At 49.8% G+C, this 143482-nt stretch overlaps 3 protein-coding genes across 3 annotated transcripts in view; 2 read left to right on the forward strand and 1 right to left on the reverse strand.

Annotated features, from left to right (window-relative positions):
- The window catches only part of LOC136582029 (uncharacterized), an 8842-nt gene extending 4418 nt beyond the window's left edge, over positions 1-4424 (reverse strand). The window contains exons 1-3 of the mRNA XM_066582768.1: positions 4310-4424; positions 2878-3560; positions 1398-1706 (exon numbers count right to left, since the gene is read on the reverse strand). Coding sequence (XP_066438865.1) covers positions 1398-1706; positions 2878-3556 — 988 coding nt within the window. The 5' untranslated portion in view covers positions 3557-3560; positions 4310-4424. The remainder of the gene's footprint in view (positions 1-1397; positions 1707-2877; positions 3561-4309) is intronic.
- A 23149-nt stretch (positions 4425-27573) lies between these two features.
- Positions 27574-71569, forward strand: LOC136582030 (rab9 effector protein with kelch motifs-like). Its single transcript, XM_066582769.1, has 11 exons — positions 27574-27693; positions 30908-31093; positions 36677-36770; positions 42528-42654; positions 44514-44636; positions 50979-51166; positions 51262-51458; positions 55967-56058; positions 57238-57292; positions 70816-70913; positions 71170-71569. The coding sequence occupies exons 1-11, from the start codon at positions 27638-27640 to the stop codon at positions 71373-71375; spliced, it is 1422 nt and encodes a 473-aa protein (XP_066438866.1). The 5' UTR covers positions 27574-27637; the 3' UTR covers positions 71376-71569.
- Positions 71570-94442: 22873 nt separating this feature from the next.
- On the forward strand, positions 94443-96118 carry LOC136582745 (protein kinase C theta type-like). Its single transcript, XM_066583980.1, has 4 exons — positions 94443-94495; positions 94895-95457; positions 95655-95698; positions 95842-96118. The coding sequence occupies exons 1-2, from the start codon at positions 94455-94457 to the stop codon at positions 95328-95330; spliced, it is 477 nt and encodes a 158-aa protein (XP_066440077.1). The 5' UTR covers positions 94443-94454; the 3' UTR covers positions 95331-95457; positions 95655-95698; positions 95842-96118.
- Positions 96119-143482: the final 47364 nt, after the last annotated feature.

Here is a 143482-nt window from a genome sequence, read left to right on the forward strand (position 1 = left end):
CTGGAATCGGCACGTGACGGGGCGGAGCTACACGGAGCCGCTCTCTGGCACGAGCGGCTCCATAGAAGAAAGCTGAAGACCCGGACTGCGCAAGCGCGGCTAATTTGGCCATCGGAGGCCAAAAATTAGTCGGCTCCATGGAGACGAGGACGCTAGCAACGGAGCAGGTAAGTATAAAACTTCTTATAACTTCTGTATGGCTCATAATTAATGCACAATGTACATTACAAAGTGCATTATTATGGCCATACAGAAGTGTATAGACCCACTTGCTGCCTCGGGACATCTCCTTTAATTGACTTCTTTCTAATGTGTATGGGGGCTTTTAGCTTTAACATTGTCTAGCGGTTTAGCTCAGAGTGCTTGCTTAAGGTTTTACCGTAAATCCTAGATAGGTCCCTATTATGTTCTGAGTTCGGGTCACTAGACCTGCGGTTGGCCCAGGACACTCATCCGTTTTACGAACACATAAAAGTGGCTCTGTTACGCTTGTGTAAAACTGACCTTAAACTGTATTCATACACCTTTACATGTCATATACAGAGCCAAAAATGGATTCCATCAGATGTAATCAGGAAAACCTTTCCCCACAAATATAACTAACTAAAATCTATCATATTTTTGCATTTATCAATGTAAACAACAAACTGCTGTAGTATTAGCAAAGTATAGCATCAATATAAATCAGAGATTTCTGCATATCACATTATAGCTGGTGCAGTTATTATCAACTATAATTTATACCCAAACACTGGGTGCGCTTAAACAGATCGATTATCATTTAAAAAACCATTCAAACAAGTGAAATTGAATGATATCATTCAGTCTAAACACGAGCGAATGACGAATGATAATCGTTCGCTTTTTGTTCGTTGTTCATTTAGTGCAGGACTAACAATCATCGTTGGCTTGTTCACTTATCGTTCAGTTTAAAAGCTCTCCATTAGTCCATCTCATTCACTTAGAGTGAATGTGAAAGACTGAACGATTCTGAAAGATTTCTCATTTGAGCCAACTGTATCTGTCTGCCCGAGAGCGAATGAGCTAGCGGTGACATCACTCGCTCATTCAAACGATAAATCAGCTTGTTTAACCCTTTCCAATCCACTGTATAACCTCTGAAGACATTATGATTTAGGGCTGTACAACATGTTGGAAGACATCCGTCGGGGTTCTCTTACTGTATATTGTCAGCCTCTCTGCTGTCGGAGCCTAACCATCCTGTCACCTCATGCAGTACTGGCTTTAGCCAGCATATAGCGCCGTTGTATAACGGCAGAAAAAGAGTAAGCCCCTAGGAAAACCAGAATACAAATTGGATTGGAAAGGGTTAAAAGGACCCTAAGAGAAAGTCTATAGTTTCGCTTCTCAACCTGCTTTAGAAAAATCTCACTTACCAATGAATTCAAAGGCTTCCTCAAAGTACTGGCGGAGGTCCTGCTTACTATTATCAGTGGCTGGAAGTCTCTTGTAACGCAAAGCTCCAGAATCAACATGGTAGAGAGGCAGGTGGGTGGTGATGTTCAGAACATGCCCTATGTTTAGGGTTACCATGCGGCCTAAGTCTTGGGCATCCCTTTCATTGCCGAGATAAAGGAAAGGTAAGATTGGGCTCAATTCAGCTTTTTCAACGTCAGGAGACAATGGTAAAGCGGGAGTTACTTCTGGTGCTATAACACAGTCCTCAGCAGGGGGATCAGCTAAAACTGCCAGAAAATGACATAGTGTTAGGATATCACAAACCTTTATAGAATAGGAACACATTATATATAACTGAAAACATTAGAGGTAAAGTGATGTTAAGAGTTCACGCTACCGTCATGGCTTCTGTTTATAACGAAGCCTATGATAGCTCTGTCAGATCTGTATTCAATTGGAAACCATGTAATCCTGATTGACCCCATTGACTGTAATGAAGTTCAGTACTTTTTACAAAAATAGGTTTGCTATTTTTAATAAAAATCCTTAGGTAAATCAGACAGAGCCAGTCAATCCCAATTTTTTTCATACTTCTTGGCAAACACATCTTTTGTCTAATATGGAAATTTATATTTTATGATTGGTCCTCTTTAAGAAATTACTTCTATTGTTTTGATTCTTCATGCAGGAAGACGAGTCAGAAACACATGAGGTGTACCCATACATCACCTGTGTGTCTATAATGTGTCACACAAATAAATGCAGAGCTCTCTTTTTTTCTTTCCGGTTTAGGAGGTGACTTTCCATGACTTGTTAAATGATGCAAATGAATGATGGTTGCTTCCACTCCATACTGAGAATCCTAACAAGTTCCTTCTTGGAGTCTACATTATGTCACCTGATAGTTATCTGTACATGTATTAATCACCATAGTGTTACACATGTAAACACGTTACCTATTAATCATCCCGCCTCTTTTATTACATGTTTATTCATTGTGATTCACCTGTCCTCCTTCCTGTGAATTGCCTAATGAAATGTTGACACTATTTTGTCTTTCCATTGAAATCCTGTCACCTAAGATCCCTTTATAGAAATTGTGAATGATTAGGAAGCTATGACTGCACTTAATTTTAGTGTCAAGTTTAATTTGCCTTTTGGGTTCCTCTGTGGTTTCTTAATTCATTCCATTGCTCTCTCATTTACTCAGTCATTCATTCTTTTCTAACTTCAGCTTATTGTACATTTAGGGTATGAAAACTATGAATGATCCTTGCTGAACTGTCAGTTATGACCTTCATTTGACTTAACTTTATATGATGGCTTCATTTGGTGAAGGCCACATCTTTTCTAGTAACCTCTTGGGTAAGGTCATCGTATTGCTAGAATCAAACCATCTCCAACTAACAGGCAATTAAAAAGAAAAAACAAAAACAAATGTAGGCATGTTCCTGTTACCTCTTCCTCCTGCAGAATTTTCTTTTTCACACAAGGGCTCCAAAAGTAGGTACAAACTTTGAAGTCTTCTATTTGTCCCAACTGGGGACATTGCTGGTGGTGTGGAGGGAGGAGGAGAGCGTGGAGGCGCTGGATCGTCTACCTCCAATGCTTCTAACCCCCTACAGTCCAGTAAGAGTGGTGTTCCTCCAAGCATTCCTCCACGTGTCCGAGACATAATTTTTCGTGCTAGCTCATCTGGCCAAATAGCCCGTACGCTATAATCATCATCCTCATCATAGCTTACTCTTGAGCTCCCCACAAATTGTGGGTCAAACGTCACAATAGGGTCACAGCTACAAGATGAACCCACAGACTTCCTTGGAGGGCGAAGCAGTCGCCAACAGCCTCGGCAGCCACATTTTAGAGGGTGAAGAGCCCAACGGAAACATGAAGATGATTTTGGGGAAGGTGATGGAGGAGAACCCCTGCGACGAGAACAAGGTTCTCGTGGCCAGCGGGGAGGTTGGAGTTGGGGCAGCAGTCCAGGCAAGGTGAGATCAGCATGGGATGGTGCCCTATGTCCTGGTTGCAGACCTCGGACCTCAGGGGCCATTCTTGAATGTGAAGTAGAACGTAGTGGTAGAGAGCGAGGACGAGGCAGGGGGACTGAACGATCTTCTAGAGGCACCGGGGGCATAATGCTAATGAGAGAGAGATAAAAAAAAGAATTGTAGATGTTAAAATAAAATACTGCAGTCTGCATTATTTCATACATTATAAAGACTCATAAAATCTGTTGAAGTTATGCAGGCTGCTTCTATAGATCTATGCAGAAAATACTGCTGCATTTCTTAGGCGCCCTTCAAATCCAAAAACAGGATGTAACACAAACCTTCTGTGTGGTCTACATACCAGTCAATGACTATGACCAGATTTACTATCATACATGTAAATACAAAACACATAATGAAGCACAATGCTTGTCTACGTCCATTCCTATCCTCATTTGTAGCTCTGCAGTAGATGCCTCTCCTCTTAAACGTGAGCTCCATCTAATCTGTACAGATCACCTTCACATAATGCAGGGGTTCCACTAAATAATCAATACAAGCCCTGAAAATGTATGCATCACCTGTGATATTAGATAATATATCATCTGCACACAATTACATGTCATATATCTATATTATATACTCATACATCCATTATATACACTGCTGCACTGTTATGCTAGAGAAGTTATCTTGCAGGGTATTTAGTGCAAAACCAGTTAGTAAGGCACCTGCATGAAAAAAACAATGGAGCTACTGCTAATGCTATAATATATATATACAATACCGGATATATATATATATATATATATATATATATATATATATATACACACACACACACACACACTCTGCAGAAATGAGAAATGGTGACCTGGATATATGGCCTCATAGAATACCTTTGTCCCTTTGTCAGCTGCTCCCCTCCTCGGCAGACGCGGGGTGCTGTGTATTCGCCCTCATCTGTACATGTCGCCCCCCGGGTGTCACGTCCTTTGTGTGTGCCTGTGTCAGCGTGTGTGTCTGCTGTGTGCACAGGGTGACACTGAATGACGAGTCCCGCCCCCTCCACACAAGATGACATCACTGCCAACCAATCAGCGCTCGCCCATACTTCACAAATAGACAGACCAGCCCCAGCTAATTACTACTATGCTCATTCTGCTGATTACAGGAGAACCGAGAGCAGCACAAAGAGACGGACAAAAGACGTCAGATCTGGACCCCGCGGATAACTGAAGCCGGGTTCTAATTTAGCAATTTCTTGTGCACAAAAACACGTTGTCGTGTTTTTCACTAGTCAGCAACTGAGGAGTATGTATCATAATAATAAATACATTGTAGCGAGATGTCCCGAGGTGAATACAGTTAAACAGCCTAACCGTACTCTGCCGATATTCTGCTGTGACCAAGATAGACAGAACTCACATGGACAATGAATGGGTTCATTCACATGAGCGAGTTTTCACTTGTACCAAAGTTTGAAAAATTGCTGCATACTCTATTTTTGTGAGAGTCTCACGTGAAAATGGGACATGTAATATGAGGGGTCCTGCACGTCGCACAGCACATTTTTGAGACAAAGTAAAGATGGATTCAGTATGGATTGGTAATATAAAGCTACAACAGAAACTGCAGTGGTGTTTATCCACAAAACACCGTGTGAGAATCAACCCTTAGGGTTTCCACAGACGAATTGAGCGGATTTGAACAAGGCTTGTCCGCGGCGTCACACACTTAACCTTGATTTGTAAACCTGGCATAGATTTCTATGGCAGCTTTCTGTGTAACACGGTGAGAATGAACCCATTGAAATCAATGGCTACGCTTCATCACGTTTTGCGGTCGTGAGTTTCATGCACGCAAAAACCTACGCAAACACGTTCTTCTGTCGAAGCCCTTAGCCAGCTCTCACAAGCCCACTTTTTGACGCAATTAGAGTGGCGTTTGAATCATTGTACAATGCCTTCATTGATTTTAATGGAGCTTTGCAGAGTGTGGTGTTTATAACACCGTGATTTTTGAGCGCTGGTTGCTCTATTTTTGCACATTTTAGCGCTTTTTAACACACCTCCTCACCCATCACAATGATGGGGTGTATTAAAAGCTCTGTCAAACTGCGTATAATGCGTTCAAAAATGCAGCTCGAAATCGCGGTAAAATGCTGCAATTTTGAACACAGCGTTTTGTGCACGCATGTGTAAGAGTAGCCTTAAGCTGGATGACCATGGATGAGCATGATATCGGTCTGAGAAACTGGGCCTGATATTGCGCTTGTAAAATGCATTTCCCACTTCGATGCGATTTACGAGAAAATCGTAAAGCTGAATGTGCGATTTTTTTTTTTTTAATGTGCATTTTTCACACATATGAAAAAATCGCAAGGGCTTCTAATAGTTTCAATGAGAAAAATCCCATGGCATGTGAGTGCGATAATATATATATATATATTTTTACAATCCCATAGAAAATAATACGCAATTACTTGTGAGGAATTGCCCAAAAAAAGGACATGCTGCAATTTTCCTATCTCACAGCCTCAATGCGAGAGATAAATCATTCCGGCAAATAAACAAATGGAAATCAATGTGAGTTTTGTCCATATCGCTATCGGACAGAATTTGCGCATGAAAATCGCATGTGTGAATCTAGTCTCAGGAAATGTTTCTAAGGACCCCTTCACACGACTATATGCATGAGTGTAGAATTTTTGCAAATTGAACAATGCTTTTTTGCATATGCACCGGCGTATTTTACTGTACTTTTTCTGTGAGCAAGGCATGTTTATATGTGTGGCAAACAAAGATGCACCAATTGAAATAGCTAATTAGTCTAATTAAATTCAATGTGTTCTTTTTCATGTGCAATGTTTCACAAATCTCCTAGTGTATTTTGTGTGGATTCGTGCATCCCCATTGACTTCTATTAAGACTTTTGGTCCGCAAATGCGTAGGACATAGAGCAGGCTGCATATTTTATTTTTTTGGGCTCAACCGAAATATGCAGAAAACGCCAGCCAAAATATGCTCCTGTAAATAAGGCCTTACGCTGCGTGAACTTGTGCATGCCATTGTGTGTAACGTCTTGTATAGTATTGCTTCATTGTAACAGCACCTGCATAGTTCAGTATTGGACCATAAACCAATTCTTCCACTTTGGGGCTTCTTCAGAAGACCGTATTGCACGTGTTTTTGCTTGCCTAAAATATACATGCACAATGCGCAGTGAATAGGACCTATTGATGTCAATGGATTTGTTCACATGAGTATGATTTGTACATGCATTTCATGTGTGGACATGTGTGCATAAAAAAATAGGACTTGCTCTATTTACCTGTGTATTTGTGCACCAAGGGCCACATAGAAGTTTATGGGAGGTGTGCAAATATGTACTCAATATGCACGCAATCGCACAGTTCCATGAACAGTAGAACACATCGTGACCTCATCAGGCTAAGTAGCTAAAAACCACAAAAGGGGTATGTCACACGTGCATGAGAACTGGCCTTGCGTGTGCAAAAAGTACAGTACTATGTGCCCATACGTGTGCAGATATACCTCATCGAACCTCGTTCACTGCGCAAATACGTTGTGCTGAGGTGAGTGTGTTTGCACATACGCTCGTCTGAAGCTGCCCTTAACAACACATAACTTAAGGTTACGTCCTGCAGGTTCAGGGTGTATATGGATGGAGATCGCGGTGTGATCTCCTTCCATACATCGCGGTTGACGGCTGTTTCTTACAGCCGACACCCGCTCGCTACAGCTCCGATAAGCTGCGCTGCTCATCAGAGCTGTAAACCCATTAATAGCCACTGTCAATTCTGACAGCGGCATTTAAATCCCCCGACAGATGTCCCGAGGGGCCGTGCGGGTGTCATGGCAGGCGGGGGCCTTCTGAAAGGCCCCAGGGCTGTCATACCAAAATGCCTATCAAGCCATCCAAAGATGGCGGAATTTCTTTTTTTTTCCATTTCACACCACTAAGATTTATTTTTAAAGTTTTTCAGTAGATTATATGATACATTATATAGTACAATTGAAGAATACAATTCGTCCCGCAAAAAAAAAGCCTTCATAAGGCTAGGTCGATAAATAAATAAAAGAGTTAGGATTTTTGAAAAAGAAGAGAAAAAAAAGCAGGATGGTCCTTAAGGGGTTAAGCACTGAAAGCAGTGCTTCTAAAGGTGAATTTTGTCTGGAAAGTAAAACTGAGAAGAATTACTGAACACATTGCGTAAAAAAGAACGCAGCATGTATTCGTAAGTTGCCAATATATACATTATGCACCCTCCTATATTCATTATATAAAATGGCCAACCCCTAATGTTAATGGGGATTAAAATGTGCCAGTTCTACTACAGATATATTCATGTAAAATTAGAGGAATGACATAAAAACGTACATTTGCATTGTCATTTGCATAAAAGCCATTGGTGACAAACTGCTAATATATGCCACCAATTTCTGATCAAAATGGCAGTCATACTAGAAGCGGTTTGCTACTTGTTGTCCAATCGGCTGTGCATGACTTTGGGTCTTTTCATTTTTTTAATGTCATTTTGCTGTTCCATTGTGGTAAAGCAAATAGGATAGAAAACGTTTCTGTTTTTAAGCCTATAGAAATGCATTGAAGTGGAAGGTCTTCAGTTTCGATCGGATTCTATATTTTCTGCCTCCACTCTGATTTTTACACTGGATCAAAAGCCCAGACTACTGCACTTTCGTTTGGAAATGGAATACAGATGGATCGCCTTTTTATTGCATTGTACTCAGATTGGCGGTTGGAACATGAAGAGAATCCATTTTTCATTTTTGTCTGTTTTCTGCATAGAGGTGGCTTTTCAATGAATGATGGCTCTTAGTGGTTAGCACTGTTGCCTTTCAGTGCTGGGGTCCTAGGTTCAAATCTCATCAAGAGGAACTTTGAAAACCTCCATACAGCCATAACGCTTGGTCAGATTTGAACTGGCTCTGGCAGTAAAAGGCAGCATTGCCAGCAAAATATAGAAGCAAAACATCCAGGTGCCACCTGCGCAGAACATAAGATTCAGCAGGCAGTCATGTGCTGTTCTGTTTCGATCCGGTTCAGGGTTGGACTCTCTTGTTGCAACTGGTGCATAATGGTAGCGTGGTCAGCGAAAGCCAGGGGTCGGTACACAGATAGACCTGTATCAGTTCATGGTACAGAGGAGCAGGCGAGTAGCGTAGTCAGGGAAGCCAGAGGTTGGTACACAGGTAGGTATGTCAGGGAGCTGTATGGAGGAGCAGTATGAGAGAGAGCTTGACTACTGCCTGGAAGTACAATAATCACACACTGAGGGATGTACAGGGCCAGGTTTTTATAGAGTGTCTAATCAGTGTGGGGTGGAGCTAATCAGAAGCTGGGTTGCAGGAGCAAGAAAATGGGCAAGGTTAGGTAAGGGAGCTGCCCAGCAGGCTGAATAGCTCACTAGGGAGAGACGTCGTCAGGAGTACAGGAGTTCCCAGGTTTGAACCCTGATACATTCATTGTGCACATGACCACTTAGCCACTCAAAGACTTCAGTATTGAGTCTTTTATGGCCAATAAAGCCCGTGAGTGGTCACATGCACAATAAATGGCTTCTTCTGGGCTCTACAGATGAGCAACAGGGCTGCAGCACTGGACAAGCAGCTGCCGGAATAGGTGAGTATGGAATTTCTCTTCATTTTAACCCTGTATATTTTTTTCATGTCATGGAAAACCCCTTTAATAGTGTAGAACTTTCCTTGTAAGATCTCTGTTTTCTACACAGAGATAATACTCAGACTACTACTTCATACAGGCCCTTTAAACAGGCCAATGATAGTAAACGAGAATTCATTAGAATGCTTGTTTACCCTATGGGCTCTTTCACACAATCTTATGTTTTCACGCTCACTTTGTATAAGTGCCTGGGTGTTTTTCTGCAATCACGGCCAGCGTTTTCTCGTCCATTCACACGACCGTGAGCGTCGCTTTTACCGAAAAAATACGTCGCACCCCAGAAATCCCTTGCTCTGCCAAAATCCTCGGGATGGCTTCCAATGCCTATATAGAGGCACCTGTTAGCTTTCTCTGCTCCCATAGGAGTCTTTAGGACCCGCCGGCTTATTTTGGCCAAAAGATAGTTCAAGAGCTATCTTTTGGCTGAGCATATATGCGTTTGAACGGATGCATTGAAAATCAATGCCTCTCATGGGCGCGTATATACACCCGGTTGTAAAAACAAGCCGTATATGCACTCTTGTGAAAGAGCCCTACCACTGTCCAATGTAAACAAAAATAAGCAAATGCTTGTTTATCGGCTGATCGCATCTTTGATGCAGTTTGTTCCCTGCAACAAATTTCTCTTCCAACAGTGATTAAAATGAAAGGGGGACGAACTATTCTATGAACGATCGTTCGTCCCCCACTAGATCATTGTTTGTGAAGGCTGAGATAAACGAGCACTGATGATGTGATGAACAGTGCTCGTTAATCCCGATAGGTGACCCGTGTAAAAGGTAACATGTCCAAATAGCTTACGGCCTACTGTTCTACAGTAAACACTCTCTACCATTCTGGTGTTCTGTCATTAAAAAAAAATTCTATAGTTACATATTCCCCCCCAGACAGTCTTCTTACCACATCTTCTCCTCATCAATCTTCTCCTCCAGTCCCCTGGGTCACGTCATCATAGGCCGTCTGAATCTTCTACTTCCTGTGATGTAGCGTCCATTCCCTACATTCAGCTTCCTGCAGGTCAGTGTACACTACATCACTAGCGACGTAGCGTTCACTGCCTAGCAAAAAATGCAGAATCCTCGTCAGCCAGCTTTAGGGTGCAGGAGCAGACCATTGCCACAACTGCGCATGCGCGGTATAGCATATGTCAGGGGCGTACCTAAAGGCTCAGGGGCCCGGGTGCAAAAGTTCAGACGGGCCCTTCCCCCTCACCTCCATCTATACCCATACCTAAACCATGCTAATTTACATACATGATCTAGCCGCCCTAAGCTGTTTACACATGGTCGCGAAAATCGCGCGATATTTGTGCATTGTGAGGCGCAAAAATATGAACCCCATTCTTTTGAATGGGGCCATACACATGAGCAATTTTTTTTCTCTGTATCGCATGAAAATATCATCGTATATCTCATCTTTGGTTGTTCCCTTGGAACACGTCTCATCGCCTATTGTTTTCAATGGGGCCGTCACAGCATCGCACGGCGTATCAGGTGCACTCGAGTGTGATGCGATGCAAGGTGTAACCATTGAAAACAATGGGAAACACTTTGCGCCACAGCTAAAAGCATCGCAACTTCCCCAATGTGATGCGAGCTGGTTTTAACATGAAAACCCCTCACATCCGTGGGAACATCGCACATTGGCGAGCGTGATATGAGGCAGAGTTTAACAGCCCGATATCAGACTCATGTGAAATTAGCCTAAGGCCGGCTGCACATGGACGAATTTGCATTGCGGAATACAGAGCAGGCATCCGCCTCCGGATTCCACAGCAAATACCGCCCATAACAGGCTAAAGAAAAGTGTTTTATCCTGTCAACGAACGGAAATCAATTGCGATTTTCCGCTCACAGAGGAAAAACTCTGCATATTCTATTTTAGTGTGAATTCCGCATGGACGCCTCCATTCAACTCAATGCAAGCTGCCTGACCCACGGCTATACCGCAACGCCAATGCAGAAAGGTCACGGGCACCTGCGTCATCACCTAGCAATGGTGCAGGAAAAGTAGGGATTTATTTTTAAAAAAGCAAAAAACAACTATACTGCTCAGGTCCGACGGCTCGCCTTGCAGACCATCCATAGTACAGAAAGAAGAAAGAAATTACAGGTATGTACGAATGCCAGCCGGACACAGGGTCGGATTCCGCGGAATCCGACCTGGTTGTGTGCAGCCAGCCTAAGCCTGTGTTCATGTATTTTGTTGCATTTTTGAACCCCAATTAAAATCACATCAAACAACTGCATGCACTATTAAAAACCGCATGTGGATTCAAAACTACATGTAGGTTTTTAATGCGTTTTTCAGTTGCGTGTAAAGTGTGCAATCATACATTATATAACCAGGTTATACCAGCATGCTTCATATCACTATATACAGGGAGAAGTATATACATCTCCTGTATACAGTGATATCGACCATGCTGGTGTAAGGACTGGTTCACATCCATGTTGAAACCTCTGACTGGAGATTCTGTCACAGATCCGATACCAAATACCGGAAAAAAGCGCTGCATGCCACGCTTTTTCTTCCGTCCAAAAGCCAGGCGGAAAGCGGTCGGGCCTTATTATAGTCAATAGAGTCCATCCGGCGCTGTTTGGTTCCATACACAGACTTGTTTAGCCGTGGGAATTCCCATTTCCGGTACTGGTGTATCTTGTCTTTACCGAAAGTATGGGTGGAGACATGGGTTGGCCCTGCTCACGCCCCCAGCAGTGGATTGAGTGCTGTTGCCTAGGATCCCTAGAGTTGAAGCATGTATATGAGCCATGTTCTGCTGCCTCCTGGCCCCGGTCATGTTCTGCACTCAGTGGTGTTTTTTGAAAGACAAGCACCGTGTGCGTATCAACGGGTCGGCGCTGTCATTGGTCCTTCTCCTCCACTGTCCCCATTATCTGCTAGCCCTGGCCCATGCATTTAAGGGCGGCCAGGGATCAGAGTGCAAGACGCAGGGAGCGGAGATCGCAGTGGGGCAGGGAAATGGGACAGCGGTCCAATTAGCAACTATAAGGGCTCCTACACACCTGCGATATCGCAGCGTTTTTTTAACGCGATTGTCAATGGGACTTTCTAATGTTAAAAATGCATAACAAGTTTGTGCTTTGCAATTTTTGTGCGATGCGTTTTTAACATTAGAAAGTTCCATTGACAATCGCGTTACAAAAACGCAGCAATATCGCTGCATTAAAAAAGCGCAAGTGTGTAGGAGCCCTTACACTGACACCGGGCCATTGCGGACACATTGACAGCGAGGTGGGCAGTGGGTATGAAACGCCGAGGCAACACTCACATCTGTCTGGTCGGCAGGAAAGCTAGACACTAACAGTAGCAGACTGTCAGCCAATGGAGATCGCGGACCTCGGCACCCCGCTGAAGTTGCAGCCACAGCTTCAGTGCCTGGAGTATGAGGCAGCAGGCAGAGCTCAGGAGGCCATGTCTGCGGCAGCCAATCAGCCACTGGGAGCGTTGCAGAGCTCAGGAGGGCACATCTGCGGCAGCCAATCAGCCACTGGGGATGTTGCAGAGCTCAGGAGGGCACATCCGCGGCAGCCAATCAGCCGCTGGGGGCGTTGCCTTCGACTGAGGACTGGCAAATGCTGACATCCGGTGTAGACAAGATACACCAGTACCCCCTTTCCTGCTCCCCAAATGGAACGGGAAAGCAGAATCCCCCAGTGCAGGTGTGAAACCACCCAAAACTGTGTATCTTCTGTATAAAATTATGTGTGTACAGCTAGTAGAAGCTCTACATCCTGTAAATAGTGATATCAACCATGCTGATATAAACTGGGCCAGGGTATACCAGCATGGTACATATCACTATATACAGGCTGTATAACTTATACCAGTGTACATATATAATTATATACAGATCTTCAGGTTATACCAGCATGCTCCATATCACTATATACAGTAGATGTATATCCCCCTGTATATGGTGATATAGCCATGCTGGTGTAACCTGGAGATCTACTGTGCATAATTATATATGTACAGCTGGTATAAATTATATCAGCAGTACATATTTAAATACACTCCGCGCTCTACTCACCTCTGGAGAGATGTCTGGGCGCATATATCTATATTCCACAACACTTTTGCTCGATTCACAACCTGATAAGTTGTTTGGGTTGGCTGATTCACAGTGATTGGTTGTTTGGGTTGGCGGGCAGCTTGTAAATGACCAAGTCCAGGACCTTTGATCACATGACGGCTCATGTGATCTGTGTTGCTATGCAACCAAAGGTCCTCTCACTATTTCAATTACCGGTTGTGCATCCATCTCTCCAGAGGGCATATTAGCCTTTTACTCCCCACTTCTACACGAGGCAACCTAAACAACGAATCACCGTGAATCAGCAAAACCAAATAACCAATCACCGGGAATCAGGCAACTCAAATGTTCTGAGTAGATATCAAACTGGTGATGGCAATGACCTTTCAAGTTCTCCCTCTAGTCATTTCTGTGGCCCCAGAAATAATCTATATTACACTGTGCCCCCATAAATAAATGATAATGCATACTGTGCCCCCTGAAATAAATAATAATCTACAATGTGCCCCTTGAAATAAGTGATCTTTTTTTCTTCTCTATCTGGGTCTGGACCACTGTGAAGATTTCTTCCAAGCACAACTTGTGTCTATACACTGCCCCCATCCTGTTAGCTACCTCCATTGCTTCTGTCAGTCCCCCTACTCGGGCTTATTCACACGAGCATTAGGCAGCATTATTATTTTGTGATGGGTGAAGTGTGAAACCTGATACTGAGGACTTATTCACACGAGCGTATATCGGTCGCCATTTTCACCATCTCAGCTGTCTTCCCCTTCCCTCCCCCTCAACGGCTCACCTCCTCTCTCCTCCCCCTTGGTTGTTTGCAATGGAGGGGGGGGGGGGACTGACAAGGGGCAGGAGCTTAGCTTAGAACAGAAGGGAATTTAGGGCAGAAGGGAGAGAGGGGACGGCAGGGGCATCACCAACTCCCGTAACTCCGGCTCATCGCCCCAATAGAATCTGGGCTGAGGTGGTGGATATCCAGCTGTTGCTTCGTCGTGGGGGTGACGCCCCCCTACTTTTTCCTCAGTCTTGGCGGGAACAGCTTGGCGGAAAATTTTCGCAGGCTGACGAACATGAGGGCTGGGTGCCATTTTGGCTCTGAATACAGTCAAAGCCCATATTTACACTTGGTTGCTCACCATGTAATGCAGGCAACTCCACACAGTCCAGCAACACGACACAGTCCCTCTGTAGCCTGTGACATATCTCTGCTACATATAAATTAAGATTCTCCCTCTGCATCTCCGGCAACTGACTTGGTTTGGCACCACTCTGGTAAAATGTCCATAGGCTCAGAAGACCCGCGATCTCTTTTAAGAGCCAGAGGGATCTTGTCCTGGATGTCTGAGAAAACACAGGGGGCTTAGGACCTGAAGTAACTTTCTCTTACTGTTGCGTGGGCAAAAATCTTCTGCGACTGGGGGAATGGTGGGAGAGCGCCTTTTTGGTGGCTTTTCAGCAATTTCTTGAGAACAGGCACATAAGATTCATCCTGTTCATGATGCCAAGTTAGCTCCGCAATGCAGCATCCGAGGAGCAGACATGGCATAGGAGAGAGCGGGTAGTGTTTGCGCCTTGTCACGGTGGCTCTACCGTCTTCCACGCGGAGGGTAACCGGTGACCCGTCCAAGGGCCGAGGACAGGTTACTAAACAGGAAACCCAATAATGGATTACCTTAGTCTCTAATGTCATGCGTGACACCACCGTTTCGGCTGCCACGGGGGAATTCCTAGATGGCGGAGTAAACTCACCCTCGCGCTGCCTCTGTTTGGGAATTCCTAGTTGTCGGAGTAAATCCACACACACACGAGGTTCTTTCAAGACACAGCCTCCGGAAACGGATGGGTAACTGGTCGCTTTACTTGAAGTAACTTGATTACAACTTTTAGATGCACTTCAGCAGAAAGACAGTGTAAAACATCATCGTGGTGTAACAGGCAGGACACACGGGTCTACAGAAGAAACCATAGTCCTGTTATCCGTAGGTACTGATCCTGGCAACATGCTCTCTTCTCTCCAGCACTCAACCGGTGAACACTCACATTTGATAAAACTGGGTGCGCTGCATGGCGGTTCCTTTCTCTTTCTCTCTCTCCTAGCACGGGAATAGTCCTTCCATATCTCCTAGGTACGGCAGTCCCAAGGCAGGCTGTAGACTTCTTTCCGCTTTTTCCATTCTTGGCCGCACAGGCTGAAGGTGCCCGAGTGTTCCTCTTAGGCCTCCTGCACACAGTTGGAAATTCTGCAGCGGGATTTCCCACAGAATTTCTGCCCGTAGAAGCTGCCATAGGATTGCATTAGAAAACGCAATCCTAGGCAGATGGCCGTGATTTGTCCGCGTGAAATCACACGCGGAAAACAAATCGCGGCATGTTCTATTTCTGTGTGGGTCTCGCAGAGGCTCACACAGAAATGTCACTCCCAGGCCGCTGGCTCCACTCTGCGCATGCGCTGGCTGGCTGGCAGCCGACACATCACAGAGCCGCTGGGGCAGGTGATACCCACAGTGGTCCCTGTAGGAGCACGGGTCGGGTCCCGCTGCGAGAATTCATATCTCATAGTGAACTCCATATTCATAGAATTGTTATTCAAATAAGAAATAAACTGTGTGCTCAATCAAATACTGACAGTGTTAATGAAGGAGGACATCCTACGATTCAAGATGTTTTTTAAGAACGTGATTATAGTCTGGTCGGATATAGTAGCGAGAAAGGTCTGGAGGGGGGCCAAGGATTTAGAAGCGATAGACAGAGTTAGGAAAAGCGTGAACTTTAGGATTTCAAAGTACATGCAGTCGTTAGGTGGAGTGGCCATACGTCATTGGGAGGTAGAGAGGAGGGAGCGGGAGATGCTTAGGAGCGATGGGGTACATCTCAGTGACATCGGTTTGGACACATTCTTATCCAGACTACAGGATGGGTAGAGGCGGCATTATTGCTGGCTGATGGAGTTCGGAGTGCGGCGTAGGGGATATGCCGCATCCTTGGCATAATTTTGGGATTTCTATGCCAGCAATGGAGTGTAAGGTGGCTTTACAAGCCCATTTGGGGCTTTCTCATGCCTTGTTTTCTGTTTCTATGTTTTTCAAGTTTTCAGCAAGTAAAATTTTTCAAGAAGCATGGAAAGGATGGTGGATGATTAAAATATGTTGATCATAAAATTTTAATAAAGCTGTGGCCTACTCACAATTTAAAAGACAGCAATGGTGTTTTTGTTCATTTTTCGGTTGGGACAGGAGCTTGTTTGAAGGTTAGTAGAGTCCACCCAGTCCCCATATTCCTTCCATTATTTTTGCCTAAAAAGAGGTCACCAAATCTGGAACAATGGTATTTGGATAGAACGTCCATGGAAATGGAGGCATCTATCTGATACAGCTAATCGTGAGGTGGTATGGAGGTCAGCGGTCTCCAAACACTTTGCAGAACAACATGCAGGCTGCACTGATGGATTGTTTTTTCAGTGAATAGAAAAAGTCAGGAGACTGATTAGAGGAGATGATGATTGCGGGAGGGTGGCCTGCTGATGGACAAGTGAGACGTGTCTCGCCATCGCTTTCAATGCCAGTGCCGCTGCACTAACCTCTTCTACTGCCGGGACCCCTTGCTGCCACACAGATGGGAAGGAGGTAGATGCATGACACCCCATGGAGCCACATGAAGGGAGCCTCGTGGCGTTTCTCCAAGGTCTGAGAAATGCAGGAGACCAAAGAGCGCTTGCCAAAATGGTGCCGCCAGAGGAGACAGGCAGTCACAAGGGTCATGTGACCCAGGCAGAGGACTCTGCAGATAGAACGACGGATGGTGTGGGTGCCCCCAGGGTGACCGCTGGTGGCTCTAAGGTAGGGAGTGCATTGTCAGGTGAAGATCCCTTGGGCTCTCCGTCCGTTAGCTCTCCTGCTGCTGGGTAGGAGTGGGCAGGAAGCCCTGCACGGCTCAGTCAGTCCACCAGTCCTACAGCTGCACCCAGGCTTCGGCCCCTCTCCCTCATCTGCTGGCGTCTCTGGGGAAGCTCCCCACAGAACAATGGGGTAGTATCAGGATCCCCCTCATACTGCTGATGCTGTGGGGGGCTTGGAGTCTGTCCATCGACCTTCACGTACCTCTCCTCTTTGGGTGACCTGGCTGAAGATGGAAAGGGGGGGGGGGTCTCCCATAGTTAAAGCTCACCAAGGTCACAAGTCATGGCAGTGACTGGTGAGCCTCAGATGAACCAAACATCCACGGTGCCCAGCTTGGCTACTAAAGCTATCAGACCAGAGCTGCCTGAGGCCCAACCCTGGGTTCTTTACCCCCTGACCCACCTCCTGCTCAGGGAGAGTGCGACTGGAAAGAACACCTCCATGCCCTACCCACTAAGGGCGAGATTGATAATCTCTTTCTGATGATGGAATCCGCTCATAAAGGAGACTTTGCTGCCTTACAACACAACATCCGCCATGTAGGCCAGAGGGTGGAGGTGATAGAAGATGCCCAGGAACAGATCATTAATACCATGGACTCTTACTCTCAGGAGCTGCTTCAGCAATCACAATAGATCTCTGAGCTATACCTACTTATTAATGATCTTGAGAATCATCACCTCACAAATAATTTAAGCATTAGGGGCCTCTCCAAGGAGATCAGCCCCTTCCAGCTGGAGTTGTGGGCGCACAATTTTCTCAACAACCTGCTACAGGAACCAAATGACCCCATTCTTAAGATTAACAGAATCCACCATTCTCCAGGGCAAAAATCCTCAGATCCCAGTAGACTTAGGGACATTGACTGCAGAAACCATTTCTATAAAGACAAGGATCAGATCCTTCAGCAGGCCAGAGGGGCTAAAGATCTGCCCTTTCATGGATCTCTGATTATGATTTTGTCAGATCTCTCCCATCACACCCTAGAACTACATAAAGCTTTGAAGTCCCTACTAACAGTGTTGCATAAAAAGGGAATTTTCTACCGCTTGGGCTACCCATTCCAGCTTCATGCCAGTAAAGAGGGCAAGTCGGTCACATTTAGAGGCTTGGGCGACCTTCCTAAGTTATTGGGCACCTTCTAGAGCCCTCCCAGACTGCTCGACTGCCTGCTCTCTTCCGATACCTCCTCCTAGAAGTTCATGGCAGATGGTGGATCACGGATAATGTCGCCGAGCTCCACGTCAGAGGAGCCTGGAGGTTCCTATGGCTTCCTCCAAAGATCACACCTGAGGGAACTCTGAGGACATCACATCACATGTCTTGCCTGCTGGGCTTGAGTTTGTCTAAGAGGGGTCCCAGACTTGTTTGAGGTTTCTTCGTTTATTTGCAGACATTAGGTTCATGACGTGGGTGGTGGCATGGTCACTATATGTTGAATAATTGATACATAAATATAATAACTACCCAGTAATAACTATATGAACAATGTAATGAATTATGGATTATTGCTCCATGGAAAAGTGGTCATTATTATCCCATAATATAAATTGTTAATATCATGGGATAATAATGACCGCTTTTACATGGAGCAATAATCCATAATTCATTACATTGTTCATATAGTTATTACTGGGTAGTTATATTTATGTATCAATTATTCAACATATAGTGACCATGCCATTGTACAATTGCGATTTTTATTGTTTGGCTATGTTTTACACCCCATATTTATTGATTATATTGATTAATAATGTTTATTATGTTGCATATGTTTAACTGTCTCAGGAGATTAGATACTAGATTTTATCAATGTATTTATAGATTCTATTAATCTGTCGGTTATATACCAATAATTTTTATTATTAGAAGTTAAATATCATTCGCTCCGTAGCACACATCTTTAGAGACAAGCTACGCAGGGGATCCTTTAAGTATGGGAGTAAATGTGGTAAATGGCTAGTCAGAGAGCTTCACCCTAGGTCTTCCCAAACTCATATCTTTAAAATACATACCGGCCAGAGGGGCTTCGCCCACTCCACCACAGATATTCTAGAGGCGTTCAAGTGTTATTATTCAAAACTTTATAATATTGAGGGGGATTCACGGGCTAGACACCAGAGTGTAGTAGATGAAACAGAGGACTATCTCTCCAACAATGCCCCTAAAAAATGACAACCACTGAGTCAGAGGAGCTGGAGCTGGACTTCTCCTCTTTTATCCGAACTTTTCAAAAATGTAAAGTTATGCAAGAGCCCGGGGCCTGATGGTTTTATTGCCAGGTTCTATAACATTATTCCATAAGGAGATTTACTCCCTGTTGTTAGAATCCTTTAACACGGTTAGGCGCGGTTGTCCATTCTTGGCTCAGGCATTTCTGGCACATATTACAGTCATCCCCAAAACGGGCAAAGACACCTCAGTCTGAGGTAACTATAGGCCAATTTCTCTCCTTAACTTAGATATCAAACTATTTGCCAAGACATTATCCCATGTTTGATCCATAGGGAGCAGGTGGGTTTTGTCCCAAGCAGAGAAGCAAGGGACAACACCTTCAAATCCTTGTCCTTGATTGCTCGGGCCAGACAATCAAATAGCCCTGTGTCTCCTGGTGGTCGACGCCGAGAAGGCGTTTGACAGGGTCAGTTGGAACTTCCTCTCTGCTACCTTGGACAAAATAGGCGTGGGACCGTGTATGCGGGAATGGATTTTGGCTTTTTATCATAACCCCTCTCCCGAGATCAGGGTCAATGGTGCCCTATCGGACTCCTTCCAAATACGGAACAGGAGGAGACAGGGGTGCCCTCTATCCCTGTTCCTCTATTTCCTGAGCATGGAGGCCCTTGCCAATGCCATTCAACAGAATGAGTCGATCTCAGACTTCCGTATAGGGGACATGGAGCACAGAATGGCACTCTTTGTGGATGACCTGCTGCTCTATCTATCCAACCCACACATAGGTCTTCCAGTGTTTTTCCAAGAATTTAAACGGTTCAGCAGAGTTAGTAACTATAAAGTAAATGCTCAAAAGTCGTAGATCTTAAATATGTCGTTGCCGTAGGCCTAGGTGTCACATCTGGAGAGCCAGTTTCCCTTTCACTGGAGACATTCTGCTATAAAATATATAGGAATACAACTGCCAGCGGATGTCTCTCAAGTGTTTAAATTACATTTTTCACCATTTGTCTCTGACCTAGGGCGGGATCATAATAAATGGAAATCGCTGTTCCTCTCGTGGATATCCTACCAGGTTTCTTTATCCTTGTCAAACAATCCCAGTGCGGCTCCTGAGCACCTATTTAAAGCGGTTACACACCCTGGTAACTGCGTTTGTGTAGAGAAGTAGGAGACCCCAAATGCAATTTTCCCTCCTCACGAGGGCCAAAGAGAGGGGGGCCTGGGCCTTCCTAATTTTGCCCTCTACTGGAAAGCTAGCATTGCCAATTGTATACTGGATTAATTTAAGCACGAAAGCTCCAAACTATGGGTGGAAGCAGAACATGCTGTAGTCCCAGGTTCCCTGGGAGGCGCCTTCTGGATCCCTACTAGGTTCACGAGTTTAATGCCTAACGTTTCACCTTTTATCGGCCAATTAATTATGACCTGGATGAGATTTGCGCCCTCTAAGGGCCTGGTCTCGATCCCTGAGCCGCTTAACCCCCTGCTGTCTAATCCAATTTGAAAATTCCTGCCTCGCTGACTCCTCGTCTAAGCGATGTAATATCGCATTTAGGCCTGAAGCCCTTAGTGGTGATCATGGGGAAGGGAGAGTCCTCTCCTGGCTCGTGGCTGCAATATTTTCAATTGAGCAACTTTGTGGGGTCCCTGACACCCCGGGAGAATTTATCTGGATCTATCACACCGTTTGAGCAAATTTGTGTGTCCCCAGTTCCTCAGAGACACATAATATCCAGATTATACAAGCTGTTGCTGTCTCGGTAGGCAGAGGACAAGACTCCAAGGTATGTAGAAGCTTGGGAGAGAGAGTTGGGTATGAGTATTGCATGGCAGGATTGGGAGAGGGCCTGGATTTTGTGTCATAAATTTTAATCTGCATGCAAACTACAAGATTTAAACTTTAAAATCCTTTCCCGATGGTATAGGATTCCAGATCATTTACATAAAATCTACCCCAAACATTGCCCACATGCTGGAGACGTAAAAATGACAGGGGCAATATGTCTCATATATGGTGGGGTTGCCCTCTGGTGACTACCCTATGGAACTAAGTGATAGAGGTTTATAATCTCATCTGTGTCCTAGGAATGGAGCTGACTATACAGATGGCCCTGCTCTCAATCTTTCCGTGTTCTATTAGAAGGGCAAGGAGAGACCTGCTGAGATTCTTCATACTGGCAACCAGGAGGATTATCCCCAGACTGTGTCGGTCTTCGACCCCAACCCCATCAAGGCTGATGTGAATGGAGGAGCTAAATGACCTTATGCACTACCAAGAAATGACGGCAGGTGAAAATGGCGCTCAAGAAGAGTTTCACAGAACTTGGCAGGTTTGGATCTCTTTCTGGTCATCGGATAGCTTGAAGGCCTGGATTGATACTGGTCAGGCCTAAGACGGGAACCCAATGGGCCCGGGTGTGGCTTTGCCTGAGCGTCACTTGACCAGGGATCCTATTGGGAAGCCCAGTCGTTCCCTCCCCCACCCCCCTCCTTCCTCCTTTCCCGTCCTTACGCTTTGTCTTGTCTTGGGTTATTTGTATTGTCTTGGGTTGTTGTTTCCAGTAAAGCCTCTTTCTAGTGGGGTCAAGTAGACAGAAGCACACGTGGGACTATGTTCTGTGTTCATTTGATTTCATATGGCTTAATTGTAATGTCTATAATAAAAACTCGAATAAAACCTTTATGAACCAAGAGGAGGTGACTATTTCAAAAAACTTCTTAATAGAGAGGCAATATAGATTTTGGAATTAAAATGTAGGGCTCCAAATGGATTGAATATTACACAGGATTTGATCAAGTATGTGGATTGAGAAATAATACTGTAAGGGTTAAAGACTGTGCTTTTCCTCTGCTAATCTGTGATTAGGTGTTTGTAGTAGATTAAGGGCGCTTTCACACAACAGTTTTTATGTTCAGTTTTTTTGTGAGCCAAAACCTGGAGTGGGTCCTAAATATGGAAGACATGCAAATCTTTCCATTATACTTTCTCTCCACTCTTGGTTTTGGCTCACAAAAAACTGAATATAAAAACTTTTTTAGTGCTACGAAAACACATGTATGTGAAGGCCATGGTTTCCAATGAGTTCTTTCACATGAGAGATGTTTTGTAGCCTGAAAGAACCCATTGGAAATCATGAGCTTCACATACATGCAATTTTGTAGTGCTACAAAGTCGTGCGATTTTGAGCCCTTGTGAATAAGGTCTAATGGGGAATATGCCGTGATGAAGGAAAGTACTTTTCGAAACGCGTAGCAACTCATCATGGTGAGAAATGTACTATGCTCTGGATTTTAACCCCTTCCCGCTCCAGGACGTACATTTATGTCCTGGAGCATCGGGGTATGTATGCAGAGAGGTCGCAGGGCGACCTCTCTGCATACAGCGCGGGCGTCAGCTGTTTACTACAGCTGACACCCGCGGGCAATAGCCACGATCGTCCGTTCGGCCGATCGCGGCTATAACCCTTTAAACGCCGCTGTCAATCCTGACAGCGGCCTTTGAAGCCCCCGAATGCTGTTCGGGGGTCCCGCACGCTCCCCCCCCCCCCCGCAGTGAGATCGGGGGAGCCGTGCAGGTGTCATGGCTGCCTGGGGCCTTGAAAGACTGCCTATGAAGCAGGGCCTGGCTTGATAGGCTGCCTGTCAGAATGAAGTATGCGTAATGCTATAGCATTACGTCATACTGCAAAAGCGATCAAAGAATTTAAGAGTAAAGTGAAAAAAAGAGCAATAACGTTTTTTTAATTGTAAAAAAAAAATAATAAAAGTTTAAATCACCCCCCCTTTTGCCATATCTATAATTAAAAAGTCTAAATACTAAAATAAAAATACATATTTGGTATTGCCGCGTCTGTAAAAGTCTGATTTATCAAAGCAGTGCATTATTTACCCCGCACGGTGAACGTCGTCCGAAAAAAAAAATAAAGAAGGCCAGAAATGCACTTTTTCAGTCACCCTGTCTCCCAGAAAAAACGCAATAAAAAGCGATCAAAAAGTCATAAGTATTCATACTATCGGAAACTACAGGACATCCCACAAAAAATGAGCTATCGCTGAACTACGTCGATGGAAAATTTAAAAAGTTATTGCGCGCACAAGATGATTGCAGAAAATAATTGAAATAAATTAAATGTCTTTGAAAAAAAAAAAGAGTAGTATAGTAAAAAAAAACTATACAAGTTTGGTATCGTAGCAATTGTACTGACCCATAGAATAAAGATATCATGTCGTTTTTGTTACAGTTTATGCGCCATAGAAACAAGACGCACTGAAACATGGCGGAATGTCGTTTTTTTTTTTCATTTTACTCCACTTAGAATTTTTTTTAAAGTTTTTCAGTACCTTATATGGTACATTAAATAGCACTATTGAAAAATACAACTCGTCCCTCAAAAAACAAGCCCTCATACAGCGACGTCAATAAATAAAGGAGTTATGATTTTTTTAAGGGTGGGGGGGAGGAGAAAACAAAAATGGGTGAAAAAAAAGGGCCGCGTCATGAAGGGGTTAAAGATGTCCATATAAAGAAGGAAATTTTAATGAAGTCCGGGCTGATGCTGGAGTTTTTTCTTCTGTCATTTCTTTGATTGGATTTGTACTCCAAATACGCTGTGGACTGGGCGAGCCTGCTCAGGTGAGCTGATTAAACAGATTCAATTATCACTCTTGCTTAAACCTGTAAATATATTGAAACTCAATAAATTCATCTCTCATTTTCTCTGGAAGCACAAGAGACCTCAAATAGACATATCTAAGGGCGCCCACCCACTGGCGTTTTTTTTCCCTGCGAAATTCGCAGCATTTTTTTCTCTGCAGGGGTCTATGGGACTTGTAATGTTAAAATCGCGATCGCGCAAAATCGCAATTTACCGCGAAATCGCGATTTTGCGCGATCGCGATTTTAACATTACAAGTCCCATAGACCCCTGCAGAGAAAAAAATGCTGCGAATTTCGCAGGGAAAAAAAACGCCAGTGGGTGGGCGCCCTAAGTTGATGGCGACAAAAAACGAGGAAGGATCCAGCCTTTCAAACATATGGGTCTATAATCTCACACACATTTTAAGGGCTTATTCAGACAACCGTATATCTGCCGGGTATATCGGCGTCCCTCGCTACAGGGGGAGGAGGCTGGGAGAGCCAGGAGCCGTTCACTAAGCTCCCGCCCCCTCTCTGCATGCTCTCCACCCCCTCTCTGCTCCTCTGCACTATTTGCAATGAGAGAAGGCGGTGCGGGAGGCGGAGCTAAGTTCTGAGACTTAGCTCCGCCCCATCCAGCCTCCTCCTATTGCAAATTGTGCCGAGGGGTGGAGAGGGGGCGGGAGCTCAGTGAACTGCTCCTGGCTCTTCCAGCCTCCTCCCCCTGCAGAGAGGGACGCCGTATACGGCCGGCGTGAATTCACATTGTCTTTTTTATTTCATACTTTTCCACTGTAGCTGGGGCATCTTTACTTGATCCAAGGGTCTTCAGACCCTATTTTCTATGCTTGATATGTTTATTTTCCTGTTAGATGGGAAGTTGTTCCACTTATTTTGTATGTTTTTTATAGAAAAACAATAAAGAGAAAGTGAGGCTTTATTCACATGAGCGTATATCAGCCGCACTTTCACGGCCGTCCGATAAATACGCTGCCCATCTGATGCATTGGTTTACAATGCATCAGTTCAGATTGGTGCATTCCTGCGGCGTAAAAGCGCCCGGCCGGCCAAGATAGCGCATATGGTGTGCATTTCGGCTGGGCGCTTTTACGCCGGAGGCGGCTTCCATAGACTCCTATGAGAGCCTATTGTAGCTGCTGGAGAAGGGAGGTGGGAGGGAGTTTAGCAGCGTGTCTGCTAAACTCTGACCCCCTTGCCTCTTCCTCTCCGCCCCTTGATGGCAGTTTGCAATGGGAGGGGGCAGGACAGGATGGGAGTTAGTTGCTACTCTTAGGGAGGTAGCAGGACAGGGTGGGAGCTAGTTAGTGCGCTTAGCACACTAGCTCTCGCCCCCTCTTCTTGCCGAGAACCGGTGAGGAGGCGGAACGTGGGAAAGGCAGTTTAGAAGAGCTAAACTGTCTCCTCCGTCCCGACGGCACTCCGGTTTCGGTGTATATGCGCCGGACCTGGGCCGTCTGAACATTAATGCGACTTTCGGTCGCACTGTGGCCGTGACACAACCGAACGAAAATTGCTACGCTTGTGTGAAAGAGCCCTGAGAAAAAAAATGGTGGAATTTGTTTTGTCTTTTTTCCTATCCCAACCTAGTCCTGCAAAATAAGGCTATTTCCATAAAAACATAAAAATGTTATGGCTCTTGGAATGCAGTGATGGAAAAAAAAATCACTTGGTCATTAACTCTTTCCTGACTTTGTAAAATAAATATATACAATCGTGAAGGGTGTATGAAGAAGGCTCAGAAGCTGAGTATGCTCCATATCTGGTGGCTATCAGCTGTTTTTGACAGTTGATAGCCTCCAGCAATTGCTGTGATCAGAGTTAGCTCTGATCACAGCAGTTAACTGTTTAGATACTGTAGTCAAAGTTTACCGTGTATCTGAACAATCAGTGGAAGAGGGGTTGACCCTTTTCCGTGCCCAATCGGCACCCCCCGCAATGCGATTAAGGATGCAGATGGGTTAGCATGGCATCCTAGATTCTACTGAAGCCTCCCAGGGCTGCAATGCATAGGTGCTTATGAGGCATGGCTTCATCGAAAAAATGAAAAATCACTATATACTTCTATACTGCAGTGATCACAAGTGATCAAATGATTGCAAGTGCAAGTCTCCTGTGGGGACTAAATAAAAGTGAAAAAAATGTAATTATGTGTTTAACAGTAAAAAATAAGTAAAAATTAAAAGTTCAACCCACCCATCCTTTCACCATTTTCTCATTAAAATTTTTTTTAAAAAGCCCACATATTTGGTATCAAAGTATATGTAAAAGTCTATCTATTAAAATAATACAATATTTTTCCTGCATGCTAAGGGCTATTTCAGACGACCGTATATCGTCTTGCCCCCTCCCATTGCAAATAGTGGCGAGGGGTGGGAGCTCAGTTCCTGCTCCTGACTCTTCCACCCCCCCTTCCCCATGCAGACAAGGACGCTGTATATCGGCTCGGCGTGAAAACCGAGCCGATATACAATCGTCTAAATAAGCCCTAAAGGTTGTAAAAAAAAGTACAGAATGTCAAAATTGCGTGTTTTTTTCGTTATCTCGATTCCCCCAATTTTTTTACAAACTGATCAAAAACACACTACATCTCACCCCTCAAAACACGTACCCTTACACAGCCCAATCGATTTAAAATGTTACAAAGTTACAGGTATCAGTAGACAGTGACAGAAAGCTATTTTTCTTTAAGAAATTTTTTTATTTACTTCTTAAGTAGAAAAACATTTAAAAACTATAGAAATTTGGTATCATCCGCAATCATTATGACTCATAGAACAAAGTTGATACCTCATTTTTACAACACTGTGAATGATGTAAAAACTAACCCTCATCCCCCGCAAAACGGCGCAATTGTATTTTTTTTTTATTTCTCTCACTTAACAATTTGTAAAATATTTTCTGCACACAATATGGTACATAAATGGTACCATTAAAAATACAACTCGTCATGCAAAAAAAAAGCCCCCATATGGCTTTGTCAATAAAAAAAAATTTAAATATGGTTCTTGGAAGGCAGAGACACAAAAAAGGAAAATGGGAAAGAAAAAAAAAATACCTGGGCCTGAGCAGGTTAAGATGCAAAATAGTCAGTAAGGGGTTAAATGTGTGTCCCTGTTTCTTTTTTTGGAGTGTAAAGGGGAAGAGGTTGTCTAGGGGGTACCATGTGATTGCCTGCTTCTACCGTACTACTTTTGTAAAGTTCAATTGTACATTTTGTTTACTCACAGAGTGAATTTTTATTAATATACCCACTGCCCACAATAAACCAACATGTGATTGTAATGATCAGCACATTCCAGTTCTCTGTCGGTAATATGCTCATCAGTAGTTGACCTGTAGAATAGATTATTAATTAGATTGAGTTTCTGTTTGTCAGTAACATTTTCAGATGCCAATGAAGTATTGACAGCGGGTTCTGCCAGCCCGGCGACACGGCGCAGGTTCTCCAGCCTAGGAAACATGAGTTCTACAGCGGTGACGTCACTGAAGAGCTCATAGATACATTGGAATAGCAAGCGTTCCACTGTACCACGTGACATGACCAAGACGAGTAGGGAAGGGGCGTGGTCAGCAATTCCCAGTATAGAGGACGATGTAATAAGGGGGCGTGGTAATACTGTATGTGGGCGGAGACCACGGAGGGCGCGGATTTGCAGCGGCGGGTTATTCAAGCACGGTTCTGTCCGATCTGGCGGGAAGTGAAGTGATGGAGCGGGCACCGGAACTGTACGTGCTGTGCGATCCACAGCAGCCGCCTGTCAGGTAAACATACGTAGTTGTACGGACCGGAGGGATGTCACGTGTCAGCTATGTGCACTCTCTTCTAGCTGTTGTCAAGCAGTGGTTCTGCTTCGTTTTTAAATATTAGCACAAAATGCATGGTTATCAAAAACTGCATGTTTTGTTGTTTTTTTTCTTTTGAACGAGGTCCTTTTTTTCCATGTGAGTTTTGTTCAGTTCCAAGATGGGCAGAATTTGCACAAGAATAAACTCTATTTATTTAAATGGTTTATTTTATATATATATTTTTCCGTCTTGGACTGATAAGCGGAGCAAAAATCTTCTGCCGCCTATCTTATTATTGCAGGACTCTACTTAGCAATCGCCCGTTCTATTCTATAAACAACCTGCATTGCAGTCACATGTCCTGGGATTTACATGTGAGCGCACTGTGGTTCTAGTGGGGGTTACTACGGGGACCACTTGGTGGTAATAATTATAATAAAAACACCAGGAAGCGCACAGAGAAGTTTTGCTGTACAATAAAATGGCATGAAAATTGGCACTAAACTGGTCAGTCTGCCACTGACCTGAATGGACTGTGCCCGTATGAATGCAGCGTTGGGGATCATTCACATGGGTGTAAATACACCGCGAATAGTGCCTACTGGTTTCATTTACAGCTGCGTATTTTTCATTTGACTTTCAGTTACGTCAAAAAGAACGCATCATATCCTATATAGGTGCGCATTACTATCGTAATACCCCAATGAGATCGGCGTGCGGGCGTAAATATACTGCGTTTTTAGGCCTCCCTCACACAGGGCGTTTGCAAAACGCTGCCTTTTCAGCCCAGCTTAAAACACTGCCCATTCATTTCAATGGGAGACTCAGCTGAAAATGCCCAAAGATAGAACATGCAGCGTTTCAAAACGCAGCCCTGTATGAGCAGCCCCATTGAAATCAATGAGAGCCTTGTACAGAGTTTAGCACAGGGCTGAAAACGCTGCTGAAAGTGCCCTGTGTGAGGGAGGCCTTATGCAGAAAAATCGACTTATGTTTTTTTTTGTTTTTTTTTTTTTTTTAAACGTGTAAATTGTGTATTTACGTGATTATTCCCTATGGGTGCGGATCGTGAGTGCAGGACACCCACGTGGATTTAAGAATTCCATTTTGGCAGTGGATATTGGGCCTTAGGGCTCATGTCCACGGGGAAAATCGGGCCCGCTACGGATTCTACATGTAGAATCTGCAGCGGGTCCCTCCTGCCCCGCGGACATGAGCGCTGAAAATACAAATAAATGACAATAAACTCACCTCCCATCCGCTCCGTTTCTTCTCTTCGCCGCGGCGTCATCTTCTCTCGTCGCGGGCGGATCTTCATTCTTCGGCTCGGCGGATGTGCACGATGACGTCGGTGACGTGCCCCGCGCATGCGCCGGGCCGAAGCAAAATGATCCGGCCGCGGCTGAGAGAAGATGGCGCGGCGCCGAAGAGAAGAACCGGAGCGTGTAAGTAAAATATGATTTTTGTGTCCCGCGGATCCGGACGGCTTCCATAGGCTTCAATAGAAGCCCGCGGGAGCCGTCCCCGCGGGAGACCCGCATGAAAATGGAGCATGTTCCGGATTTTTTCATGCTCCATTTTTTTTAAAATCACTTTTATTGACGATCCGCGGGTATTTATCTACCCGCGGGTGGTCAATGCATCCCTATGGGGTGCGGATCCGCGCGCGGGAGAAGAGTTAAAATCCGCTGCGGATTTTAATTCTTATTTTCCCCGTGGACATGAGCCCTTAGGCCTCATGTCCACGGGGAAAATCAGATCCGCTGCAGATTCTACATGTAGAATCTGCAGCGGGTCCCTCCTGCCCCGCGGACATGAGCGCTGAAAATAGAAATTTAAAAGCATTTACCTATCCGTAGCGGCCGGCGAAGATCAGCTGTTCCTCACGGCCGGATCTTCATTTTCGGCCGGCGGATGAATTCCTGACGCCGGCGGCACGTCGCCGGCACGTCGTCGACGTGCCGCGCGCATGCGCCGGGCACATTCGCCGAGCCGAAGCAAGGGAGATGCGGCCGTGAGGAAGAGCAGAGCTTCGCGGCCCGCTGCGGGTGAGTAAATGCTTTTAATTCCTATTTTAGGTCTCCCGCGGATCCGGACAACTTCCATAGGCTTCAATAGAAGCCCGCGGGAGACCCGCATGAAAATGGAGCATGGTCCAGATTTTTTCATGCTCCATTTTTTTTTAAATGCCTTTTATTGACGATCCGCGGGTATTTATCTACCCGCGGGTGGTCAATGCATCCCTATGGGGTGCGGATCCGCGCTCGGGAGATCCGCTGCGGATTTTAAATCACATTTTGCCCGTGGACATGAGCCCTAAGGCTTTCATTGTGAAGGCCAGAATTTTTTCAGGTCAACCATAAACTCTTTCCTCAGCAAACCTTTATCATACAGCAGTTTTATGTTTAAGGCTGCCTGTCCACGGGTGTTGCGATATCCAGCGTGGGTCGCCGCCTGGGAGCAGGAGCTAGCTGACAGGCTCACCGTGGAGATCCATCTGATATATAGGCTCACCGCAGAGAATCGCGGCAATTGGCAGCATGCTGCGATTTGCCACCCGCGAGCAGAGAATTGCTATGATTCTCCGCTCGTGGACAGGGTGGCTACGCTTTCCATAGCCAGATTATCGCTTTGGGGAACGCCAGTGAAAATTTGCCCGTGGACAGGAGCCCTAAAAAAAAGTTATAAAGCTGCTTTTGCACAGCAGTATGTTTGCCAGTTTAGGACTACATGTATACGCACCTATCTTTTTGGTTTACAAATACTCATGTAAAATACTGCTATGTGAAACTGGCCGTATGGAATTTGCGCCCTTGTGCAGGAGGCCTAAGTTCTCTCCTAGAAGAATACAGGTATGTAGGTCATCCTATGGAACATGCCGCTATTATTTTCTGTTGGAATTGTATGTACCATAGAGGCTCTGTGTGACTTCTATGGCGGTCCTCTTACAGCTCAGCGCAGAACTGAATTATAATATTGGCCGTATGCATGAATCCTTGGACCGAGTCCGTACGCGGTGCAAATTTTCCTCTTGTCAAAAATCTTACGTTGTACTATGAAAAGATGAAAATCCACAACAGAATTGACCTGCTGTAAATTTGAAAATTCCCAATATACTTGTTTTTTGTGTGCGTTTTCCTTTCTGCTGCACAGGCAATGTTATGAACTTTTACCTTTCCTATTTCCTTAGGTTGTCATCTTGTTCTCATGATACTCTCAACTTCACTGCGGCTTTGACCTTGCCAATTCCTTCCCAGATGTTGGTTTTTAGTTTGGGTGACTGGTTGGAATTGTCTAATGACTGTAAAGTGGAAGTTCAGCTGGCAGTTAATGGACGAGATGGGGTTAGAATTGGAACACTGACCCATGAATCAAGGTAAGGAAAATGTTCCTTTAGAATATGATGATCTGGATGCTGTGTTGTATCTCCAACTGAACATTTTCTTTTAGGTCTGATATATTTCATAATATAACTTTATAGGGGTCAGGGTGCTTTTTTTTTTTTCTGTTACAGCGCTCCAATGCAGTCACTAATTGGCCCATTTATCTTACAATCTAGGGAGGGCAAGTCTTTTGAAATGTTACTAGCTTTCTGATACTCTTAACAGCCACTCCAGAAGTGGAGTGGGGGGGGGGGGGGGGGTGGAGAAACCTTCCATAACTGCACCCCTCAACTGTCTGTCACATTCTGAATGTCTCCTATGTACACTTCTCAATGTTGAAATTGCAACACCAAGAAGGTAAAGTCATCGAGTTATGGAAATCACAGGATGAATAGACATGCTAGTGATGTGCAAATGGTAAAAGAATTGAAACAAAATATTAAAAAACATCAAGTTTAAGGGCTCCTTCCCACAAACGGATTTCCGCCGCGTAATTCGCGGTGGAAATCCGCTGCGTTGCCCGCACCGTGAAATCACCCGACCTCACCCGCGGCATGCTCTATTTGCCGCGGGTGTATGAGCGGAAGGCTTCTATTGCAGTCAATGGACGCCCGTCCGTCACGCTATCTTCTGCTGTAGCACAGCGGAAGATAGCGTGAAACCGCTTCCCCGCCTTCCGCCGTCGCGTCGTGTGATGTGGTGGGTGTGGCCGGCGTGTCACATGACACTGCGGCGCATCACGCTGAAGCGTCATGCGGAAGCGAGGACGCCAGATCCCCAGGTAAGTTTGGGGGGGCGCCGTGACGGGCTCCGCTGCGGAATTCCGCGGCGGAGCCCTTCACAGCCGTGTGCAGCCGGCCTTATTCAGTATGCGCACAACACACAGAAATACACACTTGCATGCCTTGGCATTCCATCACTGAGGTTATTAATGGTTGTCTGAGGAATATTCACCCTGAATGCACTTGGACACACAAATCATCAAGATGCGCTGCTGTTAGCTCCATCTTCAATTACTGACCAATGTCCCAGATGTGCTCAATGGCAGACAAGTCAAGAGACTGCAGGCCATGGTAGCATGTTTAGGCTGCTCACAGTTGCACAAGCAACATGCAGCCTGGTGTTGTTGCGTTGAAAAAAAACGGCTTTGGGGAAATTTCGGAGACATGGCTATACCACTGGTTCCTTCACCACAGCAACAGAACACTGAGCTAGAGTTAGATAATGGAATGGAGACTAGAGGGGTCCGAATATCGTACATTATGCCACCCTCCATCAAAATCCTGGGAGTAGAACTGGTGTAACATTCCCTCTTGAAGACCTCTTCATGGCGTTGCCCAAGTGGTTTTCAGACCAGTCATTGCATCCAAGACAAAAGTGGAATTCAATGCTGAAGAGCACAAACCTCTGTTCCAGCCTTCATTGTCGTCTTGCTCTAGACCACGCTAGCCTTCTGAAAGCAGTGGTGTGAGGTCAATGGAACATCTGTTGATGGACGTCTGGCTTGTAGCCCAATGTTGTACAAGTGCCTTCTGATGGTTTGTGGAGACCATGTTCAATGCCTTAGGCCTCCCTCACATAGGGCGTTTTATACAGCGTTTAGCGCTGCCTTTTCAGCCCAGCGCTAAACGCTGTACAACACTCCCATTGATTTCAATGGGGCTACTCACACAGGGCTGAAAACGCAGCGCTTTGACAGCGATGCATGTTCTATTTTGGGGTGTTTTCAGCCCTGCGTCGCCCATTGAAATGAATGGGCAGCGGTTTTAGCACTGCTGAAAACGCGGCAACACTTGGTGCTGCGTTTTTAGCAGCGTTAACCGCTCGACGATTTTCGCGGTGAGGGCTTGCAATAGAAGCCCTACCCCGAAAATCAGTCCCAGCTATGTAGAAAAAAAAAAGAGGAATACTCACCTAGCCGCTGCAGTCCGGGTCACGGCTGCTGATTCGGGCTTCCCCCTGCATTCACAAGTCTATTGCCGTAGGCCAGGTTTGAGAACCCCGCCTCCGGCAATAGAGTGCTGTGATTGGTTGTCGGCACGCTCGATGCCCAATCACAGCCCTTCATTGACTGTCTCAGCCAATCAGCGCCGGCAAACTCTGATTGGCTGAGACAGTCAATGAAGGGCTGTGACTGGGCATCGAGCAAGCACCGACAACCAATCACAGCACTCTATTGCCGGAGGCGGGGTTCTCAAACCTGGCCTCTGGCAATAGACTTGGGAGTGCCGAGGAAGCCCAGATCAGCGGCAGAGACCAGCGGCCGCGACTCGGACTGCAGAGGCTAGGTGAGTATAGCTTTTTTTTTTTTTTCTTTTCAGCATTCTTGGCTGCGTTTTCAGCCGAGCTGAAAACGCAGCCAAAACGCTGGCATAAAGTATGCCAGCGCTGCTGAAACGGGGCGGAATCTGCAGTAACGCAGTGTTCAAAAACGCTGCGTTTCTGCAAACGCCCTGTGTGAGGGAGGCCTTAGGCCCAATGTCCACGTGCGGATTTTAAATATAGATTTTCCTCCCCACCCTACCTCCGGCTTGCGGGTCTCACCCATGGGAAGAAATCGTAGCATGCTCCATTTTCCTGCAGCGACAGCTTCCATTGAAGTCAATGGGAGCCGTCCCTGCCGTGGCAAACCCACAGCTGTCACTGTGGAGGTGCTGCAGATCCGGTTGCCATGCGAAGTTGCAAATTCTTCCATTTTGATCCTCCCATGATCAATCCTATTCTCTGCCTCAGGAATAGATGAACTGATGGGTTAGATAAGTTGAGCAAAGTTAGATTGCAGAGCAATTTTCAAAGCTTTCTGCATTGATTTCATGGAGGTGTTGGTAATGGATGTGTCAATGACACGGACATTATCAAAAAATGTCCACCATGTGCGGGTGTAACACTAGGAGATGGTCTCTCACCCTTGCACTGGGCTGTCCCTCCTGAGGATACAACCTCTGCCTTTGCTTTGCTGGATTACTAGAAGGGAAATCAGCCGCTGCCATGTGGTCCTGAAGATGATGACAAGTTTGTTGTGGAGGCTCCTGCATGATTTCCACAGGACTTTCCTTCGACCTTCTGGGTGCAGTAGTGATCGTAACTGCGTGGTGCAGGTGAAAAGTAGAAATCGGTGAGTTTTTCTTACTAGGCTGATGCTTGCTTCCCCCTCTGCAACATCCTGGATCTTTAGGCGATAGATAAGTCCTATGTTTTAGACTGCTGTGAAGTCATTAGGCCCTGGTGGTAAAAGAGCTCTGTTCTCAAGCAGCCATTTGCCTCCGCAGCCTGGCCAAGCCCCCGCTAACATGGATTGTGATACAGAATTCTGTTACATTCAATTCTGCATATTAAACATGTGGCTTTTTCCACATGGTGGAATATCCAGCAGCATACTATGCAATATTCCATCCTGAGAGAAGGCACCCTGAGGGTCTATAACTAGCTGAATTCACTACATTGAGAAACATGGAGTTTCTGCTCTGGACTCTTCCAAGCACACACCATTGTAAATTTTAACACATATGGCTTCCGTCCTTGCCTTCCTTTTACATGAGCAGCACAGCAGCTCCTCTACTCTGCTTTTTTTTTTCTTCTCTTTCTACTCACAAATAGTAACCGTGCGTGAGGCTTAAAAAAAAAGACATGTATCCATCTAGTTCAGCCCATTATTTCCTGATGTTGATACAAAGGTAAAAATAAGGTAGAAGCCAATTTTCCTCATTTTAGGGGAAAATTATTTCTTTCTTGACTCCGGTCTGGCAATCAAAATCCCTGAATCGACCCCTTTGAAGTAACTTGATAACATATATAATATTATATTGGCCAAGCAAGGCATTTAGGCCCCTCTTGTACTCTTTTTATTGAATTCGCATAACCACATCCTCAGGCAGAAAGTTCCATAGTCTCACTGCTCTTACAGTAAAGAATCCCCTTTTTATGTTTGTGTATAAAACTTGCCTTTAGATGTAGAGGATGCCCTCTTGTTACAGTTACACTCCTTATAAATAGATGATGGGAGAGATCTCTGTATTGTCCCCTCATATATCTGTACATACTGGTAGTTATTAGGTTCCAGTTTCTTTTAGACCTAATTACTTTCAGTTCGTCAGCCTTCTTGGTCAGACATCTAGCATTAGTCACCATACACTTGAGAAACTTTTTTTTAACCCTATTAACTACTCCACTAGTTCTAATGTACTAACTCCTCCTGCTGCTCCACCCCAATTTCTGTTACTTAGTCCAGGATCACTATCTATACTGTCTTTCTCCCCCCCCCCCCCCTCTCTATCCATCCTTTCCCCATCCCCCTCAGTCCATAGTTTAAACACTCCTCCAACCTTCTAGTCATCTTCTCCCCCAGCACAGCTGCATCCTCCCCATCAAGATGTAGCCCATCCCTATGGTAGAACCTGTCAGAAAAGTCAGCCCAGTTCTCAAAGTACCAAAATCCCTCCTTTCTACATCAACTTTTGAGCCATTTGTTAACCTCCCTAATCTCCCTCTACCTTTTTGATGTGGTACAGGACGTATTTCAGAAAATACTACTTTTTGGAGGTCCTTGCCCTAAGCTTATATCCTAGTGCCATGTTCTCTTTGAATGACCTTCTACCTACCTCTAACTTTGTCATTGGTGCCAATGGGCACCATAACCGCCGGATCATCGCCTCCCAGTAATCTGTAAACCCGATCCTAGTCTTTGTGGTAGATTGCTGGTCTATCCTCTAAACAGTTCCCTGCTACCTGGAACTGTATAGCCTGTCCTGCTCTCCTACTCCCTTGGTGGTCAGAGGGAATGTCGTGCTGCAGCAGTGCTTCTCCTCTAATGCAGTGGTTCCCAAACTTTTTCAGCCATGGAGCCCTTTTTGAAGCAAAAGTTTCTCATGGAGCCCCAAGGTGTGGCCTGGGGAGGAGTTGGGGATGTGGCTTATCACAACATATAATTTTTTTTTTCCCTCTATCGTTATAAAAAGGACACGATGAGCACAGATTTACACGCAATGGCTATCGCTCAAAAGCCGTCGTCTGGGTGAATTTTGAGCAATAGTTGTTGCGTGTAAATCCGTCTTTAGAGTACACGACCACCTATCAATGCGCTGTATCATCTTTTGGAGCTTATGTGCAGTTTCTCTGCTTTTGTTAAAAGGGCATTTATGCTTCTCTTTTCTACTAGATCCTCTGATGGCTCAGAAAACTGCTTCAAAAGTTGTAATGACCTGCTGTGTGTGAGAAACCATTGTAAGACCCGTTGCACACAAGTGTAATATGGGCGTATATATGAGAATGTAATCCAGATGAGGTCCCGGCCTGACTGGGTCTACTGACCTGAACTCGCTGCCTCACAGGAATATCTGATCAATCTGTTGTTAAATGCTAACAAACCTCTTTGGTAACTCCTCTGTGAGACCTCTTGGACATTCAGTTTAGGGGACTTCTATTATGGGATTCTCATTTATGAAGTGTCAAAGGGTGGGTCTTGCTAATTCTGGATTTCAGATTGTACTAAAGAGAGGCTCTCCATTTTTTTTTACATCCATTTTGTAAGAATTAACTAGCAGATTTGTGATGCATCAACTGTAATGTGGATTTTACAGATGTTTCCTGTGGGAGCGTGGATCTGGGGAGGACTACAAAAATGGCAAGTCTGGGAATGGGGAGTTTTCTGTCAACATGGTTCTACATAAGCAGGTAAGACAATGGTTAGTGATGTATTTGCACTAGTCTCTACTAAACTAGCCGACTTGTGCATGTTTTATAATGCTTTTATGATCTTAGAAGCAAAGTAACCAGACAGCTGAAAATGTTACTTATAACACTCGCCAACTTATACAATAGGATACTAGATCTTTAACATTCATTTTCAAGTCTTATGGTATATGTCTAGTTCGGATAATTCAATTTTAGTTTATAACAAACGTTTATGACATATCTTGTTGCATCTTAGTAAAAGAAAAGTTTTTGGGAAAAGTTGGATGGGAAGGTGGAAAAAGGGTGGGGTGGATGGAGGTGTGGGATTGAGGAGGGTGGAAGGAAAGTATGAGGTCATGGAACTAGACCTCCATAAGAAATGTAAACTGAACATCAAACTTTGTTGGCTTCGTGAGTAATTTAAGGTAAGTTTCTTTAGAGTCTCTCTCCTCCTGCATGCCCCCAACAGGGCTTGGATAGCGCCCAGAAGTTTTGTGTAGTGGCTGTACACGTGGCACTCCCCCCACACCTCTAGGATTACATCAATCACAAGACTGTCGGTGGATCTTCCCCCATGGTTCTCTATATTTACCAAGAGGTTAGATTAAAGGATTATACTATAATTTTATAAGCCCGAGTTGGTGCATTTATTCTTATTCCACAGACGTGGTTCAGAGTCTCCATTGCTGATTTCTATGAACATGCGAAATGAAGTAATGCAGCATGCTGCGCTGTTTCATCTGGGAAATGCTAGACAGATCCCATTACATTCAAAAAGGTCCATTCACTACAGTTTGGTGCCGTATTAATGAAAGAATGGGCCCCTGGGTGGTGGTTGGGACCTCCCATGAGGTTCAATGATGGGGGTCTTTCACCAACCTGCACCTTTTACTGAGTGCTGATGAGTTCCGCCAATGGTGGAGATGGGCTCCTCTTTTCCCAGGGGTCATGATTTCAGATCTCCACGGATGTCTTGGACACCAGCCTATAAAGATAGAAATAGGCCTGGTGACATGGCTGCAGAAAATTGTGGCATACAACAGAGGTTGAATCATCTATAATGCTTCAACGGTTTACTTAATGAACTAAAAGGCAAAAATTTATCACACAGCTCCTGAGTTATCAGAGGTGCAAGTCTTCAAACAGCTTGAACAGTTTTGTTAACTGTCTGTTAACAGTTATGTACATTACCCTCTATATAGAGGAACAGCAATCTCTCCTTTGGCCACAGTTGCTTAGCTAACCACTAACTATGCCAGTCTATGAACAACTCATGAGTGACTCCTCAAAGAACTTTGCAATATTTCAGTGTCTAGGTCAGGCACTGAGTCATCAATAATGGCGGTGGGTCTTGCACGTGACTACAGTCATTGTAGGCACCAAAACCCATTGATCTGGACAGCACGGAGATTCCTCAGAAGTTGGAAGCTCTCTGCTGCATGCTTCTTGACTTCTCTTTTTTTTTCAGGTTGGGTACTGACCAACTGAAGGTTGTCACTAAAACGGACCCCAACTGCCAGCCACATCTCAGTTTTTGCTTACCCAGGCATAGATTTCTAGGGTAGAAGCTAGATCCTAGTGAGCTACAGGACATTTGGTGATGTCGCACCCCTTGTGACCCACTACAGGCAATGGCAGAGCAAACAATTTTACATAGAGACCTATAAAGAGAACAATGATACAAGACCACTATGAAGCAGCATTATACTAAGAATCTTGTCACAACAACCATTATTACTGGTAACCTAAATAACACTGAAAATATCAAGATAGGGAGTACTTTGGGCCATTGCTTCATGAACCCAGTATCTTTATATTCCATATCACTTTAACCCTTTCCAATCCACTTTGTAGCCTGGTTCTCCTAGGGGACTTACTCTTTTTCTGCCGTTATGCAACGATGCTATCTGCTGGCTAAAGCCAGTACTGCATGAGGTGACTTGTTGGATAGCCTCCGACAGCAGAGAGGCTGGCAATATACAGTAAGAGAACCCCGACAGACGTCTTCCAACATCGGAGCTGTACAGCCTTAAATCATAATGTCTTCAGAGGTCAGACAGTGGATTGGAAAGGGTTAAAATCGGTCATCCTCGACGGTACATCACAATAATTAGCAAACTTCTTTTTATGCTCATTGCTGTTGTCAAGTTGATGCCAGTCAAATTTTCATGGAATGGTGGGCCTCACTAGTCATTGCTCTCTATCTTTCAGTATAAGATGCACATGCGCTTCTGGGGAGTCTGATGACTCTGACATCGCTGGAGCTGTGACCCCTCTAATTCCAATAAACTGTCCAGTGACTTGTAGGGTAGCGCAGGCAACCCCTCTCGTTCATACCTGCGGCCAGTTTGGGGCAGGGCCTATAGCCTGCCAACTATGCCATTTAAAAGGTGCGGCCCCTGGGTGGTGGTCAGGTGCTCCCATACGGTTCGAGGATTTGGGTCTTTCTCCAACTTGTGCTATTTCCTGAGTGCTGACGGGTACTGCCAGTGGTGGAGAGGGGCTTCTCTTCCCAGGGGTCAGGCTTTGGATCACTACCCGGTCCTCGGAAAGCTGCCTATAATGATTAAAATAGACTCTGTCGCATGCCTGCAATGGGGGGGGAGAGAGGTTTGTGGTATACAACAGACAAGACGGGCCATAATGCTTCAGCTGTCTACATCCCAAGCCAAAAAAACTGAAATTGACAGACCACTTCTGAGTTATCAGAAATGTAAGTCTTTAAACAGTGTGAACAGTTTCCTAAACAATCTGTTAATAACCGTTACGTGCATTACCGTTGATATCGAGGAACGTCCATCTCTCTCTGGCCTAAGGCTGCGGATGCTTTAGTTGACTGATGGCAATAACTGTGCCAGTCTATGAACAACCCATGAGTGTCTCTACAAATTCCTTGTTGTAATATCTGTGTGGAGGTCAGACACTGAGTCGCCAATGAACGTGATGGGTCTCGCAGATAACTACAGTTATTGGAGGCACCAAAACCTGACGAGGATTCCCCAGAATTTGGAAGATCTCTTCCCCCTGCTCCTTCGTTTCTCTCTCTTCGGGCTGGATACTGACGAACTGAAGGCTTTGTTGGAGGGCCTGAGACGGCACACTACTGGCAGCCACATCTCGCTTTCAGTCTGGGCTTCTCTTAGGGTAGAAGCTAAATCCTAGTGGACTACAAGACCACCTATGATGTCATGCCTCTCCTGACCTACCACAGCCAATGGCAGAGCAAATCATTTACACGACATAGAAACCTGAAAGTGAAACCATAATGATACAAGACCACTAGAGGTCAGCATTATACAAAGATTCCTGCCACAACAATCATCATTACTGATGGCATAAAAAACTGCAAATATCAACTTAGAGAGTACTTTGGGCCTGTTGCTTCACAAACCCAGCTCTCTAGCTGTACTGATTACAATAGGGCGAATTCATTTGGATTCTGGGTTCCTTCTTTTTTTTTTCCTGTTCCCAAAATAGAGTAGGAAGATGAAAGCTATAGTGCAAGTGTGAATGAGCTCCAAATGTTCCAAGGTGGTGACACTTGCTCGGTCTTGTCCCACTGTGTTTGTGGAGGGTTCTCTGAAATGGTAAGCTGATTTACTTTTGAATCTGCAGCTAGTGAAAAGAAATGCTGAGCAAACGCAATTGCTCTTATCACTTGCTCAGCATCTCTTCTGACAAGCGGAGAAGATGCAGCAACCTCAGAAGCTTCTGCTCCCCACACCAGGAAACCCTCCACAGACCCAGGGGAGCAGAAGAACAAAGCAACCATGGAACACTTACTGGGGTGCACAGACAGGCTCTTCACCAGAAAAAGCATGGGGTGCTATTCTATCATTATTCCTGGAATATCTGGGGACAGAAACCTTTTTGGAATAAGTGTAACTACAAAAATGTTTATAAATATGGGCTGGCTTTAACTACAAACTATTGTGGGACAGCCCCTTTTAAGGCCTTCTGCACACTGGCGGGATTTCCCTAATCCAGCTAAGGCTGCCTGTCCACGGGGTTTCTTTTTTCCACTGCGTTTCCCGCAGCGATAATCCGGCCGCGGGAAACGCAGTGAACGCTTTCCATAGACTATTATGGAAAGCGCAGCCCCTCTGTGCACGAGTGGAGAATCATAGCAATTCTCTGCTCGCAGGATTTATATTACAGCATGCTGCGATTAGCCGCGATTCTCCTCAGTGAGACTATCCGTCAGATAGGCTCAGCTCAGAGAACTGTCGGCTCTCCCCGGCGGCAGCGATCTGCCACAGGTTATTAATATGTCCATGGACAGGAGGCCTAAGGCTGAATGCACATGGGCGGAAATTCCGGGGCGAGATTTCGTGCAGAATTTCCACTGTTACACGCTGCCATAGCATTGCATTTGCTTATGCAATCCTATGCAGACAACCGCAATTTGACCGCGTGAAAACTCGCTCGTTAACAAAGTCGCGTCATGTCCTATAAGAGTAGTTTCACATCTGCATTCAGGGGTTCTGGTTTTCTGTTTAGTGTTTCCCCCCAAAATTAGACCTCCCCTGAAAATAAGACCTAGTAGAGGTTTTGCTGAAGTTCTAAATATAAGGCCTCCCCCGAAAGTAAAACCTAGCTCTGTCCCTGCTGTGTGAGTCTGCTGTGATGAGCTCCCCGCGGTGGCTAGAAGCTGAAATACCGTCCCTGCTGTACAATAAATAGGTCCAGGAACTGCTCTGAGTGATCGTTACAGTCTCCAGAGTGTGTGTGTCTGTCTGTCTGTCAGGTACTTTACAGCCCTTATTTTTTTTTTGTTGTGGCTCTGTGTGTGTCAGGCAACCAGTGTGTCACTTTGATTCTTTAGGGGTTGATCGTTACAGTCTCCAGACAGTGTGTACATGGAAAAAATGGTAGTAACAAGAAATACTTGATAAGATTCAGTTTGTCTGGTTATGCTGGTTTGTGATGACAACTGCTGTACAGTATATAATCATTTATTTATTTATTTTCAATAATAAATGTGAATTCTTCATTGAAAAATAAGACATCACCTGAAAATAAGACCTAACGGAACTTTGGGAGCAAAAATTAATATAACACACTGTCTTATTTTCGGGGAAACATGGTAGTTTTAGGAGCAGGAAGGTGAAATTCCCTGGCCAAACGGCTCTGTGTCAAGACACAACAGAACAGTGCCGAATGCACTCCATTGACCATAACTGAGTCCTTTCGCTTTCCGCTCAGCTGCCGACCTTTTTGCTGAATATTTTTGTGCCATTTCTGCAACAAAACCTCTGACCGGAGGCTCCAACACAGATATGAAACCACCCTTAGTCTGTTGCTGAAGATTAGGTTTCCCTATCTGGGTTCTGAAAAGTGTAGTCATGGGAAAACCTCCAGTCTTGTTCAAGAACTCGGCTTGAGTCGTAGTCTAATTTATTGCTTTTATGCAGGGGGCTTGTACGTTGTTTTGTTGGGGCTCATTCATACCCGCGTTAGGGCTCTATTAGACCTGTCTGTGTCTGTTTAGTTTTTGGAGCAGCGAAACTGTTAAATGGAATTAAACATTTCCGTGTCTTCCCCATTGCTTTCAACAAGCTTTTCAAAAAACAGAAAGCCTTTGGTTTGGTTCCGTAAGGTTTTCCCTATTTAAACGGAATATGCTGCAGAAATGGTGCTGCAGACTGCTGGAGAGGGCATAGCAGTGATACATTTTATTGTAATCATGCTCTCTAATAATGCGAACATCTGTTACAAAGCTGGAACAGATGACTTCTAAGTAATTATTCACTACAGGTCTCTGTGAAAGCCAGTCCCTCAAAGCCAGAACACAAGAAAAAGAGGCTAAGAGAAGAAGAGGAGAACATCTGTCCTAATAAGCGACCCATGAAAGGACAAGTTACACAGCAAAAGGCCAAGAGTGGTAAGGATGGGCAGCTCACAAAGATGACGCTGGGGAGAGAAAACGGAGAGCTTTCAAGTGAGATTAATTTATTCAGCAAGGAGTACTTCATCCACAGGCTGCATGAAGTCTGGGCTGGTGGTTACAATCTAGGAATATAGAAGTTATTCTGAAAGGCTACAGTGTTTCAAAGGAGACCCGCTTTGAAAAGTCACTGGGTCGGCTAGCTTGACAGGTCTTCCTCTATGCACAAAAATGGGAGAGACCTGTCAATCTAGCCTGTGTTGGCAGGGAGTTGCCCTTGTAACTCTTTTCCCCATTTCTGACAGATTTTTAAAGTGTTTGTGGTTTTTTTGTTTGTTTTTGTTTGTCGTCCCCCCCCCCCCCCCCCCTTAGAATGCTGTGGCGGTTCAGAATAAAATATACCTCTACAATGTGGGCGCCTGTCTAGACATCATACTGCCCATTGTTTCAGTAACATAAAGCTAGTGACAGGTTCCCTTTTTAGATTTCAACTTAGTTTATGTAAATTTTATAATCGCCTTTACACTGTTATAAATTATGCAAACTACTTTAAAGGAACAATAAACCTGGAAAATATGCGGAATACAAAAAAAGCTTCTAAATTATAGTAATTTAACATTTCTATTTCCCTTGCAATCAAAACTGTTTTGTTGTATTAAGATAAGAGAATAGCTTTCCAATGGGATAAGATACCTTCCTGTGCCATGATGGCACAATTAAGGTAAAATGTGTTGCACCTGTATCTTTAACATGGATATTGGATCAGTGTATGAAGTGGGCTCAGGATCTGAGCTCTCGCCATATGCAGTGGGTGTCTGCTGTCCTTGTCAGCCAATACCGGGCAGCAACAGTTGGGATCGAGAATGACTCCATCCCATATATTATATTATATTTATATATTATAATTTTTTTTTTCCTTTTAGCTACCATAATTAGTTTTGATGTTTTTTTTTTCTTTCCCCGTGACGAATAGGGCTATTTGTATATTTACACTAAAATAAAGTATGGGAACCCGTTCTTCATTTTGTTTCGGACGCTTTGATATATAATATGTATAGTTTTGTACTACAGGGTGCATACACTATTTTGGTTGGCATCGGCTTTGGGTTTTTTAAAATGTATATATTGTTTTTATTCTTCCTCCTTATACTTTCCCACTGTAGCTGGGGCATCCATAGGAGCCTCCGTTACAGGGAGAAACATCCCCTATGGTGACACTAGATACTAGCAGAGCTGATCAAGGTCTACTACGACTCTGCAGCTCTGCTGTAGCAGGAAATCACTTTCACTTTTAGTGCATATCGCTCATTGAGCGATGTGTACTGCAGAAAGGGTTAAAACCCACTTCTCTCTCCCTCCTCCGGGTTATCAGCTGTGACTAACAGATGACAACCCATCCTGCTGCAGATTTTATTACAGAAGCAGGAGGCTTTAATTCCCGCCTTAAGTCTTGCACCAGGCGCCGTAAATTTACCACGCCTGGTCCTTAATGGCTTAACCACTTTGTGTCACTGTCTGTGACAATGGCATTCAAATGGGCTTATAGAAAGGCCTGTATCCCTCTTTCTCCTCTTGTGGCCTGATCATGGGAGGCGGTTAGGTTGTGAAGGCCCCCTTGGATTTTCTTCCATGAAGCCCTCATCTGGCCTTGTTGATTGAAAAATAAAGTTTAAGGCCCTTGGAAGGTGGCAATAAAAAATGTGCCACCAATGTGAGGGGTGGAGGGCGACAACTCTACTGAGAATACAGCCATTGTGGTGGTTTAGCTGATCGCAACAAATCAGTGTTTGTCAAGCATATTGGAACCTCCAATTTTTAATTACTCCAAAAATGCTTCTCTGTGTGTGTTTATTTAGGTGACCCAACAGGGCGCTGGGGGCATGCTTTGTGTACCATAGACTCTCAAACAGTGATTCTCATTGGTGGACAAGGTACACGAATGCAGTTCTGTAAAGACTCCATGTGGAAACTTAATACAGGTAATAAAAAAGGGACTTGTTATGCTGCAGACCAATTCAGTATAATCTAATGTATGCTTCGAGTTTCTATAAATGTGTGACCCCGGTAGTTAAATACATCATCTCTAGTTGCATTCATAGTATATAAGCGAAAGGAACGGGGGGTGGGGGTGGGGAATGGAAAACAATGTAGGTATAATTCAATACAATGATATGATATATGGCTGAACCTCTCTTAGAGCTTACTCAAAGAAGCATATATGCACTGCATGTTAAAGTGCCTAATATGCAGTCCTAAAACTCCATTGACTTACATTGGGCCATTCAGACCTGCTTTTTTTTTTTTTTTTTTCAAGCGTGTGTTTTATGCACATGAAAAAAAAATTGCAGCATGTCCTATTTTAGTGCATGTTATGTATCAAAATAGCCCATTAAAAACAATGGTATCATGTGTATTTATGCATGAAATCAAAGGGGAATTCTTACTTTTTTTTTTTTTTTGGGTGTGTTGGTATATACGCAAGAAAAGCAATATGCAGAGACCATACATAGTTTAGTCATGTAAATGGGCTGAGTATTTGCGTGACCGACATATGCAATACGTCAGTGTGTGAGTGAACCCTTAGTCTCGAGTAGGTATGACAGATTGTGCTAATGCTTGTCTATCACAAATTGCAGTCCTAGATAAAGTGATAAAAAGCCCATTTAGACCCAAAGATTTTTGCTCAAAATTCACTCAAAGCCGTCTTTTGAGCGAGAATTGTTGGGTCTAAATGCATGGACATCATGCAGTTTTCATGCACGAGTCGTTGTTCACTCAATTCTTGTTTTCTTGAATTGAGCGATGAACTCTTATCAGGAGTGCAGACTGTTATCCCAGTCGGCAGCGCTGATAAGATTCTCACAGCCCGTGTCCCGCTCGTAGTTCACAGCAGAACGCGAGCTGTAAGCGCGGAGAACAGTACAGCTGTTTGCTTATGCAAAATAGATGTAGTGTTCACCGAGCGATAGTGGCGGTGTCCCGCTCCGCCTGCATAGCTCTTATAGCTACTATAGACTATGTAAAGATGATCGCTCAAAACTGTTGTTTGAGCTACTTTTGAGCAATTCTCTGTGAGTGTGAAGGGGGGGGGGGGTCTAAGAAAGGGCGAATGAGCATGGTCCTTGGATCGCGATTGATAAGAGCCATATACAAGTGGATATAAGAAGTCTCTACACCCCTGTTAAAATGCCATGTTTTGGGTATGCTAAAAAATCTGACAACGTTATAGCATTTCAGATTTATTTCCACCTTCGATGTGACCCGTTATCTGTACAATTCCATTGAAAAACAAAATGAAATAGTTTGGGGTGGAAAAATAAAATTAACAAAAGTAAAATAATGTAGTTGCATAAGTGTGAACACCCTCTGATATTTGGGGGATGTGGTTGTGTTCAGAATTGGCCAATCATATTTAAATGTTAAATAATAGTACTCTGCTGTAATTTATTGATTCTGATTTATCCCATATAAAGTTCAGCTCTTCTAGGAGGAGTTTCCTGACATTTTCTTAGTTTTGTTTTTTAGTAAAAGCCGTAAAGAGCTTACAGCACATCAAAGGGATCTGATTTGTTGAAAGGTATCAGTCAGGAGAAGGGGGACCAAAACCTTTCCAAGGCATTACATATACATAGTGTAGACCGTAATCAAGGAGTGGATTCAATTTGGCACAGCAGTGACATTACCAAGAACTGGTCTTTTGGCAATTTGAGGGACGTCAAGAAGAAAAACTGGTCCAGCAGGCTATCAAAAGGCCTACAGGAACATTAAGGCTACTTTCACACTGGCATGAAAATCTCCTGTCGAAATTTGTGCGTTGCGAGATGCACAAAAATGAACCTCGTTATTTTGAATGGGGTCCTGCAAATGAGCGATTATTTTCGGCATGGCACCACGATGCTATGCAGGAAACGAATAACAGCATGTCCTATCTAGCTGCGAGATCTCACATTGCTTTTAATGGGACCAACAGTGCCGGCCCCATTGAAAGCAATGGGAGAACTCTGCAATCTTCTGCTGCAGTTGTGACAGCCTCGCTTGGGGATTTCTGTCATCCCCGTAGTAGTGCGAGGCTGTTTTCATGTAAAAACTCCTCGCATCCACGGGGAATTTATATGGTGGAAAGTGCGATATCTGGCTGTGATTCACAGCCCGATGATGCGCTCTTGCCAGTGTGTAGGACCCCTAAAGGAACTGCAGGAATTTCCGGCAAGTACTGGTTGTGTAGTGCATATGGCAACCATCTCCTGTATTCTTCATATGTCTGGGCTGTGGGGGTAAGGTGTCGAGGCGGAAGATTTTACTAACCTAGAAATATATCCAAGCCGGCTACGTTTTGCCAAAATCTACATCTACTCTGTCAAAAGTATGTGGGAGAACGAGATCAAGGTTGGACTCAAATTTTTTTTTTTAACAAGGAAATGAGCAATTAATAAAGCACATTCTAATTAGATAAGCATCCAAGTCAATAAGTCCAAATCAATGACACTAAACATCACTTTGTCCCGACATAGAGCCCAAGTTGTTAGAAGGAACACACCATTTGCATGGACGCAGCACACAATTGATTACTTGGGTATTAAATTCGCAAACAAGTTAGCATATTTATTGAAAATTAATTTGCTGCCGCTTTTGAAAGAAATAAAAGATCGACCTCATACATATGACCTTCCCATAATTTTCTGGTTCGGTAGAAAAAATCTTATTAAAACATGCATACTCCCCAAATTGATATATAAGATATAAATGCTATCCATGCATGTACCACAATCATTCTTGAATGCTTTTCACATGATACTTATGGAAACCCAAACACCCACACCTGGCATACTCTATAATAGTGAAGAAAAAGCACAATGGTAGGGTGGGTCTTCCAGATCTGACAGAGTATTACAAAGCTGCCCAGCTGAATAGATGGCTTGACCTAACATTTCCACTTAAGATTCACTTAAAGGGGATGTCTCGCGGCAGCAAGTGGGGTTATACACTTCTGTATGGCCATATTAATGCACTTTGTAATATACATCGTGCATTAAATATGAGCCATACAGAAGTTATTCACTTACCTGCTCCGTTGCTGGCGTCCTCGTCTCCATGGATCCGTCTAAAATCGCCGGCGGCTTGCTTTTTTAGACGCGCTTGAGCAGTCCTTTCTTCTGGTCTGAGCGCGAGCCGCTTCAGCGTGCTCGCCGCTACAGCTCTTCTGCGCATGCGCAGACGAGCTGTAACTTCTCGGGAGCGCGCCTGCCCGCCGTGCCCCCCGAGGCTGCCGCCGTGCCCCCCGAGGCTGCCGCCGTGCCCCCCGAGGCTGCCGCCGTGCCCCCCGAGGCTGCCGCCGTGCCCCCCGAGCCTGCCGCCGTGCCCCCGATGCTGCTGCCGTGCACCCCGAGCCTCCTGCCGTGCCCCCGATGCTGCCGCCGTGCCCTTGATGCTGCCCGCCGTGCCTCCGGAGCCTGCCGCCGGGGCCTATGCACGCACGCACATACATACATACATACATACATACATACATACATACATACATACATACATACATACATACATACATACATACATACATACATACACACACACATACATATACACCCACACGTGTGTGTGTGTGTGTGTGTGTGTGTATGTGTGTGTGTATATATATATATATATATATATATAATGTGTGTGTATATATACACTCACGAATACGCGTATACTCGTATACTATATATATATATATATATATATATATATATAAAAAAAATGTGTACACGCATATATACACACATATATATATATATATATATATATATATATATAATATATATACACACGCATAGGGATATATATATAAATGAAATAGTATATTTTAAATGAAATAGTTTTTTCACCTAAATATATATGTGTGTGTGTGTGTGTGTATATATGCGTGTACACATTTTATATATATATATATCTATATATAGATATATATATAGTATACGCGTATTCGTGAGTGTATATATATATACACACACACATTATATATATATATATATGTGTGTGTATATATACACTCACGAATACGCGTATGCGTATACTATATATATATATATATATATATATATATATATATATATATATATATATATATATATATATATATATATATATATATATATATATATATATATATATATATAAAATGTGTACACGCATATATACACACACATATATATTTAGGTGAAAAAACTATTTCATTTAAAACAGTGGCAAGTGAATTGCAGGCAGGCATTACAGTACCTTCTGCTGAGAATTCAGCACTGGACAGCTCCCTGCTATAACGAAGCCATGGATTACTTGTGCAGGGGGAAAGGATCAGCACTGGACAGCTCCCTGCTAAAACGAAGCGTGACCGGCGTCTCGGGAGCGAGCACGTCGGGCTGAAGCAAGCGCAGGGAGAAGAAGCGGCGGCCATCTTTGGGAAACGTTTTATAAGTTCATGAAACGCCAGAACTGTAAGTAGGAACCGGCTTTAAAAGCCATTTACATTGGTACTTAGTAATGTATGCTGAAGAAGGGGGACTGGGCAAAAAAAAAATTTCACTGCTGCCTTGAGACATCTCCTTTAAGAATCACAAACTACAAAGACTTGCACAAACCACACAAGGGGATAGCTTCTGATGAGACGTCTGGTTACCAAGACCCCACATCTATAAGTCAAAAGAATTTAACCCGGGGTTGAGAAGTGTGTGTGATACATGGGACCACATCAAGCCTGTTTTGGCACCCTTCCCTTCACCAATCATTGCACAAAGATGAAGCCGCGGCGAAGGGAAGATCCGGAGCAGGTGAGTAAATTCCTATTTTGGTCTCCCGCGGATCCGGACGGCTTCCATAGGCTTCAATAGAAGCCTGCGGGAGACCCGCACGAAAATGGAGCATGGTCCAGATTTTTTTCATGCTCCATTTTAAAAAAAAAATCACTTTTATTGACCATCCGCAGGTATTTATCTACCCCGCGGGTGGTCAATGCATCCCTATGGGATGCGGATCCGCGGGCAGGAGAGGAGTTAAAATCCGCTGCGGATTTTAATTCTTCTTTTGCCCGTGGACATGAGCCCTTAACCCTTTCATTTTTTAGTGTGATTGCATATAGTGATTAACCCTAAACTCTGGAGCGCTGTCCTCATTTTTTGCATATTTTGGTTTCTAAATCAACAAAAGAATGGCTTCACCAGAAGATCAAAGTCTTGCAATGGCTCAAGCAGACCCCAGACCTGAATCCTATTGATGCGGTACATACGAGATGCCCTCACAAGCTGACGGATTTAGAGTGCCTTGGCAATCTTTGCCCACTATTCCTTGCAAAGTCAAGGTGTGCAATGCAGATAGTTACCTACCTAAAAAGACTGAATGTTTTTGTAAAGTATTAGTTTTAGGGTGTGTATTTACGCAACCACATTATTTGAGTGTTTGTTTCATTTTTTTTTTTTTCCACCCTAAGGTGGTTGTGGTTGTTTTTTTTTATTCTTTTATTATTTTTTTTAATGGAATAGTGTGTGTGTGTGTGTGTGTATATAACGGTTCACATTTGAAGGTGGAAATACTTTTATTTAAAAAAAAAAACAAAAAACGGCCAAAATGAATTCTTTCTGAACAAGATGACAGTATGGTATTATAACGGGCATGTAGACTTTATATCCACTGCCACATGTGAGCATACTTGTAGCATACAAATTTTTTTAGCAGAAATGACTGCAATTATTACATACTGTATGTCTAAATGGAGTTTGTAGAATTCTATGCACATGGAGCAGAAACAGATTTTTAGCAATAAATCTGCTGTATGTAATAATTCACTTTTATATAATGCATATGCATATTATGCAATACTTAACATCACTTGATATTGGGTTCTGTCCCCTTTGGGGCTCACAATCTATAATCCCCTATCTATTTGTGGGAGGAAACTGGAGTATCCAGAAGCAACTCGTGGAAACATGGGGAGAACCTACAAACTCCACGCAGATGTTGTCTTTGGTGGTATTTGACCCCGTGGCGCAAGGCAATTTACTGAGCCACCGTGCATATAAACATATCCTAAGACCGCTATTGTCAAGTAGCTTTCAAAAACCGTTGTGACTATTGCATATAAAATGTCAGTGGAGTGTCTCGGACAAGTAGTGATCATGAGGGCAGATAATAGAGTTCAAAATTACTACAGCCAGTCTCTCCTCAGATTCAGTTGGCTGCTGAGGAGAAGCAATAGAATGCTTTCAGCTGCATGTCAAAGGAAGATAAGATGACCTTTTACGGTGGAGCTCTTTATATACTGTGTTACCTTTGTACAATGGTCTTAAATCTAGAGAACAAGACGTGGTCTCCGGTGGAAACATTAGCAGATGGCTCCAGTCCTGAATCACGCACAGGCCACACTGCAGCTTTTGACCCAGTGAGAAATCGAATATATGTTTTTGGAGGTTCTAAAAACAGAAAATGGTTTAGTGATGTGCATGTCTTGGATATTGTGACATGGAGATGGAGTATTGTGGAGGTTAGTAGTGCATGTCTGCTATCTTGTGCGTTTTTGTGCCCCCCTCTCCCACATGTGATTTTCTATTTTGCTTACTTTTTTTTTTTTTCCCTTAGACTCGAGGCAAAGCACCACCTCTTTCCTATCACTCTTGCTCTGTTTTTCGGGGAGAGTTATTTGTCTTCGGAGGGGTTTCGCCTCGTCCCCACCCTCAACCAGACGGTTGCAGTGACTCTTTATATATCTTTGATCCACAGTATGAGATCTGGTACCAGCCAATTCTTTCGGGGAATAAACCTGCAGCACGATCTGGGTAATAGCTTGAAGTATTAACCTATTTGCGATGTGTGACTTCTTTATCTGTCGTGTGTGTGTGTGTGTGTGTGTGTGTGTGTGTTAATTAAATAAATTAAATAAATAAAAAAAATATATATATAAGATCTCATGCGTACCCAGGAGATCATTGCCAGGAGCCCTTCTGATGCATAGAGCTGGGCTCCTGCCATAACTACCAGGATCAGAGCTAGCTCTAAACCTAGCCATAAAGAATGGGGGGAAAAAGTTTGTGTAAAAGTAGAAACAAAATATATAAACTTGGGGTCTATGTAATAGTACAGACCCACAGATATAAAGGAAACTGCTGGTTATGCTGCATGAGTAACCTTTTCTGAAAAAAAAAATGCTTTTTGCCCACCTTGCCTCCAAAAAAGTAAACAAAAATAGATAGGCTGTTTGTACCCCCCAAATAATGGCAATAAAAAACTACTGTGTGTCTTGTATTAAAAATAAATAAAAGCCTCCACACAGCTCCATGAAATAATAAAATTTACGGCTGTCAATATGGCGATTCTTTTATTTTTTTCCTCCTCTTTCTTTCCCTTGAGAAATCCTTTTGTGCAACTGTAGAAAAAATATTGACAAACATAATATATGACTTAGTATTACCATAATTGTACTGGCATGTAGAAGTGACATGTTGTTTATGCCATGCGGTGAATGGTGCAAAATTTTAGTATGGGGAAAAAATCTTGAAATTGCATATATTTTAACCCTCCCACGAGACAGAAGCCAACTAGCCCATTTGGGGGAAAATTCCTTCCCGACTCCATAATGGCAGTCAGAATAATCCCTGGATCAACCTTTGATAGTTCCTACCTGACTGTAAGACCTGGAACTACAAACCCGCTGATCACCTAATGTCTATATCCTATAAAATCCTTCCGCTCGAGAAAGATGTTTAGTCCCCTCTTAAACCCCTCAATGGATTTTGCATCACTGCGTCCTCGGGCAGAGAGTTCCACAGTCTCACTGCTCTTACAGTAAAGAACCCCCTTCTGTGTTGGTGATGAAACCTGCTTTCTACTAGATGTAGCAGATGCCCTTTTGTTACCGACGCAGTCCTTGGTTTAAGCAGATCATGAGAGAGATCCTTGTATTGTCCCCTCATGTATTTATACATAGTTATTTGATCGCCCCTTAAAGGGGTTGTCCCGAGGCAGCAAGTGGGTCTATACACTTCTGTATGGCCATAATAATGCACTTTGTAATATACATTGTGCATTAATTATGAGCCATACAGAAGTTATAAAAAGTTTTATACTTACCTGCTCCATTGCTGGCGTCCTCGTCTCCATGGAGCCGACTAATTTTTGGCCTCCGATGGCCAAATTAGCCGCGCTTGCGCAGTCCGGGTCTTCAGCAGTCTTCTATGGAGCCGCTCGTGCCAGAGAGCGGCTCCGTGTAGCTCCGCCCCGTCACGTGCCGATTCCAGCCAATCAGGAGGCTGGAATCGGCAGTGGACCGCACAGAAGAGCTGCGGTCCACGAAGGTAGAAGATCCCGGCGGCCATCTTCAGCAGGTGAGTATGAAGACGCCGGACCGCCGGGATTCAGGTAAGCGCTGTGCGGGTGGTTTTTTTAACCCCTGCATCGGGGTTGTCTCGCGCCGAACGGGGGGGGGGGGTTAAAAAAAAAAAAAAAAACCGTTTCGGCGCGGGACATCTCCTTTAACAGTCTCTTTTCCAGGGTGAATAATCCCAATTTGGATAGCCTCTCTGGGTATTCTAGTTCTCTCATTCCATTTATTAGTTTAGTTGTCCTTCTTTGGCCCCCCTCAAGCACTGTAACATCCTTCCTGAGCACCGATGTCCAGAACTGTACACAGTATTCCATGTGGGGCCTAACAAGTGCCTTATATAGTGGGAGAATAATGTTCTCATCCTTCACCCCCTTACCTCTTTTAATGCACCCCAAGACTTAGCTTTTGCAGCAGCTGACTGGCATTGGTTGCTCCAGTTAAATCTACAATCCACTAGTACCCCAGGTCTTTTTCCATATCACTTTTCCCTAGCTGTACCCCATTTACTGTATATTGGTGACCTTACATTTATCCACATTGAACTTCATTTCCCATTTTTCTGCCCAAGCCCCCAGCTTATCGAAGTCCTTTTATAACCGTACATTGTCCTCCGTTGTATTGTCTTATATAGTTTTGTATCATCTGCAAATATTGATATTTTACTGTGTAGTCTCTCTATCAGGCCGTGGATAAATATATTGAACAGAATGGGGCCTAGTACTGAACCTTGTGGCACCCCACTGGTGACGGTGGCCCAATTGGAGTATGAACCATTTATCCCACTCTCTCTGCTTTCTATCTCTGAGCCAGCTCTTTACCTAGATAGACACGTTTTCACCCAGACCGAGCTTTCTCATTTTATATATCAGTCTATTATGCGGCACAGTGTCAAATGCTTTAGAAAAATCGAAATATACAAGATCAATAGACTCTCCCAGGTCTGATCAGATTGGTCTGACATGATTGACCCCCGCCCTTCCCCTCATGAACCCATGCTGGTGAGGAGTTATTCCGATGTTCTCCTTGAGGTATTCTACGATGGCATCTCTCAGAAACCGCTCGAATATTTTTCCTGTTATTGAAGTGAGACTTACTGGCCTGTAGTTACCAGGCTCTCCTTTGGACCCCTTTTTGTAAATTGGAACCACGTTGGCAGTGCGCCAATCCAATGGTACAACCCCGGTTTTGATAGTGTCCATAAATATAAGAAATAGTGATCTAGTTATCACATCACTTAGTTTCCTTGGAACCCTTGGGTGTATTCAATTTGGACCTAGCGATTTTATTAATTTTAATCCTCTTTAACAGTGTCTGCACTTCCTATTCTGTTAGGTATGCTATATGTAGTGACCGGTGGCCTCGTTGAGCGGTCCACGGTCACATGATAAAAAGGTGGCGATCCACCTTTGGCCGGTCTCACACGACCAGATAGAAATTATAGATTTCGCAAGCGTCTGATCCGCGGTAATATGCAGATCAATCAAATGCATTGAATTACACAATTCCGCTCACATTAGCGGGTTGGAATTATATAATTCACTCGCAGAAAACAGAATGCAGCATGTTCTATTTTACCACGGATAAAATTATTTTTAGGGAGCCAATTATTTTTTTTCCACACAAGTGAGCAATGGTGCCTGGGATTTCTTCAGTTGTGCGCTGAAATCCAATGGGTGTTTCCTCCTTTTACAGGCCTTACCATGTGTCCTATAGGTATTTTCATGTGCACTAGAAGAAAAGAAAAAAATTGCCTTTAAAATGTATGTATTTGCAAAAATATGAAATTTTAATTTTTTTATCTTCTAAATTTTCATTAACGCCTGAAAAGACTGTGGGGTCAAAATACTCATGACACCCCACAGTGAATACATTAAGGGGTGTAGTTTTTAAAATGGTATCATTTGTGAGGGTATCTATCATTCTGACACCTATGAGCCTTTGCAATCTTGGCTTGGTGTAGGAAAACAAAGTGTTCCTCAAAATATTGCTAATCAATATTAAATTTGTACGTCTGCTAAATGGTTTTTAAAAAAATAACGGTTTTTTTTGTTTGTTTTTTTTTTTCAAATGTGCGTCCAGAATAAAGTAAACAGATGGAAATATATATATCCTATCAAAAATGTGTACAGTATGGTTGTACATATTAGAGAATGCAATTGAAAATGTTAAATGCCTTTTTTTTTTTTTTTAAATTCCCAATTTTGGTGCTTTTAATAAATCTACACAAATTCTATTGCTTTATTTTTACCACCTAAGTGAAGTACAATATGTATGTGGCGAAAAAATGATGTCCGACTCACTTGAATATGCAAAACCTTTACGGAGTTATTCTATGTCAAACTGACACGTCAGATTTCTTACTTCCCTCAGGCCGCCTGCAGACGAGCGGGTCGGATCTGGCAGCGAGAATTCTCGCCGCGGGACCCGACCAGAGAGCCTGCAGGGACGAGCGCGTACTCGCTCGCGCCTGGCGGCCCCGGCTCTTTCATGTGCCGGCTGCCGCGCAGCCTGCGCATGCGCAGACCAGAGCCGGCGGCCGGGTGAGTGTGAGCCCCGCACAAAAATAGGACATGCCGCGGTTTGTTTGCCGCGCGAGATTTTGCGCGGCCAAACCGCGGCCGTCTGCATAGGAGTGCGTATTGTAATGCACTCCTATGCAAACTTTCAGTGGCGGAAATCCCGCGGGAAATACCGCCGCGGGATTTCCGCCCGTGTGCAGGCGGCCTCACTGAGGTGCAAACGAGCTTCTTCACTATGGGGTTAAATGACCCAGAACTTTTTTATTTACTGTAGTTTAGCTTTTGGTTTATTTCTCTTATTAGTCGTTTTTAAGTATCCAGTCTCATTTTACTTGCATTTATGATCCCACAGTGATGCATTAAAACAAGCAATTTTACATGTTTCTGTTTTGTTTGCCTGTGTTTCTGTATCTGATATATGTATAATGTGCTGTCTTCTGTTCAGGCATTCTGCCTGCCTCCTGGACAGAAAGCTGTATTTCTTCGGAGGCTGGGATACACCTGTGTGTTTCAATGATATTCATCTTCTTGATCTTGGTGAGTAATTGACAAAAATGGCTTTTTTATGTACATGAGTTTTTATCTGCTGTATACTAAAGATGGCTGTCCCATATGCAGGGGTGTCTCCGCTTGTCTTCTGCATCCAGATGTTTTCTGCACAGAGCGCCCGGCTGTTATACAGGCGAGCGCTCCGTGCGGGGTATGGAGAACAGAGCTGGAACGTTCTGTTCTTCATACCCAGCCTGTCATCGAAGAGCTGGATACAACTGAAACAATAGTATCAGCTGTATCCCACTGTAAATCCCTGATAAGGCTCATGCTGAAAGATAACGATGAGCGACGGCTTAACGAAAACTGCACGTCAAAAGACTGCTTTTGAGCGATAATCGTTGTCTAAATGGGCCTTTACTATATGAAGACCAAAATAACTTTAGTGGCAGTTTCTTCCCTGAGAATAAAAGGATCTTGCATGTTGAAACTCAACAATCCTATCCCTGTATTCCTGCAACATCTGCCATTGAGCTAAGGTTAGGACATCCCTGCACACATTAGTTGGTCAGATCTACTGAAATTGGGATGTTCAGCCAATGTTAATCTGTGTATGGCCTCCTTCTATAATATATTAAGTGGGGGGGGGGGGGGGGGGAGATCAAAAACAGTGTAATTTGTTTTTTTTATTTTTTGCTTTTTATTTACTCAGAGAATTACATTTTGGAATGGCATATTCGAAAACATTGCAGAATATTCTCTCCTGTGTGAAAGTACTCTTAATAATGAGATTGTCTGAAGGACCATTTACAAGGAGCGATGATAACTTAAACGACCGTTTGAGTGACGTCTTTGAGTGATCATGTTGCATAAACTATTAAGTAACTACTCAGCTACTTAATAGCTTATTAGCGTGCAAATGAAGCCTTTAGCTGAAAGCAGTTAATAGCCCTAGGGCTCTTATCTCCATTCAGATCCTTTGTTCTCCAGGGGGAAACACTGCTATCAGCACTCCCCGATGAGAACTGCTAAGGCTGAAGGACTATTTTTAGGTTGGACTGAATTTACCGATCAGCTAGTAGTGCATGGTGGCCGCAACGATCGCTCAAATCATCACTTTTTAGCAGATTTTGAGCAATCATCGCTTCGTGTAAATTGACCTTAACACTCAGATGCTGTCCACTTTAATTAATTTTTCTATTTTTGTACCAACTCTTATGCTGCCAGGAATTATGGAGTTCTCCCTAGTTGCAGTTAATGGAAGCTCACCCACACCCCGTTGGTAAGTGACTTTGGAGTTACTAACCCTTAGCTGTGGGATCTTTGCTCAAAATATGTCATTAACTACTTAATGGAAACCACAATTTAAAAAACTGCAGCGCTTCCTGTCTACATTCAACCAGGAGAAAAAAACTATATATAAACATAACTGACCTGGAGTGTGGGAGGGTGAATGTGGTACTGCTTCTCATCCCATTCCACCGCTGATCCAAGGACATGTGTATGTAAGGTAATATCTACTGATCTCAGTCTGTCCCCCTCCTAGGTGGACAGTCAGCAATCCATGGTCCTTTCTGGGTCCATTGTGCAGTGAACTGAAAGTGAGGAAGGACTTTTTTTTGTTTTGTTTTGTTTTCCCTGTTCATATCAGGGCTCCAACTAGCAACCAGAATGGTTGCCAGTGCACCTAAGATTTTGCAAATGGTGATTTAGTGTTTTTTTTTTCAAGCCTTTCACCATTTGTGACTGGCCTTGTCTCTGCGCTGTGCAGGGCTATAATTTAGAGAAAGGCTGCTTTTTCTTTTTTTCCCTGCATCTAGAAGATGTCCTGTATGTAAGGAGTATGTCTAGGTGGGTTTGTAATCAATGGGCTCACAGTATTGTTCATAGTGTTCTATACAATGCCTGGGTCGGGAGGGGTATAGTTTCTCCTCAAGTAGAGCACCTAGAACGTGTGCGGAAACTTGTATAGACATGCTACTCTGGCAAATATAAAAGTGGGAAGCTGGAACAATAAATCTATAGCGCCACCTATTGGAAGGCAACATTTCTGCAAGTCAATTTAACACCCTTTTAACAATGACTGGGAATTGTGAGCCCAAGTCTGCCCTGCTCTTTTATGTATTCCTGATCACAGTTGTATTTCTGCAATGTTTGTATTCTATAAGTGCAACCTCTAGTGGTCTTGTAATGTAACTGTTTGTCTCCCCAAGATGGTCATGGTCTGGGCTTTTGTTGGTGCAGTAGATCACAAGGAGTGTGAAATCCTCTTGGGTCCTTGATTTTACAAAGCTGTCTGGGGCATGCAGGCAGCATAAATGGGTGCACTGCACTAGATGTGGTGAAGTTCTCACCAGAGGTGGTTGCAGTGAGGCTGCAGCTTCTAGGTGGGTCTTTTAATAGGCTGTCTAGCATGGCCTACAGGTGTTTGGCCTATGGCCTGTAAGATGAAACTGCAGAAGATGTGCAAGTTCAGGAGTATCCCCAAACTGTCGGGATCGACAGAGTTTAAGCCTGAGCCGTCTGTGTACCCATGTGCTCTACCACTGCAATCACAAGGACGTGTATGTTGCCCCTATGACTGGGAATCTGTGGACTCTGTCTAACTTTTACTTAGTGCAACATGGAGCAGCAGCTGAAGGGAGGTAAGTATTGTGTTTGTTTTTTTTTGTTTTTTTGCACTATTTTAAATGGCTTTTCAGGGAAGGGCTTATTAAGCCCATCCCTGAAAAGCCATTGTAGGGATGCCGGCAGCAGGATTCTCTACCGCAGCTGTCGTGTGACAGCTGCGGTTGAGAATTGAAGAATTTCTTTTGCTGCATCTGCCACAGATGTGGCAGATGTAGCAGCAGGGAATACTTTTAACTAGCGGGGGTGAAGGAAACATCGGCCGCATGAGGCAGATGTGTTTTTCATGCCCGCGGTGGTCACAGCAGCGGCTGAGAGGTAATTTTTTTTGTTGTTCTTGTTTTGAACTAAGATGTTTCTTTTTCAGGGAAGGGCTTATATTTAAAGTCCTTCCCTGAAAAAGAAAGCAGGGGGCCTGCAGAGTATTGTTTTCAATGGAGCCGCCGGCAGCAGCTGCGGCTCCACTGACAACAAGCACGCGGCTGTGTTCACGCGTGTTTTTGCTCGTACCTAGGTGCGGGCGTATGTACACACCTAAGTATGCACAAAAACACGCTTGTGTGAATGCACCCTAAGAGTGCAGAAACAGAAGTGAGCGTATTTTCCACAAGTTCATTGTAGTTTGTGCTTTGTCTTTCCCATGGAAATGCTTTACAGCTCTATAAAAGGACCGCGCACGTGCCTCAAGGTTGTCCACTGAATCCTGGAAACGCTGGTCTTTCATGAGTTCCCGGATTTGTAGTCCATTGAATTTACTGGCCTTTAGCTCCTCCATGCTCATCGCAGGAATATTCTACATTTGTAGCTGAAACGCCTTCCATTTCTGTTTAGTGTCTTTACACATTGTTGCATCAACCCAAGCGTGATGTGCAGCCGTGGCGATATGTACTAATAGTAATCAAATGCTGGTGGGAAAATAAATAACAAAATAGATAATGACATCAGGAATATCTCAGAAACTAGAGCTCCTAGAACAGAATGGATGGGATTTTCGGAATCGGCGGCACAAAAATACCGGAATAAGGTCTAAAATTTCAGTCACCATGATTTTTTTTTCTGTTCCCCAGTGTAATTGTTCTGTGTAAAATTTAGGGCAATTTTGGTCTTATTGTATATAGCCTGTAACTCCTTATAATAGGTCAGCAGCACTCGCCTGTAAAGCCAGAAGTGTGGCAGAGTGGTCAACAGATTCACGCTTTCAATGGATTAGACCCAAATCCAGAAGATACAGTCCAAATAAATAAAGTGAAAGGCAGCATCAGCGGTGCAAAATTAAGATTGTCCTTATTCCAAATCATCCATATACAGTGACGTTTCGACTCACAGCGAGTCTTTATCAAGCCTAAAGAGTCGAAACGTCGCTATATATGAATAATTTGGAATAAAGAAAATCCATTGGGATTAATTTTGCACCGCCGATGCTGCCTTTTACTTTATTTATTTAATAATAATAATAATAATCTTTATTTGTATAGCGCCAACTTATTCCGCAGCGCTTATTTAGACTATCTTCTGGATTTGGGTCCAGTCCATTGAAGGCGTGCATCTTTTGACCACTCCACCACACTTCTGGCTTTACTGGTGAGTGCTGCTGATTTATTATAAGGAGTTAGACTATAAATGAGTGCTGCTAATTTATTATATGGCTTTCACTTTATTTGGACTATATACATCTTAAAGTGTGGCGGTTGTTGGTGGGTGTGTGTGTGTGTTGTGTTTTTTTTTTAAAGGAGACTATTAATGTTGCTCGTGATCGGCAGAATACTAAAATCTGGCCAATTTTTGCTAAACTGGATTGAATCATTCTGACCAAATTTTCAGCGAAATTGCCAAAATATTGCCTCACTGTTTGAGAGCAGAAAGTGCAGGTGTGTTAGCTCTGCTGCCTTGTAGTGCTGGAGTTCTCGAATTGAATTGACCGTAATGAGTTATTTAACCCCTTAGTGACCACCCTATAGTGTTTTTACGTCCTGCAGCTGCAGGACATGTATGGAGGGAGGTAGCGCCGCTATCTCCCTCCATACAGCGCGGGCGTCAGCTGTTTATTACAGCTGACACCCGCGGGCAATAGCCACGTTCGGCCGATCGCGGCTATTAACCCTTTAAATGCCGCTGTCAATTCTGACAGCGGCATTTATATCCCCCGAACGCTGTTTGGGGGTCCCGCACAGCCCCCCCCCCCCCCCCCCCCCGCGGTTAGATCGGGGGATCCGTGCAGGTGTCATGGCAGCCGGGGGCCTAATGAATGGCCCCAGGGGTGCCTTAGCAGACTGCCTATCAAGCCATCCACACAGGGTGACTTGATAGACTGCCTGTAAAAAAGCAGTATATAGCATTACGTCATACTGCAGGAGCGATCAAAGCATCGCATGTTAAAGTCCCCCAGGGGGACTTCAAATTAAAGTAAAAAAAAAAGTTCAATAAAGTTTTTTAAATTGTAAAAAAAAAAAAAGTTATAAAAGTTTAAATCACCCCCCTTTTGCCATATCAATTACTAAAAAATCTAAATCATAAAATAAAAATATGTATTTGGTATCGCCATGTCCGTAAAAGTCCGATCTAGCAAAGTAGTGCATTATTTTTCCTGCACAGTGAACGTCGTCCGAAAAAAAAAAAATAAAGAATGCCAGAAATACACTTTTTTAGTTACCCTTTTTTTCCAGAAAAAATGCAATAAAAAGCGATCAAAAAGTTGTATGTATTCCAAATTGATACTTTCGGAAACTACAGGACATCCTGCAAAAATTGAGCCCTTGCACAACTACATCGACAGAAAAATAAAAAAGTTATTGCGCGCACAAAATGACCGCAGAAAATAATTGAAAAAAATTATCTTAAAAAAAATACAAGTACTACAGCAAATAAAAAACTATATAAGTTTGGTATTGTCGTAATCATACTGACCCATAGAATAAAAATATCAGGTCGTTTTTGTTGCAGTTTGTGCGCCGTAGAAACAGGATGCACCGAAAGATGGTGGAATGTCGTTTTTTTCCCATTTCTCACCGCTAAGAATTTTTTAAAAGTTTTTCAGTACATTATATGGTACAATAAATAGTGCCATTGAAAAATACAACTCGTCCCGCAAAAAACAAGCCCACATACAGTGACGTCGATGGATAAATAAAGGAGCTACGACTTTTAAAAAGGCAGTAGGAAAAACAAAAATGGAAAAAAGCAAAAAAGCCCGGTCACTAAGGGGTTAACCTGGGACCCCACCACTGCAAGGCAGCAGTGCTAAACCCTGGACCACCACCTCTGCATGATGGCCTGTTTCACATGGGACGAGTTGTATTTTTCAAGGGTACCATTTTTAACCTCTTATATAATGTATTAGAAGACTTAAAAACTTCCAAGTTGGGCGAAATGAAGGGGACTGTGACATGCAACTGTGGCTTTTTAACGGCTTTCATGGTGCAGTAAAAATGTCCTGTTTTATTCTGTGGGTTAGTAAGATTACCGCAATACCAAATTTATATAGTGGGTTTTTATTTTTCGCTTTTTAATGTAGTACTCCTTAAAACAATGCCCTTTAAAAAAATTTGCTTTCTGTCACAATGTTTCGCCTCTTTCTCTGCCTTCCTGTCCCATATCATATTTTTTTTTTTATTTTACATTAATGGAGCTGTGTGAGGACTTGTTTCTTATGGGACAACTTAATTTTAAATTGGTAATATTTCGCAGTACATATGACATTCCATTTTTTTTCTTGGAGATGGGGTGACCAGAAATCCGCAATTCTGGCACTGCAGGGTTTTTGTTTTTTGACGTACTTTGTGCAGGATTAATACTGTAATATTTTAATTTGACCTTTTTATGAACATATACCAATATTCTTTTTAGTTTTTGATGCAACAGCTGGGAAAAGGGTTGTTTAAACAATGTTTTGGAATTAAATTTTATTTATTTTTTGCTTTTTTTCTTAGTCCCAACAGGAGACGTGAACGTGGGATTATTTGATTGTTTATGTAGTATAATGCAATTATACAGTATGAGAACTATACTGTAGTTTAACAGACTTCCTATTAAAACATGCCATAGATATGTCTTAATATGAAAATAATCATTACCACCCTAAGGGCCTTTAAAAGGCCCCAGGCTGCCATGACAGCCCCCCACAATCTTATCAGGAATCAGGACTGAGGTATGCATTTAAACCCTGAACATTGAAATGCTGTTGGCAGAATTGACAGTAGCAGCTAAAGAGGGTTAACAGCAGTGATTGGTGTTCTCTTCGAATGTGGCTGTTGCAGTTTCCAAACCTGCTGCATGCACAGCATATACTATGATCATCTATGTATGTCTTAACTGCGCAGGGCATATTCAGTTAAGATGCATGTGTGACTGATGGGGTTAGGTAAAACATTAAGGACACAAACCGTTCCCCTGGAAATGGGGATCTCAAATTATACTCACTGAAAAGAACTTTACTGATAGTTAAAAATTAAACCTTTATTCATATATATTTTAAAAGAGCCGTATGCATATATACGTAAATAAATTCCCTAATAAAAGAATCCTTGTCCGTAATACACTTGGACAGATAATAGTGGTTATTGTAATTATTTATACAAATAGCCACAGTTTTCTTATACCCACTTAGGCGAGGGTGTCAAAAATTGTGTGACCTGACACACTCTATTGTGCTAATAACACTGTAGCTGTCAATATTACTCTTACCTACGTCAAATAGTGAAACAAAGTTGTATAGTATAGACAGTGTGTTATAGTTGTTAGATAGCTTGTTCCATACGTGTTTTTCTGGAGTCAAACTTTTTTTCAAGACAAATGGAGCTTTAATCAAATTATTCCATCTATTAATCCATCAACGCGTTTCTATGACACCGAACATACGTGTCATTTCATCAGGATGGAAATTATATCACGTTTGGCTTATTAGATCCTTTCTATTATGCTTTGAGTTTTTAATTTGTCTATGCTCCGGTCCACATTAGGTGGAATATAGCTTATTACATTCGGGTTTGTCTTGATGTTAAGACTCTATTAGGGCTATGAACCCCGAGATCACATTTATTTGCACAGTCCGTACTGGTAGAGACAGACCAAAATTAAGTGTAACAGCTGACAATAACTGACAGGTGTCCAATCAAAACTACCTGCAGGTTGTGCCAGCTGATCACTTATTTCTCCTCATCAGACCCACATTTACGGGGTATGCACGGACACTAGGTCAATCTTGCTAACACTGTCTGTACTGATAAAGACAGACAACAAATAAGTGTATCAGCCTATGCCTAGTAGCAGGCATCAAGTTGAGAGTACTTGCAGGCTCATTAGGCTGAACACTAATCTGTCTTCATTAAAGCCCACATTTACGGGGCATACAAAGCCAAGAAGCCCACATTTACGGGGCATACAAAGCCAAGAAGCCCACATTTACGGGGCATACAAAGCCAAGAAGCCCACATTTACGGGGCATACAAAGCCAAGAAGCCCACATTTACGGGGCATACAAGGCCAAGAAGCCCACATTTACGGGGCATGTAGGAGAGTTAATACTCTAACCCAACATAGGCATAACTTACAGCCACGCTGGCCGTAATGTTTGTATAGCAGCCACCTTGGCCGCAATGAGACAGAGCTGGTCCGTGGGTGTATTCCCCTTTCTTTTATATGCGTAGCTCCACCCTTCGCTTACTTGGGATTGTCCTTGTTCCAATCAGCTAACTGCTCCTTTACACTCCCCCAGCGAAATCCCGCGTTAGTTGTGACGTCATCACGTTGCGACGTCACTCGGCACGCAGCGCAGTATAATCATGTGATCCCTGAGATGTCACATGATATTTTCCTTATCCTTCTGCAAATATTGCCATGGTAGCCAGGATGCCGTACAGCAGCACATGCGTTCTATTCCAAAAGCAGGTAATAGATTATCGGCCCTTGTCTTTAAAGTGTTATGATGAATTGTTTTTATAACACCATTCGTGACCTATGTGCCTTATTGTCATAGATATTTACATGCACTTAAGTCACTTTTATGTACTTTTTATGTACTATCTATGGGCAGGGAGGGAAGCAATCATGTTAGAACAATATATCCCAACCAAGATGATATGTAGAGCAATAGTCAGTTTTGTCAGCCAGACACAGTTCAGATCACATCTTCTAATGACATTTATGAGCATCCATTAAATAGGTAAGTATCATTGTTGTTATTCTTTTTCAATTGTACTTAAAGGGATCCTAGGTTGTTTGAGGATGAAGTTCATTAATTTCCTATCCTTTTAGCCACATTGTTGTCTGATGGTTCACATTATGGTGATGTTTTGGAATCAGGCAAATTACATTCATTTTTTACATAGTCGATTTATGCCATTTTTAAGAGTAAATTAAGTTATAGTGTTTATCAGATATCCTTAAATTATGGATTATCAGTTAGTTTACATTTAATCATGCAGATAGTTTTTATTTTATTTTAGTATCCCGTTTTTATAATTAACGGATCAAGTTTTGAGCAGCAAATGTATGCATAAAAGGTAGTATGTTGGTGTAAGTAGCATTATCACGGTTTTCTTTGTGCTGCATTATGTTTTGGCATGTTTCTAAAAATAGTCTATGTATATGCAGCGTAGATCAAATTGTACTGCATCATACAGGTGGCTCTTATTTTATCATCCCATTCATTTTTGGGTTAAACCATATTTGTCAAGGGACTATTATAAAATAATCATTTCAATGCTGGATGTTAACGGTTCATGCTGTATTAGACATCAGCATATTATACGGGTTCAACGATGCAGTTCAACGATCGTTTCAATGCTGGATGTTGACGGTTCATGCTATATCAGACATTAGCATATTATATGGATTCAACGATGCAGAAAACTCCCATGCTATATAACAATAACAGGCAGCTGTTCATGGCCTATGTTATATTCTATAGCTTTTTATAAAGAGTAAACTATCGCATACTTATAGCACGAGTGGCAGGGCGGTTTCTCATGTGGGGCATTGGATCTTAAGGAGTCTAATGTATTCAGAATCGATTAGATAAATGATGCAAAGGATAAACATTCATTTGTCCTTTGGGTGCGCATGAGTCTAATCTAAAGATCCATCCAGATTCTTTCTGTTGGAGCTTTTTGTCTACATCCCCTCGTCTGCCATTACTTTTGATCATTTCAATTCCGCAAAAAGTTACTACATCAGGATTTCCACCATGCTTCTCTTTAATATGCGATGCCAAACTCGTCTGTTCATTGCGATTTATGTTTCCAACATGTGCGAGTACTCTACGTCGCAGTTGCTGCATCGTCTTGCCGATATAATCCCTTGGGCACGGGCAGGTTGCCATATATACAACACCATTTGTTCTACAATTGATGAAATCTTGTATAATGTATTCCTTGCCTGTTGAAGAGCTTCTGAATGTTTTGCAGCGACGCATGTATTTGCATGCTTTGCACCCTGAACATGGGTAAGAGCCCTTTACTGGTTCCCTTTGCAACCAAGTATTCATTGATGATATCTGTGGTAGATGGCTATGGACCAAACGGTCCTTCAGGTTTCTCCCACGTCTATAGGTGATCATGGGTCTCTCTGATAGGAATTCTTTAATGTCCAGATCTTTCATAAGAATATCCCAGTATTTTGTGAGAATTTTCCGCACATCTTGAGATTTTTCATCAAAAGAGCCTATCACTCTGATCAGTTTGTCATTCCCTAATTTAGGTTTTACCTCGAGAAGATCTTCTCTTTTGGATTGCTTTGCTTGATTCTGAGCCTCTGTTATCACGTTTTCCGGATAGCCTCTATCAAGAAACCTCTGGTACATTTCCTGAGATTTCACGTTAAATTCGTTTTCATTTGAGCAATTTCGTTTTACCCTAATAAACTGGCTTTTAGGAATCCCTCTTTTCAATGGTGGTGGATGATAGCTACTCCAATGAAGGAGAGTATTTGACGCTGTCTCTTTCTGGAAAATCGTGGTTTCCAGGTGATTTATCTTCGGTTTTGGCAATATGGAGATCAAGGAATGTAATCTTGATCGAGCTGATTTCGGAAGTTAGAAATTGATTCAGATTGTTGTTATTCAGGCTTGAGATAAAGTTGTGGAACTCTTCAGTATCACCCGTCCACAAAATTAGCATGTCATCTATGAATCTCAGCCATAATTCAATCGATGCTGTCCATTTCTCATTTTCTTCACAGAACACCCTCATCCCCTCCCACCAGCCCAGGTACAGGTTGGCATAACTGGGGGCACAAGGGCTCCCCATAGCCGTCCCCCTGAGCTGGTGGGAGAATCTTCCTTCGAACAAAATATAGTTATGTTCGAGGACAAAAGATAATAGACGAGATAAGAATGCGTTGTGCTCTTTCAGATGGTTACCTCTTTGAGACAAAAAGAATTCCACAGCTTCCATCCCTCTTTCATGAGGGATGGAGCTGTAGAGGGATTCCACATCTAAACTTGCCAACATGGTTCCTGGTGACAAGGAGATACCCTCCAGTTTTTTCAAAACATCCATTGTGTCTCTGACATAGGTAGGCAAAGCTTCGACAAATGGTCTAAGAATTTGACTCCCTGGGTTAGGCTATTTATGCCAGAAACAATAGGTCTCCCTTTTAGGGGTGTTAAGCCCTTATGTACTTTGGGTAACCCATAAAATGTAGCTATCTGTGGGTTTTTTGGGTACATAAAGGAGAATTCTTTGTCACTAATCAGTGAGTTTTCTGATATAAGAATGTCCCCAAGTTCCTTCAAAAAACTGTCGGTGGGGTCATACCCTAGATTTTTATAGGTAGATCTATCGTTAAGTATCTTGAGACACATCTGTCGATAATCCTTTCGGTCTAGGATTACGATGTTACCCCCTTTGTCTGAGGGTTTTACTATGATCTCAGTGTCATTTTCAAGAGCTAACAACGCATTCTTCTGTCTAGATGTTAAATTCTGTTGTTTGAAGTTCTTATTTTGGGACAGATCTTTAAGGTCTCTATTTACCATCGATTCAAAGAGATCAATGAACGGACATTCACCTGACGGTAGGCTGGTACTTTTAGGCCTAAGGTCCGTGAAGGGTCCATGTCCAGGATCTCTTTCATTTTCTTGTTCTAAAGATTCAAGTATCTCAAGAGCTCCCCGATCACTGGGGTCTAAACTCATTTCTGTACACTTCTTCCTCCCCTCAATTGCAAAATGCTTTTTCTAGCGCAGCTTGCATAGAAAAAGAGATATATCTTTGGTCCAGTTAAAGCAGTTATATCGATTAGTAGGAATGAATGATAGACCTTTTTTTAGAAGTGCTTGCTCATCAACTGATAAAGTTCTTGAAGAAAGATTTATTACTTGTAGTTCATCCCCCTTGGGATTACCTAGGTCATCTCCTATGTTAGTAGTTATAGGAGTTTGGTCATTAGATTTCATTGGAAGGCTCCTGTGTTCCCCCGAACAGCTGCAGTGTTATTAGCACAATAGAGTGTCAGGTCACACAATTTTTGACACCCTCGGCTAAGTGGGTATAAGAAAACTGTGGCTATTTGTATAAATAATTACAATAACCACTATTATCTGTCCAAGTGTATTACGGACAAGGATTCTTTTATTAGGGAATTTATTTACGTATATATGCATACGGCTCTTTTAAAATATATATGAATAAAGGTTTAATTTTTAACTATCAGTAAAGTTCTTTTCGGTGAGTGTCTGTCATAGTTTAAAAGAACTTATAGGCCACTGTAACTTCGGGATCTCAAATTATAAATTGGCATGGAGAGTACAGATGTATAAATACCTGAGCTTGAGAAAGGCCAACAGGTCGAAACATAGCTACCATTTTTTTTTGCTATGGGAGAAGAAAAGTGTTTTTTCTTTTTTTTTTTTTTTTTTTTTTCCTTTTTTGCACCTACTTATGCTGCTGTGCTACTTTTACTTTATTTTGTATAAATACCTGAGCATCACTTGTGTTATGGCATGTTTTGTCAGACAGGGCCGCACATCGCTGCCGGAAGGGACCGAATATGGAGAGAGGGAAATGGTGGTTGTCCCCCTTCTATCTGGGAAATGCATCTCCAGGGACCTTGTTTGTGTATTTTATGTTTATTTAAAATTTCATTTATTTAATTGCCTTAACTGGTATATGGAAAGTCCTTATTCATGTTGGGATCACTGCACACTGGCACCAGAAAGGACCTTGAATTGCTGAATAATGGCCAACTGTGAAGGAAGTGAACTGTAATACTAGTAGCCCCCAATAGTAAGGTTAGTTCATGGCTTTTTTTTTTTTTTTTTTTTTTTTTTTTTTTTAATTCCTGAATTTATTTTGGTGGGTCTCCTGAGTTTGTTTTTTTTTTTGTTTTTTTTTAAGACCTGTATATCATTAGCTACTTAAAGGGAACTTGTCAGGTCCCCTAAGCTATCCGGGCTGCATGAAACTGGGTATAGGGACAGGTACTGATTAAAGTGGTTTCATTAAACAGATCATTTTTACTCCGGCACTTCTTGTTATGGAGTTAAGTACTGCTACGGAATTTGATATTGAGTGCCGCATATTCGTTCTACTTTGTGAACTTGTACAGATCTGTTTACTGGTTTTGCATGGGACCTTTCACATATGCAAAATACTTCTGCAAATACACCGTAGGGCTCTTTCACACGGAAAGCTACACGCGCAAAAATCACGTGCTTATACACAGGACTATTCGTTCCCATAGGAAACTATTGGTTCTTTCAGATTCCTTCATCTGAACGTTGCCATAGGAAACCATTGGTTCTAATAGCCGCGTGAATTTTGCGCGCGTAGCTGCCTGTGTGAAAGAACACTTAAAGGCACAGAAAATTCTGCACCAAAATCTGCATGTTTACTTATCTACAGGCTATGGAGTGGAAATCCGCAGTAGATTAACCTGCATCTTTAGGTGCAACTGTACGTGTGAAAGGTCCCTAAATCTTACTTTTGCAACTTTGCTGGACTGGAGAGGAGTTTAATGAAGCTCATGTGTGTTTATAGATTGTGTACTGTACTATATGCATGGCATCCGCCACTTATTAATATAATAAGGTTGAGTATGGCTTTTGTTCAGTATCTTGGGCAGCTTTTTAAAAAAAGAACTGTACCCAAATAACCCCTTGAGTGGCGGGTTTCCTACCACCCTGTCGTGCCCACCAGGGCAGGTTTTTTAAAATGGTCTAATCATTGAATTTCAACTAATTTTGCAGTTGCGTCTCAAGAGCCATAACTTTCTTATTTTTCCATTAACATGGCCATATAAGGGCTTGTTTTTTGCGGGACAAGTTGTGATTTTTTTAAACAGGGCGGAGGAAAAAAAGAAATGGGGAAAAAAGAAAAAAAGGGGCCATGTCATTAAGGGGTTAAATAATGTATTCACTTCCTTCTTTGGGTCATTACAACGCATGGATACCACATGTGTGATTTTATTTTTGATTTTTTTACAAAGTAAAGAGAGACAAGTGTTTTTATAATTTTTTTTTTAATAATTTTTTTTCCTTTTGTCCCTTTACGGAACTTCCACAGGGACCCATCAGGACCCCTGATCACATTCCAGGGGTCCGATGGTGACAGCCCTTTACATGCTGCAGTGACAGCCCTTTACATGCTGCAGTCACATAGACTGCAGCATGTAAAGGGTTAACACAGCAGAGATCGGAGATTTTCTCTGATCTCTGCTGTAAGAGCAGGTACCTAGCTGTCCTCTTACAGCCAAGCACCAGCTCTCCCTGCCACAGAGACCATCGGCTTGCTTCTGACAAGCCGATGGTCTCTATGGCAACCTGTAAACAAAGCAGGAGATTGCCGGCATATCGGCAATATCTTCTGCTGGTTTTTCAAAGCCCTTGCTTTGTTCTCTGTGGGACTGTGCAGGCAGAGCACACTGCCACAGCTTGTGGCATTGTGCTCTGCAGCTCCCATAGTGATACATAGCCCGGAAATCTTCCGGGCTGTATCGCTATAAGCAGTGGAGCTCGTCCCGGAAAATTTCCGGGCGTGCCACTCAAGGGGTTAAACCTGGGGCTAGATGGTGGTGTATTTTGGGTTGTTTTTTTTGTTTTTGTTTTTTCCTCCCCAGAGTGACCTTTTGGAATAACATGGATTTCCCCTTTAACAGTTGCCATATTTAATGTCTTTTCTGTCATTTAAAATGTTCATGCATCATTAAGGCCTAAACATTTTTTATATGCCCTTTTTCTCTCAGCTGGCATTCTGCTGCCTCTGTGTCCGATTCCCGTTTCCTAATTCATGGCGGTTACGATGGAAATCAGGCTCTAAATGATACTTACTTATTTAATACAGGTAACTTTATAAATACTTTGAAAATTGTGGCCTCTACAAAGCTAATGAGCACTTTTATAATGTTACAATGGTTTTATTTGTGTCTTGTAGCTCTTTGACAATACTTCATATTTAGTGAAGTTTACACCGTGTGGTAGTATTAGGCTGATCTTGTGGAATGCAAGCTCATGTCTGTTATATATTGGAAAACGTTTAATACCGTGTTAGCCAGTAGAACAAGGTGTGTATATTGGTAACGGTGGTTTTCATTTTACAGTGACAAAGACTTGGACTACACTGGTCGGTAACTCACTTCCATGTTCCCCACGTGCTGGCTATTCTATGTTGTCTCTTCCTGGAGTAAAAGGTGACACTGAGGAATATGCCCCTACTGAACTACTTATCTTTGGAGGAGGGGACAACGAGGGCCATTTCTACAGCGATACTGTCAGGCTGCAGATATCGGATATTCTTGATTACTAACTTCAATGTGGGGTGTCTGTTTTATTAACATGCTAAGTTGTCGTTTCAAGTGTTTGTATATTGGTGACTGTAAATAGTTTTTAATACATTTCTGTATTTTATAAAGTTTGTGAATTTATTGTGAGGTATATACGTTTTTCATTATTTGTAAATGAAGGTTGCTTGTTAAATTAAAAAAAGCTGAAGTTTCCAGATGTACTGTGTTCCAAACTGCTTTCCTGAGCGTTTTTTTTAGAGTGTTTCACATGAACTAGTAGTAGTTCAACAAGGTATAGCATATAGGAACCCTTCTGAGTGAAAACGGCCAAGCTGGCTATTTTGCAGTTTCCCCAAGTCCTATAGAAGTGAATGAGAGTTGTGCAAACAACAAACTACACTGTTTCAGTAAGCAAAGACCCACAGCGTAGCTAAATGCTACACTGTTTCCACAATTCCCATTCCCTTCTGTCACTGTCAGATATTGATAGGTGCCAATCCCAGAGGTGGAATCCACATCCATCAGACCCTTAAGTCCAACACCTTATACACCCAGAAGTTCCTAGATGTAAGACTTTTAGAGAGCTGTGTGTAGAATACAATTTGCTTGCTTCACATTTCCTCTCATACACACAAGTAAGACATTTTCTACGGAAAAGGCTAACCGATATATCAAAGGAGGCAATACTTAATCCTATGGATAATCTAGTTAAAAACCTTTCACATAAATACTCTATCTCAGTTTTGTATAACAAATTTAGAGATGGGTGGGTGACTGAGAACAGCTCTGACTTATTCCAAAAATGGACTTGTGATTTGCAGGACTCGGAACTTCCCGAGGGAATGATTAAGAGCTGAAACTGTGTGAAAAGCAGTATCAAACGAATGGTGTCGGGAAACCTACTTTAAGATAATCCATGGAGCAATCTATGGGTTTAACAAACCTCAGAACCCTAATGGTCCAACAAGGTTACAAGCTTGTCCTAGATGTGCCATGCCAACTCCGATTTCTTCCATGGCATTTGGCAATGCCTGAAGACTAATAGATATTGGATTAGGATTCAAAATATGGTGCAAGACATTGGGGACCAGAGATTGCAACTAACACAACAAACATTCATACTTCACCAACTACCAGAACAGGCAATAAAAGTTAATATGACCCATACCATACTCCTGATCAGCAAGAGGTGCCTTCTGAACAATTGGCTGCTAACCAAACCCCCGGGGATAAACCGTGTCATACAACAGCTAACAAACCTAAAAATGGAGAGAATTGAGATGTGTGGAATCTCAAGCCCCCAAATCTTTCAAAAAGTGAGAGGAAATTTATGGAGAAATTCCTTAGTCCTAGTGAAATCATGGAATGTACGATCCAGTTCACAAACACAACTTGGTACTACAGTCAAGATGACATGAACCAGCTAGGAATTTTAAAGGTAACGTGACTGGCCGTGAACGGGAGGTGGTCACTAGGTGGTTATGATGCAGGATAGTTTATATTTAATAGTTGGGCGTTGTATTGTTTTCAAAATGTTGATTGATAAGAGGACATTTTAAGGGAAGGGGGATAATAAATTTTGGAAAAAATATGGATGAGCTATCAGACTCTTAATTGCCTAGCCTGCTCTACAAGTCTGAAATGGGAATATCCCCTTAAGAGCTTATGCGTTTTTTAAAGGCTGCGAGATCGCTGCGGCGTTGTTTTTTTTTTTTTTCTTTAACACGATTTTCAGTGGGAAATGATATAGGTCCCAAATATGCACATGTATTATTATACAGAAAACCCCCAACTTAAGAATGGGTTCCATTCCAGGAAGCTGTTCGTAGGTGCATTTGTTCATATGTACGAACAAATGCTTGTATGGAGGGGATTGCAGGTGGATCCTGCCGCATACAACGCAGGTCCAGGCTGATTCTTACAGCTGATATCCGCCTGCAACAGCTCTGATAAGCCATGCCGCTCATTGGAGCTGTTAATCCTTTAAATGCGGAGGCATGTCAGGAGCGTGAACTAGTTGATTTTCATTAGTTCTGGAAGTAAATTTGTAGATCCCTACTAGAATGTGCAATGTATGCAGTACTTGATCAGCTAATTGAGGGTGTATACTGTTGCATAAGATGCATGCACGTCACTCATTTGAAAGCCCAGATCCTGGAACTAAATTAGCGACTGGCAACACTGAGATACACTGGCAATATGGAAAGGAGTTAGCTGCTCACTGAGCAGGCACTAAACATTAAAACATATCGATCTCTGTAAATAACTGGCTTGGAGATAGAAAGCAGAGGATGGTAATAAATGGTTCGTACTCGGATTGGGCCTCCGTTGCTAGCAGGGTGCCAAAGGGTTCAGTATTAGGGCTCCTACCCACTAGCGATAGGTTTTCTTGCAATGCGAGAGTGAGTGAAAACGCATGATTATGAAACCAATGATTTTCAATGGTTTCATACTCATTTGCGATGTTTTCAGTCAAGCCTCGCAGTGCTAAGAAAAATCTGCGCTATTGCCCATTGTCACCAGCGGGGGCGGCGGCAGCTGCTGCCGCCTCATTGAAGGCAATGGGTTGCAGGCAACCACAGCAGCAATGATTTTCGGGGATGGACTTGAAATATAAGCTCTTCCCCCAAAATAATCCCTAGCTGTGTTAAAAAAAACGAAAAAAACTTTTTTTTACTCCCTTAGAAGAGCTTTCCGGCTCTTCTCTCCGGCCCCGGCAATCGTCTTCTGGAGGCTGGGGGATCAAAAAATCCCCACCTCCAGAAAGCACTGCCTCTGATTGTCTCAGTGCTGTAACCAATCAGATGCAGCGCCCAGCTGTCATTGAATGACAGCTGAGCGCTGCCTGTGATTGGTCAAAGCGCTCAGCAATCATAGGCAGCGCTCAGCCATTCATTGAATTGAATGAATGACTGAGCAGCAGCGCCGGCCCCATTGAAATCAATGGGGTAGCATCAGCGACCTCCGACAGCTGTGGCAGAGGATTCCTTCATCCCCTGCCATAGCTGTCACATCTGCGTCAGGAAAGCACAATGTACTGCCTATGTTTTCAATAAAGCTGGCACTGCTGTAGCTGGCCCCATTGAAAGCAATGGGCAATAGCGCAGATTTTTTTTAAGCGCTGCGTGGCTTGAGTGAAAACATTTGCAAATGAGTATGAAACCAATGAAAAACATTGGTTTCATAATCATGCATTTTCACACTTGCATCTCAAGAAAACCTATCGCTAGTGGGTAGGAGCCCTCAAGCCCCATTCTGGTCAGTATGTATATCAATATACGGCTGCTAATGGACCTAGACAACCTGGGGGCTTGGGTTGAAAAATCGCAAATGGAGTTCAACATCTATAAATGTAAGGCCATGCATATGGGCAGGAGCAACTGAGGTCACCGATATACTAAATGGGGTACTGCTAGGGAAAAGCGATATGGAAAAACAACTGGGGGTACTAGTTTAGTGTAGACTTAATGCAATCAATGCCAGTCAGCTGCTGCAAAGGCAAATTAAGTCTTGGGGTGCATTAAAAGAGGTATAGGGGCGAGGGACGAGAACATTATTCTTCAAATATATAAGGCACTTGTCAGGCCTCATATGGAATACTGTGTACAGTTCTGGACACCAGTGCTCAGGAAAGATGTTGCAGTGCTTGAAGACGTTCAAAGAACGGCAATCAAATTAATAAACTGAATGGGAAGACTGGAATACACAGAGAGGCTGTCAAATTTGGAATTATTCACCCTGGAAAAAAAGATGGTTAAGCGGCGACCAAATAATGTATGATGTATAAATACCTTCGAGGACAATACAAGGATCTCTCCCATGATCTGTTTATACCTAGGACCGTGATGGTAACAAGAGGGCATACGCTACGTTGGAGGAAAGAAGCTTTCATCACCAGCACAGAAGGGGGTTCTTTACAGTAAGAGCAGTGAGATGGTGAAACTCTGCTTAAGAACATTGTGATGGCAAAATCGATAGGAGTATGAGGGGACTAGCTGTCTTTTTTTTTAGAGCTCTATGATATTGCAGGATATAGGCATTAAATAACCAGCGGGGTTGTTGATCCAGGTCTTGGAATCAGGTAGGAACTTCTAAACGTTGATCCAGGGATTAGTCTGACTGCCACTATGGAGTCGTAAAGGAATTTTTTTCCCCCCCAAAATGGGCTAAATTGGCTTCTGCCTTTTTTTTTTTGTTTTGCCTTCCTCTGGATCAACAAGGGGGAGATAGAAACAGGCTGAACTGGATGGACATTGTCTTCTTTCAGCGTGGCATACTATGTGGTGTTGTAATATTTTAAATCTTCCTTCCCTCTTTTATGTAGGAAGATAAAGAAGGACGTTTTATCTGAATGGTTGTGGTGGAGAAACCACTACAGCAACAGCCAGTGGAATCCTGGGGACTAATAAACTGGCATATTTTTCTGTAGGGTTAGAGTGTCCATCTGGTTGTGTGGCACAGTTTCTACATCAGGAGTAAAATACCAACATTTCCATTTACCAAATCTGTAAGGGCTCATGTCCACGGGCAAAATATGATTTAAGATCCGCAGCGGATCTCCCGCATGCGGATCCGCATCCCATAGGGATGCATTGACCACCCGCGGGTAGATAAATACCCGCGGATCGTCAATAAAAGGGATTTAAAAAAAAATGGAGCATGGAAAAATCCGGACCATGCTCCATTTTCGTGCGGGTCTCCCGCGGGGACGGCTCCCGCGGGCTTCTATTGAAGCCTATGGAAGCCGTCCGGATCCGCGGGAGACCTAAAATAGGAATTTAAAGTATTTACCATCCGGCGCGGGCGGGGAAGGTCAGCTGTTCCTCACGGCCGCATCTTCCTTGCTTCGGCTCGGCGGATGTGCCCGGCGCATGCGCGCGGCACGTCGGAGACGTGCCGGCGACGTGCCGCCGGCGTCAGGAATTCATCCGCCGGCCGAAAATGAAGATCCGGCCGTGAGGAACAGCTGATCTTCTCCGCCCGCGCCGGATGGTAAATACTTTTAAATTCTTATTTTCGGCGCTCATGTCCGCGGGGCAGGAGGGACCCGCTGCAGATTCTCCATGTAGAATCTGCAGCGGATCTGATTTTCCCCGTGGACATGAGGCCTTAGACAGCTTCTTGGGGTTTTACTAGTACTCTATTGGCCCTTCACCCAGAGCAGAATCATTCACTTTAATTAGGCAAATGGAGACCAAAATTGCAAACTTTGTTTTCCTTTTGACCTGGTTTCCATCCTTTTGATGGGAACAACAGAGTAGTTTCTTTCCTTTAGGACTCTTTCACACAGGCTACAAAATCATCGCTTTAAAACACATGTTTAAGGAAATGACGCTTATTGCAACAATAAGGTGACCAAGGTTCTGACAGGAGCCGAAACGCGTCCTACTTTGTTTTAGCTTGATATGTAATGGCACGTTCTAAATAAAAGCAAGACAAATCTCTTTTTTCACTGCAACCAGCTTCATTTTTTTGCTTTGGATCCATACTATTTGCCTAAGATCAAAAAATACTGGATTGGGATCCAACAACGGATACAAGACATGGAGGGACAGACTTTACAACTGACGCCACAAATTTTCATACTCTATCAGCTACCAGATCAGGCAAGAAAGGCCAAAATGACCCACACCCCTCTATTGATCTACAAAAGATGCCTTTTGAGTAGCCGGCTGCTGGCCAAACCCCCGGGGATAAAAGATATTCAACAATTAAAACACCTGTTAAAAATGGAGAGAGCAGCGATAGAGATGCGTGGAGAACCAGGCCCTAAAATTCTTCAAGAAGTGGTGGGAATTTGTGGAGAAAAGTCTTGGTCCTAATGAAATCAAGGAGTGCATGTATCAGTTGGTCGACACAACATGATATCATAGACAGTATGACATGAACCAGCTGTTGTCTCTAAAGATCACATGACATACCGTGGTTGGGAGGTGAGCGCGTAGGAGGCGCACTGCGGGTTACTTTAATCAGTTATTAGTTATACGGTTTATTTCTGTTATAACTGGGTATTAAGAGTCTGGAAGTTTGGGGGAGGGGAGGGGTTAAGGGGAAAAATATAAAAATGGAAGATATATATGTGAGTATGACATTGTGTTGTAAGCAATAAACACCAAGATGGACAATTTACCATGAAAACCCAAGACGAAAATGCCTCTGTAACAGAAATGTGTGTTATGTGATCAGAACTTTGTGTAACACTTACAGTCCACTCATGTATGTTTGCCTTAAAATGGCAATATAAAAGAGTTTAAAAAAAAAAAGATTGCAATCTCTACAATTGGGCCTATTGCCTCAAACGTTACACCAATAGCACTTATGCCAACAGTCATTTACCATCAACCATATCTCAGCACAGGAGACAAGTCTTCCCCTGTCGTGTGTGGCCTGTATCTTCAGGTACAGACTGGAGGCAGGAACCTCGGAGCTCAGATGCTATTCCTGGGGCTCACACTTTCTCTTTCATTGTAACCTCTCAGGTGCCTCATAATTAAGGTAATCAACCAGGCCAACACCTAGCAAAAATCTACAATGTTGCCCTCTAGTGGTCACTTTATTATCTGCACTCCTAAGAAAGGCAAACATTTTTTCCTTTTTTGTTAGATGCAATACGCCAGGAGATGTGTAAAACACTGCGTAATACTGCAGGGAAAAGAACACATCTTAAACTTATTAGACTAATTAGCCTTTTCAATTGCTGCCCCTTTATTTGCCGCACACAACTAAACATGTCTTGTTGCACAAAAAGTACAGTAAAATACGCCAATGCGTGCACCAAAAGAGTAGTTCATTCTGCAAATATGCAGCGATCAGGTGCGTGCAAGTACAGATATGGTCGTATCATGTCTGCGTTTAGGGTTTCTGCTGTCCTTTTCCATCATGGGAGCAGAAGAACGGAATTCCTGATGCAACCTGAAATGGAGCAGTGTATCACAACTAAGATAAGGGGATGTTCACACCTCGTGTTTTACTACATCCCAAGGTTCTGTCAGGCAGCTATGGCATAGCTACGTTCAGGCAGCTATGGCCTATTTTGCTTATCCTTATGGTAAATAGCCCATGACAGCATTATTAACAGGGCTGCAAACGACAGTATTATAGGATCTATGGTTATGGTGTATGACTCAAGCGAGAAGGCTCCCTGGCTGAGAAGCATGTGGCCGATCTTGAGGGTCTGCGGTTGGCCCCTAAGGTAAGACCCCCATCTCCTGCAGTGGTGAAACCCCCTTTTCCACTGGGGGATCCCCATTACAGAAAGTCTGTACTGCAGGCAGCCAGTTCAACACCTGAACTCTTCTCCTGCGAAGCCATGCTAGTGTGATGGTTTAGCATTGTCTTGTTGAAATATGCAAGGCCTTCCCTGAAAGAGATGTTGTCTGGGTGGAGCATATGTTGTTCTACAACCTCTCTATACTGCTTAGCATCGATAGTGCCTTTCAAAATGTGTAAACTGCCCATGCCTAAGGCCTTAATGCCACCCCATACCATTGGAGATGCAGGCTTTTGCACTGTGCGCCAGTAACAAGCTGGATGGTCTCTCTCAAGTCTGCAGAACATGGCGTCCTATGTTTCCACAAACAAATTTCAAATTTTGATTCATGGGACCACAAAACTGTTTTCTACTTTGCCTCAGTCCATTTTAAATAAGCTTTGGCCGAGAAGACGCCAGCATTTCTGGATTGTGTTGATATACAGCTTTAACTTGCATTTGGAATTACACGGCAAACTGTGTTCACAGACAATGATTTCTGGAAGTATTCCTGAGTCTATGTAGGGATTTGCATTACAGAATCATGCCTGTTTTTAATGCAGTGATGCCTGAGGGCCTTCAATGTTAAGCATCCAAAATTGACCGCTGGCCTTGTCCCTTGTACACGTGAATTTCTCCAGATTCTCTGAATCTTTTGGTATTATGTACTGTAGATGGTGGTAAATTCAAAGTTTTCACAATTTTACGCTGAAGAGGATTTTTTATGAAATTGTTTCACAATTTAAGGCCTCTTTCACACAGGTGACAGCGACATATCTGCGAGAAAATCTCAGCGATATCGCATCTGTGCAATATTGCTGCGTTTTCTCATGGCGTTATCAGAATTTTGTGCCCCTACAAAGTCAGGCAAGTTGCGCGACTTTGTAGCGCTCTTTTGCGGGGATTTTTTTGGGGGGCTTGAAATATAGGCCGTACCCTAAAAATAAGCTCTGTCTGCATTAAAAAATAAGTAAAAACAATACATCACCTGACAGGCGCAGTCCGCTCTATCACACTTCTCCGCAGCTCTGGCTCACTTGCTTATGCAGCCAATCACTGCAGCACTCTATGAACGAATCACGGGCATCGCATTGAATGGCTGCGATTGCTTCATCGAGCACTGCAGTGACTGGCTGAGCCGCGGCACTTGAGAACCAATCAGCCAGCGTTTCTTGGAGGGGGGGGGGGGTTTGAAACTCTGACCAAGAAGCGCTGGCTGAAAACTATAACCAAGTGTGCCAGAGCTGCAGAGAAGAAGTCCGGCAAAGCGGACAGCGCCTATTAGATAATGTATTGTGTTTTGTTTTTTTTTAATGTACCTAGGGCTTAGTTTAGCAAGAAAAAGCAGAACTTCCTACTGTAAAAGTTGCATTGCGCTGAAGAAAAAACGTATTTTTGTATGATGCGCTGCAACAGAAAGGAAGGCTCCATATTGAAACATGGGCTACAAAACACAACAAATTGCGGCAATATTCAGCATGCCACATTTTTTTTCTCGCAGTGTAGCAGCCTTCAAAACATCGCTAATGTGATACATGCGATTTGTAGCACTGTCGTATCAGAAGAAAATTGTGTGATTTGTCGCGCGTGTGAAAGTGGCCTAAGACGTATATTTTTACAGATTGGTGAACCTCTGACCATCTTACTAGAAAACTGACCCTCCAGCTGTGTTTCATTAGTACCACTTACTTTTCCAGCATTTTGTTATCCCTGCCCCAACTTTTGTGAGATGTGTTGCTGGTACCACTTTCTAACGGAGTTAAAGAAGTTTTTCAGGGAAATACTATTGATAACCTATGATCAGGATAGGTCATTAGTTGATCGGCGGGGGGCCGCTGCTCGGGACCCCAACTAAGCAGCTGAGCGGGTGCATGCTGTCAGCGCCACAAATACACAGAGGTCATCTCTCCTAAGCAGAGGTCATCAGCAGTATTCTCCATGGAAAAACCCTTTAATTTTTAAAAAATGAAATGGAAAAATGTCCCCTTCCCCTCCTGATGTGTTCTGTGTTCTACTGTGAATAAAACATGAGATTTCAAATTGATTTCATTGCACTCTTTTTTCCTAACATTTTCTTACATTTTACACGGCGCCCCAACTTTATGGAATTAGGGTTGTATATTCTCTGCAGAACATTTGTCACTCAGAATAGACCATGTTTAGTATCGGCATACATAACCATTCTCTGCCTGCGCTCACACAGGAAACTGGTGGCTCGGCGCAGCGCGCCAGAGATTATATGAATGATCAGAATGGCCAGATGGAAATTTATCCTTCCATTTTCAGTAATTGTGGTCTGTTTTATCAATTAAAGGACAAATTTCCATCTAGTTGTTCTGATTATTCAAATCATTTTTGGAGCGCTGTACCGAGCCACCAGTTTCCTGTTTCTACACTCCTCCATACACTCACGCCCACTTTGGTGGTGCATCCTCTGGTCGGCAGCCCCTCCAGAATCTCTTGCACATTTCAACCCTTCGCGGCCCTTACCTGTATTTTGGGCCACTCATTTCCTACGGGTTTTGCTCCACTTCTTTTTTTTCCATTCCACATCTGCAGATCTAAAATGGCCACTGGTAACACAGCGTCAGCCCCATTGAAAGCAATGGGAGAACTCTTCAATCCTCTGCCGCGGCGGGTATACCCTTCATTCCTGGGGTGATACAAGGCTGTTTTCACATGAAAACACCTCGCATCCACGGTCTTTCACATGGATGGCGAGGGCAATATTGGGCCACGATTCACAGCCTGATATGGCCTTCGCCCATGTGATACTAGCCTAAAGGAACCAACTATCCAACTATTATCCAAATACTTAACCTTTTAAACAATTTTAATACCGAACTCATGCAAAGGAGACACAGTAATGATACAATGAATGGCCTGTCCACAGATCGCATTCATACCTTTTTTAAGCATTTCTGAACCACAGCAAAAGAAAAAAATATATAAAAAGAACCTTTTTCTAAAATTGCGTTCGTTTTTTTTCTGCAGTTCAGAAACACACCAAAAATACCAAACGTCAACAAATCCTTATAGTCCAACTACCCTTGTCTCCAATAATGCTGAATGTAGGTTTTCATTGTCTGGTGCCTGGGGCTGCGCAGATTCAGTAGCCACATATTAAGTTATGTAGGGCTTTTAAAACATTTCTATTCTCGTACAAAATACTTTGGCGCTTCTCACCATATATTACACCCGCTGCCTTTTCCCTCGCAGGTTTTAGAACAATACCCTATTAGGATGAGAACACAAATCCACATGCAGCACATTCGCAGCGTGAATTCCACGTTACAAACCTGCAGCAATTTACAATATGAGGTAAACCGGGTCTTCACATCCCCATCCACACGGACTGGGAAACTGAGCGCTAGAATGAGCGCATGCAGGGGAGATTTATATCTGCCGTCCGCTCGTCCTATTGTGGAAATGCTACAAATTTTAAGTAACGTGAAGGGTGAAATTCACGACAAGTTCTCTATGTAAAACAAGTGCAAACTCCTTCACGGTGCCGAAAATGTCCACAACGAATTGGCGGGGTTTATGGAAAACACTATGGATTCTAAATCCGCAGCATGTCTATTTATGCTGCAGAATTCAACCCTTTAAAGTACAATGCGGTCATTCCATGTCAACTGACCTAATTTGGGAGAGGCTAGCGCTGCTAAGCTCCCTGATCGTGGCATTAGAAGCTCTCATAGAACCCTATGGGAGCTGCCGGCAAAGGGTGGGGGAGGGAGCTTAGCAGCGCTAGCCTTCCCCTTACTGACAACTCCCATAGGCCTCTAAGAGAGCTGCTGGCTGATTGTGGCCAAAACATAGGGGGAAGACCTATCTATTCCGGCCGCATGTAAAAGCAGCCAGATGGAACCTGCAATGTCTGAGCTATCTTTTCCGGCTGGCCAATTTTATGCGCTAGTAAATCGCCCATGTGAATGAATGCATTGGAATCCGATGCTTCAGATGGCTGTGATTTTCAGCCGACGTTTTATCGCGGCAAAATAGCAGCCGGCCTAACTGTTATCAGCAATAATTGTTTCCAGTTACAATGCGTACAAAAATGTCAATAGGGCATATGGATAGTGGTTGACATCATTTGTTATGCACTGTACTGTTTGATACCTCTCCCCGGCCTGCTGGATGCCACTTGACCAGGAGCATAACTGTGGGAGCGCAGAGAATGTGTTTGCACCTGGGTCCTAGAGCCTTAGGGGCCATAAAGTCTGTCTTCTCAATACTATAAATGAAGTATTAGAGTTAGGCAGCCCTGTGACAGGTTTTGCATTGGGGTCCAGCAGCTACAAGTTACGTCTCTGGAGAATTAATGCCAGTGAGCGCTGCCGCTGCAGTTTGCCATATGGTTAACGCAGCCCTGAAAAACCCAACTATTAACCAGGATATATCTTGTATACAACCTCTCATCCCCCGACTTCAGATTGGACACGGTTAAATTTGTTTGATAAAGTATTTATGAGCTCAATCTAATAAACAAAGTCTTAATACTTCTCAGGCCTTAAATTGCCATATATACATTACTGCGCCAATTTATAGCCCCCAACAGTAACTCACACCGGGACCGCTTATTTATAATGACCCTTTTTCTAGCATTTCACACCTCAGAATAATCCATCATTGTGGATGAATCCCTCCATAGAAGCATCTTCTCTCTGTACACCCAGATCTGCACTGGTGAGGGTGCTCCATTTTACCCTATGGCAATGCACATCATGTATCTGGATGGACACTTATTGAATGGAGCAGATAATGACCCCTCACAATTTATGCTTTATTCCTCCACCGGGTTCATTTCAATTACCACACAATTTTTGATGAACTATGGGCACCACTGCCAACCCAGACATGAAGTGCCATTTCTTTCCCATCTACTGATTATGTGCTACTAGAAGGACCAGCCATGAATTTCTCCATATCTCTGGGCACTAGACCATCACTCATAGTGCCCACATCACTGTGTATATGGCAGAGCAGGGTACTGGCAAGCACATGCCAGCAGCTTCCATGACCTTTGAACTCCACTCGGCCAACTGCCATTTACTTTCAACTGTCAACCACAGCGATTGGATCGACGGATACAAGATTGTGAAAAATGGCACCCAATGGACATGAGAAGCAGAAGAGAGAAGAAGAGAGCGTGAGTGGACTCACGGATAAAAAGAAAAAGAGGAGTGGAGAGAATATTATAATAAAAGAGGACAAGGAGCCAACACCGGGCACCAGCCAGGACCCCGGACCATCAGACTCTGGATTTGACATCAGTCGCTTCACCCGCCTTCAGACCTTGGGTAAAGGAAGCTTCGGAGAGGTAAGTTTTATAACTTCCCATTTTCTGGTAGGCGAAGTGACCCTAATTATATCATATTTCTACTTGTTGTGTAACTGAATGCAAACTAGTGCCTTCTGTTATCAGCCATTTAATTTCATCAGTATGCAGAATGATAATAGTCTTTGGGTGTAATAATGGTATTATTTAAAAAATGTGTTGTGGTATTATTTGAGCAATGGATAGTGCTGTTTTTATGTATGTATGATGTATTAGTTAACATAATATGGCAGTATTATATGGGGACATTGTGGCGGTATTATCTGAACTGTGTATTTTATTATTACATTTATTATTACTTTTCATGAAATACTATATTGATTCACTTACTTATGTATTCCCACTAGCTTTCAAATATATGCAGATTCAGTGGATTATATGTGTTTCATCTTCCCCTTATTTATATACATTTCTTTATTAATTTTTTAATTGCCACATTTTTCAAAAAAAGTCACAATCCTGTGGACTGACTATCTATAATTAGATATTCTCTCTTTTTTATTTTTCTATTTTTTCCTGTTTTTCTTTCTGACATTTGTCCCCTGTTTGCACCATATATAATTTGTATTTGATAGATTTGTGTTTGAAAAAGGAGCAATATTCGCTCTGAAACGCGTGGCACCTTGTGGTGTTTGTCAATAAATAATCACTTTATTCAAACACTAAGGATTTACCATTTCATTATGATTATCTCTAATTGACTATACAAGATATTTTCCTCAGATGTAATTTCTTCTTCATTACTAAATATTTGGTGTTTTTGGTGTCTTTTTGGGTACCTTGAGTGCAGGAGGCCCTTTTCCTAAAACTTGCTTGTCTCTATTTCTATCTAGGGTTTGTTTTGTAAGCCTGGCATTTATCCTTGCATCCGCTCTCCTTGGATTTCCTTTGGGACGGGGTGTCCCCCACCATGAGCACTTTTTCTACATGCACACTCTGAAAAACTCTTGCAGGCTGTCTCTTTAACCCCTTAAAGGGGTTCTGACACGAAAAAAAAAATTATTCACCTTGCCTGGCCAGGACTGATCGACAAGCATGTCCCCTCCGTCGGGCATCTTCTTCGGTGGCTTCTTGAAGCAGAGCAGAAGAGGTCAAAATGACCGCTTCCTGCTCTGCTCTGTCCATCAGCCACTTCTGAGGTGAACGGACGGGCCGCCCACAGCAAGCACGTCACAAGCAGTACTTGCTGTGGCGGCCCGTCCGTCCTGGCTGAACTCCGAGATTCTGCATGTGCGCAGTGGAGACACAGCCCATCCCAACTCCTGTCAGAGGGCACCTCTCCACTGCGCATGCGTGGATTCCCAGAGGGGGCGGCTTGTCGGAGGAAGAAGTGGAGCCTGCTGGGAGATGACACCGCTGCAGAACAACATCAGGAACAAAAGGTAAGTAAGATTTTTATGCTTTAGCAGCCATTGATTGTGGGTTCCCTGTGTCCATTAGGGAACAATGGCTGCTAAAGCATAAAAATCTTATTCGTGTCAGAACCCCTTTAGGGACCAGACTGTTTTGTACCTTAAGGACCAGACACTTTTTAGGGATTTTACCCATGTGGCGCTTATACTGCCCTATTTTGTTTCCTTTAGCTACCAAAATTATTTTTACTGCGTTTTTTTTCCGTGACATATAGGATGATTTTTAAAATATCTTTTTCACTGTCTTTTTTTCCCGTGTTTTACTTTTATTGGCTGTAAAATGCTAAAATTATTTTTTTAAACATTTATAGTTATTTTTTTTATTTAGTATATTTATGCTAAAATTAAGTATGGGAATGGGTTCCTCTATTTGTTTTGGACGTTTTGATATATTATATTATATGTATGGTTTTGGTTTACAGGGCACATACGGTGACGGTTTTGGTTGGCGTCGGCTTTGTGTTATTTTCTTTCTTGTATGTATATATTGTTGTTTTATTCTGTAATTTTTATTTACTTGTGTATGTAATCATGTTTTTTAACTATCTATGTCCTCCAAATGACGTCATATAAGACCTCTGGAGACATTCATTATTTTTTTTTAATTTTTTTTTTATTTGACACTTTCCCACTGTAGCTGGGGCATCCATAGGAGCCCTAGTTACATGGGAAAGCAACCCCTGTAGTGACATTAGTCACTGGCAGAGTTGGCCAAGGTCTAGTATGACCCTCCAGCTCTGCTGTAGCAGGGCACCCCAGCGGTCACATGACCCCTCGGGCTCCTGTAGTGAAAGTTACGTTTTATTTTCACTTTCTAGTACACGGTGCTCATTGAGCGCTGTGTACTCAGGGAAGGAAAAGGCAGGAAGGGTTAAATACCCTTCATGCCTTCTCCTCCGGGTTATCAGCTGTCACTAACAACTGATAACCCGTCCTGCCTCTAATTGATTGCAGAGACAGGAGGCTTAAAGCACCATCTTAATTTTACATACGGCAGTGCTTTAAGATGAGGACCAGGCGCCGTAAATTTACAGTGCCTGGTCCTTCATGGGTTAAAGACTTTGCTGTAATCATCATCTCCATCGATGCTGTCCTATTTTTCTCGGTGCATAAAAAAAAATGCACCTAAAACATGACATGTGAAGCATTGGATTTTAATAGGTTCATTTAGACAAACGTTTTAAAATAATCACACATGAAAAAAATAAAAAACATACCCAACCATTTTTGGGCGTATGTTTTATATGGCACATGAAAAAATAAGTCTTGAACCAATTTTTGCTGTGATATGCAGCAAGCTCCCATAGACGTCTATGGCAACTGGAAAAAAGGGAGGGGAGGGAGTTACCCTACATACAAAGCTGGGAAAAAAAGAGACGGCTTACCCTAATTAGGCACTTCAATGCTATCCTATGGATTTTTGCCAATTGTTGCTCGCAATCGCTACTGCGCATTTTTAACATTCATGCATCTGCGCACTGTGTGAATTGCTTTAAATAAGCAAATTAAGATCGGGACTCAATTGTGTCAAAAAAGTAATTCATGCGAATATACAGGTGAACGTAGAAACGTATACGGTCGTGTGAAGGAGGCCTCACATGTAGAAGAAATGCTGGGGATTTTCCACAGCAGAATTGTTTGCAGAAAATCCTCAGCAATTTCCAGGACTAGAAGAAATCTCATCCACACTGCAGAAAAAATCTCCTGCGCACGTTGTCCTGCAGGGCGGATTGTATATCTGCAGCTTGTTACATTTTGTTGCAGATTTTTAGCACAAATTTTAGCTCTTCAAATGAGGGTTTGTGCGTTTCTTGCAGATGTTGAGGCAGATTTGCTGCGTGTGGACCCGGCTTTAGGCAGCAGAATAGCCTGAACCCCTACTGATAATTCCCCCATGTAATAAATGTGATTGTCCCCCTGGCCACCATCAGTGATCATTTCCTTATTGTTATTGGTCCTGGCCTCATTCCACAGAAGGAACACCTTCATGGCCATCAAGGTTGTCAACAGAGGAAGTGACGAACATATGTTATTGAGAGAGCGACGGATACTCCTGAAGGCCCAAGACTGCCCCTTCATATGCCATCTATATGCCGCACAGCAGTCTGCCAACAAAGTGTTAGCGCAAAATTCGCTATTATAGATATACCATGTGTTCCAAATTAAATAATATGTGTACAGGCCTGGAGAGCCTTCAAAGACCACACGGACTACATCATGTGTTCCCCAAAGAGTCTGTCTTTATTCTGCGCGCGTTGAAACTTAAATAAGTTTCAACACAGGAAGTATACAGTTACATTATTTAGCGTGCTGATTGGTTGTCCTCAGAGGGAGGTATTTGTGAGGTAGCTTGTGATGTCATCCATCTGGGAGGAACTTCAGTGAGCACGCTCAGTTCATTCTTGAATTTAGCTTCATGAGAAGAACATCCTGTGTTTCTCCTCTCTGCTGTCCAAGACAAAGCACTCCTAAATAGGTTTGGCCAGTTAGAACTGGTTTAACCAGTATTTGGGACAATAGGCACTGCTCCTTAAATTCTTGTGGAGGTGGTGGGGGGGTGATCTTCACTTCCCCCAGAGTTTCAGACCATTATAGACAAAATACAGTATATTCACAGTTGATAACAGAAAATACATACAGAATGGTGAACATATAGGATATCTCCCACAATTCCCTCCTTTGTTGTGCGTATTTTCATTCTCCTGGATGTTTTTCCTTCCTATTTGTGTTCTCGGGCCTTTCCCTACCGCCTACAGGGAACCCTAGCTGTCACCTCCGCCATGTGGCTGCCTCCCGCAAGGGTGACACCACACGCCTGCTGCCCTTTCCCTGTCTCCTACATTATCCCTTCCTACTGCTGGGTGATATCCAGGATAAGGAAAATACCTCAGAACACGTTACAGTTTCCCAACGGTATTCTAGGTAGATGGCTCCTGAAAGATTGATCTTTATTTCACGTTTTCTGCATAAGCCACCTTGTTCATAGTTTAAATGACATACAACATGTTGAACGTGACTGGCTTTCCAAGTGTGATCTCAGGTTATATTGTTTGTTACATGTTAACATTGGTCTGATTACACAATATGGCTGAAACATTGGTACACTTACTGCTACCTTATTGCATCTGTTGACATTTTTTTTATTTTTTTTATTTTATACACTAAAACTTGCTTAGTCATACCCAAGCTTTGTAAACCAAGATGTTATCAGTCTGAGACCCCCCACCATCTGAAGGAGCCAGTTTCATTGATCAAAGGTTCAGAATCAGCAACTCAATTTCCTAGACAATGATAATGGTATCACAGGATTAACAAGACAACAGATTCCTGGCCATACAATGTATATGGACAGAGTTCAAACAAACCTATACTTTGGAACTGTAGTTAATGCAGTTAGCATTGTTCTGTCACATTTCACAGTTACATCAAAGCTTCCTACACCAAACAGGTTTGAAGGCCATATGAATGTTCATAGCTATTCGTATGTAAGATACAAAATGGAGGATGAAAGACAAAATGGAGGGCTACAAATAGCCAATTATATTTGTACCACAATCCACCCTTTGGCTATTTGTAGCCATCATACAACTATTTCATCAAGATACATAAAATTAGCATACAATTTAGGGTTGGAATATGTACTTTGACATATCATGGTTTGATCTTCAAGTTCTATTAATCAACTTCTGAAATATATTACATAAACAACCAAATACCTGTTGCCTATATATATCCATTTGCTATCAACATAAAACCAATCTTGTCAAATCTGGGCTCGAGAAAATAACGAAAACAAAAAAAATCAAGAACCGTTAGATGTTGAATACAAATGTCTCTTCCTGTAAAATTGTTTCTTCTTCTCTTGATCTTCTTTAGATCCTAAACCTATAGGATCTCCGATGCAGGGAAGCAGGGGGGATCATTGTGCCCTCACTGCTTTCCCTGGTTAGCCAAAGAACAGACCCTAAGTAGGAATCTGTCCCCGCCCATTATATTGGTATCAAACAATCTTCTCCATTCTCCATATCCAGAAGTATCCACAGCTGACTATAGAGCCCCTTTATTCCAATGTAGCAGCTGCCTCTGTACAGCATTTTGTTGCCCAAGGCCTTCAGGGAGGAGCTGTGATGCTTCACCATCCTTTGACGTCATCTGCTGGCGGTTATTATGCAGAGTATGAGGATCACCCCAGTGGCAATTTAGCAGCAGTCAGGCACACTTGTCAGTTCTTCAGGCTCAGTTGAATAGTCATAGCGTGTGGATAGGTGCAGCATGCACTTAGAGAAGATGAAATTTCAAATCACACTTAGAAAGTCCCAATGTCCTGGTGGAAATAAATCAGTTCATAAATTTTCTCAGTCCCATTTAAACTTGATCCAAAATAATTCAGTCCATGGCAAATCAAACAAAACAAAAACAAAATCACAATCTGGGGTCTTGTGTGCTTTTCTTCACCCCTTCAAAACAAAAATCTGTAGTTTAAATTTATCCATCCAACAATCTCTGCCCAGAGAGACTTTATAAGTTTTCTGCTGTAGCAAATGAATATTTTTAATATTCCTAATCTTCCTACATTACGGCACAAATACCTTCTACATACAGTAGACATATAACTCAAGAATTCTTACTATGTAAACAAACAATATAATATCAAACATTGCAAATCAATCAAGTTAAGCAAATTTTATAACGCAACATTCCTAGATTTGTCATAATCCTCTTCATCAGTAGTTATGTATTTACCACATCCCTTATGAGGAAGAAGAGAAATGACAGCCCAATGACCGCAGGGGTCCTACATATAACAAAGGATTATGGGCCACATTTGTCTCCTTCCTTGATTATCTTTATTCAATGTCTGACATGAACCCAAATTAGTTTTTCTTGAAGTTTCACTGAGACCGTAGTGGTTAACAGCACTTGAAAGGATTCTTTGCATTTTGATCTGGAAACACGGAGAATACACATTTATGAGTGACAGATGATATAACTCCTGATGTTAGGCACTCACATGGGAGGTAAGGCCCTCCTTTTTGGCCTGGAATAGGCATAGGCCTATTACAGGAGCCCTACGCAACAAAACATTTATTAAGGACTCAACTTAGTCTTACATTTGGGCGTGGTTCTAACCAAGTGGATGACTAATAAAATGTTTACCTTTATTATTTATTATTACTTCTGGTGTACCCAAATATTCAAAATTACTTTCATAAAACATATTCTTAGGTCATATTTTTGGCGTGTTAAAAATTTTTTTTTTTTTTCTCAAGCCACGCCTCCAAATAACATGAAAAGAGGTCTATGCAAACCAACAACTCCAAACACCTACCTGTGGTAGCTGTATGCTATCATTCTGCAGTCACTGATACAGATAGTCTGGCTCGCATCGAGAAGGTACCTTGACCAATTGGCCTGGATTGTAACGGGCGCATATCGTGCATCCCTGTACAAACCCTATTGCAGCAGTGTTGAACCCTGGGGTAAGCCAAGCAGAAGACACCATATCACACATTACCTCCTTGGATGAATGGGTTAGCTCAGGGATCAGGTGTGACATCATGGAGTACAGCGTGCAGGGGAGGCACAGGCATTTACCTTTCTGCCAGACCCCAGTAGCATTCCGCTCGCTTTTCCACTCCTCCTTTTTCTTCTTTTGAGGCCTGTTCCTGTAATTCAAGCAACAGAGAAATATCTACACCTGTTTCAGGTGCAAGCAGGTTACCAGCCGTTACCTCATTCAAGGGAAGTCAGGCTGCTGCGGTGCCTGCTCTCTGGTTCCTTCCAGCCTCAGCAGTTGTCTCTTTGGCATAAGCCTGGACTCTGATGATAAGTCACCTGTGTGGAAAGAGCTAAAACCTTGTAGAACAAAAGACACTGCTTCTGCGTTCTGGATTGGCTTACTCAAGGACCCCATGAAACTTCCACTGTGCCCCATAAGATGTGAAATCGTGTACGATTCCCAATGTGTACCTTAAGTCGGTGCAGACACAAACAGTCTTACCTGCAGCCAGCTTACATATTTCAGTGAGCGCCATCACCTTTATTTCCTGAGTTTGAGTGTCTCAGGAGGGAAAGAGTGGTTTTTGTATAATTACCTCTTTCTGTCGGTTACCACTGCATAGCCTGTTTTACTTGTCCATTTCGTCGATATTTGGAACCATCTATGGGTAAAACTCAAGATTTACATTAATCATGGCAATTACAACATTATTATTAGGACACCCAGTTTTCTGTTTTCATTAATCTTCAGACAATTGTACAACTATGTGCTTGCTATTAAATGTCATGGTCTGCGCCTGCTGCCCCTTCCTCTCAACCTTCTGAATTCAGTAAAAGATATGAAACAGCATTTGGAACTATACCCCTCTTGATTGTGATATGTGAGGGTGCTAGCAGGGCAGTCTCATACATAGCTAGTCTGGAAACTGAAAGATGTTTAATTTGCACTCTATACAGTATTTTATGACCCCTTGAGGAAGCATGATATTAAGGGGCCCCACACCATCTCTGGTACCTGCACAAAAACATACTGCAAACAGGAGAGGAAATATTGTTATTACAATCTGCAACCATGACAACTGCACCAATGATGGTAAACTACTGGTTACTAAGGGACTCGTATCCCTGATACCATTTGGGATATACTCAAATTCTGTCATTAAAAATTTTCTTATTTTTCAAATGTAACGATTTTCATGTAAAATACTGTTGTTATGGTGAAAATGAGATACACTCTAAAATAGAACTTTTGCTATTTATTTGACTAAAGTACTTATCAGGTGTCTCAAGTACACAATTACCTCATTTTAGTATCTTAATTCAATAATATTCAAATTAACACAACTCAATATTTTTAAATTCTCCACATACTCCTAGAACCTATATATATATATATATATATACTGTGGCAATCTTGGACTATTATCTCACACAACTACCCTCAGGAATAAAATTAGATGCCCCTCCTTTGGTCACCTACATTTGTTCAAGTGAGAGACTTAACATGGAGTCTAAGAGTGACCTTCCCTCTATACATTACCACAATATACATATATATACACCAACATCCACTTAAATGGAGACACACTTCTCTCCTAGGCTGGTCTGTGTGGAGGGTGGAGCAGGACCTCTTCCCATTGTTCTTACTTCCCATCTCCTTACATCACCTAGCTCCACCCCCTGTGGTCTGGCTCAGCGTTTGGTCTTTCTTGCCTCATTTCATTTCTAGCCACCGGACAGTACACACCATATAACACAATCTAACTCTCATACGGGCCCTTCATTAATACACAAATTCACACTCACTGGGGTTTTAATTCACTCATACACAGACTGATAAGTATCTCATGTGAAGTAGAAACTGGGATTGTATTTACTGTTCATAGGACTTTCCATATTGAACAAAGTATATATATAAGAAAAACTCTTATGTACCGCGGTTTTTACATATTTTGTTCAGAATAGGCTATCCAATGACAAACACAATACAACTTATGCCCATTTCCACCCACATACTTATATTCACCACTCCAGATAGCAACCATTATCACCGTTCATTGTTAAACCTTCTACCTTTCCTTAACTCATTGACTTGCTTTTTCCTTTCCCATTTTTGTGTGTCCAGTTATGTTTACAAACATCATCTCACTGAATTTGCTTGCGAGTCATACTTCGATTTTTTTCCCACAACTCACGACACAGGTCTGGCTTACCACTAATAAGCACTTACAATTTCACCCCTGCCCATCTTGTCGTAATTGGAAAAATCCTTAATTAATTGAGATTCTCTACTCCTGCACCTCATGGCACAGATCTGTACTTTTGGCACCACATTGTGGAACCTCAACAGTCCGTTTGGCCTGCCATAATCGGAGCAGAATCTCTGGCTAGCCCACATCTCTACTCCAAGCCCAAATTCCCTTGAGTTGATGTATGCAGACATGGCAAATGCAAGCATTCCATGTGCACCCCTCCCCCCACATAACAAAGGGAGACCTCTTCAGCCACATGTTGCACAATGGACACTCTCTGACCATATGGACACTACTGTTTTTAACCAGAATCACTACTATAACCTTCAGCTAAAATTGCTTATATCAACTTTCCTTTTTGCTTTCTTTTAACAAGTTATTCTACTTTCTTTGTTCCTTATTAACCTGCACAGTCTGTTCACACCATTCACTTCTACAGAGAATATATAAACCCCCATAGCTCACACCTTCTTTCACTCAGGACATTTTCTTCACAGACAACATAAAAACCACACAGTATATCTATTTCATAGTTCTTTAGATACAGACTTATCATATTTCAACTCACCCGGCCTGGGGCGGATCATAGCAGAGAGAGAGAGAGATGGGACAGGTACAAGAATAACTTATTACCTTGTTTGAGCTCATTATCTGTCCGTCTCTGCTTCGAAGTCCCCTTGTGTCCGGATAACGATGAAATATCTTCATATCTCTGTATCTTCATAATCCCAGCGGTGCCTCCAAATTTGTTAGCGCAAAATTCGCTATTATAGATATACTGTGTGTTCCAAATTAAATAATATGTGTACAGGCCTGGAGAGCCTTCAAAGATCACACGGCTACATCATGTGTTCCCCAAAGAGTCTGTCTTTATTCTGCGCGCGTTGAAACTTAAATACGTTTCAACACAGGAAGTATACAGTTACATTATTTAGCGTGCTGATTGGTTGTCCTCAGAGGGAGGTATTTGTGAGGTAGCTTGTGATGTCATCCATCTGGGAGGAACTTCAGTGAGCACGCTCAGTTCATTCTTGAATTTAGCTTCATGAGAAGAACATCCTGTGTTTCTCCTCTCTGCTATCCAAGACAAAGCACTCCTAAAAAGGTTTGGCCAGTTAGAACTGGTTTAACCAGTATTTGGGACAATAGGCACTGCTCCTTAAATTCTTGTGGAGGTGGTGGGGGGGGGGTGATCTTCACTTCCCCCAGAGTTTCAGACCATTATAGACAAAATACAGTATATTCACAGTTGATAACAGAAAATACATACAGAATGGTGAACATATAGGATATCTCCCACAAAAGCCTACTTCATCATGGAGTATCTGTCCGGAGGAAGCCTGAGGGCAATGATCAGGATGTGCGGCAGCCTGGACATCAGCAATGTGAGGTGAGTAAATGACTAATCAGGAGACAGACGGACGGACAAGTGGGGGAGATATATGACAGGTCAGATGTACAAGAATGGAGGGCGTACAGGCTGCCATAAACAGCGCCTCTTCTCTTCTGGTGGTGACAGACACATTGATGACATGATGTTAGGGGAATGATTTCATGTCATTGATACTACACTCTTCTCTCTGTCAGATTCTACACAGCGGAGATTGTCTGCGGCCTCCATTTTCTGCACCAACGCAACATCGTTCAGAGTTTCCCACACTTCTCTGCTTCCTTGTAATAATGTCCCAGCTTTCCCTGAGTCCTGAATTAGGCCCGGTTTACTGCACTACTTCCCCAAGTCTCCTGTATCTGCACTGATTTACATTTGTCTTTTATCTTTTCATTGCAGAGACATAAAGCTGGACAACATCATGGTGGACGGAGACGGACACATACGCCTGATCGACCTGGGGCTGGTCCAAGACAGCATCACCTCATCTAATAAGACTAGCGGAAGGACGGGCACAGTTAAATATATGGCCCCGGAGGTGCTTCTTGAAAAGCAGTATGACACAGCAGTCGACTGGTGGAGCCTGGGGATTGTTGTATCCAGGATGGCGGCAGGACAGTCCCCTTTCTACCATGGCTCCAACAGGGAAAAGGTCATCAAATCCATCACCAAAGAGCAGCCAAAATTTCCATCTTGGCTTGATGCCGACATAAAACATCTTCTGGAGAGACTGCTGCGCAAGAATCCTGAGAAGAGGCTGGGTGTCTACAAAAACATCAGAGGTCACCCTTTCTTTACCACCATAGATTGGGAGGATGGGAGGAACTGGAATTGAAAAGAGCGCGGCCGCCATTTAAGCCATTCAGGAGAGTTTTGCAGAAGGAAAACCTGCAGTGGCCGGAGGATGGGACACCCCTTCACCCCGTGGACGGATTCGATTTCACTTCACCAAGCTGGACCCGGTAAGCTGTTCCTTCTCCTGGGATGATGTTCTTCAGTCTGCAATCTGTATTCATCATCATTGTTCCTCTGGTGTCAGACAGAACATGAGCTCATATAGTAATCCTGCTTCATGTCACCATGTTTGTTCCACAGACTTCTCACTCTTTGGTTTCCTTATTGTTGCTCCTGTAATTACTATGTCTCTGCTTCTTCTTAGGATAACAAGAAGAATCCGATAGTGAAGGAAGCCACAACCATCTGGTAACTACCCTCTATACATACCTACACATACATATCTGTACACCTATACATACAGGACACCTACCATTATATTCATACATTGTAACAAATCTTCATGTCTCAGAAAGTTTAATCTAAAACATTTCCTCTCTTATGTCTTGTAGGCTCAGCCCGTGCCGAATGTCTCCAGAACCCACGACTCTGCTGCCGCAGAAGACCTTGGCTTGCCTAAAACATCCCCTCTCCATCAACTATGCTGCATATTTCCACCATGCTACCCTCAACCTTGGCATCATCTACTGTCATAATTGGCTGACATCAAGCATCATCCTCTGCTGAAGACCCTCTTCACCCCCAGGAGCCGCCTGTGCTTGATTGGTAGCTGGTGAGTTCAGGAAAAATAGCCCGAGTGACTATTATCCCTGAACTCCTGGTTACCAGTAAGACCTCAGCACAGGCCAGGTAAGTAGCACGCACTACATACATGAAGATTAGACACAAGTATAGACACTAACACATACGCAGACACAAGTATACACACACTGATAGGTGTAGATTTCGGCTTTGATCCTGGGACTTGTTCCGACCGCCATATTTGGGGTAAGGAAGGAATTTTTCCAACTTGGGGACAATTGGCTCGTAACTCAAGGAGGTTTTTGCCTTCCTCTGGATCAACTCACAGCCTTAAATAGGGTTAGGTTTTATTTATAGGGAAGTAGCCACATAAATAATACAATATAAATACATATATAAATCTTCAGCTTTGTAGGGTTTCTAGCTGACATCACATACACCAGGGAGGTGAGCTGCTGGCGTTTGATCCTGAGATTTATTCTGGTCGCCATATTTGGGGTCAGGAAAGAATTTTCCCCCCTTAAAACAGGATAATTGGCTCTTTCCTCAAGGGGGTTTTCGCCTTCCTCTGGATCAACACAGTCTATAAACAGGTTTAGTTTGATACACTTTATATTTCACACATGCAGTAAATCATAATAACTGATTATATATCCAGATTTATGAATAAAAAACAATATGCTTTATAAAGTCAGATAGATTTAATCTCGGCTTTGATCCTGGGACTTGCTCTGATTGCCATATTTGGCATCAGGAAGGTTTTTTTCCCCCTTGGGTACGTTGACAGGTAGCAGAAATTCTGTGGTTTTTACACAGTGGAAAAATCTGCAGCATTTCTGCATCAAGATCCCCTTTATTGGTGGGAATTTGACTCAGTCTCAGCTCCAGACCCGCAGCGGATTTCAGTCTGAAATGCCTACCCTCTCACTGCAGAATACTGAGCCATCACATCCTTCACCCGGCCACCACTACTAAGCCCGTGGCCACCGCTGCTGCTGGTCAGGTGATGCACCCACTTCCACATCACCCGACCAGTGGCAGTGGCGCTCAGTAGCAATTTCCGGGTGAAGGATGTGCGCTGCACCGAGGGCTCAGTATTCCGAGGCGAGAGGGTCGACGTTGCAAACTGAACCAATGGTGCAGATTTAGATGTGTTTTTCTGATGCAGAAATGCTGCACATTTTCCATGGATTCTTCCACCAAGGAAAATCTTCCATATTTCTGCTATGTGTGAACCGACCTTTGGCTCGTACCTCAAGTTTTTGTTTTTTTTTACATTTCTCTAGATCAACTCAGTCTCAAAATTCCCCAACCTAAAATCTACCATTGCCTATAACTAAAAATAAAATGTTTTTTCTCCCCTTTATATCTTTGTGTCCGTGTCTATATTTCCACTTGTTGTCTATGTAGTTTTCTCATGAATTGGTCACGCACAATATGCTGAATTCTTGCACACCTAAGGTCTCCACAGAAGTCTATGGGAGGTACGCAAATGCTTACAAAATACATGCACAATTGGGCAATATGCTGCTCAATTCTGCTAGAAAAACAACACATCCGGAATTCATTAGGCTAAATAGCCTTTAACCCCTTCATGACATGGCCTATTTTGGGCTTAAGGACGCAACAATTTTTGGCGGATTTTCTTCTCCGTTTATCAAAAGTCATAACTTTTTTATTTTTCCGTCGACGCGGCCGTATGAGGGCTTGTTTTTTGCGTGGCGAACTGTAGTTTTTATCGGTGCCACTTTTGGGTACATAGACTATATTGTAAAACTTTTTTTTTTTTTTTAATGATAGCAGGGAGAGAAAACGCATCAATTCTGCCATAGATTTTTTTTTTTTTACAGCGGTACTCATGCAGCATAAATGAGACATTCCATTTTTTCTGCGGACCGGTACGGTTACAACGATACCAAAATGCTTACATTTTATTTAGGTTTTCCCACTTTTCTGCAATAAAACCCCTTTTTCTGGGTAATCTTTTTTTTCTAAATTTCTGCATTCAAAGTCCTGTAACTTTTTTATTTTTTGATGTACGGCACTCTATGAGGGCTTATTTTTTGCGAGACGAGCTGTAGATTTTATTGGTACCATTTTGGGGTACATACGGCTTTTTTGATCACTTTTTTTTTTGCGTTTTTAGTGAGGCAAAATGCTATAAATTAGCATTTTGCCTCAGTTTTTTAAGCGTTTTTTTTAGCGTTTTTTTCCGTGCACAGTCAAAAGCATGTGCAACTTATTGTACGCGTCGTTACGGACGCGACAATACCAAATATGTGGGATATTATTTTTTTTATGCTAATCTGAGAAAAAGCATTAAAAAATGATTTTTTTAAACTTTCTTTTACATTTTTTTAATCTTTGTTTTTTTTTACACTGTTTGTGTCCCTCTGAGGGACTTTAACCACTGCCCTGATGATCGCTGGTATAAGGCACGGCAGAGCCACTGCTCTACCATGCCTTATCGCTTGTACAGCGATTATAGGCATAGGCAATACAGGACGCCAGTGTCTGGCGTCCTGTTGCCATGGTGACAGGCCGGGCTCTCGCGATGACATCGCGAGTTCCGGCCGGAGACACAGAGGGAGCCGCGCTCCCCCTGTGAACTCTTTCCCTGCCGCGATCTACTTAGATCGCGGCAGGGAAGGGGTTAACAGCGGGGGGGGGGCGCATCTCCGATGCTCCCCCGCTGTTGCAGCGGGACGCCGGCTGTGACTGACAGCCGGCTCCCGCTGCGGGATAGTGCTGGATCATATGTGATCCCGCGCTATCTCCAGGACGTAAGTTTATGTCCTGTTGCGGGAAGTACCAGGCTGCCAGGACGTAAACTTACGCCCTGCAGTGGGAAGGGGTGAAAATCATGGTGGGGGTTGTGCCCCTCGCCCATTTGAACTGGACCCATGAGGGCAAAAGGTACAGTAATGCGCAAAACAACGCATTGTTCATGGAGCAAATGCGTTGCGCTTATGTGAACATTTTTGTGCATACACTTGTGTGAAGGGGCCCTTCTATGTAAGCTGTTGGGTGTACTGGGAGCCCCACAACAGATATACGGCCACAGCGTGCACACCGCTGCTATTAGTGTAGTACACAGACAATTGAAATAGAGTCCTCACCTGTATGAGGCAGCCAGCTATAGGCACAACTTGATAATAAAGTGTAAGCTGTGTGTCCAAGCTGAGCGCTACAAGGAAGCATATTGATTTGAATGTATGTTGCCATATTGGTATAAGCAGGTGATCAAAACCCGGTGAAATGAAGTAATAACCAAACTATTTTAGGCCACCTGCACACAGGCGGATCAGACCCTGCATGCAGGATAACTGCAGCGGAGTTCAACCCGGTGCCCGGCCGGTGATCGCAGCGTACCACACCGACGGGCTTCTCCTCTGCCGCGAATGTGCTGGCCAGAGTGCCGAGGCACATGCGCAGTACAGAGGACACAGCGCTGGCGATGATGCGGCTCCTGCGACCATTCTGCAATGATGATTGATCAGACAGACAGCTTCTATTGACTTCAATGGAAGGCGGCTGTGCATAGCACGCACAAAATCACAGTATGCTCATCAGTAGGGGTCTTAAGTGGTTGAGAGGAGACTTAATAGCTGTCTACAAATATCTGAAGAGCTGTCGCAGTGCAGAGGGTCAGCCCTATTCTCATTTGTAAAAGGAAAGACTAGAAGCAATGGGATGAGACCGAAAGGGAGAAGATACAGATAAAATATTAGACAGTGAAGGTGATCAATGAGTGGAACAGGTTGCCATGGGAGGTGGCGGGTTCTCCTTCAATGAAAGTGTTCAAACAAAGGCTGGATGGACTTGGGTCTGGGAAAATTTAGTAAATCCTGCATTGAGCATCGAGTTGGACTTGATGACCCTGGAGGTCCCTTCCAACTCTACCATTCTATGATTCAAGACCCTCAGGAGCATTAGGACATTATTACACAAAATGCAACCCCCCAACCTACTCCTAGGCGGATTCTGCTGTGGTTGGGGGTAGCCTTCCTTCAACACATAATGGCACAAAAGTTTAGGGTAAGAGCTGTCAACTACCCTGCTGTCAACATATCCTCCTGTGGAGAATTTGTGATATGGTGCTGTACTCTAGATGCTAGCAAGAGATTACTTCTGGTTCTGAATCTGTGCAACAAGTGAAGGGGTTTTTCCAAGTCTGATGAGTGGGATCCACCACTCAGGACCCAGGTGGACCAGCTGTCTTGCAGGCACAGCTCCTATTAAGATGAATAGAAACTGTGGATAGGTCAACAATTTTTAAGACCTGGAAAACTCCTTTAATCTGGAAGCTTACCACCGAATGTAAATGAGAGACTCGCCCGGCCTCTGGAGAGACTCGCCCGGCCTCTGGAGAAACACGTCCGGCCTTTGGAGAAACACGCCCGGCCTCTGTAAACACTCGCCCAGCCTCTGGAGAAACTCGCCCGGCCTCTGTAAAGACTCGCCCGGCCTCTGGAGAGACTCGCCCGGCCTCTGTAAAGACTCGCCCGGCCTCTGGAGAGACTCGCCCGGCCTCTGTGGAGACTCGCCCGGCCTCTGGAGAGACTCGCCCGGCCTCTGGAGAAACTCGCCCGGCCTCTGAAGAGACTCGCCCGAACTCTGTAAAAACTCGCACGGCCTCTGGAGAGACTCACCCAGCCTCTGTAAAGACTCGCCCGGCCTCTGGAGAGACTCGCCCGGCCTCTATAAATACTCGCCCGGCCTCTGTGGAGACTCACCCGGCCTCTGGGGAGACTCGCTCGGCCTCTGTGGAGACTCGCCCGGCCTCTGGGGAGACTCGCCCGGCCTCTGGGGAGACTCGCCCGGCCTCTGGAGAGACTCGTCCGGCCTCTGGAGAGACTCGCCCAGCCTCTGGAGAGACTCGCCCGACCCCTGGAGAGACTCGCCCGGCCTCTGGAGAGACTCACCCGGCCTCTGGAGAAACACACCCGGCCTCTGTAAACACTCGCCCAGCCTCTGGAGAGACTCGCCCGGCCTCTCGAGAGACTCGCCTGGCCTCTGGGGAGACTCGCCCTGCCACTGGAGAAACTCGCCCGGCCTCTGTAAAGACTCGCCCGGCCTCTGGAGAAACTCGCCTGGCCTCTGTAAAGACTCGCCCGGCCTCTGGAGAGACTTGCCCGGCCTCTGGAAAGACTCGCCCGGCCTCTGGAAAGACTCGCCAGGCCTCTGAAGAGACTCGCCCGGCCCCTTAGGAGATTCGACCGGCCTCTGTGGAGATTCGCCCGGCCTCTGGAGAGACTCGCCCGGCCTCTGGAGAGACTCACCCGGCCTCTGGAGAGACTCGCCCGGCCTCTGAAGAGACTCGCCCGAACTCTGTAAAAACTCGCACGGCCTCTGGAGAGACTCACCCAGCCTCTGTAAAGACTCGCCCGGCCTCTGGAGAGACTCGCCCGGCCTCTATAAATACTCGCCCGGCCTCTGGAGAGACTCGCCCGGCCTCTGTGGAGACTCGCCCGGCCTCTGGAGAGACTCGCCCGGCCTCTGGAGAAACTCGCCCGGCCTCTGGAGAGACTCGCCCGGCCTCTGGAGAGACTCGCCCGAACTCTGTAAAAACTCGCACGGCCTCTGGAGAGACTCACCCAGCCTCTGTAAAGACTCGCCCGGCCTCTGGAGAGACTCGCCCGGCCTCTATAAATACTCGCCCGGCCTCTGTGGAGACTCACCCGGCCTCTGGGGAGACTCGCTCGGCCTCTGTGGAGACTCGCCCGGCCTCTGGGGAGACTCGCCCGGCCTCTGGGGAGACTCGCCCGGCCTCTGGAGAGACTCGTCCGGCCTCTGGAGAGACTCGCCCGACCCCTGGAGAGACTCGCCCGGCCTCTGGAGAGACTCACCCGGCCTCTGGAGAAACACACCCGGCCTCTGTAAACACTCGCCCAGCCTCTGGAGAGACTCGCCCGGCCTCTCGAGAGACTCGCCTGGCCTCTGGGGAGACTCGCCCTGCCACTGGAGAAACTCGCCCGGCCTCTGTAAAGACTCGCCCGGCCTCTGGAGAAACTCGCCTGGCCTCTGTAAAGAGTCGCCCGGCCTCTGGAGAGACTTGCCCGGCCTCTGAAGAGTATCGCCCGGCCTCAGGAGTGTATCGCCCGACCTCAGGAATGACTCGCCCGGCCTCTGTAGTGACTCGCCCGGCCTCTGTAGTGACTCGCCTGGCCTCTGGAGAGACTCGCCCGGCCTCTTGGGAGACTCGGCCGGCCTCTGTGCAGACTCGCCCGGCCTCTGGAGAGACTCGCCCGGCCTCTGGAGAGACTCGTCCGGCCTCTGGAGAAACTCGTCCGGCCTCTGGAGAGAATCGCCCGGCCTCTGGAGAGAATCGCCCGGCCTCTGTAGTGAATCGCCCGGCCTCTGGAGAGAATCGCCTGGCCTCTGGAGAGAGTCGCCCGGCCTCAGGAGTGACTCGCTCGGCCTCTGTAGTGACTCGCCCGGCCTCTGTAGTGACTCGCCCGGCCTCTGGAGAGACTCGCCCGGCCTCTGGAGAGACTCGCCCGGCCTCTGGAGAGACTCGCCGGCCTCTGGAAAGACTCGACCATCCTCTGGAGAGACTCGCCCAGCCTTAGGAGTGTATCGCCCGACCTCAGGAATGACTCGCCCGGCCTCTGTAGTGACTCGCCCGGCCTCTGTAGTGACTCGCCCGGCCTCTGGAGAGACTCGCCCGGCCTCTTGGGAGACTCGGCCGGCCTCTGTGCAGACTCGTCCGGCCTCTGGAGAAACTCGTCCGGCCTCTGGAGAGAATCGCCCGGCCTCTGTAGAGAATCGCCCGGCCTCTGTAGTGAATCGCCCGGCCTCTGGAGAGAATTGCCTGGCCTCTGGAGAGAATCGCCTGGCCTCAGGAGTGACTCGCCCGGCCTCAGAAATGAGTCGCCCGGCCTCTGTAGTGACTCGCCCGGCCTCTGGAGAGACTCGTTCGGCCTCTGGAGAGACTCACCTGGCCTCTATAAAGACTTGCCCGGCCTCTGTGGAGACTCGCCCGGCCTCTGTGGAGATTCGCCCGGCCTCTATGGAGTTTCGACCGGCCTCTGGAGAGACTCACCCGGCCTCTGTAAAGACTCGCCCGGCCTCTGGAGAGACTCGCCCGGCCTCTGTAAAGACTCGCCCGCCCTCTGGAGAGACTCACCCGGCCACTGTGGAGACTCGCCCGGTCTCTGGAGAGAATCACCTGGCCTCAGGAGTGACTCGCCCCCGGCCTGTGTAGTGACTCGCCCGGCCTCTGTAGTGACTCGCCCGGCCTCTGGAGAGACTCGCCCGGCCTCTGGAGAGACTCGCCGGCCTCTGGAAAGACTCGACCAGCCTCTGGAGAGACTCGCCCAGCCTCTGTGGAGACTAGCCCGGCATCTGTGGAGACGCGGCCGGCCTCTGTGGAGACTTGCCCAGCCTCTGGAGAGAATCGCCCGGCCTCTGGAGAGAATTGCCCGGCCTCTGGAGAGAATCGCCCGGCCTCTGGAGAAAATCTCCCAGCCTCAGGAGTGACTCGCCCGGCCTCTGTAGTGACTCGTCCGGCCTCTGTAGTGACTCGCCCGGCCTCTGTAGTGACTCGCCCAGCCTCTGGAGAGACTCGCCCGGCCTCTGGAGAGAATCGCCCGGCCTCTGGAGAGACTCGCCCAGCCTCTGTAAAGACTCGCCCAACCCCTGGAGAGAATCGCCCTGCCTCTGGAGAGAATAGCCCGGCCTCTGGAGAGACTAGCCCGGCATCTGTGGAGACGCGGCCGGCCTCTATGGAGACTCGCCCAGCCTCTGTGGAGATTCGCCCGGCCTCTGGAGAGACTCGCCCGGCTTCTGCAGAGACTCGCCCGGCCTCTGGAGAGACTCGCTCGGCCTCTGGAGAGACTCGCCCGGCCTCTGTAAAGACTCGCCCGGCCTCTGTGCAGATTCGCCCGGCCTCTGTGGAGATTCGCCCGGCCTCTGTGGAGATTCGCCCGGCCTCTGGAGAGACTCGCCCGGCCTCTGTAAAGACTCGCCCGGCCTCTGAAGAGACTCGCCCGGCATCTTAGGAGATTCGACCGGCCTCTGTGGAGATTCGCCCGGCCTCTGAAGAGACTCGCCCGGCCTCTGGAGAGACTCGCCCGGCCTCTGGAGAGACTCGCTCGGCCTCTGGAGAGACTCGCCCGGCCTCTTGGGAGACTCGGTCGGCCTCTGTGGAGACTCGCCCGGCCTCTGGAGAGACTCGCCCGGCCTCTGGAGAGACTCGTCCGGCCTCTGGAGAAACTCGTCCGTCCTCTGGAGAGAATCGCCCGGCCTCTGGAGAGAATCGCCCAGCCTCTGTAGTGAATCACCCGGCCTCTGGAGAGAATCGCCTGGCCTCTGGAGAGAATCGCCTGGCCTCAGGAGTGACTCGCCCGGCCTCAGAAATGAGTCGCCCGGCCTCTGTAGTGACTCGCCCGGCCTCTGGAGAGACTCGCTCCGCCTCTGGAGAGACTCCCCGGCCTCTATAAAGACTTGCCCGGCCTCTGTGGAGACTCGCCCGCACTCTGAGGAGTTTCGTCCGGCCTCTGGAGAGACTCGCCCGGCCTCTGTGGAGACTAGCCTGGCATCGGTGGAGACGCGGCCGGCCTCTGTGGAGACTCGCCCGGCGTCTGTGGAGATTCACCCGGCCTCTGGAGAGACTCGCCCGGTTTCTGCAGAGACTCGCCCGGCCTCTGGAGAGACTCGCTCGGCCTCTGGAGAGACTTGCCCGGCCTCTGTAAAGACTCGCCCAGCCTCTGTGCAGATTCGCCCGGCCTCTGTGGAGATTCGCCCCGGCCTCTGTGGAGATTCGCCCGGCCTCTGGAGAGACTCGCCCGGCCTCTGTAAAGACTCGCCCGGCCTCTGGAGAGACTCGCCCGGCCTCTGTGGCCACTCGCCCGGCCTCTGGAGAGAATCACCTGGCCTCAGGAGTGACTCGCCCGGCCTCAGAACTGACTCGCCCGGCCTCTGTAGTGACTTGCCCGGCCTCTGGAGAGACTCGCTCGGCCTCTGGAGAGACTCGCCCGGCCTCTGTAAAGACTCGCCCGGCCTCTGTAAAGAATCGCCTGGCCTCTGTGGAGACTCGCTCGGCCTCTGGGGAGACTCGCCCGGCCTCTGGAGAGACTCGTCCGGCCTCTGGAGAGACTCGCTCGACCCCTGGAGAGACTCGCCCGGCCTCTGGAGAGACTCGCCCGGCCTCTGGAGAAACACGCCCGGCCTCTGTAAACACTCGCCCTGCCTCTGGAGAAACTCGCCCGGTTTCTGCAGAGACTCGCCCGGCCTCTGGAGAGACTCGCTCGGCCTCTGGAGAGACTCGCCCGGCCTCTGTAAAGACTCGCCCAGCCTCTGTGCAGATTCGCCCGGCCTCTGTGGAGATTCGCCCCGGCCTCTGTGGAGATTCGCCCGGCCTCTGGAGAGACTCGCCCGGCCTGTAAAGACTCGCCCGGCCTCTGGAGAGACTCGCCCGGCCTCTGTGGCCACTCGCCCGGCCTCTGGAGAGAATCACCTGGGGTCTTAAGTGGTTGAGAGGAGACTTAATAGCTGCCTACAAATATCTGAAGAGCTGTCGCAGTGCAGAGGGTCAGCCCTATTCTCATTTGTAAAAGGAAAGACTAGAAGCAATGGGATGAGACCGAAAGGGAGAAGATACAGATAAAATATTAGACAGTGAAGGTGATCAATGAGTGGAACAGGTTGCCATGGGAGGTGGCGGGTTCTCCTTCAATGAAAGTGTTCAAACAAAGGCTGGATGGACTTGGGTCTGGGAAAATTTAGTAAATCCTGCATTGAGCATCGAGTTGGACTTGATGACCCTGGAGGTCCCTTCCAACTCTACCATTCTATGATTCAAGACCCTCAGGAGCATTAGGACATTATTACACAAAATGCAACCCCCCAACCTACTCCTAGGCGGATTCTGCTGTGGTTGGGGGTAGCCTTCCTTCAACACATAATGGCACAAAAGTTTAGGGTAAGAGCTGTCAACTACCCTGCTGTCAACATATCCTCCTGTGGAGAATTTGTGATATGGTGCTGTACTCTAGATGCTAGCAAGAGATTACTTCTGGTTCTGAATCTGTGCAACAAGTGAAGGGGTTTTTCCAAGTCTGATGAGTGGGATCCACCACTCAGGACCCAGGTGGACCAGCTGTCTTGCAGGCACAGCTCCTATTAAGATGAATAGAAACTGTGGATAGGTCAACAATTTTTAAGACCTGGAAAACTCCTTTAATCTGGAAGCTTACCACCGAATGTAAATGAGAGACTCGCCCGGCCTCTGGAGAGACTCGCCCGGCCTCTGGAGAAACACGTCCGGCCTTTGGAGAAACACGCCCGGCCTCTGTAAACACTCGCCCAGCCTCTGGAGAAACTCGCCCGGCCTCTGTAAAGACTCGCCCGGCCTCTGGAGAGACTCGCCCGGCCTCTGTAAAGACTCGCCCGGCCTCTGGAGAGACTCGCCCGGCCTCTGTGGAGACTCGCCCGGCCTCTGGAGAGACTCGCCCGGCCTCTGGAGAAACTCGCCCGGCCTCTGAAGAGACTCGCCCGAACTCTGTAAAAACTCGCACGGCCTCTGGAGAGACTCACCCAGCCTCTGTAAAGACTCGCCCGGCCTCTGGAGAGACTCGCCCGGCCTCTATAAATACTCGCCCGGCCTCTGTGGAGACTCACCCGGCCTCTGGGGAGACTCGCTCGGCCTCTGTGGAGACTCGCCCGGCCTCTGGGGAGACTCGCCCGGCCTCTGGGGAGACTCGCCCGGCCTCTGGAGAGACTCGTCCGGCCTCTGGAGAGACTCGCCCAGCCTCTGGAGAGACTCGCCCGACCCCTGGAGAGACTCGCCCGGCCTCTGGAGAGACTCACCCGGCCTCTGGAGAAACACACCCGGCCTCTGTAAACACTCGCCCAACCTCTGGAGAGACTCGCCCGGCCTCTCGAGAGACTCGCCTGGCCTCTGGGGAGACTCGCCCTGCCACTGGAGAAACTCGCCCGGCCTCTGTAAAGACTCGCCCGGCCTCTGGAGAAACTCGCCTGGCCTCTGTAAAGACTCGCCCGGCCTCTGGAGAGACTTGCCCGGCCTCTGGAAAGACTCGCCCGGCCTCTGGAAAGACTCGCCAGGCCTCTGAAGAGACTCGCCCGGCCCCTTAGGAGATTCGACCGGCCTCTGTGGAGATTCGCCCGGCCTCTGGAGAGACTCGCCCGGCCTCTGGAGAGACTCACCCGGCCTCTGGAGAGACTCGCCCGGCCTCTGGAGAGACTCGCCCGGCCTCTGAAGAGTATCGCCCGGCCTCAGGAGTGTATCGCCCGACCTCAGGAATGACTCGCCCGGCCTCTGTAGTGACTCGCCCAGCCTCTGTAGTGACTCGCCCGGCCTCTGGAGAGACTCGCCCGGCCTCTTGGGAGACTCGGCCGGCCTCTGTGCAGACTCGCCCGGCCTCTGGAGAGACTCGCCCAGCCTCTGGAGAGACTCGTCCGGCCTCTGGAGAAACTCGTCCGGCCTCTGGAGAGAATCGCCCGGCCTCTGGAGAGAATCGCCCGGCCTCTGTAGTGAATCGCCCGGCCTCTGGAGAGAATCGCCTGGCCTCTGGAGAGAGTCGCCCGGCCTCAGGAGTGACTCGCTCGGCCTCTGTAGTGACTCGCCCTGCCTCTGTAGTGACTCGCCCGGCCTCTGAAGAGACTCGCCCGGCCTCTGGAGAGACTCGCCCGGCCTCTGGAGAGAATCGCCCGGCCTCTGGAAAGACTCGACCATCCTCTGGAGAGACTCGCCCAGCCTTAGGAGTGTATCGCCCGACCTCAGGAATGACTCGCCCGGCCTCTGTAGTGACTCGCCCGGCCTCTGTAGTAACTCGCCCGGCCTCTGGAGAGACTCGCCCGGCCTCTTGGGAGACTCGGCCGGCCTCTGTGCAGACTCGCCCGGCCTCTGGAGAGACTCGCCCGGCCTCTGGAGAGACTCGTCCGGCCTCTGGAGAAACTCGTCCGGCCTCTGGAGAGAATCGCCTGGCCTCTGTAGAGAATCGCCCGGCCTCTGTAGTGAATCGCCCGGCCTCTGGAGAGAATTGCCTGGCCTCTGGAGAGAATCGCCTGGCCTCAGGAGTGACTCGCCCGGCCTCAGAAATGAGTCGCCCGGCCTCTGTAGTGACTCGCCCGGCCTCTGGAGAGACTCGTTCGGCCTCTGGAGAGACTCACCTGGCCTCTATAAAGACTTGCCCGGCCTCTGTGGAGACTCGCCCGGCCTCTGTGGAGATTCGCCCGGCCTCTATGGAGTTTCGACCGGCCTCTGGAGAGACTCACCCGGCCTCTGTAACGACTCGCCCGGCCTCTGGAGAGACTCGCCCGGCCTCTGTAAAGACTCGCCCGCCCTCTGGAGAGACTCGCCCGGCCACTGTGGAGACTTGCCCGGTCTCTGGAGAGAATCACCTGGCCTCAGGCGTGACTCGCCCCCGGCCTCTGTAGTGACTCGCCCGGCCTCTGTAGTGACTCGCCCGGCCTCAGGAGAGACTCGCCCGGCCTCTGGAGAGACTCGCCGGCCTCTGGAAAGACTCGACCAGCCTCTGGAGAGACTCGCCCAGCCTGTGTGGAGACTAGCCCGGCATCTGTGGAGACGCGGCCGGCCTCTGTGGAGACTTGCCCAGCCTCTGGAGAGAATCGCCCGGCCTCTGGAGAGAATTGCCCGGCCTCTGGAGAGAATCGCCCGGCCTCTGGAGAAAATCTCCCAGCCTCAGGAGTGACTCGCCCTGCCTCTGTAGTGACTCGTCCGGCCTCTGTAGTGACTCGCCCGGCCTCTGTAGTGACTCGCCCAGCCTCTGGAGAGACTCGCCCGGCCTCTGGAGAGAATCGCCCGGCCTCTGGAGAGACTCGCCCAGCCTCTGTAAAGACTCGCCTAACCCCTGGAGAGAATCGCCCTGCCTCTGGAGAGAATAGCCCGGCCTCTGGAGAGACTAGCCCGGCATCTGTGGAGACGCGGCCGGCCTCTATGGAGACTCGCCCAGCCTCTGTGGAGATTCGCCCGGCCTCTGGAGAGACTCGCCCGGCTTCTGCAGAGACTCGCCTGGCCTCTGGAGAGACTCGCTCGGCCTCTGGAGAGACTCGCCCGGCCTCTGTAAAGACTCGCCCGGCCTCTGTGCAGATTCGCCCGGCCTCTGTGGAGATTCGCCCGGCCTCTGTGGAGATTCGCCCGGCCTCTGGAGAGACTCGCCCGGCCTCTGTAAAGACTCGCCCGGCCTCTGAAGAGACTCGCCCGGCATCTTAGGAGATTCGACCGTCCTCTGTGGAGATTCGCCCGGCCTCTGAAGAGACTCGCCCGGCCTCTGGAGAGACTCGCCCGGCCTCTGGAGAGACTCGCTCGGCCTCTGGAGAGACTCGCCCGGCCTCTGAAGAGTATCGCCCGGCCTCAGGAGTGACTCGCCCAACCTCAGGAATGACTTGCCCGGCCTCTGTAGAGACTCGCCCGGCCTCTGTGGTGACTCGCCCGGCCTCTGGAGAGACTCGCCCGGCCTCTTGGGAGACTCGGTCGGCCTCTGTGGAGACTCGCCCGGCCTCTGGAGAGACTCGCCCGGCCTCTGGAGAGACTCGTCCGGCCTCTGGAGAAACTCGTCCGTCCTCTGGAGAGAATCGCCCGGCCTCTGGAGAGAATCGCCCAGCCTCTGTAGTGAATCACCCGGCCTCTGGAGAGAATCGCCTGGCCTCAGGAGTGACTCGCCCGGCCTCAGAAATGAGTCGCCCGGCCTCTGTAGTGACTCGCCCGGCCTCTGGAGAGACTCGCTCCGCCTCTGGAGAGACTCCCCGGCCTCTATAAAGACTTGTCCGGCCTCTGTGGAGACTCGCCCGCACTCTGAGGAGTTTCGTCCGGCCTCTGGAGAGACTCGCCCGGCCTCTGTGGAGACTAGCCTGGCATCGGTGGAGACGCGGCCGGCCTCTGTGGAGACTCGCCCGGCGTCTGTGGAGATTCACCCGGCCTCTGGAGAGACTCACCCGGTTTCTGCAGAGACTCGCCCGGCCTCTGGAGAGACTCGCTCGGCCTCTGGAGAGACTCGCCCGGCCTCTGTAAAGACTCGCCCAGCCTCTGTGCAGATTCGCCCGGCCTCTGTGGAGATTCGCCCCGGCCTCTGTGGAGATTCGCCCGGCCTCTGGAGAGACTCGCCCGGCCTCTGTAAAGACTCGCCCGGCCTCTGGAGAGAATCGCCCGGCCTCTGGAGAGAATCGCCCCGCCTCTGTAGTGAATCGCCCGGCCTCTGGAGAGAATCGCCTGGCCTCTGGAGAGAGTCGCCCGGCCTCAGGAGTGACTCGCTCGGCCTCTGTACTGACTCGCCCGGCCTCTGTAGTGACTCGCCCGGCCTCTGGAGAGACTCGCCCGGCCTCTGGAGAGACTCGCCCGGCCTCTGGAGAGACTCGCCGGCCTCTGGAAAGACTCGACCATCCTCTGGAGAGACTCGCCCAGCCTTAGGAGTGTATCGCCCGACCTCAGGAATGACTCGCCCGGCCTCTGTAGTGACTCGCCCGGCCTCTGTAGTGACTCGCCCGGCCTCTGGAGAGACTCGCCCGGCCTCTTGGGAGATTCGGCCGGCCTCTGTGCAGACTCGCCCGGCCTCTGGAGAGACTCGCCCGGCCTCTGGAGAGACTCGTCCGGCCTCTGGAGAAACTCGTCCGGCCTCTGGAGAGAATCGCCCGGCCTCTGTAGAGAATCGCCCGGCCTCTGTAGTGAATCGCCCGGCCTCTGGAGAGAATTGCCTGGCCTCTGGAGAGAATCGCCTGGCCTCAGGAGTGACTCGCCCGGCCTCAGAAATGAGTCGCCCGGCCTCTGTAGTGCCTCGCCCGGCCTCTGGAGAGACTCGTTCGGCCTCTGGAGAGACTCACCTGGCCTCTATAAAGACTTGCCCGGCCTCTGTGGAGACTCGCCCGGCCTCTGTGGAGATTCGCCCGGCCTCTATGGAGTTTCGACCGGCCTCTGGAGAGACTCACCCGGCCTCTGTAAAGACTCGCCCGGCCTCTGGAGAGACTCGCCCGGCCTCTGTAAAGACTCGCCCGCCCTCTGGAGAGACTCGCCCGGCCACTGTGGAGACTCGCCCGGTCTCTGGAGAGAATCACCTGGCCTCAGGAGTGACTCGCCCCCGGCCTCTGTAGTGACTCGCCCGGCCTCTGTAGTGACTCGCCCGGCCTCTGGAGAGACTCGCCCGGCCTCTGGAGAGACTCGCCGGCCTCTGGAAAGACTCGACCAGCCTCTGGAGAGACTCGCCCAGCCTCTGTGGAGACTAGCCCGGCATCTGTGGAGACGCGGCCGGCCTCTGTGGAGACTTGCCCAGCCTCTGGAGAGAATCGCCCGGCCTCTGGAGAGAATTGCCCGGCCTCTGGAGAGAATCGCCCGGCCTTTGGAGAAAATTGCCCGGCCTCTGGAGAGACTCGCCCAGCCTCTGTAAAGACTCGCCCAACCCCTGGAGAGAATCGCCCTGCCTCTGGAGAGAATAGCCCGGCCTCTGGAGAGACTAGCCCGGCATCTGTGGAGACGCGGCCGGCCTCTATGGAGACTCGCCCAGCCTCTGTGGAGATTCGCCCGGCCTCTGGAGAGACTCGCCCGGCTTCTGCAGAGACTCGCCCGGCCTCTGGAGAGACTCGCTCGGCCTCTGGAGAGACTCGCCCGGCCTCTGTAAAGACTCGCCCGGCCTCTGTGCAGATTCGCCCGGCCTCTGTGGAGATTCGCCCGGCCTCTGTGGAGATTCGCCCGGCCTCTGGAGAGACTCGCCCGGCCTCTGTAAAGACTCGCCCGGCCTCTGAAGAGACTCGCCCGGCATCTTAGGAGATTCGACCGGCCTCTGTGGAGATTCGCCCGGCCTCTGAAGAGACTCGCCCGGCCTCTGGAGAGACTCGCCCGGCCTCTGGAGAGACTCGCTCGGCCTCTGGAGAGACTCGCCCGGCCTCTGAAGAGTATCGCCCGGCCTCAGGAGTGACTCGCCCGACCTCAGGAATGACTTGCCCGGCCTCTGTAGAGACTCGCCCGGCCTCTGTGGTGACTCGCCCGGCCTCTGGAGAGACTCGCCCGGCCTCTTGGGAGACTCGGTCGGCCTCTGTGGAGACTCGCCCGGCCTCTGGAGAGACTCGCCCGGCCTCTGGAGAGACTCGTCCGGCCTCTGGAGAAACTCGCCCAGCCTTAGGAGTGTATCGCCCGACCTCAGGAATGACTCGCCCGGCCTCTGTAGTGACTCGCCCGGCCTCTGTAGTGACTCGCCCGGCCTCTGGAGAGACTCGCCCGGCCTCTTGGGAGACTCGGCCGGCCTCTGTGCAGACTCGCCCGGCCTCTGGAGAGACTCGCCCGGCCTCTGGAGAGACTCGTCCGGCCTCTGGAGAAACTCGTCCGGCCTCTGGAGAGAATCGCCCGGCCTCTGTAGAGAATCGCCCGGCCTCTGTAGTGAATCGCCCGGCCTCTGGAGAGAATTGCCTGGCCTCTGGAGAGAATCGCCTGGCCTCAGGAGTGACTCGCCCGGCCTCAGAAATGAGTCGCCCGGCCTCTGTAGTGACTCGCCCGGCCTCTGGAGAGACTCGTTCGGCCTCTGGAGAGACTCACCTGGCCTCTATAAAGACTTGCCCGGCCTCTGTGGAGACTCGCCCGGCCTCTGTGGAGATTCGCCCGGCCTCTATGGAGTTTCGACCGGCCTCTGGAGAGACTCACCCGGCCTCTGTAAAGACTCGCCCGGCCTCTGGAGAGACTCGCCCGGCCTCTGTAAAGACTCGCCTGCCCTCTGGAGAGACTCGCCCGGCCACTGTGGAGACTCGCCCGGTCTCTGGAGAGAATCACCTGGCCTCAGGAGTGACTCGCCCCCGGCCTCTGTAGTGACTCGCCCGGCCTCTGTAGTGACTCGCCCGGCCTCTGGAGAGACTCGCCCGGCCTCTGGAGAGACTCGCCGGCCTCTGGAAAGACTCGACCAGCCTCTGGAGAGACTCGCCCAGCCTGTGTGGAGACTAGCCTGGCATCTGTGGAGACGCGGCCGGCCTCTGTGGAGACTTGCCCAGCCTCTGGAGAGAATCGCCCGGCCTCTGGAGAGAATTGCCCGGCCTCTGGAGAGAATCGCCCGGCCTCTGGAGAAAATCTCCCAGCCTCAGGAGTGACTCGCCCGGCCTCTGTAGTGACTCGTCCGGCCTCTGTAGTGACTCGCCCGGCCTCTGTAGTGACTCGCCCAGCCTCTGGAGAGACTCGCCCGGCCTCTGGAGAGAATCGCCCGGCCTCTGGAGAGACTCGCCCAGCCTCTGTAAAGACTCGCCTAACCCCTGGAGAGAATCGCCCTGCCTCTGGAGAGAATAGCCCGGCCTCTGGAGAGACTAGCCCGGCATCTGTGGAGACGCGGCCGGCCTCTATGGAGACTCGCCCAGCCTCTGTGGAGATTCGCCCGGCCTCTGGAGAGACTCGCCCGGCTTCTGCAGAGACTCGCCTGGCCTCTGGAGAGACTCGCTCGGCCTCTGGAGAGACTCGCCCGGCCTCTGTAAAGACTCGCCCGGCCTCTGTGCAGATTCGCCCGGCCTCTGTGGAGATTTGCCCGGCCTCTGTGGAGATTCGCCCGGCCTCTGGAGAGACTCGCCCGGCCTCTGTAAAGACTCGCCCGGCCTCTGAAGAGACTCGCCCGGCATCTTAGGAGATTCGACCGGCCTCTGTGGAGATTCGCCCGGCCTCTGAAGAGACTCGCCCGGCCTCTGGAGAGACTCGCCCGGCCTCTGGAGAGACTCGCTCGGCCTCTGGAGAGACTCGCCCGGCCTCTGAAGAGTATCGCCCGGCCTCAGGAGTGACTCGCCCGACCTCAGGAATGACTTGCCCGGCCTCTGTAGAGACTCGCCCGGCCTCTGTGGTGACTCGCCCGGCCTCTGGAGAGACTCGCCCGGCCTCTTGGGAGACTCGGTCGGCCTCTGTGGAGACTCGCCCGGCCTCTGGAGAGACTCGCCCGGCCTCTGGAGAGACTCGTCCGGCCTCTGGAGAAACTCGTCCGTCCTCTGGAGAGAATCGCCCGGCCTCTGGAGAGAATCGCCCAGCCTCTGTAGTGAATCACCCGGCCTCTGGAGAGAATCGCCTGGCCTCTGGAGAGAATCGCCTGGCCTCAGGAGTGACTCGCCCGGCCTCAGAAATGAGTCACCCGGCCTCTGTAGTGACTCGCCCGGCCTCTGGAGAGACTCGCTCCGCCTCTGGAGAGACTCCCCGGCCTCTATGAAGACTTGTCCGGCCTCTGTGGAGACTCGCCCGCACTCTGAGGAGTTTCGTCCGGCCTCTGGAGAGACTCGCCCGGCCTCTGTGGAGACTAGCCTGGCATCGGTGGAGACGCGGCCGGCCTCTGTGGAGACTCGCCCGGCGTCTGTGGAGATTCACCCGGCCTCTGGAGAGACTCGCCCGGTTTCTGCAGAGACTTGCCCGGCCTCTGGAGAGACTCGCTCGGCCTCTGGAGAGACTCGCCCGGCCTCTGTAAAGACTCGCCCAGCCTCTGTGCAGATTCGCCCGGCCTCTGTGGAGATTCGCCCCGGCCTCTGTGGAGATTCGCCCGGCCTCTGTAGTGAATCGCCCGGCCTCTGGAGAGAATCGGCTGGCCTCTGGAGAGAGTCGCCCGGCCTCAGGAGTGACTCGCTCGGCCTCTGTAGTGACTCGCCCGGCCTCTGTAGTGACTCGCCCGGCCTCTGGAGAGACTCGCCCGGCCTCTGGAGAGACTCGCCCGGCCTCTGGAGAGACTCGCCGGCCTCTGGAAAGACTCGACCATCCTCTGGAGAGACTCGCCCAGCCTTAGGAGTGTATCGCCCGGCCTCTGTAGTGAATCGCCCGGCCTCTGGAGAGAATTGCCTGGCCTCTGGAGAGAATCGCCTGGCCTCAGGAGTGACTCGCCCGGCCTCAGAAATGAGTCGCCCGGCCTCTGTAGTGCCTCGCCCGGCCTCTGGAGAGACTCGTTCGGCCTCTGGAGAGACTCACCTGGCCTCTATAAAGACTTGCCCGGCCTCTGTGGAGACTCGCCCGGCCTCTGTGGAGATTCGCCCGGCCTCTATGGAGTTTCGACCGGTCTCTGGAGAGACTCACCCGGCCTCTGTAAAGACTCGCCCGGCCTCTGGAGAGACTCGCCCGGCCTCTGTAAAGACTCGCCCGCCCTCTGGAGAGACTCGCCCGGCCACTGTGGAGACTCGCCCGGTCTCTGGAGAGAATCACCTGGCCTCAGGAGTGACTCGCCCCCGGCCTCTGTAGTGACTCGCCCGGCCTCTGTAGTGACTGGCCCGGCCTCTGGAGAGACTCGCCCGGCCTCTGGAGAGACTCGCCGGCCTCTGGAAAGACTCGACCAGCCTCTGGAGAGACTCGCCCAGCCTCTGTGGAGACTAGCCCGGCATCTGTGGAGACGCGGCCGGCCTCTGTGGAGACTTGCCCAGCCTCTGGAGAGAATCGCCCGGCCTCTGGAGAGAATTGCCCGGCCTCTGGAGAGAATCGCCCGGCCTCTGGAGAAAATCTCCCAGCCTCAGGAGTGACTCGTCCGGCCTCTGTAGTGACTCGTCCGACCTCTGTAGTGACTCGCCCGGCCTCTGTAGTGACTCGCCCGGCCTCTGGAGAGACTCGCCCGGCCTCTGGAGAGAATCGCCCGGCCTCTGGAGAGACTCGCCCAGCCTCTGTAAAGACTCGCCCAACCCCTGGAGAGAATCGCCCTGCCTCTGGAGAGAATAGCCCGGCCTCTGGAGAGACTAGCCCGGCATCTGTGGAGACGCGGCCGGCCTCTATGGAGACTCGCCCAGCCTCTGTGGAGATTCGCCCGGCCTCTGGAGAGACTCGCCCGGCTTCTGCAGAGACTCGCCCGGCCTCTGGAGAGACTCGCTCGGCCTCTGGAGAGACTCGCCCGGCCTCTGTAAAGACTCGCCCGGCCTCTGTGCAGATTCGCCCGGCCTCTGTGGAGATTCGCCCGGCCTCTGTGGAGATTCGCCCGGCCTCTGGAGAGACTCGCCCGGCCTCTGTAAAGACTCGCCCGGCCTCTGAAGAGACTCGCCCGGCATCTTAGGAGATTCGACCGGCCTCTGTGGAGATTCGCCCGGCCTCTGAAGAGACTCGCCCGGCCTCTGGAGAGACTCGCCCGGCCTCTGGAGAGACTCGCTCGGCCTCTGGAGAGACTCGCCCGGCCTCTGAAGAGTATCGCCCGGCCTCAGGAGTGACTCGCCCGACCTCAGGAATGACTTGCCCGGCCTCTGTAGAGACTCGCCCGGCCTCTGTGGTGACTCGCCCGGCCTCTGGAGAGACTCGCCCGGCCTCTTGGGAGACTCGGTCGGCCTCTGTGGAGACTCGCCCGGCCTCTGGAGAGACTCGCCCGGCCTCTGGAGAGACTCGTCCGGCCTCTGGAGAAACTCGCCCAGCCTTAGGAGTGTATCGCCCGACCTCAGGAATGACTCGCCCGGCCTCTGTAGTGACTCGCCCGGCCTCTGGAGAGACTCGCCCGGCCTCTTGGGAGACTCGGCCGGCCTCTGTGCAGACTCGCCCGGCCTCTGGAGAGACTCGCCCGGCCTCTGGAGAGACTCGTCCGGCCTCTGGAGAAACTCGTCCGGCCTCTGGAGAGAATCGCCCGGCCTCTGTAGAGAATCGCCCGGCCTCTGTAGTGAATCGCCCGGCCTCTGGAGAGAATTGCCTGGCCTCTGGAGAGAATCGCCTGGCCTCAGGAGTGACTCGCCCGGCCTCAGAAATGAGTCGCCCGGCCTCTGTAGTGACTCGCCCGGCCTCTGGAGAGACTCGTTCGGCCTCTGGAGAGACTCACCTGGCCTCTATAAAGACTTGCCCGGCCTCTGTGGAGACTCGCCCGGCCTCTGTGGAGATTCGCCCGGCCTCTATGGAGTTTCGACCGGCCTCTGGAGAGACTCACCCGGCCTCTGTAAAGACTCGCCCGGCCTCTGGAGAGACTCGCCCGGCCTCTGTAAAGACTCGCCTGCCCTCTGGAGAGACTCGCCCGGCCACTGTGGAGACTCGCCCGGTCTCTGGAGAGAATCACCTGGCCTCAGGAGTGACTCGCCCCCGGCCTCTGTAGTGACTCGCCCGGCCTCTGTAGTGACTCGCCCGGCCTCTGGAGAGACTCGCCCGGCCTCTGGAGAGACTCGCCGGCCTCTGGAAAGACTCGACCAGCCTCTGGAGAGACTCGCCCAGCCTGTGTGGAGACTAGCCTGGCATCTGTGGAGACGCGGCCGGCCTCTGTGGAGACTTGCCCAGCCTCTGGAGAGAATCGCCCGGCCTCTGGAGAGAATTGCCCGGCCTCTGGAGAGAATCGCCCGGCCTCTGGAGAAAATCTCCCAGCCTCAGGAGTGACTCGCCCGGCCTCTGTAGTGACTCGTCCGGCCTCTGTAGTGACTCGCCCGGCCTCTGTAGTGACTCGCCCAGCCTCTGGAGAGACTCGCCCGGCCTCTGGAGAGAATCGCCCGGCCTCTGGAGAGACTCGCCCAGCCTCTGTAAAGACTCGCCTAACCCCTGGAGAGAATCGCCCTGCCTCTGGAGAGAATAGCCCGGCCTCTGGAGAGACTAGCCCGGCATCTGTGGAGACGCGGCCGGCCTCTATGGAGACTCGCCCAGCCTCTGTGGAGATTCGCCCGGCCTCTGGAGAGACTCGCCCGGCTTCTGCAGAGACTCGCCTGGCCTCTGGAGAGACTCGCTCGGCCTCTGGAGAGACTCGCCCGGCCTCTGTAAAGACTCGCCCGGCCTCTGTGCAGATTCGCCCGGCCTCTGTGGAGATTCGCCCGGCCTCTGTGGAGATTCGCCCGGCCTCTGGAGAGACTCGCCCGGCCTCTGTAAAGACTCGCCCGGCCTCTGAAGAGACTCGCCCGGCATCTTAGGAGATTCGACCGGCCTCTGTGGATATTCGCCCGGCCTCTGAAGAGACTCGCCCGGCCTCTGGAGAGACTCGCCCGGCCTCTGGAGAGACTCGCTCGGCCTCTGGAGAGACTCGCCCGGCCTCTGAAGAGTATCGCCCGGCCTCAGGAGTGACTCGCCCGACCTCAGGAATGACTTGCCCGGCCTCTGTAGAGACTCGCCCGGCCTCTGTGGTGACTCGCCCGGCCTCTGGAGAGACTCGCCCGGCCTCTTGGGAGACTCGGTCGGCCTCTGTGGAGACTCGCCCGGCCTCTGGAGAGACTCGCCCGGCCTCTGGAGAGACTCGTCCGGCCTCTGGAGAAACTCGTCCGTCCTCTGGAGAGAATCGCCCGGCCTCTGGAGAGAATCGCCCAGCCTCTGTAGTGAATCACCCGGCCTCTGGAGAGAATCGCCTGGCCTCTGGAGAGAATCGCCTGGCCTCAGGAGTGACTCGCCCGGCCTCAGAAATGAGTCGCCCGGCCTCTGTAGTGACTCGCCCGGCCTCTGGAGAGACTCGCTCCGCCTCTGGAGAGACTCCCCGGCCTCTATAAAGACTTGTCCGGCCTCTGTGGAGACTCGCCCGCACTCTGAGGAGTTTCGTCCGGCCTCTGGAGAGACTCGCCCGGCCTCTGTGGAGACTAGCCTGGCATCGGTGGAGACGCGGCCGGCCTCTGTGGAGACTCGCCCGGCGTCTGTGGAGATTCACCCGGCCTCTGGAGAGACTCACCCGGTTTCTGCAGAGACTTGCCCGGCCTCTGGAGAGACTCGCTCGGCCTCTGGAGAGACTCGCCCGGCCTCTGTAAAGACTCGCCCAGCCTCTGTGCAGATTCGCCCGGCCTCTGTGGAGATTCGCCCCGGCCTCTGTGGAGATTCGCCCGGCCTCTGGAGAGACTCGACCGGCCTCTGTAAAGACTCGCCCGGCCTCTGGAGAGAATCGCCCGGCCTCTGGAGAGAATCGCCCGGCCTCTGTAGTGAATCGCCCGGCCTCTGGAGAGAATCGGCTGGCCTCTGGAGAGAGTCGCCCGGCCTCAGGAGTGACTCGCTCGGCCTCTGTAGTGACTCGCCCGGCCTCTGTAGTGACTCGCCCGGCCTCTGGAGAGACTCGCCCGGCCTCTGGAGAGACTCGCCCGGCCTCTGGAGAGACTCGCCGGCCTCTGGAAAGACTCGACCATCCTCTGGAGAGACTCGCCCAGCCTTAGGAGTGTATCGCCCGACCTCAGGAATGACTCGCCCGGCCTCTGTAGTGACTCGCCCGGCCTCTGTAGTGACTCGCCCGGCCTCTGGAGAGACTCGCCCGGCCTCTTGGGAGACTCGGCCGGCCTCTGTGCAGACTCGCCCGGCCTCTGGAGAGACTCGCCCGGCCTCTGGAGAGACTCGTCCGGCCTCTGGAGAAACTCGTCCGGCCTCTGGAGAGAATCGCCCGGCCTCTGTAGAGAATCGCCCGGCCTCTGTAGTGAATCGCCCGGCCTCTGGAGAGAATTGCCTGGCCTCTGGAGAGAATCGCCTGGCCTCAGGAGTGACTCGCCCGGCCTCAGAAATGAGTCGCCCGGCCTCTGTAGTGACTCGCCCGGCCTCTGGAGAGACTCGTTCGGCCTCTGGAGAGACTCACCTGGCCTCTATAAAGACTTGCCCGGCCTCTGTGGAGACTCGCCCGGCCTCTGTGGAGATTCGCCCGGCCTCTATGGAGTTTCGACCGGTCTCTGGAGAGACTCACCCGGCCTCTGTAAAGACTCGCCCGGCCTCTGGAGAGACTCGCCCGGCCTCTGTAAAGACTCGCCCGCCCTCTGGAGAGACTCGCCCGGCCACTGTGGAGACTCGCCCGGTCTCTGGAGAGAATCACCTGGCCTCAGGAGTGACTCGCCCCCGGCCTCTGTAGTGACTCGCCCGGCCTCTGTAGTGACTGGCCCGGCCTCTGGAGAGACTCGCCCGGCCTCTGGAGAGACTCGCCGGCCTCTGGAAAGACTCGACCAGCCTCTGGAGAGACTCGCCCAGCCTCTGTGGAGACTAGCCCGGCATCTGTGGAGACGCGGCCGGCCTCTGTGGAGACTTGCCCAGCCTCTGGAGAGAATCGCCCGGCCTCTGGAGAGAATTGCCCGGCCTCTGGAGAGAATCGCCCGGCCTCTGGAGAAAATCTCCCAGCCTCAGGAGTGACTCGCCCGGCCTCTGTAGTGACTCGTCCGGCCTCTGTAGTGACTCGCCCGGCTTCTGCAGTGACTCGCCCAGCCTCTGGAGAGACTCGCCTGGCCTCTGGAGAGAATCGCCCGGCCTCTGGAGAGACTCGCCCAGCCTCTGTAAAGACTCGCCCAACCCCTGGAGAGAATCGCCCTGCCTCTGGAGAGAATAGCCCGGCCTCTAGAGACTAGCCCGGCATCTGTGGAGACGCGGCCGGCCTCTATGGAGACTCGCCCAGCCTCTGTGGAGATTCGCCCGGCCTCTGGAGAGACTCGCCCGGCTTCTGCAGAGACTCGCCCGGCCTCTGGAGAGACTCGCTCGGCCTCTGGAGAGACTCGCCCGGCCTCTGTAAAGACTCGCCCGGCCTCTGTGCAGATTCGCCCGGCCTCTGTGGAGATTCGCCCGGCCTCTGTGGAGATTCGCCCGGCCTCTGGAGAGACTCGCCCGGCCTCTGTAAAGACTCGCCCGGCCTCTGAAGAGACTCGCCCGGCATCTTAGGAGATTCGACCGGCCTCTGTGGAGATTCGCCCGGCCTCTGAAGAGACTCGCCCGGCCTCTGGAGAGACTCGCCCGGCCTCTGGAGAGACTCGCTCGGCCTCTGGAGAGACTCGCCCGGCCTCTGAAGAGTATCGCCCAGCCTCTGGAGAGACTCGCCTGGCCTCTGGAGAGAATCGCCCGGCCTCTGGAGAGACTCGCCCAGCCTCTGTAAAGACTCGCCCAACCCCTGGAGAGAATCGCCCTGCCTCTGGAGAGAATAGCCCGGCCTCTAGAGACTAGCCCGGCATCTGTGGAGACGCGGCCGGCCTCTATGGAGACTCGCCCAGCCTCTGTGGAGATTCGCCCGGCCTCTGGAGAGACTCGCCCGGCTTCTGCAGAGACTCGCCCGGCCTCTGGAGAGACTCGCTCGGCCTCTGGAGAGACTCGCCCGGCCTCTGTAAAGACTCGCCCGGCCTCTGTGCAGATTCGCCCGGCCTCTGTGGAGATTCGCCCGGCCTCTGTGGAGATTCGCCCGGCCTCTGGAGAGACTCGCCCGGCCTCTGTAAAGACTCGCCCGGCCTCTGAAGAGACTCGCCCGGCATCTTAGGAGATTCGACCGGCCTCTGTGGAGATTCGCCCGGCCTCTGAAGAGACTCGCCCGGCCTCTGGAGAGACTCGCCCAGCCTCTGTGGAGATTCGCCCGGCCTCTGGAGAGACTCGCCCGGCTTCTGCAGAGACTCGCCCGGCCTCTGGAGAGACTCGCTCGGCCTCTGGAGAGACTCGCCCGGCCTCTGTAAAGACTCGCCCGGCCTCTGTGCAGATTCGCCCGGCCTCTGTGGAGATTCGCCCGGCCTCTGTGGAGATTCGCCCGGCCTCTGGAGAGACTCGCCCGGCCTCTGTAAAGACTCGCCCGGCCTCTGAAGAGACTCGCCCGGCATCTTAGGAGATTCGACCGGCCTCTGTGGAGATTCGCCCGGCCTCTGAAGAGACTCGCCCGGCCTCTGGAGAGACTCGCCCGGCCTCTGGAGAGACTCGCTCGGCCTCTGGAGAGACTCGCCCGGCCTCTGAAGAGTATCGCCCGGCCTCTGGAGAGACTCGCCCGGCCTCTAGGGAGACTCGGTCGGCCTCTGTGGAGACTCGCCTGGCCTCTGGAGAGACTCGCCCGGCCTCTGGAGAGACTCGTCCGGCCTCTGGAGAAACTCGTCCGTCCTCTGGAGAGAATCGCCCGGCCTCTGGAGAGAATCGCCCGGCCTCTGGAGAGAATCGCCTGGCCTCTGGAGAGAATCGCCTGGCCTCAGGAGTGACTCGCCCGGCCTCAGAAATGAGTCGCCCGGCCTCTGTAGTGACTCGCCCGGCCTCTGGAGAGACTCGCTCCGCCTCTGGAGAGACTCCCCGGCCTCTATAAAGACTTGCCCGGCCTCTGTGGAGACTCGCCCGCACTCTGAGGAGTTTCGTCCGGCCTCTGGAGAGACTCGCCCGGCCTCTGTGGAGACTAGCCTGGCATCGGTGGAGACGCGGCCGGCCTCTGTGGAGACTCGCCCGGCGTCTGTGGAGATTCACCCGGCCTCTGGAGAGACTCGCCCGGTTTCTGCAGAGACTCGCCCGGCCTCTGGAGAGACTCGCTCGGCCTCTGGAGAGACTCGCCCGGCCTCTGCAAAGACTCGCCCAGCCTCTGTGCAGATTCGCCCGGCCTCTGTGGAGATTCGCCCCGGCCTCTGTGGAGATTCGCCCGGCCTCTGGAGAGACTCGCCCGGCCTCTGTAGTGACTTGCCCGGCCTCTGGAGAGACTCGCTCGGCCTCTGGAGAGACTCGCCCGGCCTCTGTAAAGACTCGCCCGGCCTCTGTAAAGAATCGCCTGGCCTCTGTGGAGACTCGCTCGGCCTCTGGGGAGACTCGCCCGGCCTCTGGAGAGACTCGTCCGGCCTCTGAAGAGACTCGCCCGGCCTCTGGAGAGACTCGCCCGGCCTCTGGAGAAACACGCCCGGCCTCTGTAAACACTCGCCCTGCCTCTGGAGAAACTCGCCCGGCCTCTGGAGAGACTCGCCCAGCCTCTGGAAAGACTCGCCCGGCCTCTGTGGAGACTCGCCCGCACTCTGAGGAGTTTCGTCCGGCCTCTGGAGAGACTCGCCCGGCCTCTGTGGAGACTAGCCTGGCATCGGTGGAGACGCGGCCGGCCTCTGTGGAGACTCGCCCGGCGTCTGTGGAGATTCACCCGGCCTCTGGAGAGACTCGCCCGGTTTCTGCAGAGACTCGCCCGGCCTCTGGAGAGACTCGCTCGGCCTCTGGAGAGACTCGCCCGGCCTCTGTAAAGACTCGCCCAGCCTCTGTGCAGATTCGCCCGGCCTCTGTGGAGATTCGCCCCGGCCTCTGTGGAGATTCGCCCGGCCTCTGGAGAGACTCGCCCGGCCTCTGTAAAGACTCGCCCGGCCTCTGGAGAGACTCGCCCGGCCTCTGTGGCCACTCGCCCGGCCTCTGGAGAGAATCACCTGGCCTCAGGAGTGACTCGCCCGGCCTCAGAACTGACTCGCCCGGCCTCTGTAGTGACTTGCCCGGCCTCTGGAGAGACTCGCTCGGCCTCTGGAGAGACTCGCCCGGCCTCTGTAAAGACTCGCCCGGCCTCTGTAAAGAATCGCCTGGCCTCTGTGGAGACTCGCTCGGCCTCTGGGGAGACTCGCCCGGCCTCTGGAGAGACTCGTCCGGCCTCTGAAGAGACTCGTCCGGCCTCTGGAGAGACTCGCTCGACCCCTGGAGAGACTCGCCCGGCCTCTGGAGAGACTCGCCCGGCCTCTGGAGAAACACGCCCGGCCTCTGTAAACTCTCGCCCTGCCTTTGGAGAAACTCGCCCGGCCTCTGGAGAGACTCGCCCAGCCTCTGGAAAGACTCGCCCGGCCTCTGGAGAGACTCGCCCGGCCTCCGTGGAGACTCGCCCTGCCTCTGGAGAGAATCGCCCGGCCTCTGGAGAGAATTGCCCGGCCTCTGGAGAGAATCGCCCGGCCTCTGGAGAAAATCTCCCAGCCTCAGGAGTGACTCGCCCGGCCATTGTAGTGACTCGTCCGGCCTCTGTAGTGACTCGCCCGGCCTCTGTAGTGACTCGCCCAGCCTCTGGAGAGACTCACCCGGCCTCTGGAGAGAATCGTCCGGCCTCTGGAGAGACTCGCCCAGCCTCTGTAAAGACTCGCCCGGCCTCTGGAGGGACTCGCCCTGCCTCTGTAAAGACTCACCCGGCCTCTGTGCAGATTCGCCCGGCCTCTGGAGGGACTCGGCCGGCCTCTGTAAAGACTCGCACGGCCTGTGGGAAAATCGACCGGCCTCTGGAGAGAATCGCCCGGCCTCTGGAGAGAATCGCCCGGCCTCTGTAGTGAATCGCCCGGCCTCTGGAGAGAATCGCCCGGCCTCTGGAGAGAATCACCTGGCCTCTGTAAAGACTTGCCCGGCCTCTGTGGAGACTCGCCCGGCCTCTGTGGAGATTCGCCCGGCCTCTGTGGAGTTTCGTCCGGCCTCTGTGGAGATTCGCCCGGCCTCTGTAAAGACTCGCCCGGCCTCTGTAAAAACTCGCCCGGCCTCTGGAGAGACTCGTCCGGCTTCTGGAGAGACTCGCCCGGCCTCTGTGGAGACTCGCCCGGGCTCTGTGGAGATTCGCCCGGCCTCTGTGGAGATTCGCCCAGCCTCTGTAAAGACTCGCCCGGCCTCTAGAGACTCGCCCGGCCTCTGGAGAGAATCGTCCGGCATCTGTAGTGAATCGCCCGGCCTCTGGATAGAATCGCCCGGCCTCTGGAGAGACTCGCCCGGCCTCTGGAGAGACTCGCCCGGCCTCTGTAAAGACTCGCCCGGCCTCTGAAGAGACTCGCCTGACCCCTGGAGAGACTCGTCCGGCCTCTGGAAAGACTCGCCCGGCCTCTGGAGAGACTCTCCCGGCCTCTGGAGAGTATCGCCCGGCCTCTTGAGAGACTCGCCTGGCCTCTGTAGAGAATCGCCCGGCCTATGGAGAGAATCGCCCGGCCTCTTTAATGAATCGCCCGGCCTCTGGAGAGACTCGCCCGGCCTCTGGAGAGACTCGCCCGGCCTCTAGGGAGACTCGGTCGGCCTCTGTGGAGACTCGCCTGGCCTCTGGAGAGACTCGCCCGGCCTCTGGAGAGACTCGTCCGGCCTCTGGAGAAACTCGTCCGTCCTCTGGAGAGAATCGCCCGGCCTCTGGAGAGAATCGCCCAGCCTCTGTAGTGAATCACCCGGCCTCTGGAGAGAATCGCCTGGCCTCTGGAGAGAATCGCCTGGCCTCAGGAGTGACTCGCCCGGCCTCAGAAATGAGTCGCCCGGCCTCTGTAGTGACTCGCCCGGCCTCTGGAGAGACTCGCTCCGCCTCTGGAGAGACTCCCCGGCCTCTATAAAGACTTGCCCGGCCTCTGTGGAGACTCGCCCGCACTCTGAGGAGTTTCGTCCGGCCTCTGGAGAGACTCGCCCGGCCTCTGTGGAGACTAGCCTGGCATCGGTGGAGACGCGGCCGGCCTCTGTGGAGACTCGCCCGGCGTCTGTGGAGATTCACCCGGCCTCTGGAGAGACTCGCCCGGTTTCTGCAGAGACTCGCCCGGCCTCTGGAGAGACTCGCTCGGCCTCTGGAGAGACTCGCCCGGCCTCTGCAAAGACTCGCCCAGCCTCTGTGCAGACTCGCCCGGCCTCTGGAGAGACTCGCCCGGCCTCTGTGGCCACTCGCCCGGCCTCTGGAGAGAATCACCTGGCCTCAGGAGTGACTCGCCCGGCCTCAGAACTGACTCGCCCGGCCTCTGTAGTGACTTGCCCGGCCTCTGGAGAGACTCGCTCGGCCTCTGGAGAGACTCGCCCGGCCTCTGTAAAGACTCGCCCGGCCTCTGTAAAGAATCGCCTGGCCTCTGTGGAGACTCGCTCGGCCTCTGGGGAGACTCGCCCGGCCTCTGGAGAGACTCGTCCGGCCTCTGAAGAGACTCGTCCGGCCTCTGGAGAGACTCGCTCGACCCCTGGAGAGACTCGCCCGGCCTCTGGAGAGACTCGCCCGGCCTCTGGAGAAACACGCCCGGCCTCTGTAAACTCTCGCCCTGCCTTTGGAGAAACTCGCCCGGCCTCTGGAGAGACTCGCCCAGCCTCTGGAAAGACTCGCCCGGCCTCTGGAGAGACTCGCCCGGCCTCCGTGGAGACTCGCCCTGCCTCTGGAGAGAATCGCCCGGCCTCTGGAGAGAATTGCCCGGCCTCTGGAGAGAATCGCCCGGCCTCTGGAGAAAATCTCCCAGCCTCAGGAGTGACTCGCCCGGCCATTGTAGTGACTCGTCCGGCCTCTGTAGTGACTCGCCCGGCCTCTGTAGTGACTCGCCCAGCCTCTGGAGAGACTCACCCGGCCTCTGGAGAGAATCGTCCGGCCTCTGGAGAGACTCGCCCAGCCTCTGTAAAGACTCGCCCGGCCTCTGGAGGGACTCGCCCTGCCTCTGTAAAGACTCACCCGGCCTCTGTGCAGATTCGCCCGGCCTCTGGAGGGACTCGGCCGGCCTCTGTAAAGACTCGCACGGCCTGTGGGAAAATCGACCGGCCTCTGGAGAGAATCGCCCGGCCTCTGGAGAGAATCGCCCGGCCTCTGTAGTGAATCGCCCGGCCTCTGGAGAGAATCGCCCGGCCTCTGGAGAGAATCACCTGGCCTCTGTAAAGACTTGCCCGGCCTCTGTGGAGACTCGCCCGGCCTCTGTGGAGATTCGCCCGGCCTCTGTGGAGTTTCGTCCGGCCTCTGTGGAGATTCGCCCGGCCTCTGTAAAGACTCGCCCGGCCTCTGTAAAAACTCGCCCGGCCTCTGGAGAGACTCGTCCGGCTTCTGGAGAGACTCGCCCGGCCTCTGTGGAGACTCGCCCGGGCTCTGTGGAGATTCGCCCGGCCTCTGTGGAGATTCGCCCAGCCTCTGTAAAGACTCGCCCGGCCTCTAGAGACTCGCCCGGCCTCTGGAGAGAATCGTCCGGCATCTGTAGTGAATCGCCCGGCCTCTGGATAGAATCGCCCGGCCTCTGGAGAGACTCGCCCGGCCTCTGGAGAGACTCGCCCGGCCTCTGTAAAGACTCGCCCGGCCTCTGAAGAGACTCGCCTGACCCCTGGAGAGACTCGTCCGGCCTCTGGAAAGACTCGCCCGGCCTCTGGAGAGACTCTCCCGGCCTCTGGAGAGTATCGCCCGGCCTCTTGAGAGACTCGCCTGGCCTCTGTAGAGAATCGCCCGGCCTATGGAGAGAATCGCCCGGCCTCTTTAATGAATCGCCCGGCCTCTGGAGAGACTCGCCCGGCCTCTGGAGAGACTCGCCCGGCCTCTAGGGAGACTCGGTCGGCCTCTGTGGAGACTCGCCTGGCCTCTGGAGAGACTCGCCCGGCCTCTGGAGAGACTCGTCCGGCCTCTGGAGAAACTCGTCCGTCCTCTGGAGAGAATCGCCCGGCCTCTGGAGAGAATCGCCCAGCCTCTGTAGTGAATCACCCGGCCTCTGGAGAGAATCGCCTGGCCTCTGGAGAGAATCGCCTGGCCTCAGGAGTGACTCGCCCGGCCTCAGAAATGAGTCGCCCGGCCTCTGTAGTGACTCGCCCGGCCTCTGGAGAGACTCGCTCCGCCTCTGGAGAGACTCCCCGGCCTCTATAAAGACTTGCCCGGCCTCTGTGGAGACTCGCCCGCACTCTGAGGAGTTTCGTCCGGCCTCTGGAGAGACTCGCCCGGCCTCTGTGGAGACTAGCCTGGCATCGGTGGAGACGCGGCCGGCCTCTGTGGAGACTCGCCCGGCGTCTGTGGAGATTCACCCGGCCTCTGGAGAGACTCGCCCGGTTTCTGCAGAGACTCGCCCGGCCTCTGGAGAGACTCGCTCGGCCTCTGGAGAGACTCGCCCGGCCTCTGCAAAGACTCGCCCAGCCTCTGTGCAGATTCGCCCGGCCTCTGTGGAGATTCGCCCCGGCCTCTGTGGAGATTCGCCCGGCCTCTGGAGAGACTCGCCCGGCCTCTGTAGTGACTTGCCCGGCCTCTGGAGAGACTCGCTCGGCCTCTGGAGAGACTCGCCCGGCCTCTGTAAAGACTCGCCCGGCCTCTGTAAAGAATCGCCTGGCCTCTGTGGAGACTCGCTCGGCCTCTGGGGAGACTCGCCCGGCCTCTGGAGAGACTCGTCCGGCCTCTGAAGAGACTCGCCCGGCCTCTGGAGAGACTCGCCCGGCCTCTGGAGAAACACGCCCGGCCTCTGTAAACACTCGCCCTGCCTCTGGAGAAACTCGCCCGGCCTCTGGAGAGACTCGCCCAGCCTCTGGAAAGACTCGCCCGGCCTCTGTGGAGACTCGCCCGCACTCTGAGGAGTTTCGTCCGGCCTCTGGAGAGACTCGCCCGGCCTCTGTGGAGACTAGCCTGGCATCGGTGGAGACGCGGCCGGCCTCTGTGGAGACTCGCCCGGCGTCTGTGGAGATTCACCCGGCCTCTGGAGAGACTCGCCCGGTTTCTGCAGAGACTCGCCCGGCCTCTGGAGAGACTCGCTCGGCCTCTGGAGAGACTCGCCCGGCCTCTGCAAAGACTCGCCCAGCCTCTGTGCAGATTCGCCCGGCCTCTGTGGAGATTCGCCCCGGCCTCTGTGGAGATTCGCCCGGCCTCTGGAGAGACTCGCCCGGCCTCTGTAGTGACTTGCCCGGCCTCTGGAGTGACTCGCTCGGCCTCTGGAGAGACTCGCCCGGCCTCTGTAAAGACTCGCCCGGCCTCTGTAAAGAATCGCCTGGCCTCTGTGGAGACTCGCTCGGCCTCTGGGGAGACTCGCCCGGCCTCTGGAGAGACTCGTCCGGCCTCTGAAGAGACTCGCCCGGCCTCTGGAGAGACTCGCCCGGCCTCTGGAGAAACACGCCCGGCCTCTGTAAACACTCGCCCTGCCTCTGGAGAAACTCGCCCGGCCTCTGGAGAGACTCGCCCAGCCTCTGGAAAGACTCGCCCGGCCTCTGTGGAGACTCGCCCGCACTCTGAGGAGTTTCGTCCGGCCTCTGGAGAGACTCGCCCGGCCTCTGTGGAGACTAGCCTGGCATCGGTGGAGACGCGGCCGGCCTCTGTGGAGACTCGCCCGGCGTCTGTGGAGATTCACCCGGCCTCTGGAGAGACTCGCCCGGTTTCTGCAGAGACTCGCCCGGCCTCTGGAGAGACTCGCTCGGCCTCTGGAGAGACTCGCCCGGCCTCTGTAAAGACTCGCCCAGCCTCTGTGCAGATTCGCCCGGCCTCTGTGGAGATTCGCCCCGGCCTCTGTGGAGATTCGCCCGGCCTCTGGAGAGACTCGCCCGGCCTCTGTAAAGACTCGCCCGGCCTCTGGAGAGACTCGCCCGGCCTCTGTGGCCACTCGCCCGGCCTCTGGAGAGAATCACCTGGCCTCAGGAGTGACTCGCCCGGCCTCAGAACTGACTCGCCCGGCCTCTGTAGTGACTTGCCCGGCCTCTGGAGAGACTCGCTCGGCCTCTGGAGAGACTCGCCCGGCCTCTGTAAAGACTCGCCCGGCCTCTGTAAAGAATCGCCTGGCCTCTGTGGAGACTCGCTCGGCCTCTGGGGAGACTCGCCCGGCCTCTGAAGAGACTCGTCCGGCCTCTGGAGAGACTCGCTCGACCCCTGGAGAGACTCGCCCGGCCTCTGGAGAGACTCGCCCGGCCTCTGGAGAAACACGCCCGGCCTCTGTAAACTCTCGCCCTGCCTTTGGAGAAACTCGCCCGGCCTCTGGAGAGACTCGCCCAGCCTCTGGAAAGACTCGCCCGGCCTCTGGAGAGACTCGCCCGGCCTCCGTGGAGACTCGCCCTGCCTCTGGAGAGAATCGCCCGGCCTCTGGAGAGAATTGCCCGGCCTCTGGAGAGAATCGCCCGGCCTCTGGAGAAAATCTCCCAGCTTCAGGAGTGACTCGCCCGGCCATTGTAGTGACTCGTCCGGCCTCTGTAGTGACTCGCCCGGCCTCTGTAGTGACTCGCCCAGCCTCTGGAGAGACTCACCCGGCCTCTGGAGAGAATCGTCCGGCCTCTGGAGAGACTCGCCCAGCCTCTGTAAAGACTCGCCCGGCCTCTGGAGGGACTCGCCCTGCCTCTGTAAAGACTCACCCGGCCTCTGTGCAGATTCGCCCGGCCTCTGGAGGGACTCGGCCGGCCTCTGTAAAGACTCGCACGGCCTGTGGGAAAATCGACCGGCCTCTGGAGAGAATCGCCCGGCCTCTGGAGAGAATCGCCCGGCCTCTGTAGTGAATCGCCCGGCCTCTGGAGAGAATCGCCCGGCCTCTGGAGAGAATCACCTGGCCTCTGTAAAGACTTGCCCGGCCTCTGTGGAGACTCGCCCGGCCTCTGTGGAGATTCGCCCGGCCTCTGTGGAGTTTCGTCCGGCCTCTGTGGAGATTCGCCCGGCCTCTGTAAAGACTCGCCCGGCCTCTGTAAAAACTCGCCCGGCCTCTGGAGAGACTCGTCCGGCTTCTGGAGAGACTCGCCCGGCCTCTGTGGAGACTCGCCCGGGCTCTGTGGAGATTCGCCCGGCCTCTGTGGAGATTCGCCCAGCCTCTGTAAAGACTCGCCCGGCCTCTAGACACTCGCCCGGCCTCTGGAGAGAATCGTCCGGCATCTGTAGTGAATCGCCCGGCCTCTGGATAGAATCGCCCGGCCTCTGGAGAGACTCGCCCGGCCTCTGGAGAGACTCGCCCGGCCTCTGTAAAGACTCGCCCGGCCTCTGAAGAGACTCGCCTGACCCCTGGAGAGACTCGTCCGGCCTCTGGAAAGACTCGCCCGGCCTCTGGAGAGACTCTCCCGGCCTCTGGAGAGTATCGCCCGGCCTCTTGAGAGACTCGCCTGGCCTCTGTAGAGAATCGCCCGGCCTATGGAGAGAATCGCCCGGCCTCTTTAATGAATCGCCCGGCCTCTGGAGATATTCGCCCGGCCTCTGGAGAGAATCGCCCGGCCTCTGTAAAGACTCGCACGGCTTCTGGGAAAATCGCCAGGCCTCTGTAGAGAATCGCTCGGGCTCTGGAGAGAATCGCCCGGCCTCTGTAGTGAATCGCCTGGCCTCTGGAGAGAATCGCGCGGACTCTGGAGAGACTCACCTGGCCTCAGGAGTGACTCGCCCGGCCTCAGAAATGACTCGCCCGGCCTCTGTAGTGACTCGCCCGGCCTCTGGAGAGATTCGCCCGACCTCTGTGGAGATTCGCCCGGCCTCTGTGGAGATTCGCCCGGCCTCGGGAGAGACTCGCCCGTCCTCTGTAAAGACTTGCCCGGCCTCTGTCGAGACTCGCCCGGCCTCTGGAAAGAATCACCTGGCCTCAGGAGTGACTCGCCGGCCTCAGAAATGACTCACCCTGCCTCTGTAGTGATTCGCCCGGCCTCTGTAGTGACTCGCCCGGCCTCTGGAGAGACTCGCCTGGCCTCTGGAGAGACTCGCTCGGTCTCTGGGGAGACTCTCCCGGCCTCTGTAAAGACTCGCCCGGCCTCTGTGGAGATTCGCCCGGCCTCTGTGGAGATTCGCCTGGCCTCTGGAGAGACTCGCCCGGCCTCTGTGGATTTTCGCCCGGCCTCTGGAGAGACTCGCTCGGCCTCTGGAGAGACTTGCCCGGCCTCTGTAAAGACTCGCCCGGCCTCTGTGGAGATTCGCCCGGCCTCTGGAGAGACTCGCCTGGCCTCTGTAAAGACTCGCCCGGTCTCTGGAGAGACTCCCCCGGCCTCTGGAGAGACTCGCCGGCCTCTGGAAAGACTCGCCCGGCCTCTGGAGTGACTCGCCCGGCCTCTTTGGAGACTAGCCTGGCCTCTGTGGAGAAGCGGTCAGCCTCTGTGGAGACTTGCCCGGCCTCTGTGGAGATTCGCCCGGCCCCTGTGGAGACTCGCTCGGCCTCTGGAGATACTCGCCCGGCCTCTGTAAAGACTTGCCCGGCCTCTGTGGAGATTTGCCCGACATCTGTGGAGATTCGACCAGCCTCTGTGGAGATTCGCCCAGCCTCTGGAGAGACTCGCCCGTCCTCTGTAAAGACTCGCCCGGCCTCTGGAGAGACTCGCCCAGCCTCTGGAGAGAATCAACTGGCCTCAGGAGTGACTCGCCCGGCCTCAGAAATGACTCACCCGGCCTCTGTAGTCACTCGCCCAGTTTCTGTAGTGACTCGCCCGGCCTCGGGAGAGACTCGCTCAGCCTCTGAGGAGACTCGCCCGGCCTCTGTAAAGACTCGCCCGGCCTCTGGGGAGAACCGCCCGGCCTCCGGAGAGAATCGCACGGCCTCTGGAGAGAATCGCCCGGCCTCTGTACAGAATCGCCTGGCCTCTGGAGAGAATCGCCCGGCCTCTGGAGAGAATCGCCTGGCCTCAGGAGTGACTCGCCCGACCTCTGTAGTGACTCGCCTGGCCTCTGTAGTGACTCGCCCTGCCTCTGTAGTGACTGACCCGGCCTCTGGAGAGACTCGCCCGGCCTCTGGGGAGACTCGCCCAGCCTCAGGGGAGACTCGCCCGGCCTCTGGAGTGACTCGCCCGGCCTCAGAAATGACTCGCCCGGCCTCTGTAGTGACTCGCCCGGCCTCTGAAGAGACTCGCTCGGCCTCTGGAGAGATTCGCCCGACCTCTGTGGAGATTCGCCCGGCCTCTGTGGAGATTCGCCCGGCCTCGGGAGAGACTCGCCCGTCCTCTGTAAAGACTCGCCCGGCCTCTGTCGAGACTCACCCGGCCTCTGGAAAGAATCACCTGGCCTCAGGAGTGACTCGCCGGCCTCAGAAATGACTCACCCGGCCTCTGTAGTGATTCGCCCGGCCTCTGTAGTGACTCGCCCGGCCTCTGGAGAGACTCGCCTGGCCTCTGGAGAGACTCGCTCGGTCTCTGGGGTGACTCGCCCGGCCTCTGGAGAGACTCACCTGGCCTCTGGAGAGACTCGCCCGGCCTCTGTAAAGACTCCCCCGACCTCTAGAGAGACTCGCCCAGACTCTGTAGTGACTCGCCCGGCCTCTGGAGAGACTTGCCCGGCCACTGTAAAGAATCGCCCGGCCTCTGTGGAGACTCGCCCGGCCTCTGGGGAGACTCGCTCAGCCTCTGTGGAGACTCGCCCGGCCTCTGTGGAGACTCGCCCGGCATCTGGGGAGACTCGCCCGGCCTCTGGAGAGACTCGTCCGGCCTCTGGAGAGACTCGCCCGGCCTCTGGAGAGACTCGCCCGACCCCTGGAGAGACTTTCCCGGCCTCTGGAGAGACTCGCCCGGCCTCTGGAGAGACTCGTCCGGCCTCTGGAGAGACTCGCCCGGCCTCTGGAGAGACTCGCCCGACCCCTGGAGAGACTCGCCCGGCCTCTGGAGAGACTCGCCTGACCCCTGGAGAGACTCGCCCGGCCTCTGGAGAGACTCGCCCAGCCTCTGGAGAGACTCGTCCGGCCTCTGGAACGACTCGCCCGACCCCTGGAGAGACTCGCCCGGCCTATGGAGAGACTCGCCCGGCCTCTGGAGAAACACGCCCGGCCTCTGTAAACACTCACCCTGCCTCTGGAGAAACTCGCCCGGCCTCTGGAGAGACTCGCCCGGCCTCTGGAAAGACTCGCCCGGCCTCCGTGGAGACTCGCCCGACCTCTGGAGAGAATCGCACGGCCTGTGGAGAGAATTGCCCAGCCTCTGGAGAGAATCGCCTGGCCACTGGAGAAAATCTCCCAGCCTCAGGAGTGACTCGCCCGGCCTCTGTAGTGACTCGCCGGGACTCTGCAGTGACTCGCCCGGCCTCTGGAGAGACTCGCCCGGCCTCTGGAGAGAATCGCCCAGCCTCTGGAGAGACTCGTCCGGCCTCTGGAGAGACTCGCCCGGCCTCTGTAAAGACTCGCCCGGCCTCTGGAGAGACTCGCCCGACCTCTGTAAAGACTCGCCCGGCCTCTGGAGAGACTCGCCTGACCCCTGGAGAGACTCGTCCGGCCTCTGGAAAGACTCGCCCGGCCTCTGGAGAGACTCGCCCGGCCTCTGGAGAGACTCGCCTGGCCTCTGGAAAGACTCGCCCGGCCTCCGTGGAGACTCGCCCGGCCTCTGGAGAGAATCGCCCGGCCAGTGGAGAGAATTGCCCAGCCTCTGGAGAGAAACGCCCGGCCTCTGGAGAAAATCTCCCAGCCTCAGGAGTGACTCGCCCGGCCTCTGTAGTGACTCGCCGGGCCTCTGTAGTGACTCGCCCGGCCTGTGGAGAGACTCGCCCGGCCTCTGTAGAGAATCGCCCAGCCTCTGGAGAGACTCGTCCGGCCTCTGGAGAGACTCGCCCAGCCTCTGGAGAGACTCGCCCGACCCCTGGAGAGAGTCGTCCGGTCTCTGGAGAGACTCGCCGGGCCTCTGTAGTGACTCGCCCGGCCTGTGGAGAGACTCGCCCGGCCTCTGTAGAGAATCGCCCAGCCTCTGGAGAGACTCGTCCGGCCTCCTGGGAGACTCTCCCGGCCTCTGTAAAGACTCGCCCGGCCTCTGTGGAGATTCGCCCGGCCTCTGGAGAGACTCACCTGGCCTCTGGAGAGACTCGCCCGGCCTCTGTAAAGACTCGCCCGACCGCTAGAGAGACTCGCCCAGACTCTGTAGTGACTCGCCCGGCCTATGGAGAGACTTGCCCGGCCACTGTAAAGAATCGCCCGGCCTCTGTGGAGACTCGCCCGGCCTCTGGGGAGACTCGCTCAGCCTCTGTGGAGACTCGCCCGGCCTCTGTGGAGACTCGCCCGGCATCTGGGGAGACTCGCCCGGCCTCTGGAGAGACTCGTCCGGCCTCTGGAGAGACTCGCCCGGCCTCTGGAGAGACTCGCCCGACCCCTGGAGAGACTTTCCCGGCCTCTGGAGAGACTCGCCCGGCCTCTGGAGAGACTCGCCCGGCCTCTGGAGAGACTCGTCCGGCCTCTGGAGAGACTCGCCCGGCCTCTGGAAAGACTCGCCCGGCCTCCGTGGAGACTCGCCCGGCCTCTGGAGAGAATCGCACGGCCTGTGGAGAGAATTGCCCAGCCTCTGGAGAGAATCGCCTGGCCACTGGAGAAAATCTCCCAGCCTCAGGAGTGACTCGCCCGGCCTCTGTAGTGACTCGCCGGGACTCTGTAGTGACTCGCCCGGCCTCTGGAGAGAATCGCCCAGCCTCTGGAGAGACTCGTCCGGCCTCTGGAGAGACTCGCCCGGCCTCTGTAAAGACTCGCCCGGCCTCTGGAGAGACTCGCCCGGCCTCTGTAAAGACTCGCCCGGCCTCTGGAGAGACTCGCCTGACCCCTGGAGAGACTCGTCCGGCTTCTGGAAAGACTCGCCCGGCCTCTGGAGAGACTCGCCCGGCCTCTGGAGAGACTCGCCCGGCCTCTGGAAAGACTCGCCCGGCCTCCGTGGAGACTCGCCCGGCCTCTGGAGAGAATCGCCCGGCCAGTGGAGAGAATTGCCCAGCCTTTGGAGAGAATCGCCCGGCCTCTGGAGAAAATCTCCCAGCCTCAGGAGTGACTCGCCCGGCCTCTGTAGTGACTCGCCGGGCCTCTGTAGTGACTCGCCCGGCCTGTGGAGAGACTCGCCCAGCCTCTGTAGAGAATCGCCCAGCCTCTGGAGAGACTCGTCCGGCCTCTGGAGAGACTCGCCCGGCCTCTGGAGAGACTCGCCCGACCCCTGGAGAGATTCGTCCGGTCTCTGGAGAGACTCGCCCGGCCTCTGGAGAAACATGCCCGGCCTCTGTAAAGACTCGCCCGACCACTGGAGAGACTCGCCCGGCCTCTGTAAAGACTCGCCCGGCCTCTGGAGAGACTCGCCTGACCCCTGGAGAGACTCGTCCGGCCTCTGGAAAGACTCGCCCGGCCTTTGGAGAGACTCGCCCGGCCTCTGGAGAGACTCGCCCAGCCTCTGGAAAGAATCACCTGGCCTCAGCAGTGACTCGCCTGGCCTCAGAAATGACTCACCCGGCCTCTGTAGTGACTCGCCGGCCTCTGTAGTGACTCGCCCGGCCTCTGGAGAGACTCGCCCGGCCTCTGGAGAGACTCGCCCAGCCTCTGGAGAGACTCGTCCGGTCTCTGGAGAGACTCGCCTGACCCCTGGAGAGACTCGTCCGGCCTCTGGAAAGACTCGCCCGGCCTCTGGAGAGACTCGCCCGGCCTCTGGAGAGACTCGCCCAGCCTCTGGAAAGAATCACATGGCCTCAGCAGTGACTCGCCTGGCCTCAGAAATGACTCACCCGGCCTCTGTAGTTACTCGCCGGCCTCTGTAGTGACTCGCCCGGCTTCTGGAGAGACTCGCCCGACCTCTGGAGAGACTCGCCCGGCCTCTGGAGAGACTCGCCCGGCCTCTGTAAAGACTCGCCTGGCCTCTGGAGAGACTCGCCCGACCCCTGGAGAGACTCGTCCGGCCTCTGGAAAGACTCGCCCGGCCTCTGGAGAGACTCGCCCGGCCTCTGGAGAGACTCGCCCGGCCTCTGGAGAGACTCGCCCGGCCTCTGGAGAGACTCGCCCGGCCTCTGGAAAGAATCACCTGGCCTCAGGAGTGACTCGCCCGGCCTCAGAAATGACTCGCCCGGCCTCTGTAGTGACTCGCCCGGCCTGTGGAGAGACTCGCCCGGCCTCTGGAGAGAATCGCCCAGCCTCTGGAGAGACTCGTCCGGCCTCTGGAGAAACTCGCCCGGCCTCTGGAGAGACTCGCCCGACCCCTGGAGAAACACGCCCGGCCTCTGTAAAGACTCACCCAGCCTCTGGAGAGACTCGCCCGGCCTCTGTAAAGACTCGCCCGGCCTCTGGAGAGGCTCGCCCGACCCCTGGAGAGACTCGTCCGGCCTCTGGAAAGACTCGCCCGGCCTCTGGAGAGACTCGCCCGGCCTCTGGAAAGAATCACCTGGCCTCAGGAGTGACTCGCCCGGCCTCAGAAATGACTCACCCGGCCTCTGTAGTGACTCGCCCGGCCTCTGTAGTGACTTGCCCGGCCTCTGGAGAGACTCGCCCGGCCTCTGGAGAGACCTTCTCGGCCTCTGGGGAGACTCGCCCGGCCTCTGTAAAGACTCGCCCTGCTCTGCGGAGAATCGCCCGGCCTCCGGAGAGAATCGCCCGGCCTCTGGAGAGAATCGCCCGGCCTCTATAGTGAATCGCCTGGCCTCTGGAGAGAATCGCCCGGCCTCTGGAGAGAATCGCCTGGCCTCATGAGTGACTCGCCCGACCTCTGTAGTGACTCGCCCGGCCTCTGTAGTGACTCGCCCTGCTTCTGTAGTGACTCGCCCGGCCTCTGGTGAGACTCGCCCGGCCTCAAGGGAGACTCGCCCGGCCTCTGGGGAGACTCGCCCGGCCTCTGGAGAGACTCGTCCAGGCTCTGGAGAGACTCGCCCGGCCTCAGGAGAGACTCGCCCGACCCCTGGAGAGACTCGTCCGGCCTCTGCAGAGAATGGCCCGGCCTCTGTAGTGAATCGCCCGGCCTCTGGACAGAATCGCCCGGCCTCTGGAGAGAATCGCCCGGCCTCTATAGTGAATCGCCTGGCCTCTGGAGAGAATCGCCCGGCCTCTGGAGAGACTCGCCCGGCCTCTGGAGAGACTCGCCCGACCCCTGGAGAGACTTTCCCGGCCTCTGGAGAGACTCGCCCGGCCTCTGGAGAGACTCGCCCGGCCTCTGGAGAGACTCGTCCGGCCTCTGGAGAGACTCGCCCGGCCTCTGGAAAGACTCGCCCGGCCTCCGTGGAGACTCGCCCGGCCTCTGGAGAGAATCGCACGGCCTGTGGAGAGAATTGCCCAGCCTCTGGAGAGAATCGCCTGGCCACTGGAGAAAATCTCCCAGCCTCAGGAGTGACTCGCCCGGCCTCTGTAGTGACTCGCCGGGACTCTGTAGTGACTCGCCCGGCCTCTGGAGAGAATCGCCCAGCCTCTGGAGAGACTCGTCCGGCCTCTGGAGAGACTCGCCCGGCCTCTGTAAAGACTCGCCCGGCCTCTGGAGAGACTCGCCCGGCCTCTGTAAAGACTCGCCCGGCCTCTGGAGAGACTCGCCTGACCCCTGGAGAGACTCGTCCGGCTTCTGGAAAGACTCGCCCGGCCTCTGGAGAGACTCGCCCGGCCTCTGGAGAGACTCGCCCGGCCTCTGGAAAGACTCGCCCGGCCTCCGTGGAGACTCGCCGGGCCTCTGGAGAGAATCGCCCGGCCAGTGGAGAGAATTGCTCAGCCTTTGGAGAGAATCGCCCGGCCTCTGGAGAAAATCTCCCAGCCTCAGGAGTGACTCGCCCGGCCTCTGTAGTGACTCGCCGGGCCTCTGTAGTGACTCGCCCGGCCTGTGGAGAGACTCGCCCAGCCTCTGTAGAGAATCGCCCAGCCTCTGGAGAGACTCGTCCGGCCTCTGGAGAGACTCGCCCGGCCTCTGGAGAGACTCGCCCGACCCCTGGAGAGATTCGTCCGGTCTCTGGAGAGACTCGCCCGGCCTCTGGAGAAACATGCCCGGCCTCTGTAAAGACTCGCCCGACCACTGGAGAGACTCGCCCGGCCTCTGTAAAGACTCGCCCGGCCTCTGGAGAGACTCGCCTGACCCCTGGAGAGACTCGTCCGGCCTCTGGAAAGACTCGCCCGGCCTTTGGAGAGACTCGCCCGGCCTCTGGAGAGACTCGCCCAGCCTCTGGAAAGAATCACCTGGCCTCAGCAGTGACTCGCCTGGCCTCAGAAATGACTCACCCGGCCTCTGTAGTGACTCGCCGGCCTCTGTAGTGACTCGCCCGGCCTCTGGAGAGACTCGCCCGGCCTCTGGAGAGACTCGCCCAGCCTCTGGAGAGACTCGTCCGGTCTCTGGAGAGACTCGCCTGACCCCTGGAGAGACTCGTCCGGCCTCTGGAAAGACTCGCCCGGCCTCTGGAGAGACTCGCCCGGCCTCTGGAGAGACTCGCCCAGCCTCTGGAAAGAATCACCTGGCCTCAGCAGTGACTCGCCTGGCCTCAGAAATGACTCACCCGGCCTCTGTAGTTACTCGCCGGCCTCTGTAGTGACTCGCCCGGCTTCTGGAGAGACTCGCCCGACCTCTGGAGAGACTCGCCCGGCCTCTGGAGAGACTCGCCCGGCCTCTGTAAAGACTCGCCTGGCCTCTGGAGAGACTCGCCCGACCCCTGGAGAGACTCGTCCGGCCTCTGGAAAGACTCGCCCGGCCTCTGGAGAGACTCGCCCGGCCTCTGGAGAGACTCGCCCGGCCTCTGGAGAGACTCGCCCGGCCTCTGGAGAGACTCGCCCGGCCTCTGGAAAGAATCACCTGGCCTCAGGAGTGACTCGCCCGGCCTCAGAAATGACTCGCCCGGCCTCTGTAGTGACTCGCCCGGCCTGTGGAGAGACTCGCCCGGCCTCTGGAGAGAATCGCCCAGCCTCTGGAGAGACTCGTCCGGCCTCTGGAGAGACTCGCCCGGCCTCTGGAGAGACTCGCCCGACCCCTGGAGAAACACGCCCGGCCTCTGTAAAGACTCACCCAGCCTCTGGAGAGACTCGCCCGGCCTCTGTAAAGACTCGCCCGGCCTCTGGAGAGGCTCGCCCGACCCCTGGAGAGACTCGTCCGGCCTCTGGAAAGACTCGCCCGGCCTCTGGAGAGACTCGCCCGGCCTCTGGAAAGAATCACCTGGCCTCAGGAGTGACTCGCCCGGCCTCAGAAATGACTCACCCGGCCTCTGTAGTGACTCGCCCGGCCTCTGTAGTGACTTGCCCGGCCTCTGGAGAGACTCGCCCGGCCTCTGGAGAGACCTTCTCGGCCTCTGGGGAGACTCGCCCGGCCTCTGTAAAGACTCGCCCTGCTCTGCGGAGAATCGCCCGGCCTCCGGAGAGAATCGCCCGGCCTCTGGAGAGAATCGCCCGGCCTCTATAGTGAATCGCCTGGCCTCTGGAGAGAATCGCCCGGCCTCTGGAGAGAATCGCCTGGCCTCATGAGTGACTCGCCCGACCTCTGTAGTGACTCGCCCGGCCTCTGTAGTGACTCGCCCTGCTTCTGTAGTGACTCGCCCGGCCTCTGGTGAGACTCGCCCGGCCTCAAGGGAGACTCGCCCGGCCTCTGGGGAGACTCGCCCGGCCTCTGGAGAGACTCGTCCAGGCTCTGGAGAGACTCGCCCGGCCTCAGGAGAGACTCGCCCGACCCCTGGAGAGACTCGTCCGGCCTCTGCAGAGAATGGCCCGGCCTCTGTAGTGAATCGCCCGGCCTCTGGACAGAATCGCCCGGCCTCTGGAGAGAATCGCCCGGCCTCTATAGTGAATCGCCTGGCCTCTGGAGAGAATCGCCCGGCCTCTGGAGAGACTCGCCCGGCCTCTGGAGAGACTCGCCCGACCCCTGGAGAGACTTTCCCGGCCTCTGGAGAGACTCGCCCGGCCTCTGGAGAGACTCGCCCGGCCTCTGGAGAGACTCGTCCGGCCTCTGGAGAGACTCGCCCGGCCTCTGGAAAGACTCGCCCGGCCTCCGTGGAGACTCGCCCGGCCTCTGGAGAGAATCGCACGGCCTGTGGAGAGAATTGCCCAGCCTCTGGAGAGAATCGCCTGGCCACTGGAGAAAATCTCCCAGCCTCAGGAGTGACTCGCCCGGCCTCTGTAGTGACTCGCCGGGACTCTGTAGTGACTCGCCCGGCCTCTGGAGAGAATCGCCCAGCCTCTGGAGAGACTCGTCCGGCCTCTGGAGAGACTCGCCCGGCCTCTGTAAAGACTCGCCCGGCCTCTGGAGAGACTCGCCCGGCCTCTGTAAAGACTCGCCCGGCCTCTGGAGAGACTCGCCTGACCCCTGGAGAGACTCGTCCGGCTTCTGGAAAGACTCGCCCGGCCTCTGGAGAGACTCGCCCGGCCTCTGGAGAGACTCGCCCGGCCTCTGGAAAGACTCGCCCGGCCTCCGTGGAGACTCGCCGGGCCTCTGGAGAGAATCGCCCGGCCAGTGGAGAGAATTGCTCAGCCTTTGGAGAGAATCGCCCGGCCTCTGGAGAAAATCTCCCAGCCTCAGGAGTGACTCGCCCGGCCTCTGTAGTGACTCGCCGGGCCTCTGTAGTGACTCGCCCGGCCTGTGGAGAGACTCGCCCAGCCTCTGTAGAGAATCGCCCAGCCTCTGGAGAGACTCGTCCGGCCTCTGGAGAGACTCGCCCGGCCTCTGGAGAGACTCGCCCGACCCCTGGAGAGATTCGTCCGGTCTCTGGAGAGACTCGCCCGGCCTCTGGAGAAACATGCCCGGCCTCTGTAAAGACTCGCCCGACCACTGGAGAGACTCGCCCGGCCTCTGTAAAGACTCGCCCGGCCTCTGGAGAGACTCGCCTGACCCCTGGAGAGACTCGTCCGGCCTCTGGAAAGACTCGCCCGGCCTTTGGAGAGACTCGCCCGGCCTCTGGAGAGACTCGCCCAGCCTCTGGAAAGAATCACCTGGCCTCAGCAGTGACTCGCCTGGCCTCAGAAATGACTCACCCGGCCTCTGTAGTGACTCGCCGGCCTCTGTAGTGACTCGCCCGGCCTCTGGAGAGACTCGCCCGGCCTCTGGAGAGACTCGCCCAGCCTCTGGAGAGACTCGTCCGGTCTCTGGAGAGACTCGCCTGACCCCTGGAGAGACTCGTCCGGCCTCTGGAAAGACTCGCCCGGCCTCTGGAGAGACTCGCCCGGCCTCTGGAGAGACTCGCCCAGCCTCTGGAAAGAATCACCTGGCCTCAGCAGTGACTCGCCTGGCCTCAGAAATGACTCACCCGGCCTCTGTAGTTACTCGCCGGCCTCTGTAGTGACTCGCCCGGCTTCTGGAGAGACTCGCCCGACCTCTGGAGAGACTCGCCCGGCCTCTGGAGAGACTCGCCCGGCCTCTGTAAAGACTCGCCTGGCCTCTGGAGAGACTCGCCCGACCCCTGGAGAGACTCGTCCGGCCTCTGGAAAGACTCGCCCGGCCTCTGGAGAGACTCGCCCGGCCTCTGGAGAGACTCGCCCGGCCTCTGGAGAGACTCGCCCGGCCTCTGGAGAGACTCGCCCGGCCTCTGGAAAGAATCACCTGGCCTCAGGAGTGACTCGCCCGGCCTCAGAAATGACTCACCCGGCCTCTGTAGTGACTCGCCCGGCCTGTGGAGAGACTCGCCCGGCCTCTGGAGAGAATCGCCCAGCCTCTGGAGAGACTCGTCCGGCCTCTGGAGAGACTCGCCCGGCCTCTGGAGAGACTCGCCCGACCCCTGGAGAAACACGCCCGGCCTCTGTAAAGACTCACCCAGCCTCTGGAGAGACTCGCCCGGCCTCTGTAAAGACTCGCCCGGCCTCTGGAGAGGCTCGCCCGACCCCTGGAGAGACTCGTCCGGCCTCTGGAAAGACTCGCCCGGCCTCTGGAGAGACTCGCCCGGCCTCTGGAAAGAATCACCTGGCCTCAGGAGTGACTCGCCCGGCCTCAGAAATGACTCACCCGGCCTCTGTAGTGACTCGCCCGGCCTCTGTAGTGACTTGCCCGGCCTCTGGAGAGACTCGCCCGGCCTCTGGAGAGACCTTCTCGGCCTCTGGGGAGACTCGCCCGGCCTCTGTAAAGACTCGCCCTGCTCTGCGGAGAATCGCCCGGCCTCCGGAGAGAATCGCCCGGCCTCTGGAGAGAATCGCCCGGCCTCTATAGTGAATCGCCTGGCCTCTGGAGAGAATCGCCCGGCCTCTGGAGAGAATCGCCTGGCCTCATGAGTGACTCGCCCGACCTCTGTAGTGACTCGCCCGGCCTCTGTAGTGACTCGCCCTGCTTCTGTAGTGACTCGCCCGGCCTCTGGTGAGACTCGCCCGGCCTCAAGGGAGACTCGCCCGGCCTCTGGGGAGACTCGCCCGGCCTCTGGAGAGACTCGTCCAGGCTCTGGAGAGACTCGCCCGGCCTCAGGAGAGACTCGCCCGACCCCTGGAGAGACTCGTCCGGCCTCTGCAGAGAATGGCCCGGCCTCTGTAGTGAATCGCCCGGCCTCTGGACAGAATCGCCCGGCCTCTGGAGAGAATCGCCCGGCCTCTATAGTGAATCGCCTGGCCTCTGGAGAGAATCGCCCGGCCTCTGGAGAGACTCGCCCGGCCTCTGGAGAGACTCGCCCGACCCCTGGAGAGACTTTCCCGGCCTCTGGAGAGACTCGCCCGGCCTCTGGAGAGACTCGCCCGGCCTCTGGAGAGACTCGTCCGGCCTCTGGAGAGACTCGCCCGGCCTCTGGAAAGACTCGCCCGGCCTCCGTGGAGACTCGCCCGGCCTCTGGAGAGAATCGCACGGCCTGTGGAGAGAATTGCCCAGCCTCTGGAGAGAATCGCCTGGCCACTGGATAAAATCTCCCAGCCTCAGGAGTGACTCGCCCGGCCTCTGTAGTGACTCGCCGGGACTCTGTAGTGACTCGCCCGGCCTCTGGAGAGAATCGCCCAGCCTCTGGAGAGACTCGTCCGGCCTCTGGAGAGACTCGCCCGGCCTCTGTAAAGACTCGCCCGGCCTCTGGAGAGACTCGCCCGGCCTCTGTAAAGACTCGCCCGGCCTCTGGAGAGACTCGCCTGACCCCTGGAGAGACTCGTCCGGCTTCTGGAAAGACTCGCCCGGCCTCTGGAGAGACTCGCCCGGCCTCTGGAGAGACTCGCCCGGCCTCTGGAAAGACTCGCCCGGCCTCCGTGGAGACTCGCCCGGCCTCTGGAGAGAATCGCCCGGCCAGTGGAGAGAATTGCCCAGCCTTTGGAGAGAATCGCCCGGCCTCTGGAGAAAATCTCCCAGCCTCAGGAGTGACTCGCCCGGCCTCTGTAGTGACTCGCCGGGCCTCTGTAGTGACTCGCCCGGCCTGTGGAGAGACTCGCCCAGCCTCTGTAGAGAATCGCCCAGCCTCTGGAGAGACTCGTCCGGCCTCTGGAGAGACTCGCCCGGCCTCTGGAGAGACTCGCCCGACCCCTGGAGAGATTCGTCCGGTCTCTGGAGAGACTCGCCCGGCCTCTGGAGAAACATGCCCGGCCTCTGTAAAGACTCGCCCGACCACTGGAGAGACTCGCCCGGCCTCTGTAAAGACTCGCCCGGCCTCTGGAGAGACTCGCCTGACCCCTGGAGAGACTCGTCCGGCCTCTGGAAAGACTCGCCCGGCCTTTGGAGAGACTCGCCCGGCCTCTGGAGAGACTCGCCCAGCCTCTGGAAAGAATCACCTGGCCTCAGCAGTGACTCGCCTGGCCTCAGAAATGACTCACCCGGCCTCTGTAGTG

This window comes from Eleutherodactylus coqui, chromosome 11 (assembly GCF_035609145.1).
Source record: "Eleutherodactylus coqui strain aEleCoq1 chromosome 11, aEleCoq1.hap1, whole genome shotgun sequence".
Lineage (NCBI taxonomy): Eukaryota > Metazoa > Chordata > Amphibia > Anura > Eleutherodactylidae > Eleutherodactylus > Eleutherodactylus coqui.

What these genes read in the sequence shown, in the direction of transcription:
- LOC136582745 (XM_066583980.1), top strand. Translation starts at nt 94,455, where the DNA reads ATGATCAGGATGTGCGGCAGCCTGGACATCAGCAATGTGAG. An exon ending in CTGGACATCAGCAATGTGAG is followed by an intron (nt 94,496 to 94,894) that starts GTGAGTAAATGA and finishes TTTTCATTGCAG; the next exon opens with AGACATAAAGCTGGACAACA.
- LOC136582030 (XM_066582769.1), top strand. Translation starts at nt 27,638, where the DNA reads ATGGAGCGGGCACCGGAACTGTACGTGCTGTGCGATCCACAGCAGCCG. An exon ending in TATTCATCTTCTTGATCTTG is followed by an intron (nt 56,059 to 57,237) that starts GTGAGTAATTGA and finishes TTATGCTGCCAG; the next exon opens with GAATTATGGAGTTCTCCCTA. An exon ending in TACTTACTTATTTAATACAG is followed by an intron (nt 70,914 to 71,169) that starts GTAACTTTATAA and finishes TTCATTTTACAG; the next exon opens with TGACAAAGACTTGGACTACA.